Here is a 144,179-nt window from a genome sequence, read left to right on the forward strand (position 1 = left end):
TCTCCAAGCTGATGTGGTCGGAGGGATATACCTTCTCCGCTGATGATGTCCGCTCGGAGTTTCGACGGATATGGCCCAACGGCGGCGACGACTACATGCGCTTCTGGTACGCACTAGTATACTACATCCATGCATAACGATCTCAACGAGTGCAGTTGCATTAATGATGTCATGTTGTACCCAGCGATGTGATGGAGGAGTTCCACAAGGAGATGAGAGCCCTCAGTAAGAAGGTGCTCGACATGTTCTACAAGGCGCTAGGGATTAGCGCTGACCACATCGCCAACGGCGAGGTGGAAAGCCAAATCCGTGACACCATGACGACCACCATGCACCTGAACATGTTACGAACCACAGTTCCTCTGTTTAATTAACCTAATTTATGTCCGTGATCTACAAGTAGTGTCACTAACGTTGTGTCATTTATAATATCTTCCTACAGGTACCCCAAGTGTCCGGAACCGGAGCGCGCGATGGGGCTCGCGCCGCACACGGACTCGGGCTTCTTCACGCTCATCCTGCAGAGCCTCGTGCCGGGGCTGCAGCTACTTCGACGCGGGCCTGAGCGGTGGGTCACCGTGCCCGCCATGCCCGGGGCGCTTGCCGTCGTCATCGGCGACCTCTTGCACGTCCTCACCAACGGCCGATTCCATAGCGTGCTTCATCGGGCCATCGTAAACCAGGATCACGAGCGCGTTTCCGTGCCTTATTTTCTCGGGCCGCCGAAGGACATGAAGGTGGCTCCACTCCCCGCGGCGATTCTTCCGGGGAGGAAAGCTGCGTTTCGTAGCGTGACATGGCGAGAATACATGGTTGTAAGGGAGAAGATGTTCGGTAAGGACTCGTCAGCTCTGGCAATGTTGCGGGTGACAGAGGATGAAAGAGATGCAGAGCTTGCCCCAGGGATGAACTGATACGGTACTTTTTCTTCCGATGAAAATAGCGGAGATGATGAGATGAACACTGCTCCCCTATTCAGTTCTTTTGAGAATAAAGGCCCGCTTGTTTGGTCGTACTAGTACTCATGAAACGGCAATACAAGTCCAGAGCATCCGCACACTAAAAATGCGTTCCAGATTCAAATATTCTGGAAAAATCGAGTTTATCTTTCTTATTTCCAGGACTACAAAAAACCATGTGTTACATCCTAAGTTACATCAACGACATTTTTCATTTAGTTTTACACTGGGTACGTTCTCGCTTGCTTGCAAGCAGTGGGCGCGAGAGTGGAGACTTTCTGGTCCTCGCCGGAAAATCCTAAACATTCAAGAAATATTAGAATGCACCATGAATACCTTATTTAGTGTTTTGGCTCATAGGTTTAAATGTACCTAGTATAAAAAGATGCATTCTAAATGTATTTTAAAATGTCAAAAATGTGAAATTTTTTCTAGATGTATATCCGGACATGCTACGTTTACACACAATTTTTTGTGGAAAAAAGATATTCTTTTGTAGGATGTGTAGAAAAGACAAAAAAAAGCTTCTTTTACCGTACCTTTACCACTTATAATAGAGGGGTAGTATGAATTGAAGGGACGGTTCAGATCAACCGGTAAAGATAAGGCCCAACGGACCCAGAAAACCGTAATTATTAACGTTGACATGCACAAAAAAAGTTCAGTACTCCCTCCATACCGGTTTATTAGGCTTATTAGAGCCAGCGTTGTGACCTAGGTAATCACTGATTGGGTGATCTTAATCGTTTAGAAACAATGGTAACTGTGCCTTTTGTATCGATCCATGCAGTAGTTAAGGTGAGAAGTGGAAAGAGCGGTGTCAGGGCCACCGTCCTGGCTGAAAATGAGCGCATGCATTGGGGCGTCCTTAATTGCTTCCTCCAAATTAAGTGCATGCATTGGATGGTTACGTTTGTTTTGCATATAAGGAAAGCGGGATTACAGAAATTAATCATGTATTAATTACCGAATTGAGCCTAATTCCTTGGCATATTTCCAAATTCACAATAAGCCTAGTAAACCGGTATAGAGGGAGTAACAGTTTTGACAGCCCATCCCTAAAGTGACGCCCACTGTACAAGAGCTAAATCTTAAAAGTGGCGAAGGGATAAGACTAGTCACAATGGTGACTATCATATATTAGTATCATGCATATGGTACTAGTGTGTGATACTATCTTCACAATGCATAGTATCATGTAGTAGTATCATAGATTACTTATATTTAGTGATTTGTAGAATCTCAATGCAAAAGTGTGTACAAGATTGCTTTGACATTAATTTTTCTAGTTCTACGTGCTATGATACAGTATCTACCTATGATACTACTACCATCTCTTTCTTCATTTATTGATGTGACACATCAGCTTTTTGCATGCATGTGATGCATGATACTAGCTATGATACTCCCATTGTGGGTAGTCTAAGAAATCACTGCGGTCGTTCCCTAACGGCTTGATAGAGGAGCCATCGTGGCTGCCTGCGTCGCGTGGTATGCGCAGTTGAGGCATCTACATGCTGGGCGCGCCAGCCGCCAGGCGGCGTGGACGTCACCGTGTGCGGCCCCGTTCCATGGCCAACTCGCGCGGGAGAGCAAGCAGAAGCACGGCAAAGGCGATACAGGCCCGCCCGTGGGGTCGGGAATAACCGTGGCCGCCTGCCTCGCCGATTATGCGCGCTTCCTCGGATGAGGCATCAGCGTGCTCGGCGCGTCGGGCGCGTCGTGGACGTCGCCGTGCGTGGCGCAGCCACCCTGCTTTACGTCCACCTCGCCGGGAGCAGGGAGAAGCACTACCAGGGATAGACGGGCTCACCGGATAACCGGAGAGAGCGGGAGCCTTCGTGTGGCCTATGTGTATTCATGGGTATGCAAGTGAATACCCAAAATATTTGTTAAATTTTTCAAATCATATGAACAGCTATGAATTTATGTTTAAATTGTATAAAATCCAATCCAGTTGTTGACACACTAGTGTTGTTGCGTTGTTGGTTAGAGCAAGCGAACCTGTATAAGGATTTCCTGGGTTTGAACCGTGTTTTCCTCACTATTTTTTTCTACATTTTTTGTAATTTATTTATTTTGAATACCCATTGACAAAGTCGTGTGCCCGCCCATGCTACAGGCTAGGCGCACCGTGCTCCGTGGTGGATACCGCCGTGCGCGGTGCGGGCGCTCTGATCCACGACGCTTCGGTGCGCATGTGGCAAGAAAGACCAGGCCACCGCCACCACGCACCATGCCGTCCCTTCGATGGCGCCCGACGGAATCGCCTCCGCCCAGGGCAGGCACAACTTCCTCCAAGGCTTCCTAAGTCGCCGAAACAGAGATCTCTCACGCACGGAGAAAGGAAGGAGGTTAATTTAGAATTTTTTTTTTCGAATGATAACACAGGTTTGGAGTGGGCCAGGCTCATCAACAACCTTTATTTTAGCAGTGCCGAAATTTACTACCGGTATGAATCATACTACTTCTCAGGTTTTTGGCACTAGTATGAATTATAATAGGCTTTTCGATAGATGAAAATAGAGGGCTATTACTTATTTAAGGGTACCACAAGACACCTAATTTTTTTTTTGAGAAACTATCTTTGAGCACAAAAAATTGTCTTTTTTACAAAAGTCACAAAAATACCATTTTTTCGCGAGACTTTGTGTACGGACATAGAATGACCGAATGTACACCTAATTTTTTTCATATTGTTTTAGCATTTGAAATACATGTTTTTTTTTACAACAGGTGCATCTACCCTATGAGTCAAAATGAATTTTCGACGAATACACATGCAGAACACTCTTTACCTTTTGAAGACTCATTTGATTCATAGGATTTGTATAGGCATTGCACAGGATTTGGATACTATGAAAAAAATTATATACAAGTTGTTCGATTCATAGGAACTAATTCTATTGGAATCATCTTGTGTAGTGTAAATTCTATAGGAAAAAAACATAAAGTCATACCTCATAAATAATTCTTTTGCTACAATCAAATACGCTGCATCTTATCATAAGATTCAAGTACTCTTTTTTTTGCGAAAATAAGATTCAAGTACTCATGATATCCTAATTCTTTTGCTATACTTCTTCTATTCATTTCCTATGAATCAAAGAGCCCTTAGGATTTTACCATCACTTCCTATCTCGCTCAAAGGTAGCTCTGACACCTAGCATATGATTTTACTCATTCTCTCTATCTTCATTCAAACTCAAGTAGGGGACGTCCTGGAGCTGGGTATCGGGATACGAAGGACCTTGTGGACTTCACTGTGTGTTTACCAATATGTAGTAATTTTACCATCTGTTCATAAATGTATTTTTTCTATAAAAATGGTATTCTCAAACTACCTAAGATTTATTTTGGGTTTCATATTCACATGTGTTTACAAATGTATAGTACTTATATTTTCCCTATTTCCTTGATTATTTATAATTTCCATTTCGCCAAATATATTATTTTATTTCCCAAAATAAAGAAAATAAGTGGCTATCTTTCATTCTTCCTTTTCCCTAAATGTTGACCTTTAATAATGGGTCATCATATTTTATTTTTCCCAACTCCTATGTGTAACCACAGTCCACAGCCATGTTCTCGAAAATTGTGTTGTAATGGCAGTGGTTAAGGGTCAAACTTATTTTCCTTGGGGTATATGCACCAAAATAGCCACGGGATCAAATAATATCTCAGATGATAGCTGTTTGTTTAAAGGAAACCCAGTTTGCATTGTATTGGTGGTGGTACTTGGCTTGCTTGAATCAAGGGCTAAAATAGTTGAGGGTGTAGGCTTCTGGATTAATTTTTGTTTTTTGTTTTTGTTTTGAAAACAACAAGAACCCAATTTTACTTTTGTGACATTGAACGTAAGTTGCAAGATCCATTCCCATCACCACTTCGGATGGGGTCACTTTTTATCTCAGGTATTAGCTGAGGGAACAAGAACAATACTTTTTTGGATTATTTAAACACCTGAAGACTATAGAAACTATACATTTGAAGATTATTTATGTTATTACGTTATTTGTATATTGCACTCAAACATTATTTAGAACTCGAAAAATATATTGAATCTTGTTGATCCTTTGGTTCACAGCATTCCGAAAAATGTTAAAGAAGGGAAAATGTAGGATCACTCATGCCAAGTTGGACCTGAGCTGATTTTGCACCGCAAGAGAAACAAACAATGCTATCAATTTTCTTATAAAATAACTCATATGGAATTTAGTACATTGGAACTCTTAGGAAAAAAAATTCTAACGGTACATTAGTACAAAATAAACAGGCATCCTAGAAAATAATACCTACACATTTCATTTTTTGCGAAAAGGATCCTAGCATTAAAATAAACACCGAACAGTATAAAGCATCTTAAACAAAATTACAATGAAATACTTGAGATGCCATTTGTCTTTAACCTCCAAACTGTGACGACGGTGCGCCGCTGCTGCCGCTCCTTCTTGAGCCGGCCTAAAAGCATCTTCAGCACCCCCCCCCCCCCCCCAAAGCGTCCCTTAAAGGGATTTGGGGTGCGCCAGACGTTTGACCGCCCTAGCCGGCACCCCAAAGGCCTTTTCCATCTGGCATGACCAATACGGTGTGCGGAGCCCCGAGTCTGTCCCCGCTACAGAATGGACACTGCGGGGGCGCCAAATGTTACCAAAACCACGTCGCGAGTGGCGGGCCAGCCTCATCAGCGACACAGAGAAATTTTGCTTCTCCTGTCACTCCCTCCCGCCGTGCGACTACTCATTTCTCCCTCCCGTTGCTTGATTCGTTTCTCCTTCGGCCGCTGACCTATCCCACCCAGACCCCCACCGCCAGTCGTAGACATGCCACCGAAAAACCCCAACAACAAGGAAGCAATAGACAAGGCGGCAGCCAAGAAGGGGGCGAAGGCGCCCTTCATGAAGCCATCGAAGACGAAGCCGGAGGGGTGTACCCCGAAGGAGTGGGAGGCGGACTACGTATGCCACAATTCACGTCAGCGGAGCAGCGAGATCAGCGCCTGGCAGCAACGGCGAAGAAAGTAAAAGTTGCCAATGCGAAGCACGCTGACCGCTGTCGATTCCACGAGCCCGTGGAGCGGATCAGCGAGCGTCCGTTCGTACATTGAAGGAATGTCCTCTCCGTCGATGATAAGTTTCTTCAATGACCCTAGGAGCGTGACCTACGGTTCTCCATGCATTACGCCGACATCGCGCCGCACTGCGGGTTCACCCCGAACGACATGTTCTTGTAGGATAACGTTGCATAGAAAACAAAAATTTTCCTACCGCGAACACGCAATCCAAGCCAAGATGCAATCTAGAAGACGGTAGCAACGAGGGGTTATCGAGTCTCACCCTTGAAGAGATTCCAAAGCCTACAAGATGAGACTCTTGTTGCTGCGGTAGACGATCACTTGCCGCTTGCAAAAGCGCGTAGAAGATCTTGATCACGATCGGTTCCGGCGCCACGAACGGGCAGCACCTCCGTACTCGGTCACACGTTCGGTTGTTGATGAAGACGACGTCCACCTCCCCGTTCCAGCGGGCAGCGGAAGTAGTAGCTCCTCTTGAATCCGACAGCACGACGGCGTGGTGTCGGTGGCGGTGAAGAAGTCCGGCGGAGCTTCGCTAAGCTACGCAGGCAATATGGAGGAGAAGGGGGCGGCTAGGGTTTGGGAGGGGTGGCCGGCCACTCTATGGGGGGCGGCCAGCTTGTGGTCTTGGGTTGGCCGGCCCCCTCCCTTGGCCCCTCATTATATAGGTGGATCCCCAAGTGTTGGTGTCCAAGTCTTCGAATAAGACCCGAACCAAAACCTTCCATAAGAGGGGAAACCTAGCCCAACTAGGACTCCCACCCAAAGGGTGGGATTTCCACCTCCCATGTGGGGGGGTGGCCGGCCCCCTATGGTGGAGTCCACTTGGGACTCCACCCCATCTAGGGCTGGCCGGCCATGGAGGTGGAGTCCCATGTGGACTCCACCTTCCTTGGTGGTTTCTTCCGGACTTTTCTAGAACCTTCTAGAACCTTCCATAGAACCTTCCGCGACATTTTAATTCACATAAAATGACATCCTATATATGAATCTTATTCTCCGGACTATTCCGGAACTCCTCGTGATGTCCGGGATCTCATCCGGGACTCCGAACAAATATTCGAACTCCATTCCATATTCAAGTACTACCATTTCAACATCCAACTTTAAGTGTGTCACCCTACGGTTCGAGAACTATGCGGACATGGTTGAGTACTCACTCCGACCAATAACCAATAGCGGGATCTGGAGATCCATAATGGCTCCCACATATTCAACGATGACTTTAGTGATCGAATGAACCATTCACATATATTACCAATTCCCTTTGTCTCGCGATATTTTACTTGTCCGAGGTTTGATCTTCGGTATCACTCTATACCTTGTTCAACCTCGTCTCGACAAGTACTCTTTACTCGTACCGTGGTATGTGGTCTCTTATGAACTCATTCATATGCTTGCAAGACATTAGACGACATTCCACCGAGAGGGCCCAGAGTATATCTATCCGTCATCGGGATGGACAAATCCCACTGTTGATCCATATGCCTCAACTCATACTTTCCGGATACTTAATCCCACCTTTATAGCCACCCATTTACGCAGTGGTGTTTGGTGTAATCAAAGTACCTTTCCGGTATAAGTGATTTACATGATCTCATGGTCATAAGGACTAGGTAACTATGTATCAAAAGCTTATAGCAAATAACTTAATGACGAGATCTTATGCTACGCTTAATTGGGTGTGTCCATTACATCATTCACACAATGACATAACCTTGTTATTAATAACATCCAATGTTCATGATTATGAAACTAATCATCCATTAATCAACAAGCTAGTTTAAGAGGCATACTAGGGACTTCTTGTTTGTCTACATATCACACATGTACTAATGTTTCGGTTAATACAATTCTAGCATGATATATAAATATTTATCATAAACATAAAGATATAAATAATAACCACTTTATTATTGCCTCTAGGGCATATCTCCTTCAGTCTCCCACTTGCACTAGAGTCAATAATCTAGATTACATTGTAATATACCTAACACCCATGGCATTCTGGTGTTGGTCATGCTTTGCCCTAGGGAGAGCTTTAGTCAACGGATCTGCTACATTCAGATCAGTGTGTACTTTGCAAATCTTTACTTCTCCATCTTCGATGTACTCGCGAATCGAGTGGTAACGCAGCTTGATATGCTTCAGCCTCTTGTGTGACCTTGGCTCTTGTGCATTGGCGATGGCACCCATGTTATCACAGTAAATGATTAATGGGTCCAATGCACTAGGAACCACACCGAGCTCTACAATGAACCTCTTCATCCATACCGCTTCTGATGAAGCCTCTGAAGCCGCTATGTACTCGATTACGTTGAAGACTTCGCCACCGTGCACCGCTTCGAGCTTGCCCAGCTTCATCGCAGCACCATTCAATATAAACACGTACCCAGATTGTGACTTAGAGTCATCAGGATCAGTGTTCCAACTTGCATCGGTGTAACCGTTTACAACGAGCTCTTGGTCACCTCCATAACAAAGAAACATATCCTTAGTTCTTTTCAAGTACTTTAGGATATTCTTGACCGCTGTCCAGTGTTCCATTCCTGGATCACTTTGATATCTGCTAGTCAAACTAACAGCATGTGCTATATCCGGTCTAGTACATAGCATGGCATACATGATAGATCCTACTGCCGAGGCATAGGGGATGTTACTCATCCTTTCTCTTTCTTCTGCCGTAGCCGGTCCTTGAGTTTTACTCAATACCTTGCCTAGTAACATAGGTAAGAACCCTTTCTTACTTTCGTCCATTCTAAACTTCTTTAGAATCTTGTCCAGATATATACTCTATGATAGCCCTATTAGGCGTCTTGATCTATCTCTATAAATCTTGATGCCTAATATATATGATGCTTCACCAAGGTCTTTCATTGAAAAACTATTATTCAAATAACCCTTAACACTGCTTAATAGTTCTATATCATTCTCGATCAATAATATGTCATCTACATATAATATCAGGAATGCTACAGAGCTCCCACTCACTTTCTTGTAAATACAGGCCTCTCCATGACATTGTATAGACCCGAAGTCTTTGATCACCTTATCAAAGCGTCGGTTCCAACTTCTTGATGCTTGCTTCAGTCCATAGATTGAACGCTGAAGTTTGCATACTTTGTCAGCATTTTTAGGATCTACAAAACCTTTGGGTTGTACCATATACAACTCTTCCTCAATGTCTCCATTAAGGAACGCCGTTTTGACATCCATCTGCCAAATCTCATAATCGAAAAATGCAGCTATTGCTAACAAAATCCTCACAGATTTTAGCTTCGCTACAGGTGAGAAAGTCTCATCGTAGTCAACTCCTTGAATTTGTCGGAAACCCTTTGCGACAAGTCGAGCTTTATAGACAGTAATATTACCATCAGCATCTGTTTTTCTCTTGAAGATCCATTTATTCTCGACAGCCTTTCGGCTATCAGGTAAGTCTACCAAAGTCCATACTTTGTTATCATACATGGATCCCATTTCGGATTTCATGGCTTCTTGCCATTTGTTGGAATCTGGGCTCATCATCGCTTCTTCATACGTCGCAGGGTCCTCATCATTGTTATCCACAATCATGACATTTAGACAAGGATCATACCAATCAGGAGTGGCACGTTCCCTTGTCGATCTGCGAGGTTCAGTAGTTTCCTCGTTCGAAGTTTCATGATCATTATCATTAGCTTCCTCTGTTGCCGGTGTAGGCGGTACAGGTACAACTTCCGGTACTGCGCTACTTTGATCAACGAGTATAGATTCATTAATCTCATCGAGTTCTACTTTTCTTCCAGTCACTTCTTTAGTGAGAAATTCTTTCTCAAGAAAGGTTCCGTTCTTAGCAACAAAGATTTTGCCTTCGGATCTGTGATAGAAAGTGTACCCTATAGTTTCCTTAGGGTATCCTATGAAGACGCATTTCTCCGCTTTGGGTTCTAGCTTGTCCGGTTGTAACTTCTTTACATAGGCTTCGCAACCCCAAACTTTCAGAACGATGACTTAGGTTTCTTATTAAACCATAATTCATACGGTGTCGTTTCTACGGATTTTGATGGTGCTCTATTTAAAGTGAATGCGGCTGTCTCTAATGCATAACTCCAAAATGATAACGACAAATCAGTAAGAGACATCATAGAACGAACCATATCTAAGAGAGTTCGATTACGACGTTCGGACACACCGTTACGTTGAGGTGTTCCTGCGGTGTCAATTGTGAAAGTATTCCGCATTTCTTTAAATGCATGCCAAACTCATAACTCAGATATTCACCTCCACGATCAGATCGTAGAAATTTAATCTTCTTGTTACGTTGATTTTCTACTTCACTTTGAAATTCCTTAAACTTCTCGAAAGTTTCGGATTTATGTTTCATGAAATAGATATACCCATATCTACTCAGATCATCTGTGAAGGTTAGAACATAACGATAACCACCGCGCGATGCTACGCTCATTGGTCCACACACATCGGTATGTATGATTTCCAATAAGTCAGTAGCTCGCTCCATCATACCAGAAAATGGAGTCTTAGTCATTTTTCCCATTAGACATGCTTCGCATCTATCAAGTGACTCAAAGTCAAGTGATTCAAGTAATCCATCGGTATGGAGTTTCTTCATGCGTTTCACTCCAATATGACCAAGACGAGTGCCACATATAAGTAGAATTATCATTAAGTTTAATTCGCTTAGCATCAATGTTATGTATATGCGTATCACTACTATCGAGATCTATGAAATAAGCCATTCTTTTGTGGTGCTCGACCATAAAAGATATTATTCATAAAAATAGAACAACCATTATTCTCAGACTTGAATGAATAACCGTCTTGCATTAAACAAGATCCAGATATAATGTTCATGCTCAACGCAGTACATAATAGCAATTATTTAGGCTTAAAACTAATCCCGAAGGTAGATGTAGAGGAAGTGTGCCGATTGCGATCACATTGACCTTGGATACGTGTCCAACGCGCTTCGTCACTTCATCTTTCAGCAGTTGTCGTTTATTCTTTAGTTCCTGTTTCGAGTTACAAATATGAGCAACCGAACCAGTATCAAATACCCAGGTACTAGAACGAGAACCAGTGAAATGAACATCTATAACATGTATATCAGATATACCTTCTTTCTTCTTCTTGACAAGGCCGCTCTTCAGATCAGCCGGATACTTGGAGCAATTACGCTTCCGGTGTCCCTTCTCCTTGCAAGTAATAGCACTCAGCATCGGGCTTAGGGCCGTTCTTAGGTTTCATAGGAGGCGTGGCAGCTTTCTTGCCACCCTTCTTGAATTTTCCCTTAGACTTGCCTGTTTCTTGAAACTGGTGGTCTTGTTGACCATCAACACTTGGTGCTCTTTCTTGATCTCAATCTCAGAGCTTTTAGCATGCCAAAGAGTTCAGGTAACTCCTTGTTCATGTTCTGCATATTGTAGTTCATCACAAAGTTCTTGTAACTTGGTGGCAGTGATTGAAGGACACGATTAATCCCGATCTGTTAGGAATCACTATTCCCAAGTCATCGAGTTTCTTCGCATGCCCGGTCATGGCGAGCATGTGCTCACTAACGGAGCTGCCTTCTTCCATCATGCAAGAAGAATTGTTTCGATGCTTCATAGCATTCCACGGCCGCATGAGTCTCAAAAATAGCTTTCAGCTCTTTCATCAACTCATGAGGATCGTGGTGCTCAAAACGTTTTTGAAGATCGGATTCAGATCGCATAGGATGGCATACTGAACTTGAGAGTACCGAATTTTCCGAGTCTCGTAAACAGCTTTTACTTCATCGGTTTCAGTTTCTGCGGGGAGGGTCACCTAGCGGTGCATCAAGCACATATTGCAGATTTCCGAGAGAGGAAGATCCTCACATGACGGAACCAGTCGGTGAAGTTGCTACCGTTGCTCTTAAGTTTCTCTTTCTCTAGGAACTGATTAAAATTGATTGGGGACGCCATCTCTACAACATATATTTGCAATAGTTTAGACTAAGTTTATGACAAATTGAGTTCAAATTTTAATTCAACATAATTAAAAAACTAAGTGAACTCCCACTCAAAACAATATCCCTCGCATTGTCTTAGTGATCACACGAACCAAATCCACCGCACCTAAACCCGATCATCACGAGAAAAGGTGTGATTTCAATGGCGAACACTCAAAGTGTTCATCATATCAACCATATGATTCATGCTCTACCTTTCGGTATCACGTGTTCCGAGACCATGTCTGTACATGCTAGGCTCGTCAAGGCCACCTTAGTATCCGCATGTGCAAAACTGTCTTGCACCCGTTGTATGTACTTATTGAATCTATCACACCCGATCATCACGAGGTGCTTCGAAACGACAAGACTTGGTAACGGTGCTACTAAGGATGAACACTTTATTATCTTGAGATTTTAGTGAGGGATCATCTTATAATGCTACCGTCGCGATCTAAGCAAAATAAGATGCATAAAAAGGATTAACATCACATGCAGTTCATATGTGATATGATATGGCCCTTTTGTTCTTGCGCCTTTGATCTTCATCTCCAAAGCACGGATATGATCTCCATCATCTTCGGGCATGATCTCCATCATCGTCGGCGTAGCGTCAAGGTCAATGGCGCCGTCTTCATGATTGTTCTCCATGTAGCAACTATTACAACTACTTTGAAATACTACTCAACATGAAATTTAAAGACAACCATAAGGCTCCTGCCGTTTGCCACAATACAATAATGATCATCTCATACATATTCATCATCATATTATGGCCATATCACATCACCAAACCCTGCAAAAAACAAGTTAGACGTCTCTAATTTGGTTTGCATATTTTACGTGGTTTAGGGTTTTCGATAGAGATCTAATCTACCTACGAACATGAACCACAACGTTGATACTAATGTTTTCAATAGAAGAGTAAATTGAATCTTCACTATAGTAGGAGAGACAGACACCCGCAAAGCCTCTTATGCAATACAAGTTGCATGTCGAACGAGGAACAAGTCTCATGAACGCGGTCATGTAAAGTTAGTCCGAGCCGCTTCATCCCACTATGCCACAAAGATGCAAAGTACTCAAACTAAAGATAACAAGAGCATCAACGCCCACAAACCATTGTGTTCTACTCGTGCAACCATCTATGCATAGACACGGCTCTGATACCACTGTAGGATAACGTTGCATAGAAAACAAAAAATTTCCTACCGCGAACACGCAATCCAAGCCAAGATGCAATCTAGAAGACGGTAGCAACGAGGGGTTATCGAGTCTCACCCTTGAAGAGATTCCAAAGCCTACAAGATGAGGCTCTTGTTGCTGCGGTAGACGATCACTTGCCGCTTGCAAAAGCGCGTAGAAGATCTTGATCACGATCGGTTCCGGCGCCACGAACGGGCAGCACCTCCGTACTCGGTCACACGTTCGGTTGTTGATGAAGACGACGTCCACCTCCCCGTTCCAGCGGGCAGCGGAAGTAGTAGCTCCTCTTGAATCCGACAGCACGACGGCGTGGTGTCGGTGGCGGTGAAGAAGTCCGGCGGAGCTTCGCTAAGCTACGCAGGCAATATGGAGGAGAAGGGGGCGGCTAGGGTTTGGGAGGGGTGGCCGGCCACTCTATGGGGGGCGGCCAGCTTGTGGTCTTGGGTTGGCCGGCCCCCTCCCTTGGCCCCTCATTATATAGGTGGATCCCCAAGTGTTGGTGTCCAAGTCTTCGAATAAGACCCGAACCAAAACCTTCCATAAGAGGGGAAACCTAGCCCAACTAGGACTCCCACCCAAAGGGTGGGATTTCCACCTCCCATGTGGGGGTGGTGCCCCCTATGGTGGAGTCCACTTGGGACTCCACCCCATCTAGGGCTGGCCGGCCATGGAGGTGGAGTCCCATGTGGACTCCACCTTCCTTGGTGGTTTCTTCCGGACTTTTCTAGAACCTTCTAGAACCTTCCATAGAACCTTCCGCGACATTTTAATTCACATAAAATGACATCCTATATATGAATCTTATTCTCCGGACTATTCCGGAACTCCTCGTGATGTCCGGGATCTCATCCGGGACTCCGAACAAATATTCGAACTCCATTCCATATTCAAGTACTACCATTTCAACATCCAACTTTAAGTGTGTCACCCTACGGTTCGAGAACTATGCGGACATGGTTGAGTACTCACTCCGACCAATAACCAATAGCGGGATCTGGAGATCCATAATGGCTCCCACATATTCAACGATGACTTTAGTGATCGAATGAACCATTCACATATATTACCAATTCCCTTTGTCTCGCGATATTTTACTTGTCCGAGGTTTGATCTTCGGTATCACTCTATACCTTGTTCAACCTCGTCTCCTGACAAGTACTCTTTACTCGTACCGTGGTATGTGGTCTCTTATGAACTCATTCATATGCTTGCAAGACATTAGACGACATTCCACCGAGAGGGCCCAGAGTATATCTATCCATCATCGGGATGGACAAATCCCACTGTTGATCCATATGCCTCAACTCATACTTTCCGGATACTTAATCCCACCTTTATAGCCACCCATTTACGCAGTGGTGTTTGGTGTAATCAAAGTACCTTTCCGGTATAAGTGATTTACATGATCTCATGGTCATAAGGACTAGGTAACTATGTATCAAAAGCTTATAGCAAATAACTTAATGACGAGATCTTATGCTACGCTTAATTGGGTGTGTCCATTACATCATTCACACAATGACATAACCTTGTTATTAATAACATCCAATGTTCATGATTATGAAACTAATCATCCATTAATCAACAAGCTAGTTTAAGAGGCATACTAGGGACTTCTTGTTTGTCTACATATCACACATGTACTAATGTTTCGGTTAATACAATTCTAGCATGATATATAAACATTTATCATAAACATAAAGATATAAATAATAACCACTTTATTATTGCCTCTAGGGCATATCTCCTTCAGTTCTCCCAAACGTATGACGAGCGCCGTGATACGTCTCCGACGTATCGATAATTTCTTATATTCCATGCCACATTATTGATGTTATCTACATGTTTTATGCACACTTTATGTCATATTCGTGCATTTTCTGGAACTAACCTATTAACAAGATGCCGAAGTGCCAGTTCTCGTTTCTGCTGTTTTTGGTTTCAGAAAGCCTAGTAAAGAAATATTCTCGGAATCGGACGAAATCAACGCCCAAGTTCCTATTTTCACCGGAAGCATCCAGAACACCGGGAAGGACCGGAGGGGGCACCGGGCCCCTGCACCATAGGCCGGCGCGGCCCAGGCCCTGGCCGCGCCGCCATATGGTGTGGTCGCCCCTTCGACCCTCTGACGCCGCCTCTTCGCCTATATAAAGCCCCTGGATCGAAAACCCTGATACGATTGACGAAAACCATAAAAACCTTCCAGAGCCGCCGCCATCGCGACGCCAAGATCTGGGGGACAGGAGTCTCTGTTCCGGCACGCCGCCGGAGCGGGGAAGTGCCCCCGGAAGGCTTCTCCATCGACACCGCTGCCATCTCCACCGCCATCTTTATCACCGCTGCTGCTCCCATGAGGAGGGAGTAGTTCTCCATCGAGGCTCGGGGCTGTACCGGTAGCTATGTGGTTAATCTCTCTCCTATGTACCTCAATACAATGATCTCATGAGCTGCTTTACATGATTGAGATTCATATGAGTTTTGTATCACTACTATCTATGTGCTACTCTAGCAAAGTTATTAAAGTAGTTCTATTCCTCATGCACGTGTGTAAAGGTGACAGTGTGTGCACCGTGTTAGTACTTGGTTTATGCTATGATCATGATCTCTTGTAGATTGCGAAGTTAACTATTGCTATGATAATATTGATGTGATCTATTCCTCCTACATATGCATGAAGGTGACAGTGTGCATGCTATGCTAGTACTTGGTTTAGTCTTTTGATCTATCTTACACTAAAGGTTACTAAAATATGAGCATTATTGTGGAGCTTGTTAACTCCGGCATTGAGGGTTCGTGTAATCCTACGCAATGTGTTCATCATCCAACAAAAGTGTAGAGTATGCATTTATCTATTCTGTTATGTGATCAATGTTGAGAGTGTCCACTAGTGAAAGTGTAATCCCTAGGCCTTGTTCCTAAATACTGCTATCGCTGCTTGTTTACTGTTTTATTGTGTTACTACTGCTGCAATACTACCACCATCAACTACACGCCAGCAAGCTATTTTCAGGCACCGTTGTTACTGCTCATATATATTCATACCACCTGTATTTCACTATCTCTTCGCCGAACTAGTGCACCTATTAGGTGTGTTGGGGACACAAGAGACTTCTTGCTTTGTGGTTGCAGGGTTGCATGAGAGGGATATCTTTGACCTCTTCCTCTCTGAGTTCGATAAACCTTGGGTGATCCACTTAAGGGAAAACTTGCTGCTGTTCTACAAACCTCTGCTCTTGGAGGCCCAACACTGTCTACAGGAAAGGAGGGGGAACGTAGACATCAAGCATATTTTCTGGCGCCGTTGCCGGGGAGGAAAGGTAAAAGGTACTCACACTCCGGATCCCGGCTACTAAGTTATTCTCCGTCGTTGTAAGTACCCAAAGCAATTTCCTTTAGATCCTGCAATTGCAACTTTTTGTTTCTTGTTTACACTAGTTAGGCATAATGGACAAAAATGAGCTTCTATTTCTGTTTCCTGATTTAAAACATGGATTGTTTGATGCGAAAATTAAAAAACCTATGGAATCTTATTTGCATGCTGGTAGTAATATTAGTATGAATGCTTTGAACACCATTGTTGATAATAATATAGAAAGTTCTAAGCTTGGGGAAGCTGTTTTTCATGATCTTTTTAGTCCCCCAAGCATTGAGGAGAAAATTTTCTTTGATGATACTTTGCCTCCTATTTATGATGATTATAATGATAGTGGTCTTTTGGTGCCACCTACTATGGAGAGTAAATTTTGTTGTGATTATACTATGCCTCCTACACTTGATGAGAATAATGATGATAGCTACTTTGTTGAATTTGCTCCTACTACAATTAATAAGAATAATTATGCTTATGTTGGGAGTAGTAATAATTTTATGCATGAGACTCATGATAAGAATGCTTTATGTGATAGTTACATTGTTGAGTTTGCTCATGTTGCTACTGAAAGTTATTATGAGAGAGGAAAATATGGTTGTAGAAATTTTCATGTTACTAAAACACCTCTCTATGTGCTGAAATTTTTGAAGCTATACTTGTTTTATCTTTCTATGCTTGTTGCATTATGCTTCTTGAACTTGTTTATTTACAAGATTCCTATGCATAGGAAGCATGTTAGACTTAAATGTGTTTTGAATTTGCCTCTTGATGCTCTCTTTTGCTTCCAATATTATTTCTTGCGAGTGCATCATTAAAACTGCTGAGCCCATCTTAATGGCTATAAAGAAAAGAACTTCTTGGGAGATAACCCATGTGTTATTTTGCTACAGTAATTTGTTTTTATTTTGTGTCTTGGAAGTTGTTTACTACTGTAGCAACCTCTCCTTATCTTAGTTTTGTGTTTCGTTGTGCCAAGTTAAGCCGTTGATAGAAAAGTAAGTACTAGATTTGGATTACTGCGCAGTTCCAGATTTCTTTGCTGTCACGAATCTGGGTCCACCTCCCTGAAGGTAGCTCAGAAAATTAAGCCAATTTACGTGCATGATCCTCAGATATGTACGCAACTTTCATTCAATTTGAGCATTTTCATTTGAGCAAGTCTGGTGCCATTTTAAAATTCGTCAATACGAACTGTTCTGTTTTGACAGATTCTGCCTTTTATTTCGCATTGCCTCTTTTGCTATGTTGGATGAATTTCTTTGATCCACTAATGTCCAGTAGCATTATGCAATGTCCAGAAGTGTTAAGAATGATTGTGTCACCTCTGAATATTGATGTCTACGTTCCCCCTCCTTTCCTGTAGACAGTGTTGGGCCTCCAAGAGCAGAGGTTTGTAGAACAGCAGCAAGTTTTCCCTTAAGTGGATCACCAAGGTTTATCGAACTCAGGGAGGAAGAGGTCAAAGATATCCCTCTCATGCAACCCTGCAACCACAAAGCAAGAAGTCTCTTGTGTCCCCAACACACCTAATAGGTGCACTAGTTCGGCGAAGAGATAGTGAAATACAGGTGGTATGAATATATATGAGCAGTAGCAACGGTGCCAGAAAAGTGCTTGGCGCGTAATTGATGGTGGTGGTATTGCAGCAGTAGTAACACAGTAAAACAGTAAACAAGCAGTAGTAACTCAGCAGTATTTAGGAACAAGGCCTAGGGATTACACTTTCACTAGTGGACACTCTCAACATTGATCACATAACAGAACAGATAAATGCATACTCTACACTTTTGTTGGATGATGAACACATTGCGTAGGATTACACGAACCCTCAATGCCGGAGTTAACAAGCTCCACAATAATGCTCATGTTTAAGTAACCATTAGTGTAAGATAGATCAACAGACTAAACCGAGTACTAGCATAGCATGCACACTGTCACCTTCATGCATATGTAGGAGGAATAGATCACATCAATAATATCATAGCAATAGTTAACTCCATAATCTACAAGAGATCATGATCATAGCATAAACCAAGTACTAACACGGTGCACACACTGTCACCTTTACACACGTGCAGGAGGAATAGAACTACTTTAATAACACATCACTAGAGTAGCACATAGATAGTAGTGATACAAAACTCAGATGAATCTCAATCATGTAAAGCAGCTCATGAGATCATTGTATTGAGGTACATAGGAGAGAGATTAACCACATAGCTACCGGTACAGCCCCGAGCCTCGATGGAGAACTACTCCCTCCTCATGGGAGCAGCAGCGGTGATGAAGATGGCGGTGGAGATGGCAGCGGTGTCGATGGAGAAGCCTTCCGGGGGCACTTCCCCGCCCCGGCAGGGTGCCGGAACAGAGATCCTGTCCCCCAGATCTTGGCTTCGCGATGGCGGCGGCTCTGGAAGGTTTTCGTGGGTTTCGTCAATTGGTGTAGGGTTTTCTGATCCAGGGGCTTCTTATAGGCGAAGAGGCGGCGCAGGAAGGTCGAAGGGGGGCCCACACCCTAGGGGGGCGCGCCCCCCCCCCTAGGCCGCGCCGGGGTGTGGTGTGGTGGCCCTGCCTCCCTTCTCTGGCGGTTCTCGTGTGTTCTGGATGCTTCCGGGTAAAATAGGAACCTGGGCGTTGATTTCGTCCGATTCCGAGAATATTTCGTTACTAGGATTTCTGAAACCAAAAACAGCAGAAAACAGGAACTGGCACTTCGGCATCTTGTTAATAGGTTAGTTCCAGAAAATGCACGAATATGACATAAAGTGTGCATAAAACATGTAGATAACATCAATAATGTGGCATGGAACATAAGAAATTATCGATACGTCGGAGACGTATCAGCATCCCCAAGCTTAGTTCTGCTCGTCCCGAGCAGGTAAAACGATAACACAGATAATTTCTGGAGTGACATGCCATCATAATCTTGATCATACTATTTGTAAGCATATGTAGTGAATGCAGCGATCAAAACAATGTAAATGACATGAGTAAACAACTGAATCATATAGCAAATACTTTTCATGAATAGTACTTCAAGACAAGCATCAATAAGTCTTGCATAAGAGTTAACTCATAAAGCAATAATTCAAAGTAGAGGCATTGAAGCAACACATAGGAAGATTAAGTTTCAGCGGTTGCTTTCAACTTGTAACATGTATATCTCATGGATATTGTCAACATAGAGTAATATAATAAGTGCAATATGCAAGTATGTAGGAATCAATGCACAGTTCACACAAGTGTTTGCTTCTTGAGATGGAGAGAAATAGGTGAACTGACTCAACATAAAAGTAAAAGAAAGGTCCTTCAAAGAGGAAAAGCATCGATTGCTATATTTGTGCTAGAGCTTTGATTTTGAAAACATATAGAGAGCAATAAAAGTAAAATTTTGAGAGGTGTTTGTTGTTGTCAACGAATGGTAGTGGGCACTCTAACCCCATTGCCAGACAAACCTTCAAAGAGCGGCTCCCATTTTATTTTATTTTTGTGTGGCACTCCTTCCAACCTTTCTTTCACAAACCATGGCTAACCGAATCCTTCGGGTGCCTGCCAACAATCTCATACCATGAAGGAGTGCCTTTTTATTTTAGTTTTATTATGATGACACTCCTCCCCACCTTTGCTTTCTCAAGCCATGGCTAACCGAATCCTTCGGGTGCCGTCCAATCAATCACATACCATGGAGGAGTGTCTATTTTTATTAATTAATTTGGGACTGGGAATCCCATTGCCAGCTCTTTTTGCAAAATTATTGGATAAGCGGATGAAGCCACTAGTCCATTGGTGAAAGTTGCCCAACAAGATTGAAAGATAAACACCACATACTTCCTCATGAGCTATAAAACATTGACACAAATCAGAGGTGATAAATTTTGAATTTTTTAAAGGTAGCACTCAAGCAATTTACTTTGGAATGGCGGAGAAATACCATGTAGTAGGTAGGTATGGTGGACACAAATGGCATAGTGGTTGGCTCAAGTATTTGGATGCATGAGAAGTATTCCCTCTCGATACAAGGTTTAGGCTAGCAAGGCTATTTGAAACAAACACAAGGATGAAGCGGTGCAGCAAAACTCACATAAAAGACATATTGTAAACATTATAAGACTCTACACCGTCTTCCTTGTTGTTCAAAACTCAATACTAGATATTATCTAGACTTTAGAGAGACCAAATATGCAAACCAAATTAGCAAGCTCTAGGTGTTTCTTCATTAATGGGTGCAAAGTATATGATGCAAGAGCTTAAACATGAGCACAACAATTGCCAAGTATCACATTACCCAAAACATTTATAGCAATTACTACATGTATCATTTTCCAATTCCAACCATATAACAATTTAACGAAGGAGAAACTTCGCCATGAATACTATGAGTAGAAACCAAGGACATACTTGTCCATATGCTACAGCGGAGCGTGTCTCTCTCCCACACAAGCATTTATTCAAACACAAACAAAAACAAAAACAAACCGACGCTCCAAGAAAAGCACATAAGATGTGATGGAATAAAAATATAGTTTCAGGGGAGGAACCTGATAATTTGTCGATGAAGAAGGGGATGCCTTGGGCATCCCCAAGCTTAGACGCTTGAGTCTTCTTGATATATGCAGGGGTGAACCACCGGGGCATCCCCAAGCTTAGAGCTTTCACTCTCCTTGATCATGTTGCATCATACTCCTCTCTTGATCCTTGAAAACTTCCTCCACACCAAACTCGAAACAACTCATTAGAGGGTTAGTGCACAATAAAAATTAACATATTCAGAGGTGACACAATCATTCTTAACACTTCTGGACATTGCATAATGCTACTGGACATTAGTGGATCAAAGAAATTCATCCAACATAGCAAAAGAGGCAATGCGAAATAAAAGGCAGAATCTGTCAAAACAGAACAGTTCGTATTGACGAATTTTAAAATGGCACCAGACTTGCTCAAATGAAAATGCTCAAATTGAATGAAAGTTGCGTACATATCTGAGGATCATGCACGTAAATTGTCTTAATTTTCTGAGCTACCTACAGGGAGGTGGACCCAGATTCGTGACAGCAAAGAAATCTGGAACTGTGCAGTAATCCAAATCTAGTACTTACTTTTCTATCAACGGCTTAACTTGGCACAACAAAACACAAAACTAAGATAAGGAGAGGTTGCTACAGTAGTAAACAACTTCCAAGACACAAAATAAAAACAAAGTACTGTAGCAAAATAACACATGGGTTATCTCCCAAGAAGTTCTTTTCTTTATAGCCATTAAGATGGGCTCAGCAGTTTTAATGATGCACTCGCAAGAAATAGTATTTGAAGCAAAAGAGGGCATCAAGAGGCAAATACAAAACACATTTAAGTCTAACATGCTTCCTATGCATAGGAATCTTGTAAATAAACAAGTTCATGAAGAGCAAAGTAACAAGCATAGGAAGATAAAACAAGTGTAGCTTCAAAAATTTCAGCACATAGAGAGGTGTTTTAGTAACATGAAAATTTCTACAACCATATTTTCCTCTCTCATAATAACTTTCAGTAGCAACATGAGCAAACTCAACAATATAACTATCACATAAAGCATTCTTATCATGAGTCTCATGCATAAAATTATTACTCTCCACATAAGCATAATCAATTTTATTAGTTGTAGTGGGAGCAAATTCAACAAAGTAGCTATCATCATTATTCTCATCAAGTGTAGGAGGCATAGTATAATCACAACAAAATTTACTCTCCATAGTAGGTGGCATCAAAAGACCACTATCATTATCATCATAAATAGGAGGCAAAGTATCATCAAAGAAAATTTTCTCCTCAATGCTTGGGGGACTAAAAAGATCATGCTCATCAAAGCCAGCTTCCCCAAGCTTAGAATTTTCCATATCATTAGCAACAATGGTGTTCAAAGTGTTCATATTAATATGTTCCATGGGTTTTTTAATTTTCGGATCAAACCATCCATGTCTTAAATCAGGAAATAGAATAAGAAGCTCATTGTTGTCCATTATGCCAAACTAGTGTAAACAAGAAACAAAAAGTTGCAATTGCAGGATCTAAAGGAAATAGCTTCGAGCACACACACGACGGCGCCAGAAAAATACTTTACCTGGGACCGTAGTATGAGAGCCTTTTACCTTCCCTCCCCGGCAACGGCGCCAGAAAAGTGCTTGATGTCTACGTTCCCCCTCCTTTCCTGTAGACAGTGTTGGGCCTCCAAGAGCAGAGGTTTGTAGAACAGCAGCAAGTTTTCCCTTAAGTGGATCACCAAGGTTTATCGAACTCAGGGAGGAAGAGGTCAAAGATATCCCTCTCATGCAACCCTGCAACCACAAAGCAAGAAGTCTATTGTGTCCCCAACACACCTAATAGGTGCACTAGTTCGGCGAAGAGATAGTGAAATACAGGTGGTATGAATATATATGAGCAGTAGCAACGGTGCCAGAAAAGTGCTTGGCGCGTAATTGATGGTGGTGGTATTGCAGCAGTAGTAACACTGAAAGCAAAGAAACAAGCAGTAGTAACTCAGCAGTATTTAGGAACAAGGCCTAGGGATTACACTTTCACTAGTGGACACTCTCAACATTGATCACATAACAGAACAGATAAATGCATACTCTACACTTTTGTTGGATGATGAACACATTGCGTAGGATTACACGAACCCTCAATGCCGGAGTTAACAAGCTCCACAATAATGCTCATGTTTAAGTAACCTTTAGTGTAAGATAGATCAACAGACTAAACCGAGTACTAGCATAGCATGCACACTGTCACCTTCATGCATATGTAGGAGGAATAGATCACATCAATAATATCATAGCAATAGTTAACTCCATAATCTACAAGAGATCATGATCATAGCATAAACCAAGTACTAACACGGTGCACACACTGTCACCTTTACACACGTGCAGGAGGAATAGAACTACTTTAATAACACATCACTAGAGTAGCACATAGATAGTAGTGATACAAAACTCAGATGAATCTCAATCATGTAAAGCAGCTCATGAGATCATTGTATTGAGGTACATAGGAGAGAGATTAACCACATAGCTACCGGTACAGCCCCGAGCCTCGATGGAGAACTACTCCCTCCTCATGGGAGCAGCAGCGGTGATGAAGATGGCGGTGGAGATGGCAGCGGTGTCGATGGAGAAGCCTTCCGGGGGCACTTCCCCGCTCCGGCAGGGTGCCGGAACAGAGATCCTGTCCCCCAGATCTTGGCTTCGCGATGGCGGCGGCTCTGGAAGGTTTTCGTGGGTTTCGTCAATTGGTGTAGGGTTTTCTGATCCAGGGGCTTCTTATAGGCGAAGAGGCGGCGCAGGAAGGTCGAAGGGGGGCCCACACCCTAGGGGGGCGCGCCCCCCCCCTAGGCCGCGCCGGGGTGTGGTGTGGTGGCCCTGCCTCCCTTCTCTGGCGGTTCTCGTGTGTTCTGGATGCTTCCGGGTAAAATAGGAACCTGGGCGTTGATTTCGTCCGATTCCGAGAATATTTCGTTACTAGGATTTCTGAAACCAAAAACAGCAGAAAACAGGAACTGGCACTTCGGCATCTTGTTAATAGGTTAGTTCCAGAAAATGCACGAATATGACATAAAGTGTGCATAAAACATGTAGATAACATCAATAATGTGGCATGGAACATAAGAAATTATCGATACGTCGGAGACGTATCAAATATGTTAATTTTTATTGTGCACTAACCCTCTAATGAGTTGTTTCGAGTTTGGTGTGGAGGAAGTTTTCAAGGATCAAGAGAGGAGTATGATGCAACATGATCAAGGAGAGTGAAAGCTCTAAGCTTGGGGATGCCCCGGTGGTTCACCCCTGCATATTGTAAGAAGACTCAAGCATCTAAGCTTGGGGATGCCCAAGGCATCCCCTTCTTCATCGACAAATTATCAGGTTCCTTCTCTTAAAACTATATTTTTATTCGGTCACATCTTATGTGCTTTACTTGGAGCGTCTGTATGCTTTTATTTTTGTTTGTGTTTGAATAAATTGGATTACATCATTCTTGTGTGGGAGAGAGACACGCTCCGCTGTAGCATATGGACAAGTATGTCCTTAGTTTCTACTCATAGTATTCATGGCGAAGTTTCTCTTTTGTTAAATTGTTATATGGTTGGAATTGGAAAATGATACATGTAGTAATTGCTATTAATGTCTTGGGTAATGTGATACTTGGCAATTGTTGTGCTCATGTTTAAGCTCTTGCATCATATGCTTTGCACCCATTAATGAAGAAATACATAGAGCATGCTAAAATTTGGTTTGCATATTTGGTCTCTCTAAGGTCTAGATAATTTCTAGTATTGAGTTTGAACAACAAGGAAGACGGTGTAGAGTCTTATAATGTTTACAATATGTCTTTTATGTGAGTTTTGCTGCACCGGTTCATCCTTGTGTTTGTTTCAAATAAGCCTTGCTAGCCTAAACCTTGTATCGAGAGGGAATACTTCTCATGCATCCAAATACTTGAGCCAACCACTATGCCATTTGTGTCCACCATACCTACCTACTACATGGTATTTTCCGCCATTCCAAAGTAAATTGCTTGAGTGCTACCTTTAAAATTCCATCATTCACCTTTGCAATATATAGCTCATGGGACAAATAGCTTAAAAACTATTGTGGTATTGAATATGTAATTATGCACTTTATCTCTTATTAAGTTGCTTGTTGTGCGATAACCATGTTTACTGGGGACGCCATCAACTACTCTTTGTTGAATTTCATGTGAGTTGCTATGCATGTCCGTCTTGTCTGAAGTAAGAGAGATCTACCACCTTATGGTTAAGCATGCATATTGTTAGAGAAGAACATTGGGCCGCTAACTAAAGCCATGATCCATGGTGGAAGTTTCAGTTTTGGACATATATCCTCAATCTCAAATGAGAAAATTATTAATTGTTGTTACATGCTTATGCATAAAAGAGGAGTCCATTATCTGTTATCTATGTTGTCCCGGTATGGATGTCTAAGTTGAGAATAATCAATAGCGAGAAATCCAATGCGAGCTTTCTCCTTAGACCTTTGTACAGGCGGCATAGAGGCACCCCTTTGTGACACTTGGTTAAAACATGTGCATTGTGATGATCCGGTAGTCAAAGCTAATTAGGACAAGGTGCGGGCACTATTAGTACACTATGCATGAGGCTTGCAACTTGTAAGATATAATTTACATGATACATATGCTTTATTACTACCGTTGACAAAATTGTTTCATGTTTTCAAAATCAAAGCTCTAGCACAAATATAGCAATCGATGCTTTTCCTCTATGGAGGACAATTCTTTTACTTTCAATGTTGAGTCAGTTCACCTATTTCTCTCCACCTCAAGAAGCAAACACTTGTGTGAACTGTGCATTGATTCCTACATACTTGCTTATTGCACTTATTATATTACTCTATGTTGACAATATCCATGAGATATACATGTTACAAGTTGAAAGCAACCGCTGAAACTTAATCTTCTTTTGTGTTGCTTCAATACCTTTACTTTGAATTATTGCTTTATGAGTTAACTCTTATGCAAGACTTAATTGATGCTTGTCTTGAAGTGCTATTCATGAAAAGTCTTTGCTTTATGATTCACTTGTTTACTCATGTCATATATATTGTTTTGATCGCTGCATTCACTACATATGCTTTACAAATAGTATGATCAAGGTTATGATGGCATGTCACTCTAGAAATTATCTGTGTTATCGTTTTACCTGCTCGGGACGAGCAGAACTAAGCTTGGGGATGCTGATACGTCTCCGACGTATCGATAATTTCTTATGTTCCATGCCACATTATTGATGTTATCTACATGTTTTATGCACACTTTATGTCATATTCGTGCATTTTCTGGAACTAACCTATTAACAAGATGCCGAAGTGCCAGTTCCTGTTTTCTGCTGTTTTTGGTTTCAGAAATCCTAGTAAAGAAATATTCTCGGAATCGGACGAAATCAACGCCCAAGTTCCTATTTTCACCGGAAGCATACAGAACACCCGGGAAGGACCAGAGGGGGGGCACTGGGCCCCCAGACCATAGGCCGGCGCGGCCCAGGCCCTGGCCGCGCCGCCATATGGTGTGGTCGCCCCTTCGACCCTCTGACGCCGCCTCTTCGCCTATATAAAGCCCCTGGATCGAAAACCCTGATACGATTGACGAAAACCACAAAAACCTTCCAGAGCCGCCGCCATCGCGACGCCAAGATCTGGGGGACAGGAGTCTCTGTTCCGGCACGCCGCCGGAGCGGGGAAGTGCCCCCGGAAGGCTTCTCCATCGACACCGCTGCCATCTCCACCGCCATCTTCATCACCGCTGCTGCTCCCATGAGGAGGGAGTAGTTCTCCATCGAGGCTCGGAGCTGTACCGGTAGCTATGTGGTTAATCTCTCTCCTATGTACCTCAATACAATGATCTCATGAGCTGCTTTACATGATTGAGATTCATATGAGTTTTGTATCACTACTATCTATGTGCTACTCTAGCAAAGTTATTAAAGTAGTTCTATTCCTCCTGCACGTGTGTAAAGGTGACAGTGTGTGCACCGTGTTAGTACTTGGTTTATGCTATGATCATGATCTCTTGTAGATTGCGAAGTTAACTATTGCTATGATAATATTGATGTGATCTATTCCTCCTACATATGCATGAAGGTGACAGTGTGCATGCTATGCTAGTACTTGGTTTAGTCTTTTGATCTATCTTACACTAAAGGTTACTAAAATATGAGCATTATTGTGGAGCTTGTTAACTCCGGCATTGAGGGTTCGTGTAATCCTACGCAATGTGTTCATCATCCAACAAAAGTGTAGAGTATGCATTTATCTATTCTGTTATGTGATCAATGTTGAGAGTGTCCACTAGTGAAAGTGTAATCCCTAGGCCTTGTTCCTAAATACTGCTATCGCTGCTTGTTTACTGTTTTATTGTGTTACTACTGCTGCAATACTACCACCATCAACTACACGCCAGCAAGCTATTTTCTGGCACCGTTGTTACTGCTCATATATATTCATACCACCTGTATTTCACTATCTCTTCGCCGAACTAGTGCACCTATTAGGTGTGTTGGGGACACAAGAGACTTCTTGCTTTGTGGTTGCAGGGTTGCATGAGAGGGATATCTTTGACCTCTTCCTCCCTGAGTTCGATAAACCTTGGGTGATCCACTTAAGGGAAAACTTGCTGCTGTTCTACAAACCTCTGCTCTTGGAGGCCCAACACTGTCTACAGGAAAGGAGGGGGAACGTAGACATCACGCCGTCACCAAGGACATGGCGATGACGGAATTGTGTTCATAGGGCGCAGAGGTCCGCTCGAGTTCGAGGCAGGCGCCAGCGCCCCGTTATACGGAATGCCGACGCTCGAGGAAGAGGGAAGAGGGAAGAGGAGGCGGAAGACGAGGGTGGAGAGGAGGACAAGGGCGATGAAGGGGAGGAGGAAGATGATGAGGATGGCGTGGAGGCAGATGGTGGCATTGACGTGGCCGGCAAGAAGAAGAAAACGAAGGCAGCGCCAGGCACACGAGGGCTCAAGTGGAAGGATCTTGAAGATCAGTGCCTTTTGGACTCGTGGAAGATGGTGAGCATCGACGCGGTCATAGGCACCAATCAAAAGTATGGCTCCTATTGGGCGAGGATCAAGGTAGAGTTCGACGAGCGCAAGTACCTCGACAAGGACTACACCATGATGGTGATGAAGAGGAGCCAGAAGACAATGTCGATACGCTGGGCCATCATACAGGCGCAGGTGAACACCTTCCATGGCTACCATTCCAAACTCGAGAATATAGCGGATAGCGGCACAACCCTCGTTGACCTCGTATGTACGCCGCTGTCGCTTCTCTTGTTTCTTTCTATGTGGCTATACATAATTATTTCTTCACCTCCTTTAATTAGTTGAACCATGCTCTATGCATGTACCGTGCACGTTCGGAAGGCAATAGAAGATTCACCTTGCTACATTGCTACAGCAAGCTCAAAACTTGCGAGAAGTAAAGGTTGACGTGTATCTCCTTAGCGAAGGGCAAAGATGGTCTCATTGATTTGGATGCGCCGCTCACAGCATCAACTAAGTGCCATGTCGGCAACAATGCGGCCAAGGCCGCCGCACTTGAAGCAGCTTCGACCGACAAGATCCAGTCGTCGATCAACAAGTGCCTCGCCACATCTGTCCTGGAGGCGGTATTTGAAAAATATATTTTTGTAATTCTAAAAAATCTGAAATTAAATGGGTACATATTTATAAACATTCTGAAGGTATTCTGCAAATTTCGGATGGAAATATGTTGTATTTTGAGCCATACGAAAAAGACAAATTTCTGACAAAAATCTAAAGTTTCTATTCCTACAAATTTGTTATTTTTCCTGAGCTCAAAATACAAGGAAATTTCTACTAAAAATTTACACAAGTATTCAGAGAGCTCTTTTACGGTGATTGGCACGGAACTTTGGTTCCGTCTAATCTAATCTAGGTTCCGTCTAATATATTTTTTCGTAGCCGTTGATTAAATCGGTGTGTAACTTCTATAATACTTCAACAATTCTAAACTACACGTTTTAAAGGTCAACTCATCAATTCATCAAATAGTAATCAGAAAAATTCTTCATGAACTCCTCCTTTCTCCTCAAACACGCCGCCGCCCTCTCCTCAATTGCGCCGCCAGCTGCCGCGGCTGCTCCCGCTCCTCCGTCGCAGCCGCCAGCCTCCGCGGCCGCCCCCTCTCCTCCATCGCAGCCGGCAGGCGCTGCCTCCTCCGATTTTGGCCGACGTCGGCTGCTTCCAACGCCGCCCTTCACCGTGCGAGCTCAGCTAACCTATCCTCTACCAATTCCACCGTTTCTTCCTTCTACATCCTCAACTGTGGCCTCAACTAACCCTAGCTGCAGAAGGCTCCAATTCGTGCTCCCTGGTACTACATCTCGATCACGGGGCCGCCTGGCCTTCTTGCGCTAGCGCACACCCCGTCGCCTCCCCGTCCTCCCAACGCCCCGGCGCTAGCCCGCCTCTTCCATCGCCACACTAAGAGATTGTGGGCTATGCTACTGCCGCCGCCAGCGGATCTGGCCTGAAAGTTGCAGGTCTAACAAATCCTCCCCTGATGCTCTTCGTTTGCAAGTTTTTTTCTTGACATGTCCTAATGGATTATAATTGATTGGGAAGAATTTCAATATGGAGTTTGTCATGTAAAAATCACTGTCAATCAATAGTTACTGAAGCATCAATTTTATCATGTACGTGGATGATATTTGTTCTTTCAGAACCCAAACGAGAATAGAGAGAGAGAGAGAGAGAGAGAGAGAGAGAGAGAGAGAGGTATCAAGCATGTGTATGTACACATTTGCTGTATGTGTGTGTGTGTGTTTAGCCCCTTTGGTTTCTGATTTTTCCCCCTTTATGACATATTCCCTTTACTTCTCTTTGAAGAACTACACTGTTTAAACTCTGTGTTCTGTTTGGTTTGGTACTGTCAGTATGGTGTATATCAGTAACACTGGAGTGCTAATCTCAGCTAGACAACAAGATCTTGTTTTTGCAGCTGAACTGTGCCCATTAGCTCATCACAACATTTACTATCTTCTCTGTAGGCCTACTCACAAACATGATAACCATGCTTAAGTGTACTGGGGATGATTTTACTTAATGTTACTATGTTCCTGTTTCAGGAACACTTTGTGTAATGCTGAATACGAGCTCTTTCTTGAAAGAACACTAGAGTTGTCTGATGATGAAATCGAACACAAGGAAAGATACAGCACTGAACAAAGTCACAGTGACCTTGATCTGGGAGAACCTATGGATGTTTTGAGATTGTCAGAAGATGGTGAATTGACAAATGAATCGGAAAATAGGAATGATAAAATATTGCTGAAAAATATGGGTGGAGTAGAGAATTTAGACGCTCAAGCAAAACAATATATTTCCCAATGGCAGTCCCACTTAGATTCCATGGAAAAGGTAACATCTATCTCATACCTGACTTTGCAAACCCAGATGGTTGTTACTCCATCCTCTTCACTATATCTGTCCTCAGCATTTGGATACTCTGTTTCAAAATGTATGTCCTTTAGGGAACTAAAGAGTGTAGTTATTGTGTTGATTTCACTCTCTACCCCTATTAACTAGCGTTGGAATGGCTTAAATGGTTATACTATGCTAATTAATAGAAACACTTTTCTCAGCATTAGTTCTTGGTTTGTGCATATGGCTTAAATCGTTATATTATGTTATCAAAGTTCACGGACATACTATGTTCAGAACCATGGGTCCTTTTTTTTTAAAATTACCTTTTTTGTCGAGAATGTCTGCTCGTTGCAAGATAAACTATTTTCTGTGATATCTGAGGCCATCTTACTTTAGCGAGAAATTATTCTGATTTGGGCTGCTAACATCTTTTACAGGTTATCCAACTCTCGGAACCTTCTTGTCCCGGTGTGTAAGAAGCTATTCATTCTGTGGTACATGGTCTTGTAATTCCGTCTAGTAACGCGAGACCATGATTTCTGTGGTGACAATTGCCATGCTTAGGATTGTGAAGCTTTTGCCAGGTCGGTTGTCGTCTCCCTGCGGCCATGAAAACGTTCTGGCTGTTCATATCACCTGTGGCCATGTACACAGGAAAGAGAGTCTGTGGACTAGAGTATATGAGCTCCTGTTCTCAGTCGCCACAAAAGCTCATGGCGGTCGAGTTGCCTGCGAGTGGCGGGTAGCTCATGTGAAGTTAGGAGGTGGTGTTTCTTTTCGCTTCCTCGTGCTGAGCATATGCTCTGCTAGTTTGTCTAGCAATCAACCTCTGCGACTCTTTTGTCATCTGTAAAGTTTGGTTATCTATAACTTTGGTTGTATCAGACTGCCAGACTGTATGAAGTTGAATCCCATTGGTTATTTGTATTTTGTAACTTGAAGGGCGTTCCGAGAAAGTTTCTCTGCTACAACATACACTTTGGTTGGTAGCATCCCTAAAAATTGTGAAAAAAACTGTTGAGTTGACTAGATTTGTGTCACTATCCTTAAAATTTCAGATCCAAATTTGATAGAGAAACTAAAAGGACAAATCTAGCTATGAATCAAAATTTTGTATTTAGTTTGACATTGCTCATAGATAGATTGAACTTTTTGCGTCTCTATTTGAAGATTGAATTTGGACTTGCCCTTTTCTGGGGCAAAACAAGCTATGAATCAAAATCTTGTTGTTTCACTTTTTTAGAAACTTCTATGATTTTATTTCATATCCGCATCATGAGATACCGCCAAACGTCAACGATAGATTAAAAAAAAAGGCTTACATCGTTCAATCATCAGATGCTAAAAGGTTCAATCCTTTTTTTTAGTTCAACTCCTACGATTTTATTACTGATCCGCATCATCAGATGCCACCAGGTTAGCAACGGTGTGAAAGATAGATTTGGGTGTATTTAAGATGCGTGCAAGCTAATCTGATGGTTCAGCCGATCAAAAGGTCGTTCGTCTTTTACATTTTTCGTAAAATCTAGTAGAGGTTCCGGTCCCACATAATTTGGTTCCGGTCCCATACTTTTGGTTCCGTCAGTTTGGTTCCGTCTATTTAGCACCGTCAGATCAGGATGTATGGAGGGTTATTAAAAATGCCAACCACTATAAAACTTGTATGTGCATGTATTTGTAGAATAAAATTTATGATTTTTTAAAACACATAAATATAATTTTTAAATATTACAAAAATCAGGAGCACTGGCACCTGGGTGCACCAAATCTGCTCTCCTACACGAGCTAGATAAAAGATGTCTAGATGGTGCCCTGATGATATACGTGTACATCAATCCTTAATAAAATACAATACTAAGTCAAACTGCTAGGCTGCAGAAAGCAATGTCCGTATGTACGAAAATGTGAAGTCTGTACTCCATACGTCTTATAAAATACGTCTCAACTTTGTTTAAATTTAAACGCTTCTAGACAATATTTAGTATCTAGATACATCTAAATTTAGACAAATCCTTGATCCAATATAATATTTGAATGAGATATCAGCTGTAATGATTTTAATCTGTATAGAAATTTACTTTGCTAACTTAAGTCGGTGAAAAGAAGAACTCCAAAGCTGATCGGTCAAATATTTAGCGTATGTCAGTACATACTGTTGCTACTTACAGAGGTCATGGTGTCATATAGTAGTATAAAAAAACCACATGGTGGCAGAAAAATATAATAGGCTCTATTGAACTAACTCATATGTTTGTATGAGTATGTTAAATAAATAAATAAATAAATGTAACACGTAAAAGCTGAATTAACCCCAAATTCGTAAATATTATACGAGACGTTGAATTCGAATAGTAGGACCCTGAGATCGATAGATATACTGTTGCCACCGACAAGTTGCTCTCAAGGTATACTGCTAGATTTGTCAAATTACCAAACTAGCGAGGAAAAAAATACTAGCCATATGAACCACTATAACTCTGTAGATTACTGCACAATAAACGTTGATCCGTACTAGAACATTGACGCAAAAAGTATAATACAATATATAAAGGACCTTAGGACCTAGATAACAAACTGTGTCAATTTGATTCTAGATTTATGTCAAACGTCTCTAACCATTTTCATCGATATATAAGTAAATTACTAAAACATGAGAATATATACTGAAAGCAATACATGTTTAGTCGACCTATCTTTGAGAGAGGACAAATTAGTGTACTTTATTACGAAAAGCTTGTGATATTGCATCATAATGGTCTAAAGATCATACGTTTATTTCTCATGTACCCCTAATTATTTCACTCTCTGATTGTTAGCATTACACACCAATCTAACATCACATAAAAAAATTACCAACTATCTCATAGTCTGATTTATTTATTGTACGTAGAAATTTACTATAGTGTAAAAATAACACATGTGGTCAATCTAATGTATATGGAAATAGCATAATAATTGTTCATCCAAAAATACTACGGAATACTTTTGTACTTACACGCATGGGTGAAAGTGCATGGAGCCCCCATGTGTGGTTTTGGTAATTAATGACAATCCCTATGGACTAATGTTTGCATTGAGTTATATTTGTAGGAGTTGTCCATAGGCAATTCTTGAACCATATGTTGGCTTCAAGGTTGCAATAAGAAGAAATTGATGAAGGATATCAAGTGTCAAGTATGTCTTGAAGATGAAGATGAAGTGAGCCCTCAAGCTACTTCAAGACATCAACATGATGAAGAATGAAGAAATGAAGTGCAAGTTCAAGATGAGCCATCTCGAAGAGATCCTTTGCTTGAGTCTTGCCATCCATATGGTGATCATGGATATGTGAAGATGCGCCGAAGAAGAAGTTCTCCCATGGTGGATTATGGGGGAGCAATCCACAAGACTTCGTCAAGCAAGCACAAGCAAGAAAGGCGTTCCATCTTGTTGAGGTCAAGATCGTCGTCATCGAGCTCAAGTGGAATGCGCAAGTATAAGGTTTGCTCTTGATAGGGTTTGTTTCTCACCGGTCTCATAGTGTAGTTGGAGACCGGTTTATAGTTTAGTTGCCGTACTATCAAGAGGGCTCTCGAGTGAGTAACTCGATCGTATCGTTCGGAGAGAGCTCAAACCTTTGCATCCTTGCATCATCTTTCTTGGTTGTTATTTGGACCTTATCCATGTGATGTTTTAGAGCTTGTGCTTATTCTCATGACAAGCTCTAGTTCATCGAAAACGGATTTCGCATAGATCACTTATTGCGTTTTCGAGTTTGGTTCATCATCTTTCTTGGTTTTATTTGGATCTTATCCATGTGATGTTTTAGAGCTTGTGCTTATTCTCATGACAAGCTCTAGTTCATTGAGAATGGTTTTTCCATGGGCAACTTGTTGCATTTTCAAGATTGGAGGTTTTACCGGTATGTCTTTTTGAGATAGGTCAAACCTTTCATCATTTGTTTCTATCCTCCTTTGCTGGACTATGATGTTTCTATGCATATTGTTGTAGAGCTCGTTGTTGTGATTTCAACGAGCCCAAGATCATCGAAATCGGAGTCCGGATGCAAAAGTTATGCCCGTTTTAGTTTTGGTGTTTCTGCAGTTTTCTTAGGCCGGATATTTTGGAAATATCCGGGCCGGATTATCCGGGCCGGATATTTCGGAAATATCCGGCCCCCCCAAATCGTCTAAGGACCGGAAGAAAAGCAGCTCTGGATAGGGGCCGGATTTTTGGCCGGATTTTGTCCAGGTTTTGTCCCCGAGGCCGGATTATCCGGCCCCGGATAATCCGGCCCCAACTTGGGCCGGAATATCCGGCCCTGTTTTTGCCCAAACGGCTTGATTTTCTTGGGGGGTATAAATACCCCCCTTCTTCCTCCTTGGGCTGTGCTTCTCTCACTCTCTCTCTCCTCCATTGTTGAACTAGAGAAGCTTGCTCTATCTCTCAATCCCTCCATGATTCTTGCCCCCATTTGAGGGAAAAGAGAGGAGATCTAGATCTACATTTCTACCAATCAAATCCATCTCTTTGTGAGTGGAACTCTCTAGATCTTGATCGTGGTGGTCTGTGTGAATTCCTTTGTTCTTGGTGTCTTATTCCCCCAATAGCTTTTGTAGCTTTGTTGGAATTCTGAGAGAGAAGGACTTGAGCATCTTTGTGGTGTTCTTGCCATTGCATTTGGTGCATCGGTTTGAGTTCTCCACGGTGATTCGTGGAGGTGAAAGCAAGGAAGTTGTTACTCTTGGGTTCTTGGAACCCTAGACGGATTCTAGGCCTTTGTGGCGATTTGTTGGGAGCCTCCAATTAAGTTGTGGATGTGTGCCCCAATCTTTGTGTAAGGCCCGGTTTCCGCCTCGAAGGAAATCCCTTAGTGGAACCGTGACCTAGGCCTTTGTGGCGAGGGTCACCGGAGATTTAGGTGAGGCGCCTTCGTGGCGTTCGGTGTGTGGTGTGAGTACCGCATCTTGGGGTGAGGCCTTTGTGGCGTTGGTGTGCATCGAGCAACCACACCTCAAGGTGAGCCTCTTGTGGCGTTCGGGAGCACTAAGCAACCGCACCTCTCCACCGGAGATTAGCACTCGCAAGAGTGTGAACTCCGGGATAAATCATCGTCTCCCGCGTGCCTCGGTTATCTCTATACCCGAGCTCTTTACTTATGCACCTTACCTTGTGATAGCCATCGTGCTTGAAGTTATATATATCTTGCTATCACATACTTGCTTGTATTGCTTAGCATAAGTTGTTGGTGCACATAGGTGAACTCTTGCTTAGAATAAGTTGTTGGTGCACATAGGTGAACCATAGTATATATGCTTTGGGCTTGACAAAGTAAACGCTAGTTTTATTCCGCATTTGTTAAGCCCATCTCGTAAAAGTTTTAAATCGCCTATTCACCCCCCTCTAGGCGACATCCGTGTCCTTTCAATTGGTATCGAGCAAGGTCTCTCATTCTTAGGCTTCACCGCCTTGAGAGTAAAGATGTCGGTTAGGGGATTAGATCACAATAACTTGTTTATATTTGATGGCACAAATTATGATCTATGGAAAATTTATGTGCTTAATATTTTGCGGGGTATTTCCCCGAACATGGAGCGATTTCTTGACATGGGTTTTTCTTCTCCTAAGGATCCCCAAAATTTATCTTATGAGGAGAAGAAAAACTCTTGTCTCGATGCTCTTGCTTCTCATGTGTTTTCCATTGTTGTGAGCAATGTAGTTACTTCTTCAATCATGCCTTTTGGGAGCGCTCATGAATTATGGACAAAGCTTCGAGATAAATATGATGTGTCCAATATCATTGAGGATGATTGTATTGCTTCCACTTCCTGACGTGATGAGTTCTCATCTTCATCCACTTCACCAAAGTGTTTCAAGACACAAGGTAATGATATGGTGAGTGGTGATGGAAATTGCAATGTTGGTATTGAGCTTACTATTGATGATCCTTCATCTATATCTCATTGCAATGGTTCATCTTTGGACTTAAACACATCTAGCACTAGAAATGATTTACATGCTTGTGTTGATAGTCCTTGCATATCATGTGTAAGTTGCTTGAAAAAATCTAATGATGATATGCTTGCATTGTCTTGTGGCCATGATAAAAATGATTCTATTTCCTCTAGTTGTTGTGTGTCTAACAATGTAGAGGAAACCAAAGATTCTATTGGTCAAGACAAGATCTTGAAAGGAGCCTCAAGTAACTCCTCATCTTTATTTCACGGTCCTCATATATGCCTTATGGTCAAGGGTTCCACGGTACCTCCTACCATGGAACCTAATATGTCTCGTGGTGATAAGAATGAGGATGAATATGAAGAAGAGGATTGGGTTGTCTCTCTACGCGATAAAGGTGAGAGTGTATTCAAGGTTCTTTACAAAGATAAAATTGCTAGCTCTCACTTCTTTGAAATCTTGACTACCGCTATTGAGAGCCAAAAACTTATTTGGATGCATGAGAACACCATTGATAAAAAGGGTGCTCTTGAACGAGAGTATGCCGATGATGTAGCATCTTTAAAGAATGATCTTGAAGAAGAACAAGAGACCGTAGCCTCTCTTGAGGAGCAACTTCAAACCCTTGAGGTGTCTCAAAATGAAATATTTGCTAAACTCACTAAAGAAAGAGACCATGCTAAAGCTAAATTAAAATTGCTTAAAAATGAAAAGTTCAAAGTTGGTGTTGGCCATGATAAACTTGTTAAGGATCTAGATGATCTAGACAAGGCCCACAAGGCCTTGGAGAGCGAACACTCTATCCTCACCAAGTCATATGAGCAACTACAAGCTTCATATTTAAAAGAGCATGCTATGTTACCTTCTCTTCTTAATATGTCTTGTGATGATGCTTGTGCTACTAACTCTACTTCTTGTGAAGCATCTATCTTGAAGGAGAATGTTGAGCTAAGGGCTCAACTTGAATTGCTAACTAGCAATTATGGGAAATTGGAAGAAAATCATGGAAAGCTTTCTAGCTCCCATGAGGATCTTCTAGCCTCCCATGATAGGCTAAAGTTAGCTCATGAGACTATCATATCGAAGGCAACACCTTGTGAGCCTCATGTGGATACTAGCACTACTACCCAAAATGCTATATTGCCATGTGCTAGTCCTAGTAATTCATCCACTCATAGTATTGCTAAATCTTGTGATGAATTATCTTCCTTGCCTTGTTGCTCTAACAATGAAGGTTCTACTTCCTCTAGTACTTGTGTTGTTACTAACCATGTAGAGGAAATCAAAGAGCTCAAGGCCCAAGTCACTTCTTTGAAGACCGACTTGGTAAAGAGTCATGAAGGGAAATGCAAACTTGACACGATGTTAAGTGTGCAACAATCCCCCAATGACAAGAGTGGACTTGGATTCAAATCCAACAACAAGAACAAGTCCAAGAACAACAACAACAAGAAGGGCCAAGTACAAGTCAAAGACCCGGCCAAGATTGTTTGCTTCAAGTGCAAAATTGAAGGGCACCATGTTAGATCTTGCCCTTTGAAGAAGAAGCAAAAAGTGAAGCGGCCTCAAGCTCAAACTCATATTCAACCTCAAGTTGAAGAAATTCCACTTCCCAAGAAGAATCAAGCCAATGCTCCCATTGTGGAGAAATCTAGTGAGAAGAAGGAGAAGAAAAGAACTTGCTACATATGCCGTGAGAAGGGCCACATCTCCTCTTTTTGCACTATTGGTACCTCATCCAACTCTATCTCCATTGATGATGTTTATTCTCTTTGTAAGGATGAGGGTGGCAATGTGTTTGCCAAATATGTTGGTGCTCAAAGTGGTGTCAAGAAAAGAACCATTTGGGTTGCCAAGCCTATTGTGACTAACCTCTTAGGACCCAACTTAGTTGGGGACCAACAATCCAAAACTTGATCAATAGGTGCTTTTTGGAGGGCATTGGAGACTTGGCTACATCATGAAGAATTAAGGGATCTTCATCATTTATATTATATCAAGCCAAGTCTTTTGATTATCTTGCTACTATCATATATCCAATGTTCCTCCTTGCGGTAACATGTTCTCAACTCATTTATATTGAAAGTTACTCGCCCCTTTGCATGTGTTAGTTTTTGTTCCTAACATGTGTTTGTATATGTTGTGATTCCTATTTGTTTTTGCTTGAGAAATCAAGTCTATGCATGTTGGGTTGCACACCTTGTATTTGTGTTTGTGTTGGAGCCTCTTTGCATCTTGTTGTATCCTATATGGCTCTTATGAGCGATTAATGGACAATCCCATTTTGGGGGAGTGACATTCCTTTGGGAATTTCATGATCCTAACAATGTGTGTACATGAGGAATATCACTTAGAATTGATATTGCAAGATTATCTAGTCTCTATGTGGTATGCCATCTTCATGAGAAATTCAAATTCTAATGTCCATTAATATCTCTACTTGGATCTTATTTGCCTCTTGTGAAAATAAATTCCTTATCACATTATGGGGGAGTAATAAGCTTTGTGCATATTACAAGCCTAGAAAATGTGAACATTTGAGGTTGTGTCACATAGAATTGATACCGTAATTTATCTCTCTCCTATGTGGCATGTTTGCTCAAACAAGCTCCAATTTGCTTAAATGGCTTCATTGCTAATATCTTTGTGGATCTTATTTGTGAAAGTTTTTCTTGGCATGGTTTTTCCCAACGTGTCCCTCAATACATTTTTGGAAAACCATGTGCTTCAAGTCATACTATTAATTGCTTTGCATGTTGGTATGAATACTATTAATTGCTTTGCATGTTGGTATGAATACTATTAATTGCCTTGCATGTTGGTATGACTAAATGAAGCTATCAAGAAACTTTCTTTGCATGATGGTTAACTCTTATCTTTTACCATATGCTTTGTTCGTTGTAAATATGATCTTATGTATACTTATAAACTACCACCGGGAAATATTTCCTAATACCTCTTGTCCTAGGACAATTGGCAATCTATTATTGGGTAGAAATTTATTGATCATATTTACATTGGCTCTTGTGTTTAAATTGTCTTATTTATTACCATGAATGTGTTGTGCTTTGACTCCCATGTGTCTTCCTTGCATCTTATGGATCTAATTTGTCTATTCAAACTTTCTTAGCATTTTAGTAGATTTAGGTAGCGTGATGATCCTAGTTTTGTGCATTTAGTATTCATATGCAAAATCCTAGATAATGCACTAATCTTGGGGAGCTCTCCTATATTTGTTAGAATGCTTAACATCTCTTGATCTTTATCAAAAATTTGGTTTTGGGAGTCATAAATTTTCTTTTTGGTACTTTGTGCCATCATAAAAAGTGTCGAGGGTTTGGTTTATTTGTTGGAACCTTGCTCTCTTGGGAGTTGGTTATCTCATTCCTTTGTGCTTAGGTTTAATTAGCTTCTTATAATGAGATAAGTCTTTGGAGTCAATCTTGTGTTGATTTGATTCTTTGATATAATTTGGACAACCATTGTCTCTTGGTTTATTTGGTGTTTTGTCCAAATTGTATCTTCCTTTGGTTCTTGAAAGTATTGTGCATGCATATTTAATATATGTATATCTTATGGCATGTGTCACTTTCTTTGATCCAATATATAGGGTAAACTCCATCAAATCCTAATTTGGCTAAGATGTGCATGAAATTCAATTTCATATCTATATGCACATAGAATTGTGGAGTTTGTCCTATATGTTGTAGTGTGTCTAACTACTTCGGACCCAATTAGTTTGGGGACCATTTTGTACTTACCTTTGTGTTAGGTACAATGGATATGCATTGAATGCTTGTCTCACTCTTGGAAAGAAGTGGTGACTCAATGGTAACGTGAGGCAAGCTAGGATGATCAACGAACACATATCTACTACATCCACACCAATGCTATCTTGGTAACAAGTATCTTCTCATGCATACTTTTCTTGTATCCAACCTTATGGTTGCATCTTGGCATGAATCTCTTGATTTGCAAATGTTGTGCTTCTTGCAAAAGTCTTAATGAAACCTCTTTATTGTGAATGTGAGTAATTTGAGATGAGTGCATGTGTTGGGAAGTATTTTAAATCATGCTCATGATTCATCCATCCCAACTATGCCTATCTAGCAATTTTGTTGCATATCAATTCCTCAAGGCTCTCACATGTGCAATATAGATGAAAGTGCAAATTTAGTTACTTCTTTTGGTATCCCCGTTTGTGATACTTGTTGCCTTTCTCAAATGCATCCCAACTATCTTCTATCCCTTGTTGATATTTGTGATGTATTTTAGTTGTTTGTGGTTGAAGTTCATGAATGTACAATAAGATAATATTGAGCCTTTGGCCATGCTATTAAGCAAAAATCTTATTGGTATATTGCATGACTTCGTCTTGGATATCATGCTATTTTTCTTGTGTATCTATTTGGTGTGTGCATGTTTCTTTGTGGATAAATATCTTTGTGATATTGTCCACTTAGAGAAACTTATACACATAAGAGATGAAACATCTCCATTTGATATCTTTTTTATTTGTTGCATGTTGATTGGTCATGCTAAGAAATATAATTCATTGAAGACTATGATGATGCTTTTTGCTCATCCATATAATAGTCTTATAATATGCTTTATCATGCCTTTCACATATCTTCTTGGTTGAGCCTTTTATTATGGTGCCTCTTACTTTTTGCTCAACTATTTGTTTGTTGCAAGTGTTAAGCTTATTTCTCTATCTATGATCTATTCCAAATGTTTGTGTTTTAAATGGTAATGAGGGAGTGAGGATTCCATGTTATGCATATTGTATTCAAATACAACATTTTAATTTATGCATGTACCTTGGGGAGCTTCCTCATTTGATTTAGAGCACTATCTTGTGGTGATCATTAGAGTTTGATTCACTTGGTATCTTTTGTTTTTGAATGATATTATGGGAGTGATGATTCCATGTTTGTGCACTTTATACTCCAATGCAAATTGTCTAGTTTTGTGCACAAACCTTGGGGAGCTTCCTCATATTATTTAGAGCAATCTTCTTGATCTTATCATAATATCTATCTTTCTTTTGGTATCCTCTTTGTGACTCATTTGGTTGCTTGCTTCATTTGTTGAAGCTTCTTGACTTTGTTATCTTTTTGCAATCTTTGATCCTATCTATAGTGTGATTCCTTCCGAATATTCGCCATTGGATATGTGCATTTGATTCCACTCAAATTATGAGAAATGCACACGCTATGGAGGAACTCTCACTATATTAGCCTTTTAAATTTTTCACCCATTTCGGCAATTGGTGCCAATGGGGGAGAAGTTTGGAGGGTTTAAGGGAATTTGGTTATGTCTTTGCTTTGTGCTTAAGCATGTGCCTTTATTGCATTGCATCTTGTTGCTTTGCATAGTTGAATATTTAGAGGAAACTCCACTAGGCTTTGAATGCCAATATATGCAATGAAAGTCAAGATCATTCACACATGCATATATTATGGGGGAGTTTGCTCTATATATTCAACTTATTTGTTACTTAAATTCCTTATATAAACCCTCTCAAAGAGATTGTCATCAATTACCAAAATGGGGAGATTGAAAGTGCATGGAGCCCCCATGTGTGGTTTTGGTAATTAATGACAATCCCTATGGACTAATGTTTGCATTGAGTTATATTTGTAGGAGTTGTCCATAGGCAATTCTTGAACCATATGTTGGCTTCAAGGTTGCAATAAGAAGAAATTGATGAAGGATATCAAGTGTCAAGTATGTCTTGAAGATGAAGATGAAGTGAGCCCTCAAGCTACTTCAAGACATCAACATGATGAAGAATGAAGAAATGAAGTGCAAGTTCAAGATGAGCCATCTCGAAGAGATCCTTTGCTTGAGTCTTGCCATCCATATGGTGATCATGGATATGTGAAGATGCTAGAAGAAGAAGTTCTCCCATGGTGGATTATGGGGGAGCAATCCACAAGACTTCGTCAAGCAAGCACAAGCAAGAAAGGCGTTCCATCTTGTTGAGGTCAAGATCGTCGTCATCGAGCTCAAGTGGAATGCGCAAGTATAAGGTTTGCTCTTGATAGGGTTTGTTTCTCACCGGTCTCATAGTGTAGTTGGAGACCGGTTTATAGTTTAGTTGCCGTACTATCAAGAGGGCTCTCGAGTGAGTAACTCGATCGTATCGTTCGGAGAGAGCTCAAACCTTTGCATCCTTGCATCATCTTTCTTGGTTGTTATTTGGACCTTATCCATGTGATGTTTTAGAGCTTGTGCTTATTCTCATGACAAGCTCTAGTTCATCGAAAACGGATTTCGCATAGATCACTTATTGCGTTTTCGAGTTTGGTTCATCATCTTTCTTGGTTTTATTTGGATCTTATCCATGTGATGTTTTAGAGCTTGTGCTTATTCTCATGACAAGCTCTAGTTCATTGAGAATGGTTTTTCCATGGGCAACTTGTTGCATTTTCAAGATTGGAGGTTTTACCGGTATGTCTTTTTGAGATAGGTCAAACCTTTCATCATTTGTTTCTATCCTCCTTTGCTGGACTATGATGTTTCTATGCATATTGTTGTAGAGCTCGTTGTTGTGATTTCAACGAGCCCAAGATCATCGAAATCGGAGTCCGGATGCAAAAGTTATGCCCGGTTTAGTTTTGGTGTTTCTGCAGTTTTCTTAGGCCGGATATTTTGGAAATATCCGGGCCGGATTATCCGGGCCGGATATTTCGGAAATATCCGGCCCCGAAATCGTCTAAGGACCGGAAGAAAAGCAGCTCTGGAGAGGGGCCGGATTTTTGGCCGGATTTTGTCCAGGTTTTGTCCCTGAGGCCGGATTATCCGGCCCCCGGATAATCCGGCCCCAACTTGGGCCGGAATATCCGGCCCTGTTTTTGCCCAAACGGCTTGATTTTCTTGGGGGGTATAAATACCCCCCTTCTTCCTCCTTGGGCTGTGCTTCTCTCACTCTCTCTCTCCTCCATTGTTGAACTAGAGAAGCTTGCTCTATCTCTCAATCCCTCCATGATTCTTGCCCCCATTTGAGGGAAAAGAGAGAGGAGATCTAGATCTACATTTCTACCAATCAAATCCATCTCTTTGTGAGTGGAACTCTCTAGATCTTGATCTTGGTGTTCTTTGTGAATTCCTTTGTTCTTCCTCTCTTATTCCCCCAATAGCTTTTGTAGCTTTGTTGGAATTTGAGAGAGAAGGACTTGAGCATCTTTGTGGTGTTCTTGCCATTGCATTTGGTGCATCGGTTTGAGTTCTCCACGGTGATTCGTGGAGGTGAAAGCAAGGAAGTTGTTACTCTTGGGTTCTTGGAACCCTAGACGGATTCTAGGCCTTTGTGGCGATTTGTTGGGAGCCTCCAATTAAGTTGTGGATGTGTGCCCCAATCTTTGTGTAAGGCCCGGTTTCCGCCTCGAAGGAAATCCCTTAGTGGAACCGTGACCTAGGCCTTTGTGGCGAGGGTCACCGGAGATTTAGGTGAGGCGCCTTCGTGGCGTTCGGTGTGTGGTGTGAGTACCGCATCTTGGGGTGAGGCCTTTGTGGCGTTGGTGTGCATCGAGCAACCACACCTCAAGGTGAGCCTCTTGTGGCGTTCGGGAGCACTAAGCAACCGCACCTCTCCACCGGAGATTAGCACTCGCAAGAGTGTGAACTCCGGGATAAATCATCGTCTCCCGCGTGCCTCGGTTATCTCTATACCCGAGCTCTTTACTTATGCACCTTACCTTGTGATAGCCATCGTGCTTGAAGTTATATATATCTTGCTATCACATACTTGCTTGTATTGCTTAGCATAAGTTGTTGGTGCACATAGGTGAACTCTTGCTTAGAATAAGTTGTTGGTGCACATAGGTGAACCATAGTATATATGCTTTGGGCTTGACAAAGTAAACGCTAGTTTTATTCCGCATTTGTTAAGCCCATCTCGTAAAAGTTTTAAATCGCCTATTCACCCCCCCCCCCCTCTAGGCGACATCCGTGTCCTTTCAATGGGCGTGGGCATTTCCGCCATCATTCGTCTTGGTTTACAATTCAGATAAAAGCATGACAGAGGGGGCTACTTTTCCATCAACCACAGCAAGCGGTAATCTCAAGGAATAAATCGTCAGTGACCAAAATACTCATACACGTGCTTATTTTGAAAATTTTCATTCTAAAAACACTCTTAAATAACTTTTTGCATATGTGATATTAATTTAGCAAGAATTGAAGCTATAAATATATTTTTGATAAATGCATTTTCGAGTTAATTTTGACACACCAAGAACTATACACATCTACATAGAAAAATAACGACGATGCCCTCGCATTTGCGAGGACCACCATGCTAGTTACAAATAACAACATAATTCAATATTGAATTTGTAAGTGGCTTCCATAGAGAAACGCAAATGATATGTTTCAGCTCGGAATCGTGTTTACCCATGACATCATTTTGCTGGATTTCCTAAATAAAATGACAGCCCAATTCTGTGGCAACCAAACAGCCCACCTATGAAATTCCAAAATAAATTCCAGAATTCCAAGCCTAAATAATGGATACCAAACGACTTCTAAGATGTATCTTACCACTTCATTACTTCGAAACATTCTGACGCATTACATGGCACTAGGCATCTTCCATCCGTCCCAATACAACATCTCGTTCAGTTCGCAGGAGGAAAAACATAGTCCAGCACACAAGTAGCAAAAGAGTAATCCGGAGCTTGCTTTCAAAGCAAAGGCTAATTGTTTTAACCGTTTTTATCTTCAAGCTGTACTCCAACAACTATTCAAAGAAAGTAGTATAATTCACGAACTGCACAGAGCGAGAATGGAAGGTGAAATCAAAATATTGGCTTAAGCTCAAGGATGACTATTGACAAAATAATGAACATTACAGCAAACATCTCAGAGAAACAGAAATCTATAGTGTACTCATAATTCACTCATAAATACAACCCACCAACAATAGCCTTGTTTGTCGATCAGGGTAGTGTTTTAACTGCTGATGTTGGATGCCCGTGAAACTAAAAAAACTGTACCTAAGCACCTCCCGGTCTCCCCCCACTACCGTGTTTCTCGGTGTTTTTATCACAAGGGATGGATGGTCAAGTCTGCGAAGTTGGTAGCAAATGCCAGATGACTTAACGGGTGCTTGTGGTGACATCTAGTTAGATGAATCAGCGCCATAGTCGAGCATTTCTTTTATGTTTAGCTTGATTGAAGGTCCCATGGATGAGCATACATATGCTGTTTTCCAGTATATCCCCTTTGCACCAGATGGCTTGTTCCTCTCAATAGAGCGCTAGGAAGAGAAGACAAAAGGTAAGTAGACATAAATCAGTGACATCAAAAGATATGTTTATGGGACCAGATATCTTACAACAACAGCCATGAAGTTTGCAATAAGGTCTTCTTCAGGGAAGTTAACCTTGCCGAAAGGAATGTGAGCAATCCCTGTCTTGTCAACTCTGAATTCAACTTTACCTTTCTTGAACTCATCGATAGCCTGGAAGCATTTGCACAATTAGCATAATCAACCTCATCGCTCGGTTTAGTAATTGCTACAAGATTGAGGTTGATTGGCTCAGTTTTATGCTGGCTCAGCAATATGCAAGTTAAATATTACTCTCGGTTATTAGGTCCTTCTCGATGCTAAGTTGATAATACGGCCTTCAACGTATCCAATTCAACAGGTAATTTGTATTATACAATGTTTCTGTTACAACTCATAAAAGTACACAGTATGTAAGTATATTTAATGATGAATTTAGTGATACCAGATTTACATATTTCTTATACATTGATAGCCAAAACTTATTATATTACCCGGGATTCGAGATTGACTTATATTTGTAATGGGCAGAATAATGGGCAACTTTTGCATAGGAAAGCCCACACATAGGCTACCACCACCACACAATAAACCAACTGCAAATAGTCTGCAAACAGGCTACCACCAAGGCAACCTCTGGGTTTAACATTATGACTAGCTCACTGCCACAAACCGATAGCCCTCGAAATCCACATCAACATCTCATATTTCCTTCTCTACATCTCAGTAAAACAACTTTCCCATTGAACAACACATTTAAGTTGCACGGTACCTATAGGTTATCATTGTGCGAGTCTTCAACTATGGAAATATGGCAATGAGCTAAGGAAGCAAGATATGAATATCTGAGTAGTGAAGTAAGGTGGATGGCCTACACCTACTCAATGCCCACTGTGGTTGTCACAATTATAACCAACCCAAGCAACATATACATGATTGATGATCCACAAGTAATATTTACAGGAAACCAAATAAAGTCTGTACAGTACCTGAGTAATGTTTGGAGAAACAGTACCAGCTTTGGGGTTAGGCATCAATCCTCTTGGTCCTAGAATCTTACCCAAACTGGCAACCTGAAAAGTAAATGATTAGCTGAGATTGACAATCAACTGAAGGAGCATAGTGGAAGTTCTTGTCACAACTTAATATAGCTTCCCTTAGCCCATAATCTATGAAAGCCCTACCTTCAATAGAATGAAGAGTCTGAATTCTTATATTCGGAACTGTGTCAAAACTAACTAATCTATTTTATCGAATGAATCATTCTTTGGTTATGTTAACATTAACACAAGATCTAAGATTGGAAAATACAAGTCAAATAACCCGTTAAAAACTGATGTGACGAAGCTGTACATGTGAACATTGAATTACAGGAGCACGACACTTTCACGAAAAAAAAGTGAGTGCAATACAACAAAACATACATTTGAATGGAATATGTTTGGCCATCATAAGAAATAAAAAGGAATCACTGTATTGTTGCCGAGTAGTTTCCTCAAGCTCAAAATAATAGTAAAACTTAAACGAAAAAACAAATAGGAGTATGAAATTTGTTGAGCTAATTACTTCATAATTCCCGGAAATGTTCGTATCAATAAATATGATGGACAAACTTGCACAACAAGGCGCCTGTAGCTCAGTGGATAGAGCGTCCGTTTCCTAAGCGGAAGGTCGTAGGTTCGACCCCTACCTGGCGCGAATTCTTTTTATCTGTTTTTTTTAACGTTTTTCTTTCCTGTAGGGGAGTCGTACATTCTTTCTATTTTCTGTCTGTTCCCAGTTTTTTAATCTCATTTTTTAGTAAGTATTCTATTGTTGAATTAAAAAAAATATTTACCAAGAGGATAAGCAAGTATGAAAACAGGTTAAGACTACAAAAGCCTAGTAGTCGTACAATCCTGCAGGGGAGTCGTACATTCTTTTCTATTTTCTGTCTCTTCCCAGTTTTTAATCTCATTTTTTAGTACGTATTCTATTGTTGAATTAAACATTTTTTTTACCAAGAGGATAAGCAAGTATGAAAATAGGTTAAGACTACAAAAGCCTAGTAGTCGTACAATCCTGCAGGGGAGTCGTACATTCTTTCTATTTTCTGTCTCTTCCCAGTTTTTAATCTCATTTTTTAGTACGTATTCTATTGTTGAATTAAACATTTTTTTACCAAGAGGATAAGCAAGTATGAAAATAGGTTAAGACTACAAAAGCCTAGTAGTCGTACAATCCTGCAGGGGAGTCGTACATTCTTTTCTATTTTCTGTCTCTTCCCAGTTTTTAATCTCATTTTTTAGTACGTATTCTATTGTTGAATTAAACATTTTGTTTACCAAGAGGATAAGCAAGTATGAAAATAGGTTAAGACTACAAAAGCCTAGTAATTAATTGATTTTTGCTGACTATCACAAGTCTGAAAATAGACACCTTAAAAAAGCCTGAAAGTAGCAACCCTTAAACACAAAGACCTATCTGCTTGGATGAAAACGGAAAAAAAATAAGGATCATCATTACCTACCCCTTTCAAGACTACAAGCTCATTACTGCTTTAATGCTAATTAAGTGAGCTGTAAAGTGTAAATAATATAGCTCGCCAACTGGTCTAATACACCAAAGAGAACACAATCAAACATGCATGTGAAACACACCAGAAAGATAATTAGGAACATTTTCATTGCAGTTGCAGGGCGAAGCTTTTCAGTCTTGGTAAAATTCATTATCTAAAATTGTGTATCGGTGCAAGGGATAAGCTGATGTGTTCAACATGTTGCTTAGCGAAATATGCCCAGCAACCTTGCATGTGGATAGAGAAGCTTCATCAAGAAAGGAAAATGGTTCGACGATGACCCAGACAAAGCTAGTTTTAGTGCCATACCTTAGGCATCATATCAGGTGATGCAATCAATTTGTCAAACTCCATGAATCCTCCTTTTATTTGCTCAATCAAGTCATCTGAGCCGACAATATCAGCTCCTGCTGCTCTCGCTTCATCTATCTTCTCACCTGCAAGGACATCAGAACATCAGTAACATAGATAGGCAGCCAACTTTCCGAGCATAATACGGTAAGAAGAGCAAAGTAACACAAAAGATTCTGCACAGAAACATAAATTAGTCAACAGATTAATGCACCATGGACAACTTGAAGAAGAAAGCGAAAGTGGCATTCCCAACTGACACCTTATGTACATGAACAGAAGTAGAACATCGTGAAGATAATGCACTGATCAAGAGCTTTCTGCTGCGGTTCCAAGTACTAAGACAGTCTTCCTCCAACCCAACATGAACTGCCTTACTAGTAATATTTGAATCATGAGTTTTGAATTTTCAGCTCCAAAAGAAGAGCAAGTTAAACTAATTTTCATCCATTGAATCAGACATGAACTAGAGATAAACGACTGTTCCTGTGTTGTCCTTGAAACTAATTTTACCATATCGACCAATATCTGCTTTAGGAAGAAGTAACATATTGAACAATCCAGTTGATGCAATCTGACGGGCCTTGCCCTTAACTCCATAAATGCTACTAGCTCATAGAGTGTAATATGAATGAAATCCACAATAACTATCTCCAAACACCACGCTGTTCGGTTGCGACTCACCTTGGGTGAGAACTGCAATCTTCACGGTCTGTCCCGTCCCCTTGGGCAAATTGACCTGCGCTCACCAACGCAAAATCCAAATCAAACAACGGAAGAGAGAGCAAACAAACAAACAAAAATAGGCAGAGACGATAGGATAGGAGAAACGGTTATTACCGTGGCTCGGAGCTGCTGGTCGTTGTACTTTGGGTCGAGGTTCATCCTGAAATGCGCCTCCGCGGACTCGACGAAGCGGGTGTTGGCGACCTGCTTCATGAGGGAGAGCGCGGCGGGCACGTCGTACTCCTTCTTGCTCTCCCTCAGCTTCTGTATCTCCAGGTACCTCTTGGACCGCGTCTGCACACATTTCAGACCAACACTAGCATCATCACCGTAGCCATCGACAGCTGCGGGCGCGCGCACGATAATAATGGAGAAACGGGGCGCGCGCGAGGGGGTTTTGGGTGGCGTACGCGGTCGCGCTTGAGCGGGAGGGCGGCCTTGCCGGTGCGCGGGCGGGTGGGGGCGGTGAAGGCGGGGCCGCGGCCGCCGTAGCCGTCCTCGTAATCGTCGTTGACGTCGTCGAACTGGACGGGCGCCTCGTCGTCCTCGGCGGGCTCGTCGTCCTCGAGCACGGCGGCGCCCTGCGGGTCGGCGACGGCGGCGGCGGCGGGGCGGCGGAAGGCGAGGAGGAGCCGCGGGTAGGCGCGCAGCGAGGGGACGGAGGTGGGGAAGAGCGCGCTGGAGGCGGCCGCCGGGCCGGCGCACGCGGCGGAGGGCGGCGCGAGGAGGGAGGAGGCGCAGGCCGCGGCTGTGGCCATGGCGCGGGGTGGTGGTGCGGTGCGGGGCGGGGGAGGAGGAGGGAAGAGGAGATAAGAGGGCGGGCGGGATGGATATAGGCGGAGTGTGGGAGCGTGGAGTGATATAACGAAACGGGCTTGGCCGCTTGGGTGAGGTGGACGCGCGCGCACCGGATAGGGGTTTCGCTCGGACCGGATTGGGGGAAGACGGAGGGAGGGAAGGAGGAAGTCGGAACCTGATTTGGGTCGGCCGATAGCCGTGCCGGGGCCGGGGCCGGCGGGCGCGAAGCACCGATAGACAGGTGTGCGGTGGCCGCGGCGGGGGGTCCGTGTGGGGACGAGACCGTGTGTGGCTGCGCTCCCTCCTCTGATGCCAAGTGGAGCTCGCGGTGGACTTGGGATGAAACAGGCTATGTAGGCAGCACCCTCCTTCTGGACTTCTGGCACGGTGAGGTCATCTCTAGCGGCGCGACGTATTTCGGATACCTAAAATGTTCGCAGGTATCCGTTTGCGTCGTCTGGCAGACGCGGAAATGGTCGCGCGTTCGTTTGCGTCTGGGGCAAGCTCCAGCGGGACGACGCATATTCGGCGCAGGCGAGAATTCAAAAGGTTGTGTCCAAATTGAGGGCTGAAACTACTTTGCACGAAATTTTACAGCCGCAAATTGAGGGCTGAAACAAGTTCATCACACTTTGCACATGTCACGGCGTAAAGTGGAGTCCAAAAGGGGCACAACAAGACCTGAACATCAATAAAAATGTCCAAAAGGAGGCCAAGGTGCTGGTCGCATGGCGCCGGCGATCAGGCGTCTCGCGCGCGGATTTCGGCGCGCCTCTTGATGAACCAGGCCCTGGTGTCGTCGTCGACGTTGCTCAAGTCGGCTAGCATGATCCTAGTGTCCTCTACAAGGATCTTGGCCTTGGCGTCCATCCTCCTAGCCTCGGCGTCATGCAATTTGGCCTCGGAGTCTGCCTTCTGGACCTCAATTACCTCTTTCGCGAGGTTGTGGTAGATGGCAGCTGCGACCTCTTTTTCTAGACGCCTCTTCTCGTCCCTAGTAGCCAAGGCGGCACGATTGTCGGCCATTATCTTCTCCATGCTCTGCGTGAACGCAATGGCATGCGCCTCCCGGACAAGATCGGCCTTGGTAGCCTTATGGCCTCGTGGACGAGGTAGAAGGGCTGGACGGCCTTGATCGTCGTCTTCGTCGTCGAGGTTGATCGTTGTCCCATTCTTCACAGAGGCCGCAAAGCTTGTCATCCACTTGTTGTTGTTCTTGAGCACGTCCCAGCAATGGACCATATGGAAGCCATTCTTATGCGTCGCCCTGAACTTCTCCAAGGCGCGGGATACCTGCAATCATAGCCGCCAATGATGTACATACAATGATGCAAATTGTGTAGAATGATGATGGTTGTATCGTGTTTACCACTGTCATGACGCCAGCGCCGCTTACGAGGTTGTTAATAGCATGTTCGACCGCCGAGCAGAACTTGCTTGTCTCTTGTTTGATGTAGTTCCATCTTTTCCGGATGGACTCTTCCGTCCGAGGGCTTGTGATATGATAGGTCGGGTGCATCCTGGTCTCGTTGTACTGCTGCAAGACCTTGGCCCAATAGACCTTGCCCTTTTGCTGGGCCACGCTTCACACAAACACTTATCCTCGTCGTCGACGAAGCCTTGTGTCCTCAGGCTCTTGCCCTTCTTCTTCGTAGCAATGTTAGGCTGTGTTGGCGCGTCGTCGAAGTCGTCGACGGACACGGGTGTTGGCTGCGTCTGCTGGGTGGCGAACAGCCGTGCGGTGTCGATGTCCTCCGCATCTTGCGTTGGTGCCCAGTCATCATGCGCGCCTGTCCCGGCCCGATCATCGCGAACGAAGCCGCCGCCGTAGATAATTTCCTGGATGTCCGAATCATGGCGGTCCTTCCAATAGTCCTACGAACGACCGGACATCAGACGCATGATACACGACACTCGCATACATTGACAGAGCTCATGTACCGGGTCGTCCATCATCGGGGCTGGCGGCGCCATTTCGTCGAACAGGATGCGGGGCTGCGGCATGCTCTCCTCCGGCACCTGGCGCATCTTCTGTGTCGCGCCCGGGCAGGAGTCACCGCTTCTAGGCGTCCAGTTGAGGTCGGGAACCGCCGCCCCGGTCAACTTCACCGGCGGCAGGCCGGAGGCGAACCGCGACGCCGCGTGGCCCTGCAAGGGAGCGGGAGTTCCAGGGCGCAGCTGGGAACTTACCGAGCTGACCGACGAGGCCGGAGGCGCGACGCTGGCGATCCCCTCTCTCTTGACGAGCATGTATGGAGGGCTACTTGCGCGAAGCCGGCTTTGATCTGCATCTGCCAGGCCTGCTGGTTGGCGGCCGCGGCAGTCTTCATCTTCTGGTTCTTGCGCCGCCCGCGACGCTTCGCGGCCTCCATGATTTTCTCCTCCGGGGAGAGCACCTTCTTTGCCCCCTTCGGCATTGCCTCCCGGCCGCCGCCGGTGGCGGCCCGCTTTGCTTCCGCCGGAGCTGCAGCCTCCATTGTGGCTATGGTCGTGGCTACGGGGGAGTGTGGGGCGGCGGCGGGTGCGAGGGTTTGCTCCGCATCCATGGCGGTGGCTGCGGCGGCGAGGACGTCCATCGCTTCTGGACTGCTCGCGCCAGTCTAGTTTGCAATTTCGCGCGGGGGAATGGCCAGTGGCGGGAATAATATCGGCCTCTTGCCACTGACGCGCGGGTCCTACGTCTTTTTCGGCGGACACTCCGCGCGACCGCCAAGCGTCCGCGGAGACAGGTTTGCGTCTCCGCGGACGGCCCGGTCACTTTGCGTTGCCCCGCTGGAGCAGGCCCCAGACGCATTTCCGGTCACAGCGGACGAAAACGGTCGCTCAACGACCATTTGCGTCGCGCCGCTGGAGATGCCCTGACACGAATGGTTTGCCGGTTATTCTTTTTTTTCAAAAAAAAAAGAAAAAAAAGGTTAGAGCATCCTCACCGGTATCTCTCAAGTCGGCCATCATGGTCTGGTTCTCCTCGGCCATCAATTCGGCCTCTAGCTCCATGGCTCTAAACCGGGCATTGGTCTCGTCAAGTTGAAGAACTCTTTCTAGTATTTAAGGGTCTTTTTATGCAGTTTAAGAAAGCTTACCATTTGCTCCTCTTTCTCTCGGCGTCTCATTTCACCCCTCTTGGCTGTCTCCTCCTTCACGTCTATCAACACCTTCAATGTCTCATGCAATGCAAGTGATGAAGCACCACCCTTTAGGTCTTGTTTGGTGGCCTTTTGGCCCCTTGGCCGAACAACACATCCACCTATGTTTGGGTCATCGTATTCAAGATCGATGACCGATGAATCATTGACATGCTTCTTTTCTTTGAGTTTTCTAGATCTTTTTTTGTATGAAGCATAATGTTTTCCCCACTTGGGATATTTTTTGATCATCTTTCAATAATGGGTCAGCGTTAATGGTTCGTTCTCATAGAGATCCTTGAAGTAATATAAAGCTTGGACCACCTACACATGGATGAAGATGTTGGGCCATATTGGCATTAAAAACCTTTTCCACCGAGCACCTAAACATGGTGCCGCCTTGGAACCTGATTGAGAAAGGAGACAATGGCTTTTACCCTTAGATACACATGTCAGAATATCGCCAACAACATCGCTTGGATCAGTGAAGACGATGCCACGTCGAGCGTCGCCCTCTTCCCCTCTCTCCTCTACAATAACCAGAGAGGCGACTTTTTGAGAGTCACCCGTCGTCTCAACCTCACCGCCGTTGAGGCGTGGGTTCCTCCCTCTCTGCCGGCTGCTTCGGCGGCGGGAGGGTGGGGGAAGCCCTTCTCGGTGTGTATATAGGTTAGGTGTCGGTGGGTCTTCGGCCGGCGGCAGCTGGGAGGTGGAGGTGCTGCGGGTGCGGGTTTTGTGGTCGGCGTGGTTCCCCTTCGACGACGGTGCTCCTCGGACGCCGGCCATCACGCGCGCGCGACTTCCCGGAGCCCGAAGATCGGCGGATCTCCTCGGCTCCTTTCACCACGGCTAGATCCGGGAGTGGCAGATCTGGGTAGGCTCGTCCTGGAGGTGGTGGTTTCAGATCTTCGTGGCGGTGAGGGCGGCGGCGACAGTAGTCTCTTCGGAGGCGGTGTTGGAGACTTCACGCCTGCCTCGTGGTGGGCTCCGGCGATCTAGAGTTTGGGGAGCTTTGGCAGCGGCGCGTCAATGGCAGCTTCGTCTTCGACCTCGACGCTGGGATCCAGTGGTCTTCGTTGTTTTTTTTTTTTTGCTTTGTTTCTGGATCTTTATGTATGTTCGTTGATCTGATGTAATCTCCTCCTTTCGCAAAAAAAAAAAAGACAATGCCATGTCCAGCTCCGTCATGCTCTTAACTGGTGCCGACTCTGTCTCATCCTTCTTCTTCTACAACCTCGCCAAGACCCGTGCCGAGGCCAAGGCTGGGGTGGGGTGGGGGAGGGGTGAAGCACCGGTAGACAGTTGTGTAGGGGCCGTGGTGGGGGCCTATGGGGACAAGACGATGAGTGTGGCTGCGCTCCCTCTCATGATGCCAAGTGGAGCTCGTGGTGGACTTGGACTGAAACATGCTACACACCCTCATTATGCACTTGGTTTGCAGGATATTTAGTTTTTTTAAACAAAAGTAAAAAGTTTTTTCTGTTAGACCAAAACCTTTTTTCCTAGGACAGGATCATGAACTGCAGCATGTAGAACACCTAATAAACATAAACCGAGAGGATATAGAGGTGGTGCATTACAGGGCATTGAAGATCCCATCAATGCCTGCGTGAGGCAGGCTTGGTGCAACAGTGTCGATGACGATCCGGTGGTGGCAGACGATCTGGAGATCCTCCTGATCCCCTCTGTCCGCCACCAGCACTGCCCTGGGACAGTACGGTGAGGTTCCATTCTTCTTGTTGTTCCTGGCCTCTCCTGATCAGTGGAGATGAGTGAATGTGGAGGAACAACTTTTGCAGATCGTGAACTCGTCGATCGATCACTTCCGTGCTCCCCACCCCTTTATATGGCGCAGTACAACGGGGAACAAAACCATCGAGTTGGTTTTGGTACCCCCAATCAGGACGCGTAGGAAGAGGTCACGTACTAGAAAATCCCTAGACGTTGGTCATGTGGGCCCTCCATTTTATCTTAACGTTATTATTAACCTTTGACTATCTCCTGTTAACATTAACTGAACCTGATAGTCATTCTGTGAACCTGACAGATCAACCAACAACTTCGACGAGCTGAGAGAGAGACAACCGTGATGGTTGACCTTTTCAGGGTCTAAACCTTTTTCTGTTATCTGTTTTTGTTCTTAGTTGTTGGTTTCCATTCATTTCAAGTGACGCTGATTAAGCATTCTCTTGTTACTTATATAGTACTTTCTCCCTTCATAAAAAAATATCGAAGGTTTGTCTAAATTTGAATACATCTGTATACTAAAGAGTGTCTTGATACGTACAAGTTTAAATACATTTACGACTTTTTTAATAGATACAGATAGTATGCCTGTAAGTTACTTGTATTATTTTAACACACGATCAAGGTTTCCTGATCATGGGAAACAATCTTTACTATTATATTCGAGTTGGTCGTTTGACACTCAACGCGTTTGGTGGTCGTCATTGGAAGAATCTGAACCGATCAATCTACATCCGACGGTCACGATAGGTCGTAGTAATCTTAGTTTAGCTAATTACGCTTCTCTGCCACCGACAAGTGAAAACACCGGTTGGAACACCACAGCCAACGCCTCGAACCATCATCCCCCAACCTCCTTCCGTGAAAAAATCCCCCAACCTCCTCCCATGAAACCCTAGCACACAATCCCGTCGCCGCCGCTCCCGTCTCCCTCATCCTACCCGCCCCAGCCACCCTCCCGCTGCCATGATGTCGACGCTGGGATCTTCGCCAACTTCTGTGCGGTAGTATCGCGCTAGGAGGAAGACGATGGCAGAAACAAGAAGGGTCTACGCGGGCTCAAAGCGCCGCCGATGCGCACCTCTTCCTCCAACTCTACCTTTGCACATTCCCTACCCGACCTCCTCCGGTTTCTCCAGCCTCCTCCCAGCGCACCACCAGGCGCCTCTGTTCTCCGTTGTCCTTCGATGCCCCACTCAAGACATGGTCGGAGAAGGGTGGTGACCTTCAGGTCGTGCGATCTCGTAGCGAGGCCACAGGAATCGATGTTACCACCGAAATCGAGCCCGCAGTTGTCCGAATTGAGGTCCCCGCCGGTCTCATCCTGGCTGCCGCCTCGAGGGAAATCGGTACCTCTCCGCCACGAATGGGACCTACGACAGGAGCTCCTCCCGCACGATACCCAGCGGCCGGACTGTGTTCGCAGCCGCTGACTTGAGGTCGCGCCGTACCCTATGCCACGGACAGGACTTGCGAGAGGAGCTCATCCCGCAGTAACAAGTTCAGGTTCAGCTTGATTTCTCACATCAAGGGATGTCCCCGTTGTGTACTTTACCATGTCTACATATACAAAACTGCTATTTAATTTTGTTCAATGTCAATAACTTCAGTGTTCTACACTACTTTTTTGAGTATTACTATGTTTATGTGAGGCTTGACAAACAAACTTGTAAGCTTTATGGGTTGAGATCACTAATCATGATCATGATGCAGGTGACTCAAGTTGTAGAGAAGGATCAAAGAAATCTAAGCGTGCATTCTTACCAATTCAGATCAAAGAAATCTGGCTAAAGATAGAAAATGTTCTAAAATTGACATGCTATTTAGCTCTTAACGCTGCATGTGTTTTCCAATGGCAGACGACACTTGCTGTGAGCACACTGTAATTACAAACATTGATGTTTAATTTCAGATGGTGCATGGTTGCAGATTCTGACCCTTGTGAGCAGCTGTAGAAGAAAACTGTACGGCAGTAAATCTTTTATCTGTATATCTCCAAAGTGAGACCATATCTTCGGTTTGGTACCCCATAGGAATCGGGTAACTCCTTTACTAGCTCAAACAGGGTTTTTAGCTTCCTTTTATCATGGTAGGAACTTGGAACTATGGTTCAGGAGAAACAACAGCTAATGGTGAATCAGTTTGCGAGCCCTGCGTGAAGAAGGTCCTCCAACCAAGCGGCAGAGGTAGGTAGACTAATCCTTAGACCGTGACGCCATATCTAATCACTGTCTCCGAAAGAATGCTTTGATGATATGAATCGCCACACCATGATAGGGTGGTCATAAAGGTATTTCTCATGTATTCCATTGAGATGGGTTGAGGCGTATTTGTCATGAGCCAGATTTGTCCATCCGCGTGACGAATAGATATTCTAGGCCCACTTGGTGATATCACATTAATGAAGCTTGCAAATGTGTGACTAACAAGAATGTCAGATCATGGAAACGAGTTGAATATGTTTGTCAGTAATAAGATCAAACTAGGTATAAAGGATAACAAACATCAAATCTTGGACAAACTAGGTATCATATGATAAAGGGAATATAACTAGATGTTGAGGTTCAAGCGATAAGTTAATTCATGGAAAGCAAAGGGGTCGGCATGTGACATAGGTATGCCTAGCAGGCATGTCGAATAAAGTACCCTGGTTATATAAAGAGGACGTGAAGCCCACGGACCCGAATCTTTGAAGGCCCAGAAGCCCAGAGATCTTCGGATAAAGAAAGTAGATTTGTAGTAGGAATATTGTACCAACATAGGAAAGGCCCACTGCCTCGGATAGTTTGTAACTTGTACGACACGAAAAGCCTCGGCTCCACCTCCTATATAAAGGGGAGCCGAGGGAGAAACGAGGGATCAAAATCTTTGCCACCAGAACCACCGTAATCTTGAGTCGAGCACCTCTGTCGGCTGAACTTTCGAGATCTACTTGCCATCTACTTCTTACGAAACCCTAAGTCTGCAATCTGTAGGCATTGACAAGTTAATCCCTCGCCAGCATGGTTTTCAGAACCCCATGTTGATCATTGATAAGAGAAGTATCTCAGTCATGTCTATGCATCCCCGAATACGTAGGGTGGCACGCTTAAGGGTATACGATGCTTAGGGATTATCCGTGATCAGTGGAGTAATAATAGAAGAACACCATAATTGCTCCGGAGAGGTATCGAAATAAGTTTCGGGGTTTGTGTTTTAGTATTTAATTGGAGGAATTAAATATTAAAAAATAAGAAAATGAGAAAAAAATAGGGATACCCCCTAATGGGCCACCTAAAAAGGTAGCCCAAGAAGGGGGCCAGCCGAACCCATAGGGAAGGAGTGGGCTGGTGGCCCACCGTGGGCCGGCCGCGCCAAACATCCTCTCCTCTACGGCTCTACCCCTATATAAGGAGCACCCTCTCCTCCCTCGCATTCAGCTGTACTTGATAACTCATATATTGTAGTACTTTTAAAATACTATAACAAAAAGTCTAATAGCTAAGGACACGGCATGCCGCCACGGCAAACTTCCTACTTTTTTTTGAAACGGAACGGCAAATTTCCTACTACTCAGGTTTGGACAATGTCAGCACTGCGTGGCTGCGCCAATCTCGGTGAGACAAGTAGATCACCAAATATGACAAGGTCTTATGAAAGTCTGGCGCCGAGAATACCGTTCCGATAAATCGTAATTAGGTCTCTTCTTTCAAGATAAGCAGCAAAGGAAAAAAGTCCACTCATTATTCAGATCAGAGTTTCAAAGTTGCAACTCATGCATAATTACATTGCCTCTACTCCAGAGAACTAATATATTACAAGCAGCAAAGGAAGAAGTCACTCATTATTCAGATCAGAGTTTCAATGTTGCAACTCATGCATAATTACATTGCCTCTACTCCAGAGAACTAATATATTCACATTGGTTACCAACTGACCATGTTTGAATTTCACACCAGACTACAGGTAAATGTATCGGTAAACCTTTTTTATGGGTAGGGTATAGAAAATGTAAGAAGATCCATAAAGAACCAAAAAACTATCACGGGAGCATACATGATACATATATGTATTCCATCTTTGCTGGGCTGCGAGGAGATGCTTTGAAATATTACACATCTGCCATTTCATCAGTCCCTATCGTGTTCCGATGGCACAGACTGCTGCACAAACTAGATCAATCAGGCAGGGCCGTCCAGTGATTGGCTCTTCCTGAGGTTCCAGTGGAGACCCTCATGGATGCTCCGCAGGAAGTCAGTCGTTGAGTCCATCAGGCATGCTGTGGGAACGGGCCACGGAGAGACGCTGCAGATGAGGGCATCGCCTGGTCCAAGCTGAATTCTACCCTTGCCGTCGAAGGATGCCCATGCTTGCCCTCTGCTGTTCAATGGTACTTGCACGCGCAAAGTGACATATTCAGGCAGTATCAAAGGCCGGAATGACAATGAATGAGGGCAGATTGGTGTGAAAAGGATCCCTGGGACCTGCATATACCGGTGAAACATATCATCAAAGTTGCAATATGCACAACTTAAATGAGAAGCCGATAAAAAATAATCATTTCCTACTCAAGAATGATGATAAACTGAAGGACATGAAACATGGAATGATAGCTAAGCAGGGAGCAAAATAAATAAATCAATTGAGCTTAATTGCTGATACATAATTTTAGTAATCAAATTTCTGTGTTAATGTTATGTATGGAAGTACATAGCTCCACTATAGCAAGTAGATCAGCCCCCAATTATTGGATAAGATCTTCAATCTTTCGGTTAGGTCGTAGCATTTAAATTAGGAAGATATCCTTAGTTTGGACCTTAAACCAGTTAGACATGACATATACAGATTGTTACTTAGATTGGACTGTTAGGTATTTATACAAAGAGAATACTATATGGGGAACTAATCAAGCCAGAAATACAAGAAATTTTATTTTATCTTGCCACTGGGGTAAGAGCCCTTTCTCTATCTCTCGCTAAAATCCTAGTTCTTACCACAGGCTGATTCCTCTCAATTACATATTACCAGGTAACATGGCCTTTGTGATGATCTGAAGAGCTGATCAGACAACAACATTATATGGCATGCATTTAGTCGAAACAGTGATCCCTATAAAAATGGACTTGTATAACTAGGACAGGGTTTTGGCTTCTTGAAACTGGGACCCACCTCTACTGATTTTAACACATAATATGGAACACAGTAACGGCCCAATATAAAAAATCATGCTGTGAGTGAAAACATTAATGCTAAATAAAATCTGGAAACCATATGTAGGAACCTGTGGATGAACCATGGATCCTCCAGCTGCCAGTGAATATGCTGTGCTTCCAGATGTCGTGGATATTATCAGCCCATCTCCTTGTACGCATGTAACAAAAGAGCTATCACAATAGCATTCTAAGTAGGTAAGGTAAGATGACATTCCACGATCAATTGTAACTTCATTTAGCACTATAATCGGTTCCTCAGTCACAATTTCATCCTTGGCCGCATCACGAATTACATGACACTGCAGACGGCTCCTTAGCGTGATGGTAAATGGTCTTTTGAGTACATTGTCCAAGCATTCACGATACTTCTCGCTTGCTTAGCTCAAGTTAAGGAGGAAATATAATTATGGGGAAAGCACAGAGCATACAGCCCCACTGAGTAAAATATGTGCTGAGTAAATTATGGAGGATGTGCGCCAGGACATGGATATTGGGTGCAACCGGTTGGCGACGGTAGCTCGGGATTTCTACAGCCGGTGCGGCTGGCGTATTGACAGGCGGCTCACATGAAGATCTTGTGGCGGCTTGTTTTTCTTTCTTTTTTCAGATGGTTGGTTCATGTTGAGACTCTTAGCGATCCATGATTTGTAATAAGTTTGTATTTCGGATTCGTTGAATAAGTTAATAAGATTAATAAAGGGCCGCATGCATCGATTGATGCAGAGGCTGGGGCTTTTTCCCCCTTATCGAAAAAAAAATGTGCTGTATTACTAATGAATTTGATGCACTGGTAGTCTGGTACAAATATGTATGCATCCCTGGTACCGCAGTTGTATGAAACTGTGACACATAGTGAAGTATGAACTAATCCTAATCTGAGGCCAAACATGGCAGTAGATCCACTATGGCCGGTTGCAGACACAACCAAACATACCATGGATCTGCTATGCAAAGTTGACAAGGCAGAAGTGCAATATTCAAATCATAGTTTAAAATAGCCGGCTATTGGATTTAGCCGCGGCAATTTCAGAAGCTATGAAAGGCTATAGCCAAGCTATAGCGGGCTAAGTCCATATAGCGGTTTTGGTAAATAATGATAAAAAATACAAAATTTAGGCAACATATTGTAGTATATATCAATAATTTACAGATAAGATAACATAGTATTAACATAGTGACATAAGAGATATGAATAACCACAAGTTCAGTCCATATATTACAATATTAACTAGCAACAACATAAAAGGAAAGGGGAAAGTGGAGATTTTGAGGATAGAGTTAGTAGAGTGGTTGATTTTGAACGAGAAATAAAGTCATGCAAGAAAATTTGGGTCCAATATTTTGAGCTATTGAACGGAAAATTTAGCTGCTAAGAGGCTAAATTGGGGCTAAATCAATTTAGCCAGGCTATTAGCGGCTATTCTTGTTTTAGCCTATGAAGGCCTTAGCCGTAGCGGCACGCCTCCCGAAAGGCTATAGCTGGGCTATAGCCGGCTATTTAAAACTTGGATTCAAATGTTAATAATGTAATAACGTAAAACAGCCATACAATTTAACAACATGGTTCGCAATTGTTCAACACTGATGATTAAGGATACGGAAGGGCGTCATGAAGCCCAATGATCCAAGAGAAAATGCAACAACTGGAGGAACTGGTCCTCTGAACAGTGACGCAGCCTGTTTATAAAGGTTTTCATGTTAAAGAAAAACAACGACAGTAAGTTATTTCAACATAATGTAGGGGCATTTAGGCTATGAATTTATTCAATAGTAGGTCATTTCCCACTTATACTACCAACCGTAATATGTAGACTGGAGAAGGTTATGAGATATACGTAGGAGTAAAAGTTATGGAAAGAAAGCTGAGTTTACCTGTCCTAAAACATATGACTGGAAGTAGGGCCTTAAATCTCAGCAACTATCCTGATGTTTCTACTAAAACTATGTTAGCTATGGTGCTCCATATGATGGAAACCGGCACAAGGGTCTGCTTGACGAAAGATAGGGTGACTGAGCTATATGTATATGTCTAGTTTTTCCTAATAGAAGTGTCTGAGTAGTAAGAGAAATATTTAGTGAAGAACTCAACACTATTGTTTACATTAACAGGACATGGAAAAAGATACTATAACACAGTCGCAATTGTAGATAGACTCATCATTGGGATATCCTTACCATCTCTCCGCAGAAAAAAAAGGATATCCTTTACACTCTGAAGAAAAGAACAGGAGACACATCATTTCTTCTAAGTTCTGCAATGCTGTAGGCCAAGCTGCGTACTAACACGTATCTAGTAGGTGTCTACTCACATAGCTAGGCACACCTATGAGGCATTTAGTGTTATAAAAAGGTTAATGTTTTTAATGAAAATGTTGAACTAACCAAGTGCTTAAGCTGTAAGCTAACCACACAATATCCATATTTAATAAATTGTCACAATATTTGTGCTGCATAGTGCATACCCATAAAACAGTTCCATCACCGCCGAGAGTTACAATGAGATCAACCTTTGTATGTAATGTCTTCATTTCCTGATCTACCAAATATTTCAGATTGGTCAAGCACTAAAAGGGAATATGTCAGATCCGACTAAAAATAGTAAATCAAGGATATCTTAAATCATAAGAAATTACAGAAAAACCTTACTGGATGTAATGCATCAATGGAAATGGAAATGCTTAATAGTATATGATCACTCAAGCATTATAGCCAACAATATAATAGATACTGAGACTCTAGAACACCTTGTTCTTGGGTTAAGGAAACAGGTTATCTTGCACAAAAGTAACATCAACAAACTTGTTTACTGATGGGAAAGAATTATTGCTTGAGATAACTAGATCTCATACCACAGTCACATGTTAAAGCAAGAGGCATCGGGTGCTTGAGTATTACAATGAGATGGTACAAGAATACTTCCAAAACAAATCATGCGAAGGAGCAGAAATTCAGATTATTACTTGCAAGTCCAGTTGCATGCTCTGTAACTCTGAGGCGCATAAGTGAAATGGACCAGTTTATAATCCTTTATGTGATTATTATGTCCATAGCAGTTTATTTAGATTTAAAAAATAACAAACATTCAGCCAATTAAATTACAGTAACATATCATTCTTATATCCTAATATTGCAAAATGTACAGTGTGAAGAAATGTGGAGAAATGCATATGAATATACACTAAAAAAAATTCTTACCATTAGCCCATGTCTGAATAAAGTTGAAGTAAGAATCTTCAATCAGTAGTTCCTTGCTAACTCGTGGCTCTACGAAGATGTTCATGTTGTTATGTTCTTTAAGCCATCTGCAAAAAACATACACAACACTTAGCACACGTGAACAAAGATATTTAACAATAAAGTACCACACAGCATAACTAAACAGGAGAAACAAGTTCCAATGAAAATAATAGAGCCATGTGCAATACAGGACACCATATAATTGATATTAGTGAAAATCTCTCAGGATAGGCAGCACGGAAACATACCGAACCATTTCGGAGCAGAGAGCATGCACAGCGTTGGAATTAGGTTTAGTCACAAAAAGAACTGTTTGTGGAGGGGATTCCCATTTTAGCAAAATCTGTAAGCCAGTATTTGTGGACATGAAAAAATATGCCACAGCAATGAGATTATCTTGACAATAATTTCTGACAAGTCAAAACAAATAGGGTATTCTGTTCAAAATGAATCCAACTGAGCAGAAAGTGCTACCTGTTTATTGCTGCGTTCTGCTGTTGTTATATCCCCTTTTTCGAAGGACACAAAATCATGCTTGTGCTGACCGTTCTTATCTTCATTGCATCCCCATGAAAGTCTAAATGGTGCCTGCAAATATAAGGAAAACGATTCTTCATAAAAAAACAAAAAGGTTGACTGACTGGACTGTAAGAAAACACGTTCTTCCAACTGAACCAAAGCATGAAAGGCATGCCTCTTAATTGTGTATCACAAACAAAATTTCATAGACGACTCGCTTGTCAGGAAGCTTCTACTCCAATAGGTTTAGCAAATTGAAGATAAATAAATATAATTTTCAGGTTCAATGATGAAGAGTTAACATGCTTATCAGAATTTTTTTTCTTAGATTGGATAGACAATAAACTGAGAAATAGAAGTGCAATCCAAGAAAAGATTGAAAATTAATTTAAGTCAAATAGTTTAAAATGGCAAAGTTCTTTCTAATATTAAAGCATCAGCTCACTAGGTCAGAGAAGGTGAATCTTGAAAATCACAATTGCACTACAGGCCCTTGCGTTTGTTTGTGCTAGTTGTGCAATGATGTTCAATTAAAAAAAACAAGGAAATAAATATAGCAGAGTAGAAAGGCTAGCAAGACATTGTTTTGCAGCAAAAAATATCAGCAAATGGCAGAAACAAAGACCAAGATTTATTTAAGTTTATACATCTTTTTCGAAATTCTTTTTTATTGGCCTTCTTTAATTAATCTGGGTGACATCAACCCAACAAGTATTCAGAGGTAGTCCAGCAGCATTAGATGATGAACAACTGGATATAAGTTGATTTTAGCAGCAAACCACATGACATATGAAAAATTTAAAATTCTCATAACGTATTGCCCAAGGATACCTTTCTTCCAACAGTCTTATCATCCAATTTTTGGTTGGGTCCAGGAGATTGGTCCTGGAGAATTTGACGTGAACAGATCCCATGGTCTCCACAACAACCTGTCTGATCAGCCGAGGCAGTCTCCAGTGTCAGTTTGCTAGTCAAATGCTCTAGCTTGTCCTTGACACAGTTGCTGCAACCTGCACATGCTACAGTTTTAGAAGTATCATTTTTCAGTTAGAATCACGTGCATGTAAGATAAAATGATCAGTTTGTTAACTTGCTGGCCAACATTCCTAATGCATCTCCATTCTCCAATCATGTTATTTGTGTAATTTGGGTTTGTTTTGGTAAGTTCATTAACATCTACGCAAAATGAGTCAGCAGATGCTGATCAAACGATAATAAGGGAATTATGATAAAGAAGGGATTTTTTAGTCTTATTTGATGACTACCATGAACAACTTGCAAAATATAAGCTCCAATTTGTACCTTTAATTACAGTGTGATGCTTGTGCGCCTTGACTGCCTTCTCTAATTCATACTTGCGCTTCCACTCAGCTGCCTCTGCTTGAGCAGCAGCTTTTCCTTCCGCGACTTGTCGTAGTGCTTGTGCAACAGCTTCCAATTGCAAAGTATAAATTCATTAAAGACATATATGCAGTAAGTTCCACATATAAGTATTGACAGCAGGGTGACAGATATCAAATGATGTCACGTATGACGTATTTGTATTATTACTTCTCATAGCCTCTGCAAACTCAACAAGGTGCGCGTCAGTTGACTCAGTAGGAGTTTGAGGAAGAAATGCATAAGCTGCCTTCGCTGATTCGGCAGGACCAACTGTGGTGATGAAACCATTTTCAGCTTGATACGAGGCAGCCACACTAAGGCTTGTTCTCTCATCACAGGCCTGTAACAGAATAAACCACATTAAGATAACACGGAATCTGACAAGGAGAGCAGAGTTATATAACAAGCATTCCATCATGAAACAGACCACTAAAAGGAAGAGATAGTACATCACAAATACTGCTCATAGGCATTTAAAATTCTAGAATAAGCCTTTAAACTATGGTCATGTATTAAAACCGTGCTATCCTAAATAAAACAAAAACGCATGTTGTTTGATTGACTTTTAAGTCTTAGTTTGCATCATATCATGATATTTGCCAAAATCCTACTGTAATAAGACATCGTAGGATAAGCAGAAGGACAAACCTTGAGGGCATATTTAGCTGTACAACTTGCAATAATCGTGGAAGCTGGCAAGGCACCAAACTGCATTGCCTCTACGCAAGATATAATTTTCATGGTTTTCAATATAGAAACTCGCAATATTTTATTCCCAAAATCCTTTTCGTAGTGCATGAGTCACTATGTCAGTAAGAAGTCAACAACCAATATGACTCGACCGCATATTCTTCTCCCAGTCGAGGTGTCAAAGAGGAGTATTTAATGTCTTTTTTGTCAACCAGCAGAAAAAGTATACATAAAGTAATGGATGAATATTTTTGGAAAACAAGTGCAAGTTCATCGAGTGCAAGTGAGGCGCAATATGTGAACTCGAAGAGATGGTCACTAGAAATTAAGATCATAAAAAACATATTCCAAGTATATAATTTACATACTTACTCTGTGATCAGTCAATGTTTTCAGACCTGATACACATGGATGGAATGGAATAGATACTCCTAGTACTGGCCTACTACTTGGAAAACAGGAACTCGAGGGACGAGCTGAATTGAGTTGCGAAATTCAGGCATCAGCTTATCCATGGCCACACTGCAATGCCCAAATCGAACAGAAATTCCCACCAAAATCCACCGCGCTCTGAGCCTCTGGACCCTTCCACCACAGCCCGGAATGGTAAAACCACCACTGGCTGCATGGATCCCCCGCATTAGCCATACTGATCCAAATCGACCAAACCCTCCGCCCAAATTCGGCCCTCGAAAATCCCCTAACTCTCGGGTCATCCAGCAGCAGAAACCTACACCCAGAAGTAAATTCAGAAGGAAATCTGACGGGGGCATGTACCTTGAGCGCGGCCTCGTCCGCGGACATGGCTGCGGTGTCCGACCCTTCCAGCCGTGGATTCGCCTCTCCTCCTTGTGTCGCCGCCCGGTTGGGGAGATGAGCTGTGGAGTTCCGCCTCCGTCTCTCTCTGTGTTCAGTTATTTATGGCTCGTGAGCCCTCCACGGCCCGAGCGTAGCGTTGTGAGCTGTGACGGCTGGAAAGGACGACGGCCTGACGGGTGGGGCCCAGGAGACAGTGGAAAGGCACCGACGGCAGGGATTACCTACTACAAAGGACAGCTGGTAGGTGCACACGGTGCCTGATCCACGGGTCGGATGTACAGTGCCTGCAATAGCATGTGTGGTAGGCCGGTAGACATCATCCTCCGCAAAGAGGGGAGTGTTGATTTTCAGAGAGGTAGCTCGTTTTTTGAACGATTTAAAACTGCCATTTTTAAGTTTCAAAAAATTTAGAGCAAAAAATTGTACATGTACGGGAAAATGTAATCTACCAACATGAAAATATCTCACATTGATATACCCATAATATATCCCGTTTTATCGGATTTGACCTACTAGTAGTTTTATTTATTTATTTGGAAATATGTTTAACAACCTGCTAGATCTAGTTTAAAAATTAAATCACCAAATATTCCTCAGGCATGCTTTTGGCCAGATCTAAATTTCCTTATGCACTAGATCCGTTTCTCGATCATTCCAGAGTTGGTTTCACGTCAAAATTCAGAAGGAAATCTGACGGGACATGTACCTTCAGAGCGGTCACAACGTTGTCAAGCGGGCCCGAGGGAACCATTGGACGCGGTGGCATGTGCCAACGCTACCCACCTGGCCATTGTGCATAGGACCTGTCACGGAGTTGCCAGCGGTTTTATTGGGCTCCAAACAGTGTCGGCGGATTATGGGAGGGTGGGGTGGGGTGAGTCCAAAATCTTGCCAGCACTCGAATAGGTTGGAGCCACCGGTGGAGATGCTCTAAACACATGCTTGTTTCATAGAATTTCGTAGGAATTTTAGATAATTTATTTCTTAGTAATTTTCCGTAAACTCCTTGTTTGATGTGTAAGATTTGAGTTCATAGAATTTTTTCTATGCTTTACTTTGCAGGTAATTTCATCGTATTTTTATTAATATTTTATGAACTTTTTCTTTGTTTTTATAACATACATACAATACCGAATAAAAAATACTATATTTTCCTGTAGGACTCAACATATAATGTCGGTTCAGTTCCTCAATATTATGTTTTAGAAGTCATGTGAGACAAACGTGTGCTAATTCTAATATAGTTATATGGACACATATGTTAATCTTATCGTAGACGCTGATAGATAAAAAAGAATATGTTTTATGGGTGTACTTTTTTGTAGTGTTTTTTTGTGATGGTGGAGCATTATAGATATCGTTTGTGATGGTGGTGGTTGTTTTGGCTCGCAGGAGCATATGCTCTTGGATGAAAATAAAAAAGAAAATAAATATAAATATAAAACCTCAAAATTTTGTTGTACTTGTTTTCATTACCATGGATATGCAAAAAATCAAAAAAGATAATGTTAGGTGCTTAAAAATAACAAATTTGGCACTCAACTTGTGTTTTTAACACAATTGGAAATATTTGTGTTTTCTCTAATAGAAAATTGCAAGCAACCAAGGGACACAAACATATAGATGTCTATTTTCCATGTTTTTTTACATTCATATTTTTTTAATGAAGTAGCATATATGCTCTTGAGAGCTGAGATACATTGTTTGTTTATAATATATTGTACATGGCATAAGATGGGCTCCCTTTGGTTGGAAGTCCTACTTTTGTCTCCCTTTAGAGAAGAACTAGATATTGTGGATACTGTGTCTAATATTGTTAGGAAGTTTTTTTTTTCTTTCTCTTCAATAAGAAACAATATGAAACACATGAAAGTATGACTAGGGAGATCATACCAAGTGCATAGTTTCAACAGAAACGACAAAAGGAAATAAACAAAAGCAGCATGCATTCTTTCTCGGAGAATAGCTCTTCTCATAAGCAAGCATACATAAACATCAATTTCAGATGTAACATAACCATATCACACCCATGCCACTTTTTAGCATAATTTCATTTTTTAATGCATGGAATATTTTTCAAAATCTTTTTGAAGATAATGAGGAGGGTGGCGGGGGTTATGACTTTCCTAGTCATAAAAAGTGAAAATCAACTCCAATGGTTTTCATAGTTGGATTTTAAAAACATTATGGTAATTTATTTAACACTAGAAAATCATTTTGGAAATTTAATAAAGTTCATAAGCATGTTTATAAAACAAAAAAAATGATTTCAAAGCTGCATATGAGGTGGAAATCAAATTTCCCTAAGCGTACGATTTATTAGAATGTTTAATTATGAGGAATCTTTGAGGGGACCCATATACATGATTTTTTAATCTATTTCCAAAATACTTTCCACATACAAAATGTATTTAGGATCTTTTTTCTACTACTACTATTTTCCAAAATCTCAAAACAACCTGTGGATCCTAGTTATTGATATAGCAAATATATATTAACACGAAATCAGTTTTGTGAAATCCACCATGAACTATATCCTTATTGTATTGTTTATTTGTTATATATATTGATAATTTTGTGTAAAGTTGATCAAACTTGAAGAAACTGAGTATGTTACTTTAAGATTTTTTTCTGCTTTTCTTCTGAAGCAAATAGAAAAAGAAGAAACCACCTAACGAGTTGATCAATTGATGGTTTCCGACTTCGATTCTTGCCAGGATTCCAATCGGAGACGGAGAACTACGGCCTAACCTCCCTCTTTAAGCGAAGGTCACACACCACTTGATCAGATCCCCGGCGAAATTAATCTGTGGCACTTGGTCCGAGCAGAGTACCTGGATAATGGATTGCAGCTGCGCCGCCAATAGGGGGCCGGAGGAGGGGATCGATTCTGTTTGCAGCTGCCCCACCAAGCTGAAGCTGGCGGTCGAGGCTGACCACGGCGTTGAGGCCCCGAAGAAGGAGACGAAGCGGCTGTCCAACAGGAAGATCGACTGGATCCTCTCCCGAAGGAAGCGGCGGCCTTACTGTAGCCCCGACGAGTTCCCGATCCTGTGCAATCCCGGCCCCGATTATTCGCAGGCGGAGGCGGACGACTTCAGGGCGATGCTCCTCGGCTGGAACGAGTCGAGGGAGGCCGAGTGGAAGATCATGTCCGAGATGCAGCAATGGGCCCGCAGCGAGTATGCCGCCAAAGGCTTCGTCGAGGTGGACGAGGACCACTGTCTTTTCCATGGCCGTGACCATGATACACTGTCCGATGCCCAAGTAAACTATCCTGAAGAAGACTATGCCGAAGAAGACTATGCGGAAGAGGGAGAGGCGTTTCGGAACATGGGTCCAGATGATCCCGTTATCTGAGACGTTGAATCGTGTCTGGGGATTCGTGACGGGACTAATACGCGTGCGAATACGGCGTGCGGAAAACCGAGCGGCGAAACAAGTACACGTGCATTAATTGCAGTGGGTTTGTCTATACGCGGTCGGAGCAGGGCGACGCGTCGTGCGCGGCGGACGGCCGGGTCACGGAGGGCCGTTCTGGACCAGTTGGACATGTGGGCGAAGGGATCCAGGACCATTGGTCTAGGTCGTCGACTTTGATGAGCCTGAAATAAATGACGTTTCCATACCGATCCAGAAAGGCCTGCACTTGCCACCTTCTCCTACCTTCTTCTTCGTGAGCGGCCGGCGGGGCGGTTCTGCATTATCGGCCACCGGGGGGGACGGCTGTCGCCGCCATGGATTTCCCGCTGGATCCGGTGAGCAGGTACGCAGATTTTCTCGGGGCGGTGGAGGCGAGGCTAAATGCACTGCATCTGTTTTTTGTGGGATTTATGAATCATGGGGGATGCTAAGTTACTGATTTGTGCAACTGAATCGCAGTATGCTTATCTATGCGCCGTATCCAGCTGAGGCAGCAGTGCTGAGTTTACAAGGCGAGGACTCGGTCAGCAGTAACGCTGGTCCGGCGGCGGCGGGTGCGTCGGTGCCTGGGAACCTGGTGGACAGGAGTGGTGTGGGCGATGCAGCTAGCTGCATGGCTGGCCTGGAGATGCCGTTACCCGCTGATTCTGCGGCATCAACTAGGCACGACAATCCACAATCCACAGTCTCCCGGGTGGACAAAGAGGTAAGCGTTTCTGAATAATGTCTGTTCTGAAGAGTTATCATGAAAAGTTATGGGAAGACAGTCTAAGTTTTTTTGTTTGTGTGTACGTATGTAACATCGAAATGGGTGGGAATATGAGGCAGCGCAAATGTTTCGATGTAATTTGGTTTGTTCTACTGAATTTAGGATGAACTAGTTTACTGTTGCGTGGAGGTTAGCCCATATGCTGCGAGGAAGATGTTCTGTGCGTGTACTTTTTACCTGGAAAACTTTTTTTTTTTGAGATCACAGTACAACGCAGACGCTCACAAACACGCACGTACAAACACCCCTATGAACGCACGCACGCACACCCTACCCCTATGAGCACCTCCGAGGGACTGAGCCGGCATATCTTGAGGTTGACGAAGTCACCACTGGCGCCTCGCTGTTGACGGGCACGTCACCTACCACTGAAAGCATAGCGCCGGTTAAATCCTGGAATAAATCCAGGTAAATGCAAACACCCATGTCAAGTCTAGGACTTGAACCTGGGTGGGCTGGTTCCACCACAAGGGACCTAACCACTAGAGCCAAGCTCTGTTTGCTTTTACCTGGAAAACTTGATATGCTGGACCTAGGTTTATTTGTAACACCGAGTTAAAATAATTATGAGGTAATGAAAATGGGTTTGAATTAGTTTTGGATGCTGTACCAATTGCATTTTTTTGCTTGTATCCCTTTGCAGTTGACAGAGAACATGTCATGTGTGATGTGTCTATTCTTGTAACTGAAAAACTAGTTGAGGTCAATGGGAAATGTTTTGCTACTAGGTGTTTTCTGTGGGGACTAGAATTGAAACTTCTGATGCCATGTGAGGGTGTCGGTGTAGGTTTCTGTTGATGTGCTTTGTTTGTTTTGATAAGAAGGAACCTGTGGATGTGTCTCGTGAGTAGTCGGCCCATTCATGTCCAGGTAGTTTAGATTGTTTTGTGTAGAAGTTGTAACATGGCTTCGTTCCAGTATGCAAATGCAGAGGAAGGTGCTCTGTGCGTGTGATTCTAACCGGAAAAAATAGCTTATGTACAGAGGTTTGATATGCTGCACCTAATTTTATTTGTAACATCGAATTAAAATAATTACGAGGTAATTCTGGATCATGTACCATTTGAAAGATTTTGCCTGTATCCCCTTTGCAGTTGACACAGAACATGTCATGTGTCTATTCATGTACCGAATATAATCTCGTGTGTAGAGGTCAATGGGAAATGCTGTCATACTAGGTGTTTCCTGATGGGACTTGAATTGAAACTTCTGATGTCATGTGAGGGGGACGTAGTGGGTTTCTGTTGCTGTACTCTATTAGTTTGAGGGAAAGGAACTTCTGGATACGTCTCGCGAGTAGTCGGCCCATGTATCTAAAACAATGTGAGGCAACGGGAAAAATGATTTGATGTAGTAATTTGGTTTGTTTTGTAACATCTAAAAAAATGGGGGGAAATGTGAGCTACTGAATTAAGGATGAATTAGTTTGTTTTTGCGTAGAAGGTGCAAGTGTGGAATGGAGATGTTCTGTGCATACACTTTTAACCGGGGAATTTTAGTTTCAGTATAGAGGTTTCATGTGCTGGACCTGGTTTTGTTTTGTAACATGGAATTAAAATAATTCTGAGGTAATGGATTTGGATCATGTACCGTTTGCTATATTTTCCTTGTATCCCTTTTGTAGTAGACAGAGAACATGGCATGTGTAGATTCTTGTAATCGAAAGATAGCTCGTGTGTAGAGGTCAATGAATTTTTTTTACTACTTGGAGTTTCCTGAGGTGGCTAGACTTGAAACTTCTGATGTCATGTGAGGGTGTCAGGGTAGGTTTCTGTTGCACTACTTTATTTGTTTTATAAGAAATAAATTGTTGGGAAAATATATATTGTGAGTGACTTTATGGTTGTGCAGGAAGTGACGAGCATGTTTTGTACTGACTTTGTCGTAAAATATTTTTCCTGCTGTGCAGATTCTGTTTCGGGTGTGCACCGCCAGATAGAACTCATTGTGCGGACCGGCTAAGCGCATTAGAAAAATCAGTGCGATGTTATGTAGAGAAGCTGGGCGACGAGGTCACCGGGTACAACTTTTGACTCGATAACAGAGGCATACAATTTCTATGGAAAGAGCCGGTTAAATTCAGGGAAGACGAAATGCATGCAAGAAATCATATATTGCTGCTCGGTGAGGATGTTGTTTGAACATTTTTTAGATGTGTTTTGTTTGTGGTGGTGTATAAATCATTAATGCACGGATTGCTGGTGTCCTGTGCTGCAGGGGAAGCCAACAGGTGAAAATACGTGGTCTTTTTGCTGCAAATGCCCTGCGATGATCTGGTTGTTGAGATCTGCAGACAATGGTTGTACATTACTGAGCACCGGGTGAATCACAATCATGTGTGGATGGAGGCATGCGGTGAGACAGCATTCTGGCCTTCACACAGACACATAGATATGTTCACTAAAGACTTGGTGAAACAGCTGACGGATAACAACATTAACATTGGGAAGGTGTAGAGCATTATTGGAAGCTTTTTTGGCAGTGTGACAACCTCCCCTTCACGAAGCGCTCTCTCAGGAATTTGTGTGGATAGATTAGCCGAGAAGATGCAGATAACGATCTAAGAAAAACGATTGAAGTTTTTGACCAGATTGGTGCGAAGGACCCAGATTTCGTGTTCAGAGTCCAGGCTGATTCAGATACGAGGATCAAGAACCTCATGTGGACAACAGGACCAGGCAGGCTGCACTACAAATATTTTGGCAATGTAAATATGTAATAACCTTTGACACGACATACAAGACTAACTTGTATGACATACCATTCGGTCTATTCATTGGGGTTAATAACAACTTTAGATGGGATCATGGTGCAGGATGAGCAAATAGATAGCTTCGAGTGTGTTCCTCCGCAAACCATATTGATAGGTGATTTAACTCTGTTTCTGCATTTAAAAAATATCATGTCTGGTTTCTGTTGTATAACTGTCCTGACGTGCGAACATACATTTGTGTAGACTAGTGTCGAGCAATGGTTTTTCTTTGTATAACTGTCCACGTAGGTCCACGGAGGTCCAGTTCGTCAGCCAAGCATCCTGGACCGAGTGTTGGGCAACGGCCGGATGGGCTTTAAATGATTCGATGCGTGGGGCATGTCACTGTTCAATAATGGGCATACGATGCTGAATACTCCATTCTATACTGTCTGACGCACGCATCCCCATGTAATGGAATGGTCCAGATATAGAGATCATCTGGACCCGGGTTTCGTTTTGAATTTCCGTGCGGAAGAAGGCTATCATGAAGAGTAAAATGTTGAAGAAGACTATACTGAACAGGACAATGCTGACTATGCTGAGGAACAACACACTATCATATGATGAAACCAGAATTTGATTTGATTTTGTAAGAGTAATTTTGAGAAAACCTAGGATTCGCTGTGGATGCAGAAAAAAGATTCTTTTTCTCTCCTTCACTCCCGTTTTCTGCTCACGAGGTTTCACAAAGCTATAGAAATTTCACTATAGAAGCTTTTCTGTGAATCCTTATAACAGTAAAACCGGGGTTAGGCTTCTAGTACCCAAGAAACCTTGGATTACAATGTTGAAACGAAAACATAGTTTATTTTAGACATGCAGTTTGTAGTTTCCCCTTTTGTATATGCTTTAGCCATATGGGAACAATTACAATGTTACAAGGTTTGGAATAGCCCGGACAATAAGATTTATATAAGGAAAGTTGTGTTTAGGGTTCCGGGAAAAGTTCGGATTTTACCGGTATTGTATCGGAAGGATCTAGAAGATTTTGGAGGGCCACTAGTGGAGCCCACTCTTTCGGGAGGCCAGCATGGATCAAAGGGTGTGCTGCCATGCCCAATTAGGCTAGGTGCACAAGCCCCGCTTGGCCCAGCCGGCCACCCCAAGAAAACCCTAAAAAGTGAGGTGCAATGGGAGGGGTGGACTATTTCCCCCCTCATCTAGCAGCAGACCCTACATTGCTTGGAGGGGGGGGGGGGGGGGGGGGTCCAAGTTGGCCGCACCCCTCCCCTTGCCACCTATAAAAGGAGGATGGGTAGGTGCTAGCCGTACCCTTTCCCCAAACTCTAGCCGCCCATTTCTTCCTCCACCTCATACCACCACTGCTTCAGCTTATGCAGCCGTGTTGTGGATCCAATCTCATCTACCTCTCCACCTCCCTTTCTAGATCAAGAAGGAGGAGACATCATTAAGTTGTACATGTGCACATCTCGGAGAGGCACCTTACGTTGCAGCGTAGATCGAATTGGACCGTGAAGAAAGTACGACTACATCAACCGTGTTTTTACGCTTCCGCTTAGCGATCTACAAGGGTACTTAGATCTCATCTCACCATCTCGCTACTTCCATCTTGTAGATTAGATATTGGCTCATGTAGATTGGATCTCTTGTGTTGGTATCCCTATGATTTTTTTTTGTATTCTATGGTGTAGATTGCATCATATATAGCCCATGTGATCCATCTATTTTCTCATGCCCAGTTCATGCTCGTTAGTTGACACTCTTTCTGTGGGCTAAATAACTGAAGCAGTAAATCCCAAAATTTCTCCTCATCGTGATTTCCCCATTCCTAGAAATCTTCAATGACTGAAGATCATAGATTCATAATCGAATTGGACTGTGTTGAAGCTATAACGCTGATAAAGGACAGTGCATACATACTTCAGCGTTTGCGTTTAGAAAAAATGTTATCAGAGATTTTCTTAGGGAGAGATGTTAGGATTGAAAAGATTAGCCGCCAGGCTAATACAGTGAGCCATGAGTTAGCTAGAGTTGGTAGACTTCAAGGCCGCACTGAATTGTGGTTGCGTGCAACACCGTGGGAGGTCGCTGACATAGGCATCCCCAATGGGCCTGCCAAAGATGGTACCCGGGGTTTACTGAAAGCCCACAGGTCGAAGAATATGAAGTTCGGAAGCCCAGTTAGTTATTAAGGAAAGATAGAGTTGTATTAGGAAAGTAGAGATTTGTAACTTTACGGGTTGGACTCAGAGAGTCTCCCGGAATCTGTAAACTTGTGTAGTACGAAACCCTCGACTGTAATATCCCAGGTATTGGGGTTACAAAAATAGAGGAAACAGATGTGTGCATTGCATTCATGCATAGAAAATCCGGGGAATTTTCGCGCTTTAAAGTAAAACAGTCACAGTAACTGAAGTTTCACTTGACCTTGGTGGAATTGAAGTAGCTCATCAAGTCAAGCGCTATAAACCTCAATGTGACTTTGCTAAAACCTTGTTTTGGGTAGAAATAATTTGATCTAAAGGGGTTAGATCAAATGGAATTAAAATCAACACAAGAACTTATAAACCAAGGAGCAACTACTTGATCTTATTAAAGATCACAACATGATATTCCTTGCCATAACATATGAACATCCATTTAATTGGAAATCAGGTAACAATAATTGGAGAAACTATTCTTCACTCATCTTCTCCATGTCTTAAACTAATCCTTGATCCTACCATGAACCTCATGGTATTCATTCTACTTTAATCTTGGAAACAAGACAAAGAGATCCAACTAAGAAATATATATCCTTCTCTATTCCATATTAATATACATCAAACCTAGAGAGGAGAGAGTTCTATATTACCAGAGAAGCAATTGAAAACCTTAAGCTAAAACCTTGGATATACATTCATGTAATCAAATCATTATCTTTCAGAGAAACCCTAGGATGTTATTCAAGACAATCCCTAGAGAGAGAAACCATTTATGTTAAACATAGATATTGATGATCACATCAATCTCTATGGAGCCTAACCTCAGGTTAGTATTAAAGACCTTCCCAAATGAGAGAGACCATTCTTACCAATTCTAGATTTACCTAATTAAGAATCAAGGACAACCTCTGAACTAAAATACTAGGAGGTAAACCATTTCATCTTGGAATGGTGAGATAACCAAATACCAAATGGAATAAGACTATATCCATGAATTAGTGAAATAAGGATAGGACCAACCCAACTAAGTTAGACAATGGAATCTTTAGCCTAGTTCCCTAAATAAATATTAGGAGTACACCATAAACCCTAGAATAACTATTCCTAAATGAGAGAGCCCAAGCTATGGTGTTACACTCAAGTAGTTGAGCCAACACCTGATTGTGAGGGAGAGAACTATCCATATACCAAAATGACTATCTAAACATTGTTCAAGTAAAACCCTAACTTAATGTCTCAGGTATTCTCCTGGGATATAAATTATTGAGGCAACCATAGAAGTCTCATCCAAGAAAGTAAAATAGAAGTGCTATACCTTAGTTCATCAAGACAATGCTTGATCATGGAAGTGAGAACCCCATTTAATGAGAGATACTTAGAAAACCTTAGAGTCAAACTCTATACTTTATATGGTGAGACACCATACATCCATATGACCAAAGTTAACTATAAAAAGAACTATAACCAAATTAGTTACTTCAATGATGAATTGAGGATTCTAATAGAAGTCCAATGGAATAAGATAGAACCCATTCTCAAATCCTTAGTAATTAGAGAAGCACATGAAATATTAAGCAACTAACCACCTTATCATGGTTAGGGGAGATTAAACCCTAGCACATGCAATATGGTGTCATCTCATCTCTACACCCTAGAATTATATCTCAACTCTAGTTGTGAATCACTTGGGTGATTACAATTATAAAACCAGACCATAATTGAGATTCAAACCAATTACCATTAGGTGAATATCATTAGAACCTTAGAATTGCTCACAAACTAAATCTTAGGCTTCAATTATTGAACCTAAGATTAGCCTAGTGCTAAATACTATAATTAAAACCATATGCGTAGTGATCAACTATTTACCTTGGTAACCAAGATCAACCATGATGGAACAATACCTACCTTAGATACTTTCAAAGATAATGATAGTGTTAACCTTAAAAGGGGGTTAGAATAGAAGTTCTAAAACCTTAATAAGTTGGTGAACACATAAAATCATATGTAAGTCATCAACTTCTCAAATGGGAACCAGGTCTTAATAATAACCTCTGAAATACTTTGAGTTTCAATTATCAACTCTCATAAATCCTAACAGAATTAATTCACAAGAAAAAGGAAATTAAAAATGAGAATTGAAACCCATGCCTATTTGCTATTATGAACAAGCCACAACTATGCATTATAATCCAATACAAAATATTTGTTTCAAATAAAGAATGGTGTAATAGTCACTACACAACATCAAAATGGAATTAACATATAAGACACCTGCAAATATAACAGAATTCAAATATGAATTTAAATGGGAAAATTGAAAACAGAAAATAAAAATAGAAAGGAGAAAAGGAGAGGAGGCTTACCAGACCTTACCTGCCGTCGCAGCCCACCAGAAGTCCAGCAAAGCAGCCACCAAGCAGTCCAACAGCAGCTAGCCGAGCAGCCCAGCAGGAGCCCATCAGCAGGAGCCCAGCATGGCCCAGACAACCCACTTACCTATTCACTGGATAATACCGAAGAGGCATCGTCGTCTTCGTCTCTGTTCCGCTCAATGCACGGGAGAGAGACACCGCGATGGCCAGAGCCACGTCCCGCGGTCGCCGCCATTTTTGCTGACCACCAGCACACGCCGGAGGGCATATAAATGGAGAAGAAGCCCTCAATTTCCCCTCCTTTCGTCTCAATCGACCAACACACAGAAACCCTAGCTCGCCGGTGACAATCTCGCCCCGGTGATTGCGACCACCCTAGAGCCCGCCGTTGAGCTCAGGAGGAGCGCCTTGATGTCCTCGTTCTTCTGGTGGAGTCACAAGCCGAGGGGAGCTCGGAGGAGGAGTAATTTCTCCGTTCCTTTCCGCAGTACTGAGAAAGAAATGGCGACCACCGCGTCGTCTCCGTCCTCCATTGACCCCAGCGACATGCCTGGAAGCATCCAGGTGATCTTCCGTTTCTCTAGAGCCCCCTATTGCTTCCTAATTCGCACCGTAGCATTGCCGCGCCATGTGACCGTGTCCACCGCCATGGTACCTCGCCGCAGGGCACGCTCCGGTGACCAAACCGGAGCGGCGCCACCACCTTGAGGTTTGCCTCGGCGTCCTCGTTCCAACGCACATACGCACCACCTCGCGGGACACCGGTAACGCCGGCGACCATCGGCAACTGGCCGTCGGCCAGCCCTTCCCATGCCACCTCGACGCCACGGTGGCGCCTGACGTGGACACTGGCCCACTAGTCAGTGGCTTGGGGTAGTCTAACTCGGGTAGCTTTAGTCATTTCTGTTTAAATTCAATTCCAGAAAATGGCTGCAACTTTGAAAAATTGTAGAAAATCCAATATAGCTCAGAAAAATAAATATAAGATATCAAAAATTTTATAAAGATAAACCCTATCCAATAAAAATATAAAATGAAAATTTTATTTTTAATAAAAATTTAATTATTTAATACTTGTTATTTAAGCCTTTAATTTTAATTCTAAATACAATTAAAATTTCAGAAATTAAGAAACCATTTATAAATTAAATAAAACCAGTAAGCAAATAAAGAAAACATGAAAACTAAATATCTTTATTTGCTATCCTATTAAATCATTATTAGGGAAATTTAAACCCTAATTAATAATTACCCTAATTAGTAAATTATTTAAAAATAATAAAAAGCCAAATTGAATATTATTTTATTCTGAAGTTATTAATAACTTCAACTTTATTAATGAAGTTATTAACTTATGAACTAAATAGTAATATTGCAACCCTAGTTCCATATGGTAGAAAACTAGGAACTCATCATTTCATGTGTAATCCTAAACCCTAGGTTCATTTAGAAAGCTAGCTTTATTATTACATGAGAACCTTAATTTGCCTCCAACCTAGACCCTAGGTTGGAACTTATGATCATAATACTTACTTTGTATCCATAGATACATAGTAGCAACTAAATACTTGTCTTGGCCACATAAAATGTAGAAGACCTATCACTAATATATGGGTATCCCATGTGTTCATCTTCATCAGACCTAAATAATCAAGTTGGGTTAATCAAGTGAAAACCCTAGATCCTATTACCAAAGCCATCATCATTATTTATCCCTATTTAGCATCACACCATGGTGATGAACCCTAATAGCAACCATACCTACTATTGTACATTACATAACCCTGTTCCACTCAACCCTACTAGTGTGAGATACTTATGAACCATCCTATTTAGGAACCAACCATTCTCTACTTAGAGATCAAATAGCTAATACAAGACAACCTCAACCTTAATTGTAATACTTCTTATTATTTAAGAAGTATGTTCTTCAAAAGTTATTCTTTTGAAGTAAAGAAAGAATCATCATCAACCCTGCTTATAAGGACCTCTAAACCCTAGCTAGCTATCACCAACCAGATGAACCAATCTTGATAGCAACCCTGTATGAATAATTGCTTAGAATACCAGGCTTAACTCAACCTTACAAGCCCTTGGTGTTGATGAATCCAACTAGGTTGTGAACCATCTACTACTTACTCCAGAAACCAATTAGAACCATAGAAAACCATAGAACTCCACAACCCTAATTATCATACTTGCTCTTTATCAAAGAACATGTTCTTCAAAAGTTATTCTTTTGAAGTATATGATAATTAATCATTAACCATGCCATATAGTGCTAAAACCAATCACTATTCATTACATGTTAGGATTATACCAAATATTATTGCTGTGTGCTATTAGTGTTATTATTATGATATATTACAGCACCTGCTTATGATTATAAAACAAACAACCCTGAATAAGAACCTTGTTTGTGAATCACTCTAAAAGTGCAACACACCCTGAACCAATCATTGCAACTCACTGATCCTAAATCATCGGGGTTAGGTCACGCTTAGAGCGATTGCATCTCATTCTTATGCATTATTGCATCCCTGCCAATCTTTTAAACATCGTCCTTACCGGACGATGATGCTATTTCAGAATTTGGAGTTATTACGTATCGAAGACCTTGCCTGCAAAATCTTGCAGTCAAGAAAGGCAAGTTCATCACTTGCTCATGTCATTTGAGTATCTTTATCAAATTACTTGCAAAGTACTATGATTATCACTATTGCATAAAAACCAAAACCACTATTTTCATAACTATGAATATGACTATGTGGTGGGCAATGTGTAACATCCCAAGTTTCAACAATATTAATCAAGAAAGAGAATTTCCCAAAACTCAAAAATTGCAATTAACAAAAACTTTTTCTATGCATATAGTGCCACATATAGTTTCATGCATATGAGTGAATTTATTTTGTGCAATTGCCATGATGAGTGTTAGTATGTTGATCTATTACTACCAAACCCTAAACTAAGAACACCTAACCCTAATTTGAGAAGAATAAAAGAAAATGAGAAAAACTCATATCTCCCTCACATACACATTAGGCCAAATTGCAAATCTTCACCAAAGGCCATCTTTGTTTGATCTCTTGCTTGTAGAATGCTTAGATATGATAAACAAACACAATTGCATCAAAGAAACAAGAATCAAACCAAAGGAAAATTCAAAACTTACACACATATGATAATGGTCATATGTCCCCTTTTTATTTTCTTCACTACTTTACCCCTCTGGTTTTCTCTTTTCTTAAACTAACCTTGGTCAACCATTGCCATGTCATCCAAGACCTTGTCAAGGTGAGTAACTTTCATGTTGACCACCCTTGCTAGAGTTGACTAGGTTGACCAGAATGAATGTGACAAGTGGTGATGTTGAAACAAAGAGAAGATGACCTCAAATTTGAAACTTTGCAAAACAACTCCAAAATGAACACAACCACCACCATTCCAACACATTAATTATATGTTTGAGTTGTACCAAAAAGATTTCCAAAATTCATCCAAAAAGTTCATGCGGCCATAGGACCGAACACCTGGCAGGCATCCTTCCAGATTTGTGTTACATGCTATTACACAATGGATTTTGGCCTAAACCAATTCTATCTCGTGATCATTAGCTCCCTCTATGATCCCTGCATCTAGCCCAGTACTTGCCTGGGTCGTTTAAAGTGGAAAAGTGAGGAGATGAACCCTAACCCGTACCATGCCGGCCACCTTTGGCCAATCCCTCTCTGGCCACCATCTCGCCCCTTCTCCTTCTCCTGGAGCATCTCTGCAGCTCAAGGACACCGACGGTACACAGCCAAGCATCGCCAAGCCACGACATTGGCCAGAACGAGCTCGTCCAAAACCTTGCCAGCACACGCCCGTGCACGCGGTGACCGCGCTCCGGCCGCGCCAGGACGCCACGCGCTCGAGCATCCTACGCCACCCCTGCAAAGACTACGCCTGCGTCGAGCATCGCCTCCACGCCCTCTAGCCGCTAGACACCATCCCTAGCCTGCCCCTGCTCCGTCGCCGTCGTCCTCACCCGAATCATGCCGCACGCTCTGCCGCACTCCGTCCAAACGCTCGAGCGATCCCGTCACCCCTTTTTCTGCGCCGCTGCACGTCGAGCATCGCCAGGACGATGGCTATCTATAGCCATCCTTCACTTGCCCCTTAGAGCACCACAAGCGCCGTGCCATGGACGCTCCTCCACAGCACCCTTCGGCCACCTCCATCCCGCTATAAATAGAGGACCTCAGCCCTCCATTTCTTCACACACCTTGCTCCCCTCTCATCACTGATCCTTCTCCCCCAGTCAATTTCATCCCACCTCACCGGAGTAGCTCGAATCGCGAGCTCGAAGCCGCCGGAGCCCGCGGAAGCTCTGCATCGACTGGAGCCTCGCCGAGCTCCGCCGCTGCACCAGACGCCTCCCCATCTACTTCCACTTCTCCGAGCAGCCTGCCCACCCTCTCCGACGGCCTGGTACCTCCTCCCACCCCCTAGGCTCGCCGCCAGTGAGCCCGTCGCTCGTCGGAGACGACGACGCTCACACGCCGTTGGATTCTGTTCTAATCCTACAGCTCATCTCACGTGTACCGATTCGCTGTTTTAAAAGCCACTGACGGGTGGCCCCCACCTCGTCACGGCGGCCCAAGGCACCAGCTGCTAGATGGGCTGCGCTGTGTTTTTAAATTCTGTTTCGGCCCAATAACGTTTCCCGCCTAGCCCACGAATTCAAAAATAGATTTAATAATTATTCAAATGTGCTGCAGATGCTTTAGTAAATTTTGAATAGTTTGAAATCTATCAATACAAATTTAGCAAACTTTATACGGTTGGAAAGCCAACGAAATTATCTATCAAATGCCACTGGTCCCATCTCCAAATTCAAAGTAGAATTAATCTGAGAAAAATAACAAGACAGGGATTTTTGTAAATTGAAACTTTATTTAAATTTTAACCATAATTGATTTTGAATTGATTCCAACTCTAATAAATCACAAATGATGTCCTCTAATTGATTATGCACTAATATAGACAGGTTGTTTGTATGATCATGGACTAGATTCAAAATAATGGCTATGTAGTCATTACTAGTGCATTTAAATCTTGAAATTCAAATGCTATAAATAATATGAGAGCTACTCTCTCATTTAAATTTTGATCCTAAGTAATACAACCAGAGGGAATGACCTTAGGCTAATGAACCTCTGATCATTATTACTTAGAGATTTTAAATCATTTACTTGTTAGTCTTAAATTATGTGAAGTGTAGCACTTCAATTAAATTATACTCACATATAATAGATATGGAATGTTGACCTTGGTCAACCTATATTTCATACCTGATTATTATATGAAGAGATTAAATCTTAATAAGATTTAATGAGATGAAATTATTTTCTCTAAAGATCTAAATAGCAAGTTAAAGAAATAATTATCATGAGAGGAAATTATTTTTCTCTTAACTAAGAACCAACCAAGTAATCCACCATGCCATGATTGATATGATGCTAGGATTAGTGTGTGAACTCTTTTGAGTGTTTTAGTCTACCATGTAAGCTTGGTTTGGTATTTATACCTCGTATTCGTATATAGACGCTAGTAACGAGGATTATCAAGAGGAGGAAGCCTACTCCCAAGAAGAAGAGGAGAACTTCGATAACTACCCTGCTCAAGGCAAGCTAACCCTTGCTAAACACCAAGTGCATAGCTCAACATGAGCAAGGCACCATCACCTTTTATTTTATGTCTTACCTATCCCATGTTTTTACTTTACATTTACTTTGCTCATTTACTTTCAAAGTATCCTTTTGGAATTATGATTCGCTTGGTCTAGAGTAGAGCAATACTTAGAGTTAGCTTAGCACAAATCAAAGCTAGATAGCACCCCTCATGAAATAGTTGCTAGTGCTAATCAAATAAAATTGACTACTCTAGATAGGAACATGGTGAAGTAAAATGACCTTGAAAGAATGTGGAGTTGAAGGTGACATGGTGAACTTGGTGATTTTAAATGAAAACTGATGATTGGGTTTGAATGCGATACCCTTCCAATTATACAAGTACCCCCACAATACCTGATTATGGGTAGGACTTAACTAGAAACTTGTGTATTTTAGTATGGGTTCCCTCGAAACAAGCATCATAGGGGTTACTGATACGTCTCCGACGTATCGATAATTTCTTATGTTCCATGCCACATTATTGATGTTATCTACATGTTTTATGCACACTTTATGTCATATTCGTGCATTTTCTGGAACTAACCTATTAACAAGATGCCGAAGTGCCGATTCTTTGTTTCTGCTGTTTTTGGTTTCAGAAATCCTAGTAAGGAAATATTCTCGGAATTGGACGAAATCAACGCCCAGGGTCCTATTTTGCCACGAAGCTTCCAGAAGACCGAAGAGGAGACGAAGTGGGGCCACGAGGTGGCCACACCCTAGGGCGGCGCGGCCCCCCCCTTGGCCGCGCGGCCCTATGGTGTGGGCCCCTCGTGCCGCCTCCTGACCTGCCCTTCCGCCTACTTAAAGCCTCCGTCGCGAAACCCCCGACCGAGAGCCACGATACGGAAAACCTTCCAGAGACGCCGCCGCCGCCGATCCCATCTCGGGGGATTCAGGAGATCGCCTCCGGCACCCTGCCGGAGAGGGGAATCATCTCCCGGAGGACTCTACGCCGCCATGGTCGCCTCCGGAGTGATGAGTGAGTAGTCTACCCCTGGACTATGGGTCCATAGCAGTAGCTAGATGGTTGTCTTCTCCCCATTGTGCTTCATTGTCGGATCTTGTGAGCTGCCTAACATGATCAAGATCATCTATCTGTAATTCTATATGTTGCATTTGTTGGGATTCGATGAATAGAGAATACTTGTTATGTTGATTATCAAAGTTATGTCTATGTGTTGTTTATGATCTTGCATGCTCTCCGTTACTAGTAGATGCTCTGGCCAAGTAGATGCTTGTAACTCCAAGAGGGAGTATTTATGCTCGATAGTGGGTTCATGCCTCCATTGATATACGGGACGATGTGAGAAAGTTCTAAGGTTGTGGATGTGCTGTTGCCACTAGGGATAAAACATTGGTGCTATGTTCGAGGATGTAGTTACTGATTACATTACGCGCAATACTTAATGCAATTGTCTTTTGTTAGCAACTTAATACTGGAGGGGGTTCGGATGATAACCTGAAGGTGGACTTTTTAGGCATAGATGCATGCTGGATGGCGGTCTATGTACTTTGTCGTAATGCCCAATTAAATCTCACTATACTCATCATAATATGTATGTGCATGGTCATGCCCTCTTTATTTGTCAATTGCCCAACTGTAATTTGTTCACCCAACATGCTGTTTATCTTATGGGAGAGACACCTCTAGTGAACTGTGGACCCCGGTCCAATTCTCTATACTGAAATACAATCTCTTGCAATCTTGTTCTCTTGTTTTCTGCAAACAATCATCTTTCACACAATACGGTTAATCCTTTGTTACAGCAAGCCGGTGAGATTGACAACCTCACTGTTTCGTTGGGGCAAAGTACTTTGGTTGTGTTGTGCAGGTTCCACGTTGGCGCCGGAATCCCTGGTGTTGCGCCGCACTACATCCCGCCGCCATCAACCTTCAACGTGCTTCTTGGCTCCTCCTGGTTCGATAAACCTTGGTTTCTTTCTGAGGGAAAACTTGCTGCTGTGCGCATCATACCTTCCTCTTGGGGTTCCCAACGAACGTGTGAGTTACACGCCATCAGTTACGCCGAGGCTGCCTCCGTTAAGTGTGGAATGATGTGAATATGAGGTGAATGTACGGCCCAAGCCCTGTGCAGTTCCCAGGTTAACTATTGGTTTTCACCGGGAGGCCAAGCTCATGGGGAGAGGTGCTCATACTAGCATATATAAGTGAAAGGTTATGGTTGATGATCCGCGTACTGAGTTACGATGATTCGGGGTTATCCTCGACGGATGAAATCAAAAGTTGTGGCACAAGATTACAACCTCTGCAGAGTGTTAAACCTATTCGAATAGCCGCGTCCACGGTTACGGACGATTGGAAAGGTCATACTATCTCCGTTATCAGAATTTTGATCTTAAAAAGGAATGGTGAATTGAAAGGTGATTTGGACTTGAATCACAATGATTTGTGGGAATGACACTAATGTTCCCACTTGAGTTAGTCTAGCAAATTATAAGGCTTACTAAATGTTTATCAAATTAAAACTTGGCTTTATGCAAATAAACCTAGAGCTTAGCACCCCTTACTACACTCAATAAGTAATTACTATAGTATTAGTTTGCGAGTACTTTAAAAGTACTCATGGCTTTGCCCTGGCTATTCAAATGCCAGACTTTGAAGGAGAGCAACAGTATCAGGATGACGGACAGCAGGACGTCTATGATAACTAGGATCGTCTTCTAACGTCAAGCGTTGCCTGTGGAATAGATAGTCCACTACTACTTCGCTTCCGCTACTATTTGTGTTGTTGAACAATCTATTTGTGTAATATTGGATCATGTGATCTATGGTTGTAAGACAAGTATGTGTTGTAATAAATGATGACTCTATGATACTTACTATTATGTCTCGCAAAAACATTATTCCTGGGATTGCGATGTACGGCATAATAGGCATCTGGACTTAAAAATCCGGGTGTTGACAAGTTGGTATCAGAGCCATTGTTTGACCTTAGGAGACCCTAGTTAGAATGGACGTTCAAAAACTTAGTTTCAAATTCAATGAATTGACTAGTTATGAAAACTTTATTCACCCTCTTATCTTGAAGAGTCTTTGGCAAACTTTAAATTCATGCTCTTTCTTATGAGTGGATTAAAATTTGGAACACTTGCACTTCTCTAACTTACTCATCTAATCCCTCTACAGATGGAGCCCATCATCCCTGCGCAGCCTTTCCTCCAGACTGAGTTCTATCAGTTGGCGAATGGTGGAGAGATCGTTTTCGAGAGGGACCTCTTCTCCCTCTCGGAATTCCTCGGACGCCCACCACCAGAGATTTTCGGTGGACTGGTGAATGACCAGCCCGGTGGTCAGCTTCAATGGGTTATCATGGTGGACCTTCGAGGAAGGTTCACGCTCCCAATGAGCCAAAGGATCCAGTTCTCCTTCCGGGAGAACAACTGGGCGGACGGTCTCGCCCGTGGACTTCAGGAGGGGCTCGCACGTCTGTGCGGGCAAAACTTCATGGACCTCGAGAGTAGTCGCTTTGTGCACTATGCAAGACACAACTCTCTTGGGGTGCCCATGAACCTGCCATCGCACCCTCAACTGCGCCACCATGTGGATCATCTCGACTACATGTTGAATGAGACCCGCATCGAGTTGGACAACTCCCGCGAGTATGCCAACCACACGCACCTTCAGCTGGCCCAGCAGGCGGAGACCATCAAGGTCATCGCCGGGGAGCGCAGGGCTCTCCGCCGCGCCAACCAGAAGAAGGAATACGCCATCAATCGCCTCAAGGCCAGGATCGCCACTCTGAAGGCGACCATCGAGACCCAAGCCGAGCAGATCCAGGAACTGGAAGGCGAAGGTGAGGGGGAGAACATCCAGGGGGACGGCTACTCCTACGTCAGCAACGACGACGACTACGAGGAGGAAGAAGACGACGACCTGGAGTTCCACCCCTACGAGGATGGCCATGAGCACCTTGCTGCCGGGATAGACAACGTCTACCCAATCAACGTCGATGGAGAGTAGTCCCGTCTGAGCACTTGCGCCCCGTGATATGTATCGGTCCTTTGTATCCGCCCATGTATCGTAGATTGCTGAAAGGGTTCTTCAAACCCTCCGAATTTGTTGGCTTGTAATATTTGCTACCTTCATGACTATCTTTGTGTGTGTAATATTATTATTATTTTATGAATCAAGTTTTAAACTTTGTGAGATTTCATCCAAAATGAGCCATAGAAATTTCCCTCTCATCTCATGATCCATATCCCTGTTCAGTTGGCACCTCCAACTCACAACATGACTCAAGAGGCAATGATGCAGATGTTGCAAACCATGTTGGCTGATAGAGAGGCTGAGAGAGCTGAACGGCAGGCCAACTTAGCTGCACTTCAACAGATTGCTCAGGGCAATCAAGGCCACGGAAACCATGACCACCCAGGGTCGAAGCTGAAAAACTTCCAGAACACCAACCCACTGGTGTTTAGCAAGACCGAGGAACCCCTCGATGCAGACGATTGGCTCCAAACCATGGAGAACAATCTTGAGGTTGCCGGAGTGGAGGACAACGAGAAGGTGTTGTTCGCCACTCACTACCTGGTTGGACCTGCACGTGCCTTGTGGACAAGTGCTCGCGCATTGAATGCATGGCAAATGATGACTTGGGAGGATTTCAAACTCAAGTTTAGTAAGTATCATGTGCCCCCGGGCTTGATCAAGAAGATGAGGGATGAGTTCAGGGAACTGAAGCAAGGTCGTATGGCCGTGGTAGAATACCGCGACAAATTCCTCACTTTGTCAAGGTACGCCCCAGATGAGACGGACACCACCGAAAAGAGGAAGGAGAGGTTTCTGAATGGACTGCATGATGAGATGCAGACTGTACTGATCAACATCCCCTTTGCTGACCTCGAAGCCCTCGTTGACTCCGCCATTCAGATGGAGGGGAAGATACACCAATCCAACGAGAACCGCAAGCGCCGCATTATGAATCAGAGTGGGCCCAGCAATAACCACAAGTATCGCCCCAGCTCAAGTGGAGGGTTCGCCCCAAGGAACAACAAGCCCCCGATGCAGAATTCACGTCCGGGTTATCAAAACCGGAGTGGAGGAAACCCCAGGCCAGGAGGCCACAACAACAACAACAACAACAACAACTTCAACAGCGCTCCGTCCCGAGCCCCCAACCACCACAACAACAACTCCAACACCGCTCCAAGGACTGGGAGCAACGCTGTTCCCATCACCCCCAAGGACAAGTCCACCTTCAACTGTTACGAGTGCGGAGTGGCGGGGCACTTCTCCTACGAGTGCCCCAAGAAGCTCGCCAAGACTGCCGCCAACACCTCTGTCCCTGCTCAGCAGCAACGCCGTATCACCAACAACAAGAAGTTCGCCCCCAACAACCCGAACAATCGCAATGGCCGCCTCTATCACATGAGTGCGGAAGAAGCTCAGGAAGCCCCAGATGTTGTGCTGGGTATGTTCTCTGTTAACTCAATACCTGCAAGAGTGCTGTTTGATTCTGGAGCATCGCATTCGTTTGTTACCGAAGATTTTGCATGCACTAGTAAGATTCAACCCATTAGTTTGAAGCATATCATGATAGTTCAAATACCTGGGTCAACAACTAAAGCTAGAAAAATTTGCAAAGATGTGCCTATCAGAATTCATGAAATAGAATTTTATGCAAATTTGATTGTTCTGGGAGCCAAAGGTTTGGAAGTAGTCCTGGGTATGGACTGGATGGCGAAACATCATGGACTGATTGATTGTGCCAAGAAGGCCATCACCATGACTAGTAGCACCAGAATAGTAGTCGAGCACATATCTGAAAGACTGCCCAGAAAGTTTACCTGCAACCAAAGTCTAGCCAAACCCACCTTGGATCAAATCAGGGTCGTTTGTCGATACCCCGATGTGTTTCCAGATGATCTACCCGGTATGCCCCCAGATCGGGATATCGAGTTTATCATCGAGTTAATCCCTGGAACAGGACCTATAGCCCAGAGAGCCTATAGCATGAACCCGGCAGAGTTAGTGGAACTGAAGAAGCAACTGGATGATATGCTATTCAAAGGTCTGATTCAACCAAGTGCGTCGCCTTGGAGATCACCAGTTTTGTTTGTGGATAAGAAGGACGGTGCCACTCGTTTGGTTACGGACTATCGTAAGCTTAACGATGTCACCATCAAGAACAAGTATCCGTTGCCCAAGATAGAAGATCTGTTTGACCAACTGACCGGTGCCCAAGTATTCTCAAAGATTGATCTAAGGACATGATACCATCAACTGAAGATTCGTGCCACCGATATTCCCAAAACTGCCTTTACCACTAGATATGGATTGTATGAGTACAATGTCATGTCATTTGGATTGACCAATGCCCCCGCTTATTTCATGAATCTCATGAATAAGATCTTTATGAACTTCCTGGAAAAGTTTGTCGTTGTCTTCATTGACGACATCCTCATCTACTCCAAATCCGAAGAAGAACACGAGCAACATTTGGAAGTGGTCCTAGATACCCTTCGGGAGCATCAGTTGTATGCCAAGTTCAGCAAGTGTGAGTTCTGGTTGAAGGAAGTAGGATTCTTGGGTCATATCCTATCTGCCGGAGGAATTGCCGTTGACCCCTCAAAAATCAAGACCGTTGAAGAATGGAAAGCCCCAACCACTCAGACCGAAGTCAGAGCATTTCTTGGATTGGCGGGATATTACCGCCGGTTCGTTGAAGGATTCTCGAGCATAGCAAGACCGATGACTCAGTTATTGAAGAAGGACAAAAAGTTCGAATGGACGGACAAGTGTGAAGAGAGCTTTCAACAGCTCAAGAGCAGATTGACATCAGCCCCAATACTGGTTATGCCAGACATTACCAAGTCATTTGATGTGTACTGTGACGCCTCCAAGATTGGTCTTGGATGTGTGCTGATGCAAGAAGGCAAAGTGATATCTTACCTATCAAGACAGCTGAAGCAGCATGAGCAGAACTATCCAACCCATGACTTAGAGCTAGCAGCCGTGGTTTTAGCACTGAAAGTATGGCGTCATTACCTCATGGGTAATCGATGCGAGGTTTACTCGGATCACAAGAGCCTGTCGTATATCTTCACGCAGAAGGAGCTGAATATGAGGCAGCGCAGATGGATAGAGTTAATCAAGGATTACGACATGGAAATCCACTATCACCCCGGCAAGGCCAATGTGGTAGAGGATGCTCTGAGTAGACTGCCGTGTCAGTTGAACTCCATGTTAGCAAGTGAGCAACCCAGCCTGTTTCAAGAGTTTGAACAGTTTAGACTCGAACTGGTTAGCGAAGGATATCTCGCCAGCATTGAACTCCAACCCACCCTGATTAGTCAGATCAAGGAAGCTCAGAAAGGAAATGCTAGCATTGACGGGATCAAGAGCCAAATAGCTGCGGGAAAAGCACCGGGATTCACCGCAGATGAAGAAGGAGTGCTATGGTACAACGGACGCCTTTGCGTGCCGTCAGACTCAGAGTTGAAGCAAGTTATTCTGAAAGAAGCCCATGACACCCTTTACTCCATCCATCCCGGAGGAACCAAGATGTACCAAGATTTGAAGGAACAATTTTGGTGGCATGGAATGTAGAGAGAAATAGAAAGCTACATCGCAAAATGCGATATCTGTCAAAGAGTCAAAGCAGAACATCAACGCCCCGCAGGACTGTTGCAACCCCTACAGATTCCCGAATGGAAGTGGGATTCCGTAGGAATGGACTTCATCACCGGACTGCCCAAATCTAGTAGAGGGAATGATTCCATCTGGGTAGTGGTCGACAGACTGACCAAAGTCGCCCATTTCATCCCCGTCAAGACCACCTATCAAGGACCAAGACTCGCAGAGTTATATATCTCAAGGATAGTCAGTTTGCACGGAACCCCGAAGTCGATAGTGTCCGATAGAGGATCCCAATTCACCTCCAGATTCTGGCAGAAAGTACATGAAGGACTCGGAACTCGTCTGAATTTCAGCACAACCTATCACCCGCAGACAGATGGACAGACCGAACGAGTCAACCAGATACTAGAAGATATGTTAAGAGCATGTGTGTTAGAGTATGGATCTAAGTGGGAAGACTGCTTGCCATACGCAGAATTCTCGTACAACAACAGCTATCAAGCCAGCTTACAGATGGCCCCCTTTGAAGCACTGTACGGAAGGAAGTGCCGTACCCCTCTGAATTGGTCGGAAGTAGGAGAGAGTCAAGTCTTTGGACCAGATATTCTCCGAGAAGCTGAAGAGAAGGTTCACAAGATCCGCGAGTATCTTAAGACAGCCCAATCCAGACAGAAGAGCTACGCCGACAAGAGACGCCGAGAGATGATATTCGAGATCGGAGATTTCGTATATCTCAAAGTGTCCCCTCTGAAAGGAATGCAGAGATTCCATCTTAGAGGAAAGCTTGCACCCCGATATGTCGGACCTTTCAAAGTCCTGAGTCGCCGAGGAGAAGTGTCTTATCAACTGGAGTTACCGGAAGAAATGTCAGCGGTGCACAATGTGTTTCATATCTCATTACTCCGGAAGTGCTTAGAAGTGCCTGAGAAGACCGAGGTTTTTAAGAACATCGATCATCGAGCTGTGGATATCAACTCAGATCTGACATACCGCGAAGTACCTATTCGCATCTTGGAAGAAGCTTTCAGAACCACTCGCACCCGAAGTATCAAGTTTCTGAAGATCCAATGGAGTAATCACACCGAAGAAGAAGCCACTTGGGAGAGAGAAGACTTCATGAGGACTGAGTACCCAGATCTCTTTAGTACCTAGTTTTCTCTCAGATCTCGGGACGAGATCTTTTGTAAGGGGGAAGGGTTTGTAACATCCCAAGTTTCAACAATATTAATCAAGAAAGAGAATTTCCCAAAACTCAAATTGCAATTAACAAAAACTTTTTCTATGCATATAGTGCCACATATAGTTTCATGCATATGAGTGAATTTCTTTTGTGCAATTGCCATGATGAGTGTTAGTATGTTGATCTATTACTACCAAACCCTAAACTAAGAACACCTAACCCTAATTTGAGAAGAATAAAAGAAAATGAGAAAAACTCATATCTCCCTCACATACACATTAGGCCAAATTGCAAATCTTCACCAAAGGCCATCTTTGTTTGATCTCTTGCTTGTATAATGCTTAGATATGATAAACAAACACAATTGCATCAAAGAAACAAGAATCAAACCAAAGGAAAATTCAAAACTTACACACATATGATAATGGTCATATGTCCCCTTTTTATTTTCTTCACTACTTTACCCCTCTGGTTTTCTCTTTTCTTAAACTAACCTTGGTCAACCATTGCCATGTCATCCAAGACCTTGTCAAGGTGAGTAACTTTCATGTTGACCACCCTTGCTAGAGTTGACTAGGTTGACCAGAATGAATGTGACAAGTGGTGATGTTGAAACAAAGAGAAGATGACCTCAAACTTGAAACTTTGCAAAACAACTCCAAAATGAACACAACCACCACCATTCCAACACATTAATTATATGTTTGAGTTGTACCAAAAAGATTTCCAAAATTCATCCAAAAAGTTCATGCGGCCATAGGACCGAACACCTGGCAGGCATCCTTCCAGATTTGTGTTACATGCTATTACACAATGGATTTTGGCCTAAACCAATTCTATCTCGTGATCATTAGCTCCCTCTATGATCCCTGCATCTAGCCCAGTACTTGCCTGGGTCGTTTAAAGTGGAAAAGTGAGGAGATGAACCCTAACCCGTACCATGCCGGCCACCTTTGGCCAATCCCTCTCTGGCCACCATCTCGCCCCTTCTCCTTGTCCTGGAGCATCTCTGCAGCTCAAGGACACCGACGGTACAATGCCAAGCATCGCCAAGCCATGACATTGGCCAGAACGAGCTCGTCCAAAACCTTGCCAGCACACGCCCGTGCACGCGGTGACCGCGCTCCGGCCGCGCCAGGACGCCACGCGCTCGAGCATCCTACGCCACCCCTGGAAAGACTACGCCTGCGTCGAGCATCGCCTCCACGCCCTCTACCCGCTAGACACCATCCCTAGCCTGCCCCTGCTCCGTCGCCGTCGTCCTCACCCGAATCATGCCGCACGCTCTGCCGCACTCCGTCCAAACGCTCGAGCGATCCCGTCACCCCTTTTTCTGCGCCGCTGCACGTCGAGCATCGCCAGGACGATGGCTAGCCATAGCCGTCCTTCACTTGCCCCTTCGAGCACCACAAGCGCCGCGCCATGGACGCTCCTCCACAGCACCCTTCGGCCACCTCCATCCCGCTATAAATAGAGGACCTCAGCCCTCCATTTCTTCACACACCTTGCTCCCCTCTCATCACTGATCCTTCTCCCCCAGTCAATTTCATCCCACCTTGCCGGAGTAGCTCGAATCGCGAGCTCGAAGCCGCCGGAGCCCGCGGAAGCTCTGCATCGACTGGAGCCTCGCCGAGCTCCGCCGCTGCACCAGACGCCTCCCCATCTACTTCCACTTCTCCGAGCAGCCTGCCCACCCTATCCGACGGCCTGGTACCTCCTCCCACCCCCTAGGATCGTCGCCAGTGAGCCCGTCGCTCGTCGGAGACGACGACGCTCACACGCTGTTGGATTCTGTTCTAATCCTACGGCTCATCTCACGCGTACCGATTCGCTGTTTTAAAAGCCACTGACGGGTGGCCCCCACCTCGTCAGGGCGGCCCAAGGCACCAACTGCTAGATGGGCTGCGCTGTGTTTTTAAATTCTGTTTCGGCCCAGTAACGTTTCCCGCCTAGCCCACGAATTCAAAAATAGATTTAATAATTATTCAAATGTGCTGCAGATGCTTTAGTAAATTTTGAATAGTTTGAAATCTATCAATCCAAATTTAGCAAACTTTATACGGTTGGAAAGCCAACGAAATTATCTATCAAATGCCACTGGTCCCATCTCCAAATTCAAAGTAGAATTAATCTGAGAAAAATAACAAGACAGGGATTTTTGCAAATTGAAACTTTATTCAAAGTAGAGCACCGGTGAGGACCCAGGGTCGGAGTTTGCAGCAAAGGGTGGGTGTATGAGGTAGCGGAGGAATATGATTGGCTATGACCTTATACCGGGCCTCACACCATAGGAAGTGTGGACGGGAAGATCACCCGGTTGGCACCAAGGTTAAGATCTCTTATGGGTAAAGCAACACACCTCTGCAGAGTGTAATGAATCGTGACCTGTCACTCCCTGTTCCGGGATATGGAACTGCGAACGCGGCCGGAAAGGAGCTCCATGAAGTTCTAGTAAACCGGTGAAGGCTGACGGACATAGTTCTTCTGAATAAAAGCAACCTTTTGAAGAAATGGTTATGAAAACTTGCATTGGTATTAGACTTTCTGGTCTAATGCTGTAGATAGTGCATTAAACACCTCTTTCCTATAATGAACTTGTTGAGTACGCTCGTACTCATCCCACTCTTAAATCCCCTGCTTAGATATGGAGGCATCAAAGGAGTATCTACAGTGCAACTCGAAGGCCGAGGAGTCAACAACTACTTCAAGAGACAAGACCCTGTCAGAGGAGTCAGATACCATATCCAACAAGGAGAAAACCTAGTTTAGCCATAGAAGGGAACTAGTTTCCTAAACCTAGCTCCTATTTAGCTAGAATCTATTCTTAGCCTCTATTGCTAGTTAAATACTCTACAAATAGAGTCCGTGATAAGATTAGACTACGAGTCATTCTTCTGGAGTTTATTTGCAGTTTTACCTCATTGTAAAGTAGGAGGCTATGATGATCTTATGTAACAGAGTCAATGTTGCAAATCTATAGACATGCCTTGGACCCGCATATGTTTCTGTTGTACCACTCTGAGCGATATAATACTAGTGGAACGATGTTTCATTGGTGTTATATCAGACTTGCATACTACACCATGCAGTGGTATGCCGGGTCACCACAGTTGGTATCAGAGCAAATGCTTTGACCCTAGGATTAAAACCCTTTAAAGGAGACCTATAGGATTGGTAGTGTCTATAGGAAGTTGTTTTAGATAAACCAAATACTTCTTTTGACTTGAGATGGATATTCACTTGAGAATAATCCTGACACACTTGAGTCAACATTTCTTACCTAACTTACCAAGATAAAGTAAAGTTAGTTAGCTAATCCGAAACATATAGCACACAATTAAGTTCCTAAACAATAGATGGGTAGATCACAGTTGGTATACAATACATGGTAGTCCAAAGAGAGGATACAACCATAAGGAAGATATCCTATTGGAAGATGTGTACCAACACATTTATGATTAAATAAAATTATCCAGACGTGTAATAGGAGTAAATCAAGTGATGAAGATAATTAAGAAATCCTGATAGAAGATGTAGACCAAGTTAAGTAATGAGTAATTAAAATTATCTAGACATGTGAAACAATTGATAGTAAGTGATAACTCTGAGTTATATGAGGTAGTATAGACCATGATGAGTCAATCATGGGAGGTAAGGAGGAGAGATAGGAACAAAATATGCCTACTTACAGGGTAGAGATAGAAATCATATATGATTCACCTGAGGATCATTATGTGATGAACATCTAAAGTAATTAGGAGAAGTACAATCAGAAGTCAAGTGCTAAACAATAGTGCAAGAATTGTGTTCCAAAACAATGGGAAGTGTGCCAAGCACATCATGACCATAATTTTATGATAGAAATACTTGGAAGTATAGGAAATATATCTTAATAGATATGTATTCAGAGTAGCCATGTGTTAGAACTCAATGTATCATAGGAAGTAGTCCTCAATAGCACCTATTTATGGTATAATACTATGTTAGTACTTCCAAACAAAACTAGGTTAACCTTAACTATCCTAGACCACTTTGTTTCAAGTTTATCTCATTGCAATTGTGCAATTCAGGTAAATGTCAAGACAAATAGTAGAATGCCAACTATATGTGCTAAGTATCACGATATAAACCTATCTTATGTGGTGTTATATACAACACATCAGAGCCTGAGGTTTAGAGATGTTTTACTCAACTATTATTCGGGCTTATGATGATGTGTATTATAAGCACAAAGCTGAATCTTCTTGGATTTTGTTGGAATTTTCATTGTTTGACTAGATCCATACATGAAGTTTGACTTTGATATGCAAGTGCATGTTGCAATATCAAGCCTTTACTTGATGCTATAGATCTAGAGGGTAATGGTATTCGTGTGAGGAAGTGACGAATTCTGGAGATTCTGAAGACAAGATGAAGGTTCACCAGATAAAGGAAACAAAGTTGTGGGAAGCAACCACAATATTCAGAAGGAAGTACCAATCAAAACTCATGCTTTACCTCAACATAGGAGTACTTTAGTACGGAAGAAGCATGAAGGTGAGAAATATGATGATTATGGTGAAGCTCAAGCGGATCCATAATTAATATAGAAGAGGGAATGCATGGGAAATCACTTAGGATACTATAATCATAGTGTCAGCTAGTGGTTTTCTTGCAACAATAAACCCTGAAGAAAGGAAGATGACCTGTGAAACCATAGCAGATATAAGAAGACCATAGTTGATATGAGAAGACCCCAATTGGTATAGGATCAATACTGCGAGATAAAGTAGAGGATGTCTCGTCCAGTTGATCAGAACCTATAATAGAATCCATTTTTAGATAACAAATAGCTATAATTGGTATCAAGTAGTCCACCATTGGATTATTTGTACCAAGAAATTGTGAACAAATAAAAACTTTGTTAGCCAAATAACACTGACCTATAATCATTTAGACGAAGGATTCACATTGGATGTCCACAATTGAGTGGATGCACCACAGATATTCTTCACAAGACCTAGAAGAGTACAAACCATAAGCTATACTTAGACCAATGGTTGGAAGAAAAGGAGTTGAAGACCATAAGAAAACTCTAAGGGGTGGAGTAAAGATTGAGTTAGATATACAATAACTCAATACTTTAAGCTTGATAGAAGCAGAAGGTCTGAACTGAGAGGAAGTTCGATCTAATTTTCATAAGATTGTTGAACAAAACTTTCAGAAGGATGTCAGACCAGAAACCGAGGTTTATACCTTGAGGAAGTAAGAAGTGGACTATAACTTGAGAAAGTGAGTAATATTTACTCAGAAGTACGGAAGCTCCAGTAAGCTAAGTTTAATGAAGTTGGACAAAGGAAATACCGTAGACCAATAAAGCCCAAGATGGCCAAAGAATGAAGAAGAGTGAACATACCAATATCAAAGACTAATAGAATGATTCCTTTCATGGAACCTAAATAAACCAAAATAGTTATAGGTATCAACTATAAACCATGATTGGATAGGCTAAATGAGTCTAACCTTCTTAGTAAAAGAAACCGTCAAAATCATTTCCATGGTAAGTACCTTACTAGGTACCATTATTGCACTTTTGGTAGTAAGGGAAAACAAAGACCTATTTATCAATTAGGAGTTTATTATCAAATTAGCCTTCAAATAAGACTAGCAGCACCAGAAGAAGTCTCAATCATTGAATCTTCAATAAGAAAGGAAACAAGCTTATAGAGTTGGAATAAATCAAAGAATCAAAGTAAGAACCATGGTTCAGAGACAAACTCTAATGGATTCCAGGAAGAATCTGGACAATGGATATATTCAATTATATCTAGTAAGATCAATACGGATTTCGAGAAAAGTCGTAGTCTGCACAAGTCAGATTCACACTCCGGAAACGTGAGAGAGTCCAAACTTCGAGGACGAAGTTTAGTTTAAGGGGTAGAGACTGTAATATCCCAGGTATTGGGGTTACAAAAATAGAGGAAACAGATGTGTGCATCGCATTCATGCATAGAAAATCCGGGGAATTTTCGCGCTTTAAAGTAAAACAGTCCACGATGGCAAGTTTCACTTGACCTTGGTGGAATTGAAGTAGCTCATCAAGTCAAGCGCTATAAACCTCAATGTGACTTTGCTAAAACCTTGTTTTGGGTAGAAATAATTTGATCTAAAGGGGTTAGATCAAATGGAATTAAAATCAACACAAGAACTTATAAACCAAGGAGCAACTACTTGATCTTATTAAAGATCACAACATGATATTCCTTGCCATAACATATGAACATCCATTTAATTGGAAATCAGGTAACAATAATTGGAGAAACTATTCTTCACTCATCTTCTCCATGTCTTAAACTAATCCTTGATCCTACCATGAACCTCATGGTATTCATTCTACTTTAATCTTGGAAACAAGACAAAGAGATCCAACTAAGAAATATATATCCTTCTCTATTCCATATTAATATACATCAAACCTAGAGAGGAGAGAGTTCTATATTACCAGAGAAGCAATTGAAAACCTTAAGCTAAAACCTTGGATATACATTCATGTAATCAAATCATCATCTTTCAGAGAAACCCTAGGATGTTATTCAAGACAATCCCTAGAGAGAGAAACCATTTATGTTAAACATAGATATTGATGATCACATCAATCTCTATGGAGCCTAACCTCAGGTTAGTATTAAAGACCTTCCCAAATGAGAGAGACCATTCTTACCAATTCTAGATTTACCTAATTAAGAATCAAGGACAACCTCTGAACTAAAATACTAGGAGGTAAACCATTTCATCTTGGAATGGTGAGATAACAAAATACCAAATGGAATAAGACTATATACATGAATTAGTGAAATAAGGATAGGACCAACCCAACTAAGTTAGACAATGGAATCTTTAGCCTAGTTCCCTAAATAAATATTAGGAGTACACCATAAACCCTAGAATAACTATTCCTAAATGAGAGAGCCCAAGCTATGGTGTTACACTCAAGTAGTTGAGCCAACACCTGATTGTGAGGGAGAGAACTATCCATATACCAAAATGACTATCTAAACATTGTTCAAGTAAAACCCTAACTTAATGTCTCAGGTATTCTCCTGGGATATAAATTATTGAGGCAACCATAGAAGTCTCATCCAAGAAAGTAAAATAGAAGTGCTATACCTTAGTTCATCAAGACAATTCTTGATCATGGAAGTGAGAACCCCATTTAATGAGAGATACTTAGAAAACCTTAGAGTCAAACTCTATACTTTATATGGTGAGACACCATACATCCATATGACCAAAGTTAACTATAAAAAGAACTATAACCAAATTAGTTACTTCAATGATGAATTGAGGATTCTAATAGAAGTCCAATGGAATAAGATAGAACCCATTCTCAAATCCTTAGTAATTAGAGAAGCACATAAAATATTAAGCAAGTAACCACCTTATCATGGTTAGGGGAGATTAAACCCTAGCACATGCAATATGGTGTCATCTCATCTCTACACCCTAGAATTATATCTCAACCCTAGTTGTGAATCACTTGGGTGATTAAAATTATAAAACCAGACCATAATTGAGATTCAAACCAATTACCATTAGGTGAATATCATTAGAACCTTAGAATTGCTCACAAACTAAATCTTAGGCTTCAATTATTGAACCTAAGATTAGCCTAGTGCTAAATACTATAATTAAAACCATATGCGTAGTGATCAACTATTTACCTTGGTAACCAAGATCAACCATGATGGAACAATACCTACCTTAGATACTTTCAAAGATAATGATAGTGTTAACCTTAAAGGGGGTTAGAATAGAAGTTCTAAAACCTTAATAAGTTGGTGAACACATAAAATCATATGTAAGTCATCCACTTCTCAAATGGGAACCAAGTCTTAATATTAACCTCTGAAATACTTTGAGTTTCAATTATCAACTCTCATAAATCCTAACAGAATTAATTCACAAGAAAAAGGAAATTAAAAATGAGAATTGAAACCCATGCCTATTTGCTATTATGAACAAGCCACAAATATGCATTATAATCCAATACAAAATATTTGTTTCAAATAAAGAATGGTGTAATAGTCACTACACAACATCAAAATGGAATTAACATATAAGACACCTGCAAATATAACAGAATTCGAATATGAATTTAAATGGGCAAATTGAAAACAGAAAATAAAAATAGAAAGGAGAAAAGGAGAGGAGGCTTACCAGACCTTACCTGCCGTCGCAGCCCACCAGAAGTCCAGCAAAGCAGCCACCAAGCAGTCCAACAGCAGCTAGCCGAGCATCCCAGCAGGAGCCCATCAGCAGGAGCCCAGCACGGCCCCGACAACCCACTTACCTATTCACTGGATAATACCGAAGAGGCGTCGTCGTCTTCGTCTCTGCTCCGCTCAACGCATGGGAGAGAGACACCGCGATGGCCAGAGCCACGTCCCGCGGTCGCCGCCGTTTTTGCTGACCACCAGCACACGCCGGAGGGCGTATAAATGGAGAAGAAGCCCTCAATTTCCCCTCCTTTCGTCTCAATCGACCAAATCACCGAAACCCTAGCTCACCAGTGACAATCTCGCCCCGGTGATTGCGACCACCCTAGAGCCCGCCGTTGAGCTCAGGAGGAGCGCCTTGATGTCCTCGTTCTTCTGGTGGAGTCACAAGCCGAGGGGAGCTCGGAGGAGGAGTAATTTCTCCGTTCCTTTCCGCAGTACTGAGAAAGAAATGGCGACCACCGCGTCATCTCCGTCCTCCATTGACCCCAGCGACATGCCTGGAAGCATCCAGGTGATCTTCCGCTTCTCTAGAGCCCCCTATTGCTGCCTAATTCGCACCGTAGCATTGCCGCGCCATGTGACCGTGTCCACCGCCGCGGTACCTCGCCGCCGGGCACGCTCCGGTGACCAAACCGGAGCGGCGCCACCACCTTGAGGTTCGCCTCGGCGTCCTCGTTCCAACGCACATACGCACCACCTCGCGGGACACCGGTAACGCCGGCGACCATCGGCAACTGGCCATCGACCAGCCCTTCCCGTGCCACCTCGACGCCACGGTGGCGCCTGACGTGGACACTGGCCCACTAGTCAGTGGCTTGGGGTAGTCTAACTCGGGTAGCTTTAGTCATTTCTGTTTAAATTCAATTCCAGAAAATTGCTACAACTTTGAAAAATTGTAGAAAATCCAATATAGCTCAGAAAAATAAATATAAGATATCAAAATTCTTATAAAGATAAACCCTATCTAATAAAAATATAAAATGAAAGTTTATTTTTAATAAAAATTTAATTATTTAATACTTGTTATTTAAGCCTTTAATTTTAATTCTAAATACAATTAAAATTTCAGAAATTAAGAAACCATTTATAAATTAAATAAAACCTGTAAGCAAATAAAGAAAACATGAAAACTAAATATCTTTATTTGCTATCCTATTAAATCATTATTAGGGAAATTTAAACCCTAATTAATAATTACCCTAATTAGTAAATTATTTAAAAATAATAAAAAGCCAAATTGAATATTATTTTATTCTGAAGTTATTAATAACTTCAACTTTATTAATGAAGTTATTAACTTATGAACTAAATAGTAATATTGCAACCCTAGTTCCATATGGTAGAAAACTAGGAACTCATCATTTCATGTGTAATCCTAAACCCTAGGTTCATTTAGAAACCTAGCTTTATTATTACATGAGAACCTTAATTTGCCTCCAACCTAAACCCTAGGTTGGAACTTATGATCATAATACTTACTTTGTATCCATAGATACATAGTAGCAACTAAATACTTGTCTTGGCCACATAAAATGTAGAAGACCTATCACTAATATATGGGTATCCCATGTGTTCATCTTCATCAGACCTAAATAATCAAGTTGGGTTAATCAAGTGAAAACCCTAGATCCTATTACCAAAGCCATCATCATTATTTATCCCTATTTAGCATCACACCATGGTGATGAACCCTAATAGCAACCATACCTACTATTGTACATTACATAACCCTGTTCCACTCAACCCTACTAGTGTGAGATACTTATGAACCATCCTATTTAGGAACCAACCATTCTCTACTTAGAGATCAAATAGCTAATACAAGACAACCTCAACCTTAATTGTAATACTTCTTATTATTTAAGAAGTATGTTCTTCAAAAGTTATTCTTTTGAAGTAAAGAAAGAATCATCATCAACCCTGCTTATAAGGACCTCTAAACCCTAGCTAGCTATCACCAACCAGATGAACCAATCTTGATAGCAACCCTGTATGAATAATTGCTTAGAATACCAGGCTTAACTCAACCTTACAAGCCCTTGGTGTTGATGAATCCAACTAGGTTGTGGACCATCTACTACTTACTCCAGAAACCAATTAGAACCATAGGAAACCATAGAACTCCACAACCCTAATTATCATACTTGCTCTTTATCAAAGAACATGTTCTTCAGAAGTTATTCTTTTGAAGTATATGATAATTAATCATTAACCATGCCATATAGTGCTAAAACCAATCACTATTCATTACATGTTAGGATTATACCAAATATTATTGCTGTGTGCTATTAGTGTTATTATTATGATATATTACAGCACCTGCTTATGATTATAAAACAAACAACCCTGAATAAGAACCTTGTTTCTGAATCACTCTAAAAGTGCAACACACCCTGAACCAATCATTGCAACTCACTGATCCTAAATCATCGGGGTTAGGTCACGCTTAGAGCGATTGCATCTCATTCTTATGCATTATTGCATCCCTGCCAATCTTTTAAACATCGTCCTTACCGGACGATGATGCTATTTCAGAATTTGGTGTTATTACGTATCGAAGACCTTGCCTGCATAATCTTGCAGTCAAGAAAGGCAAGTTCATCACTTGCTCATGTCATTTGAGTATCTTTATCAAATTACTTGCAAAGTACTATGATTATCACTATTGCATAAAAACCAAAACCACTATTTTCATAACTATGAATATGACTATGTGGTGGGCAATGGAACCATGGATTGTGTTGATATGGTGGAGGTTCCATTGCAAGGGCTTATATCCATCTATGATTAAACAACAAATGTCGTCCAGTGATTCTTGTGCCGTAATACCCGTGTTAACCATAAGATCTGGAGTGGGACGGAATAGTCAATTGTATTTCCACCTCTTGTACATCAACGGATGCACTTTACCGTAGACCCTTGATCCAAGAGAGGACAAGTGGTACCCTTGATCCAAGAGAGGACAAGTGGTAGGGTGGGGATCCCGATGAAGTCCCCACGGTTATTGCGGTCTATGATGGGTTGCAGCTGCCGGCGAAGGAGTTCATGGTAGAGACCTGAACTGTTGTCGTGGTCGGGGGCCGTCCTTAATTGGTATAAGAGCACCGGCGAGGACCCAGGGTCGGAGTTTGCAGCAAAGGGTGGGTGTATGAGGTAGCGGAGGAATATGATTGGCTATGACCTTATACCGGGCCTCACACCATAGGAAGTGTGGACGGGAAGATCACCCGGTTGGCACCAAGGTTAAGATCTCTTATGGGTAAAGCAACACACCTCTGCAGAGTGTAATGAATCGTGACCTGTCACTACCTGTTCCGGGATATGGAACTGCGAACGCGGCCGGAAAGGAGCTCCATGAAGTTCTGGTAAACCGGTGAAGGCTGACGGACATAGTTCTTCTGAATAAAAGCAACCTTTTGAAGAAATGGTTATGAAAACTTGCATTGGTATTAGACTTTCTGGTCTAATGCTGTAGCTAGTGCATTAAACACCTCTTTCCTATAATGAACTTGTTGAGTACGCTCGTACTCATCCCACTCTTAAATCCCCTGCTTAGATATGGAGGCATCAAAGGAGTATCTATAGTGCAACTCGAAGGCCGAGGAGTCAACAACTACTTCAAGAGACAAGACCCTGTCAGAGGAGTCAGATACCATATCCAACAAGGAGAAAACCTAGTTTAGCCATAGAAGGGAACTAGTTTCCTAAACCTAGCTCCTATTTAGCTAGAATCTATTCTTAGCCTCTATTGCTAGTTAAATACTTTACAAATAGAGTCCGTGATAAGATTAGACTACGAGTTGTTCTTCTGGAGTTTATTTGCAGTTTTACCTCATTGTAAAGTAGGAGGCTATGATGATCTTATGTAACAGAGTCAATGTTGTAATTCTATAGACATGCCTTGGACCCGCATATGTTTCTGTTGTACCACTCTGAGCGATATAATACTAGTGGAACGGTGTTTCATTGGGGTTATATCAGACTTGCATACTACACCATGTAGTGGTATGCCGGGTCACCACACTCCACCTCCTATATAAGGGGGAGTCGAGGGACAAAGAGAGGATTGAATCATTGTTAGCACAACCCTAGTTTTCATAAGCAGTCGAGCATTTTTCCGGCTGAAACCCTCGAGATCTACTTGCCCTCTACTTCCAACTAAACCCTAGTCTACAATCTGTAGGCATTGACAAGTTAATCCCTTGTAAATTGGCGCCGTCTGTGGGAATTAGAGGCGACAAGGAGCTGATCTCGATGGCACGTTCAAGATCGTCAACTTCTTCGGTAGCAAGCAATGCGATGGATAGAGGTAAACGGATCGAAACTGATCTAGTCGATTTTGTTCCTCACCCGCCCTCCCGTTTGGATGCATATGCGTATCTGGAAGAACCCATGGAGATGATGTTCGGAAAGTTCCACTTCCGCGTCGAGAAAGAAGGATCGTATCGTCTTGAGTTTCCGACTTCGTCGGGACTGCTGGAGGACGATTCCGATTTTTCAGACTCAACGTCGTCAATCGAGTCAGGCGAAGAGGAGATTTCGCCACCACGCTTCATCAACACTATGGCAAGCGAAAAGCTCGCCAAGTGTCGTGGTATCGTCACGGCATATGCCATAGGGTGGCTAATCGAAGTGGTTCCTGAGGGATCTCACGGCGGTATCCGGATGCGGGTATGGGCACGAGCGACACGGCGACGTACCCAGGTTCGAGGCCCTCCGATGGAGGTAAAACCTCTACTCCTGCTATGAGTGTATATGATGATCACACAATACAATGGTGCTCCTAGAGCTGTGTCCGGCTGCTCCTGGGAGGCTAAGGGAGACGATCGTCTCTCTCTCAGGGCAGCTCTGTGGGTGGAGTGAAGTAAGAATGATCGATCCCCTACACGAGAGGGGGTAGTGCGGCTTATATAGGCGCCGGCACTTTACATATAAGACCCTATAGTTTACTGGCCGGCTTGGCCGGCTTCGGCTTCCGCTCCTTCCCGAGGCGGTGACGTCAGGAGCCGTTGAGGCATCGTGGCCTGTCCCATCCGGCTGCCACGGTCAACGGTATGGAGAGGAGGTGTCCCTGTCGCCGTCAGCCACTGTAGCCAGTACGGATCGTCGTAAGCCCTGGCGGCCTGTCCGGCGCGTGGCACTATTGCTCCACAGTGCCCCGCGTTTTACGGAAGATGGAGTCAGCGTGGACTTTCGGAACCCGGATCACCAACCCGGTTCCTTCCAGTGCAAGACTCGCCAGCCTCGAGTCGGTCTGAGGTACAAACCCCAGTCGGATATGGCATGTAGAAGCCGGCCAAGCTACAGCATTGGTGGCCGTAGCCAGGCCGACTAGGACCTAGAGCCAGCCGGCTTCCGGACCAGCCGGCCACGGCGCCAGCCGGCTGCTCCTCAGCCGGCCTTTGCCGCGAGCCGGCCAGTGGCCAGCCGGCTGCTCCGCGTCCATTGCCCTATCCGGGGTCTTCCCCCCGACATTAGCCCCCGAAGCTGGCAAGGTCCTGCATCTAGAAGGACCTAGGCAGGTTTTCCTGGCTTCTCGAATATATTTGATGGCACTTGGAGGGGCTGATTGAGAATTTCCATTCAGCCGGCTGCGCCCTCATCCGGCTCGTTTCCGCCGGCTGCTTCTAGCCGGCCGCTTTTTACACTTATGCAGCTTTTGTTTTCTCGCAAGTTTTGGTGGCGCCTCCGCCTTGTTGGCGACTTTTAGTCCGAGTTGAACTTATTGTCCGGCTCCGGCTTGCGGCGCGCCGGAGTCTCCGCCGCCTCGGGTCCTGTACCCGACTTGACCGGTCTGACGCCTGGCGCTGCGGTCGGTTCGTCTGGTCGCATCAATGTTCCCGCCGGATCCGGTGCGGTAGTGGGGGACGTGGTGTGGCCGTTTTCGGTAACCGCTGCCGTCGTGGGGGGAGTTACAGCGCAGTAAATCCCGATCGTGGCCCACGACCGCCACGTGGCCGCGTAACTGGCGCGCCAGGCGGCTATAAATGCCCCCGGTAGCGGTACCGAGGCGCCCTTCTTCTTCCTCGCGCTCTTCGTCCTCTCACTCAAGCTCTCTCCTTTCTTCGTTCGAGCGCTCCGTCGCACGCCAACACTCCTGGCGAACTCCGGCGAGCAACTGCCCCGACGTTCTCCCGCCGGGCCGCCGCCGCCACTCCACCAATCCGGCGCCACGGGGCCGCGCGTTTCCACAGAGCGTCCTCAGCCGCCGCCGTCGCCGCCGCCGTCGCAAGGCTCTTCGTCGCCGTTTCGCCTCTCGTGGTCAACCTCTTCCTCTTCTTCGACAATGGCCTCCGCCAGCGGATCGTGGAGGGGCTCATACATGCGGGAGGACGACATTGAGCGGCTGGTGCGCCTCCGCCGGATCCCGTCGGCGGTGGTCTGTCGGGCGCCTGGCGAGGAGACGGAGCCCGAGCCGCAGCCCGGCGAGCACGTCGTCTTCGGCGCGCACCTTGATCGCGGGCTGGGCCTGCCGGCTTCAACCTTCTTCCGGCAGTTCCTCGACAACTTCGGCCTGCAGCCGCACCACCTGCCGGCCAACGCGTGCGTCCTCCTCAGCTGCTTCGTGGCGTTCATGGAGGCCTACGCCGGCTTGTGGCCAGACATCGACTTCTGGAGCCGGCTGTTCTACTTGAAGGCGCAAACCACCGAGGGCCGCCTGCGAGCCTGTGGCGCCGCCTCGATCTACACCCGGCCTGGTACGCCCTTCCCCAAGATCCCCACCGTTGACTCGGTGAAGAACTGGCAGATGTCGTTCTTCTATGTGCGCAACGAGGGGCAGCTCGTCGACCGGATCAACCTGCCGGAGTTCAACCCGGCTCCTCCAGTCGGCCGGATCAACTGGAGCTACAACGCCCGCACGTCGGATCCGGACGCCGAGGTGAACCAGCTCTGGGACTTCTTGGGGGCAGCCGTCGAGAACGGGCTGACTGCGGAGGATCTCCTCTGCACCATCGCTGAGCGCCGGGTGCTGCCGCTCCAGAGGCGCACCCACAAAATCGGGCACATGTCCGGCCGGTTCGACCCGAACCGGACGTCCAGGGCGGTGCTCACCAAGGCCCAGGTGGCCAGCCGGGTGAACAACATCACCAAGGCAAACATGCCGGACGACTGGAACTACGGGCTGGCGCCCCGCGACAAGGACCACCCGCCCGAATGGGTAAGCTTGTGTTTTCCGCCGGCTTCCGGCTTGCGGCTGCAAGGCCGACTTCCTTTTGCTTCTGCCAATTTTTGGCTTGTTGTTTGCTCATCCTTTTTCTGTCTTTCTAGCTCTTTGAGCGCCAGAACACCGAGGACGGCGACCTGGCGACGAGGAGGTGGACGCCGGATCACGTCGATCCGGCTGACCAAGCCGGCGACCAGGCCGGCGACGACGACCTGCTGCAGGCGCCTGATCTAGGCGGCCAAGGGGAGCACAATCCGCCCCCCTCACCAGAGCAGCAGGAGGACGAGGAGCCGGTGACGTCCGGCATGGGGCCGATCCCGGCCGTGCCCCTGCGCGCGAGGCCGCCAAGCACCACGGCGACTTCGGCGCGCCAGGGGAAGAAGCGGGCCAGCGAGCCTCGCTCCACTGCCGCCTTGGAGGCGAAGGCGAAGAAGCTCCGCCGGCAGCAGCCGAAGAAGGTTCCGGAGCAGGCCGGGTGAGTTCTCTTTCTCTTTCTTGTTTGATTCCTTTTCTTTCCTTACTTTTTATGCTTATCTTCTCTTTGTTTGTCCGGCTAGGGCTCCCATCAAGTTTGCCCAGGGTGGCGGCTCCCGACAGGCTCCGCGCGTCGCGTCGCCACCACTGCGCCAAAGGAGGGAGCCGACGCCGCAGCCTTCATCGCGCGCTCCTACGCCACCGCCGCCTGCGGGTACTGCGCCTTTCGCAGGGGCACCTTCCTTCGCCGTGCCGCTGGCCTCAGCGCCTGATCGCGGCACGCGGGTCGAGCCGACTCGGCAGCCGACGCTGGACGACATGTTCCCGCGCCGGACTCGCCTTCTGGACCCCGCTGCGGGGCCGGCCGGGGCATGCCGCCTTCACCGGAGCCGGAGCCGGAAGGGCTGCACCGTCCGCGACCGGAGCCGGAGCCGGCAGAGCTGCGCCGCCTGCGACCGGAGCCGGCGCCCCGCCAAGCGTGGTGGTGCTGGATGAGAGCCCGGAGGGGGCACCTCAGGCGCCGGAGACAGTTGCGCCGGCTGGGCCATCTTCTGCGCCCGGAGCGTCGCCGCCGCCGGAGCCAACGAGGGATGAGCCAGCCAGGCGGGAGCCGGCAAGGGATGAGCCGGCGCGCACGGAGGGCGCCGACTCGCGCGCACTGGTGAGGACGGAAGCCCCATCGGCGTCGCAGCAGGGCCTGCACGTGGCCAAGGGCGCTCTCCTTCTTCAGGTGCCGTCCGCCTCCGACTCCAGCCTTGGCTCGGCTGCCACCATGGAGCAGGCGTGGCTCCGCGCCGACTCCTACGAGGTGACCAGCCGGGAGGGGAACCCTGGCCAAGCATCGGTGGAGATGTTCTTCTCCAGCCTGCAGGCCCACCTCAAGGCCAGGGCTGCCGAGACCGCGGCCAGCGTTGCCAAGGTGGAGGAAGCCGGCAAGGTAAGCTTTATCTGTTTTTTGATTTGGTTATCATCCTGGTAGCCCTCCGAGGCATGGGCCGGCTGCTTGGAGCCGGCCCGGGTTTCGCCTAGCTGACTTTCTTTTTTCCTTAGGCTGTGATGGATCGGCGCACCACTTTGTACAATCGCGCCGTTACCCATTACCACAAGGCCAAGCTAGACCGGGCCGACTTGGCCCGCGAGCTGGGAACCGCCAAGGGTGAGCTCTTGCTTCTTTCGACTCGATGTCTTATTTTCTTTTGAATCTTCGTTGGCTGACGTTTCTTTCCGGCTGCCTCGCAGTTGAAGCCGCCAAGGTCCCGCGGCTGGAGTCGGATCTCCGGGCTGCTCGCGCCCAGTGCGCCGAGAGCGAGGAGGCGGGCCGTTCTTCAGCCGCCAAGCTCAAGCTAGCTGAGCAGGAGCTGACACGGCTGCGCCTGCTGGAGCAGAACCATCTCTCTGAGCTCAACTCCCTTAGGACGGCGGAGAAGGAGAAGGTGGACGATCTGAGCCGGCGGCTAACGGAGGTGGAGAAGCAGCGGCTCGCGCTGCAAGAGGAGGTCACCGCCAAGTCCACGGAGCTGACGGCTACCGCCAAGCGCTGGACGGATGAGATTGGCGCACTTGATCGCGGCTTGGCGGGTGAGTGCACCTTAATGTTCCTTTCCCTTTGCCGGCTTTCGGCTGTCGACTGCCGGCTTTCGTTGGCAGCCGGCAGCAGAAACTTCTGATGTCTTTGCTATCTCCATCTTCGGGCTTGTGGTAGTCGGTTCTTGCCGGCTGCCGCCAGGCTTTTCCTTTTGGCTTAGGACTTCGAAAATTTGCATTTTTCAGCTTATTTCGGCTTCGATGATTTCTGACTTGCTTCTTCTTGCAGCGGCCTTCCCGGAGATGCAGGACGCGGCTTTGGCAGCCGTTGGCGTTGCGCGCGAGTCCAGGAGGCAGGAGACCGGCGAGGGCAGTTCGGAGTATTTCTCCATGGAGGATCACATGGCGTCCATGGCTGCCCGCGTCGAGCCCATCACCAAGCTCGGCTGGGAGCTCTGGAAGGCGGTTGAAGAGCTGGCGCCGATGCTGTGGCCTGAGGAGGCGGTGCCGCAAGATATCTCCAGCCTCACCTCCCTGATGGAGCGGGCGCCGGATCGCTTCCTCGACTGGAAGGAGTCGGCCACGCGCGCTGGCGCCGACATGGCGTTGTCCTTCGTCCTCTCTTGGTACAACGAGGTGGACCTGGGGCAGCTTGAGTTCCGGCGAGCCGGCGTGGAGGACAAGCTCCCAGCCGAATACAAGGCCGCCCGTCTTGCTCGAGCCAGCACCATCGCCGACTTCGTCGACAAGGCCCTCTTCGTCGCGGACCCGAACCCTCCTCCATCCGATGAGGACTACATGGAAGATGAGGGGGCGGAAGACGAGCCCGAAGACGACCCGGCAGCCGGCTCCGCGGACGCTCCTCCGGCTGGTCCTTCTCCAGCCGCGCCTTAGTTTTACCTGTCTTTCCAGTTGTTCTTTTGCCAAGACAATTTATTAAATCCCCGGGATGCCGGGTGCGCATGTATGAATATTATCGTCCTTTAATTATGTCACACTTTAATGTGTTTGTTAATCATTTGTGTGCCGAGTTGCTTTCTTTCGACTCGTTCGCTTTTTCCCATCCGCCCCACTCTTTGGCCGTGCTCTTGCCGGTCGTACGTCCGACTTGCGATCCGTCGCCGGATCAAGAGCGAGCCGCTGGGTGAGGCTGACAGTATTTCAGTCGAACGAGCTGAATTCGGCAATCCGGCACTTTCATGAAAAGTTGCAAGTCAACTCGCTTTTACTCTTTCCCTTAGTCGTTTTTCGCGTGTCGGCTCCGTAGGCCTTGCTCCCGCCAGCCGGACAGCCGAGTTGCGGTCTGTAGCTGGATCGGAAGCCGGCTGTCGGAAACAGGATCACGTTACTGAGCCGACCGCGTGAGAGGGTTCAAGCCAATTGGCGAAACAGAGGTAAAGTACGCGAAAAACTTGTCGAAAACGGCGCTCTTGGCGCGTGCTTTTTCATAGCTTACAAAAGGGATACAAGGGATACATACATTCCTGCTCTCATGTGTAAAATGGGCGGAGTAAGTTGACATTCCAGGGACGTTTAGTCTCCTCGTCAGCCTTGTCCGGCTTGTTTTTCTTAGCCTCTTGGGCATCTATGAGATAGTAGGAATCATTGCCTACTGCCTTGCTCACGATGAAGGGACCCTCCCATGGGGATGACAGTTTATGCTGTCCGGCTGTCCGCTGGATCAGCCGGAGCACTAGGTCTCCTTCTCGGAATGCTAAGGGCTGGACCTTCCGGCTGTGATAGCGTCGGAGGCTTTGCTGGTAAATGGTAGATCTAGACGCAGCCAGCAGCCGGGCCTCTTCGACCAGGTCGACTCCATCTTCGCGAGCTTCTTTGGCCTCGGCTTCAGTGTAGAGCTTGATCCTTGGCGCGTCGTGCTCGATATCGATCGGCGGGGACGGCTTCGGCCCCGTATACGAGGAAAAATGGTGTGAAGCCGACTGAGCGGTTTGTCGTTGTGCGCAGGCTCCACAGCACATTGGGCAGCTCTTCAATCCAGCAGCCGGCTGCTCGCTCGAGCGGCTCCACCAGCCGGGGCCGGATGCCGGCTAGGACTAAGCCGTTAGCCTTTTCCACTTGTCCGTTGGACTCTGGGTGCGCCACAGAAGATAGGGCCATCCGGATCCCCATTTCCCCGCAATAGCGAGAGAAGATGCCTTGGGAGAAGTTGCTGCCGTTGTCAGTGATGATGCTGTGGGGGTAGCCGAACCTCACGATGATTTCCCTGAGGAATGTGACGGCTGTGGAGCCATCCAGCTTCTTGATTGGCTTGGCTTCGATCCACTTGGTGAATTTGTCAATCATCACCAAGAGGTGTGTCATGCCGCCTCGCGCCGTTCTGAATGGGCCTACCATATCCAAGCCCCATACGGCAAATGGCCATGTGATGGGGATGGTTTTCAAGGCGGAAGCCGGCTGGTGTCTTTTCTTTGCGAAGCGCTGACAGCCGTTGCACCTCTTCACCAACTCTTCTGCGTCTCTGAGCGCAGTCGACCAGTAAAAACCGTGCCAAAAGGCTTTGGCCACTATGGCTCTGGATGAGGCGTGATGTCCGCACTCTCCTTGATGGATTTCCCGTAGGAGTTCAATCCCTTCAGCTGGCTCGACGCACCGCTGGAACACCCCACTTATGCTGCATTTGTACAGCTGGTGGTTGATGATTGTATAGGCCTTGGCCCTTCTCTCAATCTGCCTGGCCTGGACTCTATCATCAGGCAGCACACCGTCGGTGAGGTAGGAGAGGAATTCTTGTGCCCATGAAGGTACGCATCTTATCTCGAATACGCTAACCAACAGGGCCTCCTGCGTGGGAGCTTCCGGATCCGACTGCATGGTCGCCGGGTTCGGCTTGCTAGCCGGCGGGTTCGGCTTGCTAGCCCCCGAGTTTGGCGATGAAGCCCCCGGGTTGGACTGAGAAGTCCCCGGGTTCGGCATGGTAGCCGGCGGGTTCGGCTTGTTAGCCCCCGACTTGGGCGATGAAGCCCCCGGGTTCGGCTGAGCAGCCCCCGGGTCAGCCGGCACGAATATTGAATCCGAATCCGGTGACGGTATGATGGACGGCTTCTTGAGAACCGCCAAGGCGATGCCCGGCGGAATGGCTTGCCGGGTTGAGCCAATCTTGGACAAGGCGTCAGCCGCCTCGTTGTTTGCTCGTGGCACATGGTGGAATTCGCAGCCGTCGAAGAAGCCGGATAGCTGCTGGACATGGAAGCGGTATGAGGCCATGTTGGCGTCCTTCGCGTCCCAGTCGCCAGATGCTTGCTGTATAACCAAGTCGGAGTCGCCGAAGCAAAGTATGCGACGCACGCCAATCTCCTTGGCCAGCTTCAGCCCATGAATGAGCGCTTCATATTCCGCCACATTGTTGGATGCGGCGAAGTGGATCTGCAGGACGTAGTCCAGCCGATCTCCCTTGGGAGAGGTGAGGATGATGCCGGCTCCCAAGCCGTTGCGCATCTTCGAACCGTCAAAGTGCATCTTCTAGTGTGTGGAATCCGGCACAGGCGGCAGGTACTGCATCTCGGCCCAGTCGACGAAGAAGTCCGCGAGGATCTGCGACTTGATGGCTGTGCGTGGCTCGTAGAGGATGGTGTGGGCGGCTAGCTCCAGGGCCCACTTGGCAACCCGGCCGTTGGCATCCTTGCTACCGATGATTTCCGCCAAGGGCGCTGTGGCAACCACCTTGATGAGGTGCTCTTGGAAGTAGTGCTTGAGCTTCTTGGCCGCCATGTAGACGCCGTAGGTGACCTTCTGGTAGTGGGGGTAGTTTTGCTTCGATCGGGAGAGCACTTCGCTAAGGTAGTAGACTGGACGCTGGACCAGCTGCTCCCTGCCGTCTTCTTTGCGCTCCACCACCAGGACAACGCTAACCACTCGATTGGTGGCTGCGATGTACAACAGCATCGGCTCCATTGAAGCCGGTGTTGCAAGGATTGGCGCGGTTGAGAGCACGCGCTTCAAGTCACGGAAAGCTTCCTCCGCCTGCGGTGACCAGACGAACTTGTCCGCCTTCTTCATCAATTGATACAGGGGCAGTGCCTTCTCCCCCAGCCGGCTGACGAAGCGGCTCAAGGAAGCCAGGCAGCCGGCGAACTTACGGACGTCCTTGAGGCACTGCGGCAGTTCCATCTTCTCCAGGGCACTGATCTTCTCCGGGTTGGCTTCAATCCCTCGCTGAGAGACGAGGTAGCCGAGGAGCTGGCCAGACGGCACGCCGAATGTGCACTTGGCCGGGTTGAGCTTCATCCGAAATCTTCTCAGATTGGTGAAGGTTTCTCTCAGGTCATCAAGGAGGGTAGTCGTCTCCTTGGTCTTTACAACGACATCATCCACATATGCGTGAACGTTTCTGCCGATTTGATCCTGCAAGCATTTTTGCATGCACCTTTGGTAGGTGGCGCCTGCATTTTTCAAGCCGAACGGCATAGTCGTGTAGCAATAAGCCCCATACGGGGTAATGAACGAAGTCTTTATTTGATCATCCGGATTCAAAGGAATCTGGTGGTAGCCTGAATAGGCATCTAGGAAAGACAACAGTTCACAGCCGGCAGTCGAGTCTATGACTTGATCTATGCGCGGCAGGGGGAAGGGATCCTTCGGGCACGCCTTGTTCAGGCTGGTGTAGTCGATACACATGCGCCAGGAGCCGTTCTTCTTCAAAACCAGGACCGGGTTCGCCAACCAGTCCGGGTGCAGCACTTCCATGATGAAGCCGGCAGCTAGGAGCCGGGCGATTTCTTCACCGATGGCCTTCCTTCGCTCTTCGGCGAAGTGCCTGAGAGGCTGCTTCACCGGCTTGGCTTCAGGCCGGACGTGGAGGTGGAGCTCAGCCAACTCCCTCGGCACACCCGGCATGTCTCTTGGAGTCCATGCGAAGATGTCCCGATTCTCACGGAGGAAGCTGGTGAGCTCGCTTTCCTATTTCTTGCTCAAGCCGGCACCGATGGTGACGTACTTGTCCGGCTGCGCCGGGTCCAGCAGGATCTTCTTGGTGTTGTCGGCCGGCTGGAAGTGAGTCGTCCCAGCCGGGTTGCCTGCAGCCGGCATGTCTGTCTGCGCGGCTTTGGCGAGGGCGACGGCGTCGTGGATGAGCTGCTTCTCGGTGGCGATGACCAGCGTCTGGGCCATCTTGGAGCTCTGCGTGGCGCAGTCCATGGAGCGGCGATAGTCGCCGGCTACGGTGATGACCCCCTTGGGGCCAGGCAGCTTCATCTTCAGGTACCCATAATGGGGCACCGCCATGAACTTGGTCAGGGCCGGCCTGCCCAGGAGCGCGTGGTAGGGACTCACGAGGTCCACCACCTCGAACTCGATTCTCTCGGTGCGGAAGTGATCCGGCTTCCCGAACATCACCTCCAGCGTGATCCGGCCGATCGGCTGGCAGCAGTGGCCTGGCACGATGCCGTGGAAGACGGTGGGGGTGGGGCGCAACTCGGCCTCCTGGATGCCCAGCTTGCGGGCGGTGTCGCGGTAGAGGATGTTGATGCTGCTGCCGCCGTCGATGAGGACGCGCGAAAAACGCACGCTGCGCCGGGTTGTGCCGATGGTGGGGTCGAGGACCATGGCGTAGCTGCCCGGCTTCGGCAGGACAGCTGGTGTGTCACGGCGATCAAAAGTGATGGCCTGCTCTGACCAGTTTAGGTACTGGGGGACCGGTGGTATGACCGCGTTGACCTCGAGGGAACGGCTCTGCTGGCTCGTCTTGTCCTCAGGCTCGGAGGTGAAGATGATGTAGGTAGCATCTTCGGCCAGATATCGGCCGGCATGGTGCACTTGGTTAGCCTCGTGGTGCTCGGGTTTGGCATTCACTGCGCCGGCTTGGCCCCCCGGCCCGCCGGTGGGGGGCGGGGGTGGAGGCGGGAGAGGTTCACCGCTTGTCAGCCGCTTCATGAAGTGGCAGTCGCGGGTGGTGTGGTTGGAGGGGTTCTTGCCGCTGTGGTACTTGCACGGCGAGTCGAGCATCTGCTCGAAGGTGTACTTCGGCTTCCACTGCCGGTCTTGCTTCTGGCGGCGGCTGCCGCCTGCCGCGTTGTCTGCTATGGCGGCTACGTGGGCGGAGTCGTACCGGCGGTCCGGCTGGTCACTGTGACGCTTGCCGCGGTAGTTGTCCCGCCGGCTGCCATGAGAGGCGCCGTCTGCCGGCTTGTGCTCAGCCGGCTTGTGGTGGTCCCGCCTGGAGGGAGCCGGTGCTGGGTCAGCCGGCGCCTTGCCGGCTTCTTCGGCCAGAGCGTACTTGTCCGCGATGGCCATCAAGGCGGCCATCGACTTGGGGTCACTACGGCGCAGCTTGTGCCACGGCATGGTGTTTGGCCGGCAGCCTCCCATGAAGAAGCTGATGGCCTGGATCTCGTGCACGCCCTCGCAGGAGTTGCGCATCTCGCACCAGCGCGTCAGGTACGCGCGATCCGTCTCGTCCGGGCCCTGCTTGCACATCTCAAGCTGCTGAGGGCGACCCGGCCGGCGGTAGGTGCCGGTGAAGTTGCTGACGAAGGCCTCTTCGAAATCCAGCCAGCCGTTGATGCTGCCGGCTGGCAGGTTGTTGAGCCAGGTGCGGGCGGAGCCGACCAGCATCAGGGGGGAGTAGCGTACCGCCCATCGCTTGTTGCCTCGAGAGATGCCGACTGCGGTGGAGTAGTCCTGCAGCCAGTCCTCCGGCTTGGCGGTGCCGTCGTACTTGGGCGTGTCGCGGGGGAGCTGGAAGCCATCGAGCACGGGCTCGTTGGCGATGCGGGGCCCGAAGCACTTGGGGCAAGCCGGCGCCTCCTCTTCCGCGATGCGGGATTCGACCAGCCGATCGAGGCGGTCTCTGGCGTCGGTGGGCTCGATGCGGGGGCCCAGCCGGGAGCGTGCCGGCTGGCGTGTGCCGGCTGCTTCTGGAGCCGGCCGGTGCTGACGGCGGGGCTCGGAGTCTTGCTCCTGGTTCCGGCTCGGGGGAGGCCGGCTGCGGCTGCTGCCGCTCGGCTGGTGGCTCGGCCGGCCCGAACTTGCGTGCGTGGCCCGGGAGTCACGGTGCCGGCTTGGTGCTGGGGAGGCGGACTCGGCCGTGTCCCTGGCGCCTTCCCTGTCGTTGCTGCAGCGCCACGAGCGTGAGAAGCTGCGGGGGCATTGACGTACACAGGGCCGGCCGCTGCTTGTTGGCTGCGTTGAGCAGCTCGATCACCCGCATGGTTTGGCGGCGTAACTCTTCGCCTTCAAGGCGGTTCAGCTCTTCTGCGGCGGCTTGTGCCGCGCGCATGTTCTTGTCGGGGGTGTTGTAGACGGGTAGCTCCGCGGACAGAGTCGGCGAAGGAGCGCCGTCGCGGGCGATCTCAGCGCCAAGGTCGCGGCCTCTGCGGCGGATCTGACCGACTCGGCTGGGACCGTCGCCGCCTGGAGTGAGGCCGTGGGCGCGGTTGTACTCGCGCTGGGTGATCTCCATCTGGCGCTTAGCAGCAGCCAGTTCCTCGGTTTGCTTGAGGAGGAGCTGGCGGTGCGCCTCCAGATCCGCCTCGATGGTGGTGGGGTCGCCGCCAGGCGTGAGCGGGGTGCTCAGCTTCGCCGGACTTCGTCCAGCCGGGACGGTGGCGGTGGCGCCTTTGGGCCCGAGCCGGAGGCGTTGGGGTCGACGTTGCGCTCCAGGTTGGGGCCACGGGTGCGCGGGTTCTTGGTGGGGAGCTCCTCGCCAGCCATCATGACTTGCACGACGACGGGGCTGGCGGGAGCGCTGCTGCCGGCTCGCGGAGGAGGGCTTGCGCAGCGCAGGACCTGCCGCGGGTAGCGCGGCGGTGCGACGGTAGCGACGTAGACGTCGTGGCCGCCGAAGGAGATGACGCTGCCGCCGGCTGGGAAGGGCCGGTCAGCGAAGCAGCCAGCGTTGTCGCTGACGCAGTCGAGGGAGCCGAATCTCCGAGATCAAGCACAGGCGACTCGCTCGCCGGTGGTGATGGTGAGGCCCGTCCGGATGAAAACACCGGCCGAGGATGCTGAGGGCCCCACGGTGGGCGCCAAATGTCGTGGTATCGTCACGGCATATGCCATAGGGTGGCTAATCGAAGTGGTTCCTGAGGGATCTCACGGCGGTATCCGGATGCGGGTATGGGCACGAGCGACACGGCGACGTACCCAGGTTCGAGGCCCTCCGATGGAGGTAAAACCTCTACTCCTGCTATGAGTGTATATGATGATCACACAATACAATGGTGCTCCTAGAGCTGTGTCCGGCTGCTCCTGGGAGGCTAAGGGAGACGATCGTCTCTCTCTCAGGGCAGCTCTGTGGGTGGAGTGAAGTAAGAATGATCGATCCCCTACACGAGAGGGGGTAGTGCGGCTTATATAGGCGCCGGCACTTTACATATAAGACCCTATAGTTTACTGGCCGGCTTGGCCGGCTTCGGCTTCCGCTCCTTCCCGAGGCGGTGACGTCAGGAGCCGTTGAGGCATCGTGGCCTGTCCCATCCGGCTGCCACGGTCAGCGGTATGGAGAGGAGGTGTCCCTGTCGCCGTCAGCCACTGTAGCCAGTACGGATCGTCGTAAGCCCTGGCGGCCTGTCCGGCGCGTGGCACTATTGCTCCACAGTGCCCCGCGTTTTACGGAAGATGGAGTCAGCGTGGACTTTCGGAACCCGGATCACCAACCCGGTTCCTTCCAGTGCAAGACTCGCCAGCCTCGAGTCGGTCTGAGGTACAAACCCCAGTCGGATATGGCTTGTAGAAGCCGGCCCAGCTACAGCATTGGTGGCCGTAGCCAGGCCGACTAGGACCTAGAGCCAGCCGGCTTCCGGACCAGCCGGCCACGGCGCCAGCCGGCTGCTCCTCAGCCGGCCTTTGCCGCGAGCCGGCCAGTGGCCAGCCGGCTGCTCCGCGTCCATTGCCCTATCCGGGGTCTTCCCCCCGACACCAAGATCTTCGGCGACATGTCCTTCGAGTCGTCTGCGGACTCTGATATAAGCAGCGACTCGGACAACATCGATAGCTTCAACTTCATCGACAGATCCATTATCGTTGGAGAGGTCTTCGCCGATCTATATGACGGTGTCACCAATCCCGACAAATATCAAAGTTCAAAATATCATCAAATCTATGCAATTGGAGATACAAGTCGTCCACAGGAGAAGACATCAGAGAACTTTGATAACGCGGAAAATCCGTACATCGATCCCGCGGATCTCACGCGAGGTTTGGGAACCAAATATATTGGGCCTGGAACACGAGAGATGGTGCAATTTCCGCAGGCGGTATGGGATAGAGTTGCAAGAGCTATTGATGGCACAGAACCAATGACCGTAATGGCGACACCTGAAGAGTTACAAGCGTACCAATATAGACTTGCCCGTACCAGACGGGAGCTCGAAAAACAGAAAATTGAGCTAGATAGGAGGCAAGCCGCGGCTTCCGCGTCAAGCAGGCAAAGGGCGGAGTTGAGCCGACAATCAGGTACTTCGGGAGATAGTCACAGAGCACCTCGAAACAGAGCAAGTTCTCGACTGCAAAACATACCTGAGGCTGACAGGGAGAATTTAGTTCAAAACCTCGACATGTCTTTTATGTCAATCGACACGAGGGGGAATATTATTCCCAAAACACCAGAAGCTGGATACATGGCGACGCAAGCTTTAATCCTCGCATCCAGGCCACCACCCGGAGATCCAAGAGAAGTGTTGTATAATATGGCTATGACAGGAGTTGGAGCCATGGGGACAATATTCGCAAATACACCTCCCGAAGGATCTGCAAGGCAAAATAGTCCACGGCCTATTGCAGCAGTGCAGGACCCCGCGAGAATGAGCGGGGCAAGAGATGCAGCGACTCAAGCAAGGGTGGATAGAGCGCGATAGGACAGAAGGGAACGTCGACATTCACCAGAAGTTGATGAAGAAGATATGTGTGGACTCCCGTGCTTCACGAGACGAGTTCGAAAAACTCGGGTCCCGTCAGGATTTAAGCTGCCTGATAATTTCAAAAAATTTGATGGCTTACAAGATCCTGAGGACTGGTTAATTGATTATCTCGAGACGGTGAAGCTGATAGGTGGAACCAGGGCAACAGCCATGCAGAGCATCCAAGTACACCTGAGTGGAGCCGCACGATCGTGGATAAAAAAGCTGCCTGAAGGATCTATCGACAGCTGGGAAAGCTTGGAGGATATATTTGTGAAAATTTCCGATCCACGTGCAAGAAACCAGCATCACTGGAGGAGTTGAGGGCTTGCAGGCAGAAGTACGACGAATCAATGAGAAAGTATATCCAGAGGTGGAACATAATCAAAAGTCAGCAGAGAACATATCTGACGAGAGAGCAATAGATGCGTTTGTCGCTAGTATTTGAAGGAGAGACTTTGTCGAGGATTTGGGAAGAACCAACCCAAAGATAATATCAGCATTGATGGAGATAGCGAATCGGTGGGCAGATGGAGAAGATGCTGTTCACAACAAAAGGCATAGGTCGCCTGAGGAGGACCGCAACCGAAATTTTCAAAATAGGCGACGATTTCCTCGACAGTTTTCAGATTATGATGCTCCTGGCAAAATATCGGCTGGGTTTCGAGGAAATAGCTGTGGAAACAATCGAGATGATTATCAAAAAAGTGGTGAGCAGCGTAATGATTACAAGGATGGCTCTCGTCCCAACAGGCAAAATAGTGGTCCGAGGTTCCAAAGACCATATACATCTCCCGAGGATATGATGAACGGACCATGTCAAATGCATTTTTATCTCGACAACAATGGGAAGAGGAAATCGGGACATCTGCAGAAGGATTGTCGAACTTTCCAGGCGTTGAACAGATATGCAGGGCATGCTAACGCTCAGGCAGCACAGTGAAACCCTCAAGGACCAAGGAGTGAGATACACCTTCCACCACCTCCCGCGATTACGGATGCAAATCGACAACATCTGCAAATAGCGGCAGCTCCAAATCCACCTCCTTATATTGACACCAATGGCGCGGTTTCGATGATTCAGAAAGCCAGACCGTCTAACAGAGCTCAGAAAGTAATGTCGCGACAAGTGTTCATTGCAGAGAAGATGCCTCCACCAACAATTGAGTACCTGAATTGGTCGGGACAGGACATTGGCTTCACCATAGCGGACCATCCGCAGCAAGTTCCTCGACCAGGGCAATCATCACTGATTTTACCAGCGGTGATCACAGGATTCGGCGTTTCACGGGTGTTTATAGATGGAGGCAGCAGTTTAAACCTTATGTACGCAGATACATTGAGGAAAATGAACATATCCCTGGCGAATCTAAAACCAAATGACACACGTTTCCATGGTATCACACCAGATAAGCCAAGCTATCCGCTGGGGAAGATCAATCTCGATGTTCAGTTCGGAACCCGAGAGAATTACAGAATAGAAAGGCTAGAATTCGAAGTTGTGGATTTCCCGTCGCAGTATCACGCTTTGTTGGGACGACCAGCTTATGCCAGGTTCATGGCGGTACCACACTACACATACTTGTTATGGAGGCTCCCTGGACCCAAAGGACCAATTACAGTCAAAGACAGTTTTGCGCTAGCTCATAAGTGCGACAAGGATTTTCATCGACTGTCAGAAACTTTCGGGATGCAGGCAGAGTATATGGCGTCAAGGTTAACAACTGATTATGATGTGTTGCCAGATGTAGGGAGGCCACTCAGGGAACCAACCTTCGACACTACTAAGGATTCTAAGGAAGTCCAGATTCACCCGATAGATCCCAAGAAAACGACATCCATTGCAACAAACATGGATCTCGCATAGGAAAGTGCGCTCGTCAAGTTCCTCCGTGAGCGCTGGGAAATCTTCGCATGGTGTCCAGCTGACATGACAGGAGTACCCAGGGAACTTGCCGAGCACCACCTCAATTTGGATCCAGTGGCGAGACCAATCAAACAACCCTTGCGGCGTTTTTTGGAACCAAACCGCAAGGCTATGCTGTCAGAAATCAATCGACTCAGAGAGGCTGGCTTTATCAAAGAACTGCATACAGAGGCTACGTGGGTAGCTAACCCAGTACTGGTCCCGAGGAAAAACACGAAAGTCCTTCGCATGTGCGTCGACTTCACGTGTCTCAGTAAACATTGTCCAAAGGATCACTTTCCCCTCCCGAGGATCGATCAAATTATCGACTCCACGGCAGGATGTGAACGTCTTTCCTTCCTGGATGCATATTCTGGTTATAACAAGATCAAACTAAAAGAAGAAGACGAGGTCAAAACAGCTTTTATAACACCTTATGGCGTGTTCTGCTATAAAACAATGTCTTTTGGTTTGAAAAATGCGGGAGCAACATACCAGCGGATGATGCAGAAGTGCCTTGCAACACAGATTGGCAAAAACGTACAAGTGTACATCGACGATGTCGTCATAACAACAAAGAAGGGGTCAACTTTGATCGAGGATCTGAAGGAAACTTTCGACAACCTCGATAAGTTCTGCCTCAAGTTGAACCCGACAAAGTGCTCCTTTGGTGTTCCTGCAGGAGAACTTCTCGGGTTCCTAGTTTCAGCAAGAGGAATCGAAGCTAATCCAGAGAAAATTCAAGCCATCGTAACAATGAGAAAGCCAACAAATTTGAAGGAAGTACAATAGATGACTGGGCGAGTCGCAGCTTTGAGCAGATTCGTTGCTAGGCTAGGAGAAAAGGCGTTGCCATTTTACACTTTGATCAAACAAGGAGAGAAGTTCCAGTGGAACGAAGAAGAAGACAGAGCTTTCGAATATCTTAAACGCACAATCTCGACACCACCAATCTTGGTGGCGCCTAAGGAGAAGGAGCCTCTCCTGTTATACATCGCGGCCACGCCTCAGGTGGTCAGCACAGTCCTTGTAGTTGAAAGAGAAGAAGAAGGAAAACTCCATGGAGTACAGCGGCCAGTATACTTCGTCAGCGAAGTCTTATCACCATCAAAACAGCGGTACCCGCAGTACCAGAAGCTAGCATATGGAGTGTTTACAACCGCAAGAAAACTACGACACTATTTTTCGGCGCATCCGATAATAGTGGTCAACGAGGCGCCTTTATCCAATATATTAAACAACCCAGAAGCTACGGGGCGTGTCTCCCTTTGGGGAATAGAACTTCCCCCTCGGGACATCACATACGAAAAAAGAAAAGCAATAAAGTCACAGATCCTACCAGACTTCATCGCAGAGTGGATGGAGCTGCAAAACACGGGACCTCCAGATTTGTCGAGAACTTGGACCATGAACTTTGACGGATCCAAGAGACTAGAGGGGGCTGGAGCAGGCGTGATACTAGTATCCCCTCAAGGCGGCAAACTGGAATACGTACTACGGATGACGTTTCCAAACGCATCTAACAACGAAGCATAATATGAAGCACGTATACACGGGATGAAGATGGCGAAAACTTGTGGTGCAACTCGATTAAAAATCTTTGGCGATTCACAGCTGGTGGCTCAATAGGTGATGAATCAGTGTGATGCAGTCAATGATAGCATGATAGCGTACAAGGAAGTTTATAACGAGCTTGAGATGTTGTTCGACGGATGCGAAGTTAATCATATTAGCAGGCCCAGCAACGATGAAGCCGATGTTCTCGCAAACATCGGGTCGCAATGTCTCGCAATACCACCTGGCGTGTTTTGGGAAGAAATAACTGAAAGATCAACCAAGGCGAAGAAGCAGCAGAAGAAGGAGAAGGAAGAGAAAATCTCGGCAGCTCCAGCAGCACCATTAGAAGTTGAGGAAGAACCGCACGTGATAATGGTGGTACAGATTCCTTGGATGCAGGCGTACATAGCATACATCTTGAGAAAAGAACTACCCGATGATCCAGTCGAAGCAAGGCGAGTTATCAGGCTTTCTAGAGCCTTTACTGTGGCCAAAGGAGAGTTATACAAACGAAGTATTTCAGGAGTGTTACAAAGGTGCGTCACACCCGAGGAAGGAAGGCTAATTCTAAAGGATGTACATGAAGGGGTATGCGGACATCATGCAAGCAGCCGAGCTATCGCAGCTAATTAAGGTTTTCAGAGCAGGATTCTATTGGCTAACAACAATTGAGGATGCAAAAGATATAGTACGTACTTGTGACGCGTGTCAATGATTCGCCGCCAAACCTCATTCTCCGGCAGCAGAGTTGACGCCAATACCGTTGTCATGGCCCTTTGCTCAGTGGGGTCTTGATATGGTAGGAAAATTGCACAAGGCTTGGCCAGGAGGATACGAGTATATGCTCGTAGCTGTCGACAAGTTCACAAAGTGGATAGAAGCAAAGCCGATAAATTCACCAGATGCAGCGTCCGCAATAATGTTTGTTAAGAGCATCGTTTTTCGGTTCGGAGTACCTCACAGCATCATCACGGACAACGGCAGCAATTTCACATCCAAGGAATTCAAAGCTTATTGTGCAGAGGTAGGCATCAAACTACACTTTGCATCAGTTGCGCACCCGCAGACCAATGGTCAAGTCGAGAAAGCAAATGGCATCATCTGCAACGGCATCAAGAAACGTCTGTTAACATCATTGGAAAAAGCTCGACACACATGGCCGGAGGAGTTGCCTAGTGTGTTATGGAGTATTCGAACAACACCAAATACAGCGACACAGGAAACTTCGTTTTTTATGTTCCACGGAGCTAAGGCAGTACTGCCGATAGAAATAGAGCACAATACCCCTAGAGTGGTGGAATACGACGAAGAAGCTTCAAGAAAGGCATTGGAGGACGACGTCGATGCGCTTGACGAATCTCGATACGAAGTACTGTCACGAGTCACCAAATACAAGCAAGATCTGAAAAACTACCACAGTCGACGTCTGCGACCAAGATCCTTCCAGGTAGGCGACTTAGTTCTTCGGCTTACGCAAAATAGCCATGAAAAACTCGAGTCGCCATGGGTTGGCCCATACATTGTCACAGAAGTAATTGAAGGAGGAGCATACAGAATAAAGGATAAGAAGACAGGAGTCGCCGAGCCAAATCCCTGGAACGTGGCGCAACTCAAGCGGTTATATGCTTGAAGTCGAAATATAGTCACCTTTGTAAACATACAATGTACTGAAACGCCCACGAGTTTTCAGACGCACTCTTTTCCTTTCAGGGCATCGAGTGGGGCTGAAAGGTTTTTAATGAGGCGGGCTCGCGGTGCTACAATATAGTAAAGATATTGGTGATATACATCTTTTTCAATCGACAGGCTCGGGGCTCGTAACCTGCGATAACAATATATATATAAACTTCCGCAAAACAGTTACTCGCCCTGACGCAAAATAGTTTACATATCAACAAAGATATAAACATCGGCAAACAAAAGGCTCGGGGGCTTGATAAAAGGAAAAATGTATCAGCTGTTTACAATGCAGATCGTGTTTACAATATACATAACTTCATCATCACGAAAAATCCGACAAGGAAAAAAGAAATTTTCAGTTAACACCTAGTATGTCATCTATGTTTACCCTCTCATTGCTTGCAGCCCCAGTCCTATGTTCAGCGTAGCTACCTCTTACGAAGAATTCGACATCTAGCCGAAGTAATTCATCCATCATCTCTTCAGCTACAGGGGTTACAACATCGTTGATCTTATCAATGTTCCTCCTCCTCTTAGTCAGTTTGGCTTGACACTTGGCGAAAATTTGGGTCATGTCTAACTTCGGGTAGCTGTTGCCTACCAAAACCCACCGGCGAGCAGCGACGGGCAACACGGAGAGCCGGGAGGCTCCCAGGACTGCTGGTGGGCCCTGGTCCCTCGGGCGACGGCCCGCAATGCTCCGGCACACGTCCAAGCTGGTGCAAGGGCGTGCCACCTGACCTATACCTGGTCAGGAAGGTGATGGATTGCTTCGACTAGTTTCCTGCATGGCATACACATAAACATTAAATACGAGCCTCGATCGGCTCTCAGGTTATCCTGTGAATCGGCTCAAGGAGCCGATCCACCCACGATTCGTATTGGATCTATGATAGCGTGGTGGTCCTGCTTGATCAATACGAAGTTAAAACGATCTACGACGATCTAGGGTTTTCACCGCATAACCGGAACATAATACATGTAGTTGAGCCTGGCAGACACGAAAGATGATAGAAAACCAGGCCTAAACAAGGCCTAAAAACCAACGTAGAGTTGATTCCCGGAAAATCCTCTCTAGGATCAGCAAACTATACCTTACGCACTACTGAATCATTCAACCCGTTTGCAAGGCCTAACTATGCAGATATCAAACTAATCCTTGGGACACAAGGAATGACCATAACAGATCAAATCTACTAAATAAAGACTAAGCAAGGTGCTACCCTTACACCTAAAATAGGTGTAAAGGCAGCTAGATATCTAGGGATAGCATAACTACGCGAATACATCAATATAATATCGATGCTATCCCTAACATATCTATGATAACGGCGTTGCTCGCCATCAACAAGGCTTCAGTACGAGCAACGCATGATCAACGAATAAACTTGGTACTGCCTAGATCGCAAGATGCGATCTAGGCAGCATGGCGCTTACCCGGAAGGAACCCTCGAAACAAGGGGTGGCGATGCGCCTAGATTGGTTTGTTGTGAACGTGATCGTCCTCTTTTCTCAATAACCCTAGATACATATTTATAGTTCGTAGACTTTCTAACTTGGGAACAAACCCAACCGTGTACGAGCTAGACTCTATCTCTTAATTCTAACCGACAGGTAACCTACTATAATTTATAGATACACGGACAATCTAGCCCAAACTCTTATACAAGGCCGGTTCAGGAGTATTTTCCGTGCATATTCCCTAAGCCCATCTCAATCATGGCCCACCTCTGACTTGGTTAAAATCTGGTGATAACACATGCCCCCTGGTTTTGGTAATGATAATTCCAAAACCACTCTGTTTTTTTTTCTTCGTCGGGTCATGTCGTGGCAGAGCAGAACCGTCACGGTAACCTTCATCATGATGCCTTGCCTTCTCAACTTCTCTGCACGATTTGACAGTTTTTTGGCACCACTTCCTCGGAAACCGCTGTAGCATTAAATCCCCACTATATCCCCTTTATTTAACCGCGCTGAGCAGTTCGCCTCTTCATCCTCTTCCTCCACACTAGCCATCGAAAAGCCCTCTCCTCTGCAACCATGTCTTCCTCCTCCTCCTCCTCTGCCTCATCGGGTCTCTCCTTCCAGTCCTCCTCCTCCAGCGAGCCGATGGAGGAGTACGACCAGATTGCAGCGTACAACAAGCGCGCTCCCGATCATTGGGATGAGAGAGACTGGGAGTCCGACGTCGAGCAAGACGACGCGCCACTGTCCGTCGTCGGGTCAGACGACGATGAGCCGATGACGGACGGGGAGGAAGACCTCCGGTTCCTCGTCGACGGGGACTTGGAGGTGGAGAGTGAGGACGACCTCTTCTCCTGGGGCGGCTTCACTTCCTCCGACGAGGAGGAAGAAGAGGAGGATGACGCCTCCTCCGACGAGTATCCACCGGCAAAACGCTTCCGCGCCGGGTCGGAGGACGATGACGACGACGAAGATGAGGAAGAAGCTCCTGCCGAGGGCTACGGTAGCAGCGACGAGGACCCCGTCAGAAGCAGCGCCGATGACAGCTACGACGGTGACGACGAGGGCAGCGACGGCCCTTAGATTAGGGACTACTAGCATCGGACTAGTAGTAGTAGTCGGCTCTTCTTTTGTTCTTCCTTTCTTGAGCAATCGGCTCTTTCCTGTAAAAACTCTCTTTATTAATGAAGAATGCTTCTATGTTGATTTTGGCTTTTCATATCAATTTTACCGATTGTCAAAGCAAGTCAACGCGCAAAGAGCCGATGGCAGCACATCGGCCTTTACCATAAAACGCAAACAAGGCCAAATCAGTTGCCTATTCAAACGGTAACCTGCAACCTTTGTCTGAGAGAGTAAACTCAGATCCCCAAATCACCGCTCAAACAGATCCATCTCACGGCCACGTGAACCTTAGATCTCAATCGCGCAAATTCAACTCCACAGCGAATCCACCGGCAGAATCATCCCACGCCAATGCTACGGTCTCTGGCCTGGAGGTAATCTTCAATGGTCACCATCCAAGCATAGTGTTGGAATTTAACAGTAAAAAACCTGAATTAATGTCTCATTCCGTCATTATTTTCAGGTATCAGACATTCTGCTGCCGCATCCTTCATACTCTCGAAGCATCCCTTCAGTAGAGCCTCTATATGTAATCTGATAACTGCTCAATTGAGCTTGTACCTCTAGAGTCGATGGCTGTGCATCGGCTTTTTAGTCTGAAGTCGATGTCCATGCATCGGCTGTACTTGTATCCTGTTGTTTTGCATATTTTTCTAAAGTCGATGTCTGTGCATCGGCTGTGATTTGTATGTAATTTTTTTTACTGGCCGATTTTATGCATCGGCCCCAATATTTCACTGTGCGTCATCCCACATGCTTGGAAAATATTTCTTGAGATGTTGACCATTGACAGCTACTGGGAATTTAACACCGTCCAGCTGCTCGAGCATGTATGCATTACCCTTCAAAACTTGGTCGACTCTGTACGGTCCATGCCAATTAGGAGACCATTTACCATACGTTTTATCCTTAGTCCCCAATGGCAGCACAGCTTCCCATACCAGATCACCAACCTGGAACTCCTTTGGCCTCACCTTCTTATTGTATGCGCGAGCCACCTTGGCTTTGTTCTCTTTAATCTTCTCCAACGACCAAAGACTGAGTTCTGTTAGATCCTCAATACTATCACTCATCAGGGCTATATATTCTTCAGTTGTTAGATCATTCTGAAACGTAACACGTCTCGATCCAGCCATAATTTCCCAAGGCAATACGGCTTCTTATCCATAGACCAGCTGGTATGGCGAGGTTTTTATAGCTCCATGACATGACATGCGATAAGCCCACAAAGCTTCTGACAATACCTCATGCCAACGTCTAGGGTGCTCGTCAACTTTCCTCTTAATCAGCTTGATAAGGCTCTGGTTGGACGCTTCAGCTTGCCCATTTGCTTGAGCATAGTATGGAGACGATCGGATCAACTTAATTCCCATGTCATCGCAGAACTTTCTGAATTCTTTAGAAATGAAGACCGAACCTCCATCGGTCGTGATAGTCTGGGGAATCCCGAATCTATGAATGACATGTTCTTTAACGAAATTGATAACATCTTCCGATTTCACCTTCTTCATAGGGACAGCCTCCACCCATTTAGTGAAGTAATCTGTAATGGCCAAAATCCACTCGTGACCTTTGCTCGATGAAGGATGGATTTTGCCGATCATATCCATGCCCCAACCTCGGAATGGCCAAGGCTTGATGATGGGGTTCATTGCTGATGCGGGGACCATCTGAATTTTCCCAAACATATGACACGCTTGGCACCCTTTATAGTACCTAAAGCAGTCTCAAGCATGGTGGGCCAGTAAAACCCTGATCACCTGATCAGCCACTTCATCTTATGAGCCGATTAGTGAGTTCCACAGGCGCCTTCGTGTACTTCGTGTAAGAGCCGATTCGACTCGGCTGGTCCCAGGCACTTGAGAAGTAACCCCTCCAAAGTCCTGTAGAACATGTCATCTCCTATAAGGACATATTTCATGGCTTTGTACCTTATCCGTTTAGGTGCCCCCCGAGCCGAATCTTTCAAGTAATTGAAGATATCGGCTCTCCCGATCATCTGTTCCAGAACTGCACACGAACATCGGCTCCATCTGTTACGTCCTTGTAGCCTGATGCCATCTGTGTGAGATCGTTAGCCTCGGTATTTTGTGACCTTGGGATCCAATTGAAGTTTATGTACCTAAATTGTGCCATCAGCTCACGGCATTGCATCCATAATGGGAAGAGTGACTCACTCTCGCACTTGTATTCCTCCGTGAGCTGGGAAATCACCAACTTTGAGTCTCCAAAAAGTTCCACCGCTTCTGCCCCGGCGTCCAAAAGTAACTCCATTCCCTTGCGTATTGCCTCATACGTAGCGCCATTGTTGGTGCAAGGGGTAGATAACTTGATGGAGAAGGAAAATGTTGCCCCCCGAGGCGACACGAGTAGAATGCCGATGCCACAACCATCATCACAAGCCGATCCGTCGAAGAACATGGCCCATGCACGTACATGCAGTGCTGCTATATCAGTGTTGATTCGTTCAGCAATCAGATCGGCCAACGCTTGTCCCTTGACTGCTTTCACAGGCTGATACCGGAGATCAAATTCCGATAATGCAAACATCCACTTGCCAAGTCGGCCTTTCAACACAGGAGCCGACAACATATGTTTGATGACGTCTGATTTGCATATGATGATAATTTCTGCTGACAGAAAGATGTGACAAAGCTTGGTGCAGGTAAAAATAGGCAGAGTCACAACTTCTCGATCTCAGGGTACCTCGTCTTTGCGTCCAACATCCTTCTGCTGAGGTAGAAAGCCACCTTCTCCAGACCATCATAAAGTTGCACCACCACTGAGGCGATGGAAGTGTCAGCTACTGATAAGTAAATATAGAATGGTCTGTCTTGCTGAGGTAGAACTAACACAGGCGGCGTCGTTAGATACTGTTTAATCTCGTAAAACGCTCGCTGCTGCTCTGCCCCCCAGTGAAACTCGTCATCAGATTTAATTTTCATCAATGTCATGAACGGCTCGATTCGTCCTGACAGATTGGAGATGAACCGTCGGACGAAGTTGATTTTGCCGATGAGACATTGGAGTTCTTTCTTCGTGGTAGGTGGCTGCATGGTACGTACTGCCTCCTGACTTTTCAGGTCGATCTCAATTCCACGTTCATGAACCAAAAAACCCAAGAACTGACCGGCCGTTACACCAAAAGCACACTTCTTTGGATTCATTCTTAGCCCAAATTTTCTAGTTCGGTCCAGGATGCGTCGCAAATCCTCCAAGTGTCCTTCTATGGAGACAGACTTGACCACCACGTCATCGATGTAAATTTCCACCAACTTGCCGATCAGATCATGAAAGATGTAGTTCATGGCTCTTTGGTATGTTGCACCGGCATTCTTCAGTCCAAAAGTCATGACTACATATTCAAACAAGCCCACTGAACCTGGTACTCTGAATGCAGTCTTGTGTATATCTTCTGGAGCCATAAAAATTTGGTTATAGCCGGCATTGCCATCCATGAAACTTAACACCTTATGACCAGCAGCTGCATTGATCAATGTCTCTGCCACCGACATTGGGTACTCATCCTTTGGAGTAGCTCTGTTGAGATCTCGAAAATCTATGGCGACACGCCATCGGCCGTCTTTTTTCTGTACAGGTACGATGCTAGAAATCCACTCAGCGTACCTGCATGGCCTGATGAACCCGGCGTCCAACATTTTCTCGATCTCTTTCTTGACTTCTTCCAGAATCTCAGCCTTCATTTGACGTGCTCGTTGCTGGAACGGCCGAAATCCTTTCTTGAGAGGGAGCCGATGCTCAATTATGCTCCTGTCTAACCCAGGCATCTCCGTGTAATCCCATGCAAAGCAATCTGGGTATTCTTTCAACAGAGCTATCATCAGGCTCCTCAGATGCGGATCTAACTTCTTGCTGATAAAAGTTGGTCGTGGCTTGTCCCCAGGACCAATGTCAACCTCTTCTAGCTCATCAGCCGATGTAAACCCATATCCCAGCTTTCCATCACCTGCTAGATCAATGCTGAACACAGGCAAAATGTATGGAGAGGATAACTTGGGCCGATTGCTGGAATCGGCCCCCATTTTGATTGCATTGCTCAATGAGGGTTTACAATTTATTTGTGCTCTATTGCGACTACGTGACATGCTTGATGCGAGATCATTGATTTTTATTTTTTGGGGCCGATCGCAGGGATCGGCCTTGCCTCGTACGTCGCTCGACTTTGCTCTTGTTACACTGTCAGGCCGGTGGATAAGACCAGCCTCACCCCATTTTTTGTCACTTCGATGCGCTCACAGCCGTCCAAACTGACTCCAGAGAGTGTCTCTTGGTCTTCCGTTTCCCAAATGTTCATGCCAGCTGTTGAGATCTCGGCTGAGTCATCTGGATGGATGACCTCTACTTCATCTCCATCCCACTGAATCAAGCATTGGTGCATTGTGGATGGAATGCAGCAGTTGGCGTGAATCCAATCCCTCCCTAGCAGGACAGCGTAGGTGATTTTGCTATCGACGATGAAGAATGACGTAGGGATGGTCTTTCGGCCTACGGTTAGATCCACGTTCAGAACGCCTTGAGCTTCTGATGCTTGGCCGTTGAAGTCGCTTAGTGTGACGTTGGTTTTGATTAGATTCGTGCTAGAGCGTCCCAGACGACGTAGCATGGAGTATGGCATTATATTGACTGCCGCTCCCGTGTCAACCAACATCTTATTGACAGGTTGCCCATTGATATAACCTCTCAAGTACAGGGCCTTCAGATGTCTGTAGCTCTTTTCTCGCGGCTTTTCAAAGATAACTAGCTGTGGGCCGCAGTCAAGCTGTGCTACAGGTGCCTCTTCTGTTCTTGGAGCACAAAACTCCGACGGAAGTATGAACACCATGTTTGTGCCAGCCGATGCCTCATCATCGGCTTTCTTTTGTTTGGGGCGCCATTCTTTCTTCTGTGGACGACCCTCCTCGTCCAAAGTTTGCTGAATTTTCGCGGCCAGATCGGGCCGCGCTTTCCTCAACGTGTGCAGGTACAACTTCTCGGCTTCCTCCAAGCTACGTAGTCGCTGAACCCTACGCTTTTGAGAGTGACTGAGTCCATCAGGGCACCACCTTAGCCGGTGGTATCTATCTTCTTCCTCTTCTTCTTCATCTTCTAACTCCTCGAGATCTTTTATCCTAGATGACTCAGCTCGCCTATTCTGAGATGGGAGAGGCCCTAGACGTTTGAACACTGACACGTCACCTGTGTCCCCCTTCTTCTGTCTACATTCCGGGCAGTTATCGATTGTAGGCAATCGGCTCATCCCTGAATCCCAGCAATGTTTAAAGAAAGGACAATCCCAGTGTTTGTCCAGGTCTTCCTGCTCTCTTGGCCTCCCGTTAGCGCGGCGCTCATATCCTTCGTCGTCTCTATCATGCCGACGATATTTTCTATTGTCTACGTCAAATCGACGATATTTCTCGTCGTCTACGTCGTACCGCCGGCGTCGATCGTACTGACGCTCATATTTGTTAAGGAGATGCTCGGAGAGTGGTCGTTGGTACCGCACATTCCTCACTTGTTCTTCTGTGACATACCGTCTGTCATCATATCGGGGTCGGTCGCGTGGGCCGGCCTCCTCCTTTTCCTTGCCACGAGAGTGACTGCTCTCTTCTTTGTCCCTACCAGGGTAGTATACAGGCCCTGCCATGTTAACATCGAACGAGAAATCTAGCCGACGCGTTCCGGAGTGATTGAGCTCCACCATGTTGACGGCAGGAAACGGTTGCGTGTCCACTTTCATGGCATACTGGCTAAAAATAAGATGGCCTTGTTCTATCGCCATTTGGATCTGCTGATGCAACACCTTGCAGTTGCTGGTGGTATGGGTGAACGAGTGATGCCACTTGCAGTATGGCCTTCCGTTCAGTTCTTGCGCCGTAGGGATTTTATGGCCTTCGGGTAACTTCAGCTGCTTCTCCTTAAGCAATAGATCAAAAATCTGCTCAGCTTTGCTTACATCGAAGTCAAACCCTTTTGCAGGACCTTGTGGTTTCACCCACTTGCAGGACACGGGGTTTTCCCCCGAGCCCATTCAGCCACGGCTACCTCCTGGTCTGCTGCCGAGTCTTCATCCTCTTCTGTCTCAACCAGGTTTACCGGGCGTTTGAATTTGTCCTGGTACAATTCTGGGTGGCGCTGCTCATACAATGATAGTTTCTGAACCATATGCGCCAGTGAAGTGTATTCCGCTTGGCAAACCATGTCCTTGATCGGCGACGCGAGACCCAACACTGCCAGATCGACTGCTTCTTTCTCATTCAAACGAACCGAATAACATCGGTTCCTGACGGTCCTGAAGCGCTGAATGTATTCCGACATCGTCTCTCCGCGCTTCTGTCGTACTTGCGTCAGATCGGCAATGCCAGCCTCGGTAGCTTCTGAGTGATATTGCATGTGGAACTGCTCTTCCATCTGCTTCCACGTCCGGATTGAATCTGGTGGCAGCGAGGTGTACCACCCAAAAGCTGAACCTGTGAGAGATTGCGCAAAAAACCTCACACGTAACTGGTCTGATGCTGAAATCATGCCCAACTGCGCCAAATATCGGCTCACATGCTCAATTGAAATAGACCCTTCTGATCCACTAAACTTTGAGAACTCAGGGAGCCGATACTTGGGCGGTAGGGGAATCAAATCATACTCGTTGGGGTACGGCTTGGAATAGCCGATTGCCCTCCTCTTTGGCACCATGCCGAACTGGTCTCTCAAGATTGCACTGATCTGATCCACGACGTTAGTTGCAGGGGACGAGCTTTGATGACTCGTTGCGGTGACATATTTAGCTAGCCACGCCTGCTTCTCAGCATCCGCTCCAGAAATCCCTCCTGCTGTTCCAGAAATTCCTCCTGTTGCAATCTGGTTCGTGCGCGCCAAGTTATTGCAGTCTGGCACGTACGTGCACGTGTATCCGCGCGGGATTTCCTTAGGTGGTTCGTGCAGGAACTGGTAATCGCTAGGATCGCCTCCAACCTTGTAGACGACGTACGCCGGCGAACCCGGCGGCTCTGGAGCTGCTAGCGCGAATGGCAGCTGCGGCCTGGTCTGGAACGGTATCTCTCCTTGGTGAGTCCCTAGGGTAGGTCCTGACGGAGAGTACTGATGCTTCATGATTTCCTGGACCACGCGAAGCGCAACACGCTCGAAAGCGTTCACCAGGCTCTCAGAATGACGGTGGAGCGAATGCGCCACCATGTAATTAATTTCCTGGCGCAGAGCTCTGGTGCGTTCTTCTGAAGAAGTAGACAGATCCACTTCATCGAGAGCGCCTTCGGCTGAGAACCCTTTCCACCTAATGCCATGTGTGCGGGTCCTCTCAAAAGAGCCAATTAGGTCGGCTTCAAAGAGAGCTTTAAGCTCATTATACTTCTTCTTATGCTCCTCAGTCAGATCTTCGTACGTGACTGGGTCTTCCGCCATCTCTGGTGCAGATGTTGATGCAGTTGATGTAGAAGAATGTCCCACGGGGCGTGCCAGAATGTGTTGCCTACCAAAATCCACCGGCGAGCAGCGACGGGCAACACGGAGAGCCGGGAGGCTCCCAGGACTGCTGGTGGGCCCTGGTCCCTCGGGCGACGACCCACAATGCTCCGGCACACGTCCAAGCTGGTGCAAGGGCGTGCCACCTGACCTATACCTGGTCAGGAAGGTGATGGATTGCTTCGACTAGTTTCCTGCATGGCATACACGTAAACATTAAATACGAGCCTCGATCGGCTCTCAGGTTATCCTGTGAATCGACTCAAGGAGCCGATCCACCCACGATTTGTATTGGATCTACGATAGCGTGGTGGTCCTGCTTGATCAATACGAAGTTAAAACGATCTACGACGATCTAGGGTTTTCACCGCATAACCGGAACATCCTACACGTAGTTTGTTGGAGATATGCCAAAGAGGCAATAATAAAAGTGGTTATTATATATCTTTATGTTTATGATAAATGTTTATATACCATGCTATAATTGTATTAACCGAAACATTGATACATGTGTGATATGTAAACAACAAAGAGTCCCTACTATGCCTCTTATCTAGCTTGTTGATTAATGGATGATTAGTTTCATAATCATGAACATTGGATGTTATTAATAACAAGGTTATATCATTGTATGAATGATGTAATGGACACACCCAATTAAGCGTAGTATAAGATCACGTCATTAAGTTATTTGCTATAAGCTTTCGATACATAGTTACCTAGTCCTTATGACCATGAGATCATGTAAATCACTTATACCGGAAAGGTACTTTGATTACATCAAACGCCACTGCGTAAATGGGTGGTTATAAAGGTGGGATTAAGTATCCGGAAAGTATGAGTTGAGGCATATGGATCAACAGTGGGATTTGTCCATCCCGATGACGGATAGATATACTCTGGGCCCTCTTGGTGGAATGTCGTCTAATGTCTTGCAAGCATATGAATAAGTTCATAAGAGACCACATATCACGGTACGAGTAAAGAGTACTTGTCAGGAGACGAGGTTGAACAAGGTATAGAGTGATACCGATGATCAAACCTCGGACAGGTAAAATATCGCGTGACAAAGGGAATTGGTATCGTATGTGAATGGTTCATTCGATCACTAAAGTCATCGTTGAATATGTGGGAGCCATTATGGATCTCTAGATCCCGCTATTGGTTATTGGTCGGAGTGAGTAATCAACCATGTCCGCATAGTTCGCGAACCGTAGGGTGACACACTTAAAGTTGGATGTTGAAATGGTAGAACTTGAATATGGAATGGAATTCGAATATTTGTTCGGAGTCCCAGATGAGATCCCGGACATCACGAGGAGTTCCGGAATGGTCCGGAGAATAAGATTCATATATAGGAAGTCATTTTATAAGATTTAAAATGATCCGGAAGGTTCTATGGAAGGTTCTAGAAAAGTCCGGAAGAAATCACTAAGGAAGGCGGAGTCCCGGAGGGACTCCACCTCCCATGGCCGGCCAACCCTAAGGGGGAGGAGTCCCAAGTGGACTCCCCTAAGGGGGCCGGCCACCCCCCTACATGGAAGGGGGGAATCCCACCCAGAGTGGGATTCCCACCTTGGGTAGGTTTCCCTATCACATGGAAGGTTTTGGGTTCGGGTCTTATTCGGAGACTTGTAGTCCAACACTTGGGGCTTCCACCTATATAATGAGGGACAAGGGGAGAGGGCCGGCCACCCCAACAAGCACAAGGTGGCCGCACCACCTCAAGTGGCCGGCGCCCCCCTCTCCCCAAACCCTAGCCGCCCCGCTCCTCCACTTCCCGCACGCTTAGCGAAGCTCCGCCGGGTTTCTCCACCACCACCGACACCACGCCGTCGTGCTGTCGGATTCAAGAGGAGCTACTACTTCCCCTGCCCGCTGGAATGGGGAGGTGGACGTTGTCTTCATCAACAACCGAACGTGTGACCGAGTACGGAGGTGCTGCCCGTTCGTGGCACCGTGATGAAGATCTTCTACGCGCTTTTGCAAGCGGCAAGTGAACGTCTAGCGCAGCAACAAGAGCCTCATCTTGTAGGCTTTGGAATCTCTTCAAGGGTGAGACTCGATAATCCCCTCGTTGCTACCGTCTTCTAGATTGCATCTTGGCTTGGATTGCGTGCTCGCGGTAGGAAATTTTTTGTTTTCTATGCAACGTGATACCGAAAGGTAGAGCATGAATCATATGGTTGATATGATGAACACTTTGAGTGTTCGCCATTGAAATCACACCTTGTCTCGTCATGATCGGGCTTAGGTGCGGTGGATTTGGTTCGTGTGATCACTAAGACAATGCGAGGGATATTGTTTTGAGTGGGAGTTCACCTTGATTTTTAATTATGTTGAATTAAAATTTGAACTCAATTTGTCATAAACTTAGTCTAAACTATTGCAAATATATGTTGTAGAGATGGCGTCCCCAATCAATTTTAACCAGTTCCTAGAGAAAGAAAAGCTTAAGAGCAACGGTAGCAACTTCACCGACTGGTTCCGTCATGTGAGGATCTTCCTCTCTGGCGGAAATCTGCAATATGTGCTTGATGCACCGCTAGGTGACCCTCCTGCAGAAACTGAAACCGATGAAGTAAAGGTTGTTTACGCAACTCGGAAAACTTGGTACTCTCAAGTTCAGTGTGCCATCCTCTGCAGTCTGGAATCCGATCTTCAAAAACGTTTTGAGCACCACGATCCTCATGAGTTGATGAATGAGCTGAAAGCTATATTTGAGACTCATGCGGCCGTGGAATGCTATGAAACATCGAAACATTTCTTCAGCTGTATGATGGAAGAAGGCAGCTCCATTAGTGAGCACATGCTCGCCATGACCGGGCATGCGAAGAAACTCAGTGACTTGGGAATAGTGATTCCTAACAGACTGGGGATTAATCGTGTCCTTCAATCACTGCCACCAAGTTACAAGAACTTTGTGATGAACTACAATATGCAGAACATGAACAAGGAGTTACCTGAACTCTTTGGCATGCTAAAAGCTACTGAGATTGAGATCAAGAAAGAGCACCAAGTGTTGATGGTCAACAAGACCACCAGTTTCAAGAAAACAGGGCAAGTCTAAGGGAAAATTCAAGAAGGGTGGCAAGAAAGCTGCCACGCCTCCTATGAAACCTAAGAACGGCCCTAAGCCTGATGCTGAGTGCTATTACTGCAAGGAGAAGGGACACTGGAAGCGTAATTTCTCCAAGTATCTGGCTGATCTGAAGAGTGGCCTTGTCAAGAAGAAAGAAGGTATATCTGATACACATGTTATAGATGTTTATCTCACTGGTTCTCGTTCTAGTACCTGGGTATTTGATACTGGTTCGGTTGCTCATATTTGTAACTCGAAACAGGAACTAAAGAATAAACGAAGACTACTGAAAGATGAAGTGATGATGCGCGTTGGAAACGGATCCAAAGTCGATGTGATCGCTGTCGGCACACTTCCTCTACATCTACCTTTGGGATTAGTTTTAAGCCTAAATAATTGTTATTTTGTACCCGCGTTGAGCATGAACATTATATCTGGATCTTGTTTAATGCAAGACGGTTATTCATTCAAGTCTGAGAATAATGGTTGTTCTATTTTTATGAATAATATCTTTTATGGTCGAGCACCTGAAAAGAATGGCTTATTTCTGTTAGATCTCGATAGTAGTGATATGCATATATATAACATTGATGCTAAACGAATGAAATTGAATGATTATTCTACTTATATGTGGCACTGTCGTCTTGGTCATATTGGAGTGAAACGCATGAAGAAACTCCATACTGATGGATTACTTGAATCACTTGACTTTGAGTCACTTGATAGATGTGAAGCATGTCTAATGGGAAAAATGACTAAGACTCCATTTTCTGGTATGATGGAGCGAGCTACTGACTTATTGGAAATCATACATACCGATGTGTGCGGACCAATGAGCGTAGCATCGCGCGGTGGTTATCGTTATGTTCTAACCTTCACAGATGATCTGAGTAGATATGGGTATATCTATTTCATGAAACATAAATCCGAAACTTTTGAGATGTTTAAGGAATTCCAAAGTGAAGTAGAAAATCAACGTAACAAGAAGATTAAATTTCTACGATCTGATCGCGGAGGTGAATATCTGAGTTATGAATTTGGCATGCATTTAAAGAAATGCGGAATACTTTCACAATTGACACCGCCGGGAACACCACAACGAAATGGTGTGTCCGAACGTCGTAATCGAACTCTCTTAGATATGGTTCGTTCTATGATGTCTCTTACTGATTTGCCGTTATCATTTTGGAGTTATGCATTAGAGACAGCCGCATTCACTTTAAATAGAGCACCATCAAAATCCGTAGAAACGACACCGTATGAATTATGGTTTAATAAGAAACCTAAGCTATCGTTCCTTAAAGTTTGGGGTTGCGAAGCCTATGTAAAAAAGTTACAACCGGACAAGCTAGAACCCAAAGCGGAGAAATGCGTCTTCATAGGATACCCTAAGGAAACTATAGGGTACACTTTCTATCACAGATCCAAAGGCAAAATCTTTGTTGCTAAGAACGGAACCTTTCTTGAGAAAGAATTTCTCACTAAAGAAGTGTCTGGAAGAAAAGTAGAACTCGATGAGATTGATGAATCTATACTCGTTGATCAGAGTAGCGCAGTACCGGAAGTTGTACCTGTACCGCCTACACCGGCAAAAGAGGAAGCTAATGATAATGATCATGAAACTTCGAACGAGGAAACTACTGAAACTCGCAGATCGACAAGGGAACGTGCCACTCCTGATTGGTATGATCCTTGTCTAAATGTCATGATTGTGGATAGCAATGATGAGGACCCTGCGACATATGAAGAAGCAATGATGAGCCCAGATTCCAACAAATGACAAGAAGCCATGAAATCCGAAATGGGATCCATGTATGATAACAAATTATGGACTTTGGTAGACTTACCAGATAGCCGCAAGGCTGTCGAGAATAAATGGATCTTCAAGAGAAAAACAGATGCTGATGGTAATATTACTTTCTATAAAGCTCAACTTGTCGCAAAGGGTTTCCGACAAATTCAAGGTGTTGACTACGATGAGACTTTCTCACCTGTAGCGAAGCTAAAATCTGTGAGGATTTTGTTAGCAATAGCTGCATTTTTCGATTATGAGATTTGGCAGATGGATGTCAAAACGGCGTTCCTTAATGGAGACATTGAGGAAGAGTTGTATATGGTACAACCCAAAGGTTCTGTTGATCCTAAAAATGCTGACAAAGTATGCAAACTTCAGCGTTCAATCTATGGACTGAAGCAAGCATCAAGAAGTTGGAACCAACACTTTGATAAGGTAATCAAAGACTTCGGGTTTATACAGTGCCATGGAGAGGCCTGTATTTACAAGAAAGTGAGTGGGAGCTCTGTAGCAATCCTGATATTATATGTAGATGACATATTATTGATTGGGAATGATATAGAACTATTAAGCAGTGTAAAAGGTTATTTGAATAACAGTTTTTCAATGAAAGACCTTGGTGAAGCATCGTATATATTAGGCATCAAGATTTATAGAGATAGATCAAGACGCCTAATAGGGCTATCACAGAGTACATACCTGGACAAGATTCTAAAGAAGTTTAGAATGGACGAAAGTAAGAAAGGGCTTTTACCTATGTTACCAGGCAAGGTCTTGAGTAAGACTCAAGGACCGGCTACGGCAGAAGAAAGAGAAAGGATGAGTCAGATCCCCTATGCTTCGGCAGTAGGCTCTATTATGTATGCCATGCTATGTACAAGACCGGATATAGCGCATGCTGTTAGTTTGACTAGCAGATATCAAAGTGATCCAGGAATGGAACATTGGACAGCGGTCAAGAATATCCTGAAGTACTTGAAAAGAACTAAGGATATGCTTCTTTGTTATGGAGGTGACCAAGAGCTCGTTGTAACAAGTTACACCGATGCAAGTTGGAACACCGATCCTGATGACTCTAAGTCACAGTCTGGGTACGTGTTTATATTGAATGGTGTTGCAGTAAGCTGGGCAAGCTCGAAGCACTACACGGTGGCGAAGTCTTCAACAGAATCAGAGTACATAGCGGCTTCAGAGGCTTCATCAGAAGCGGTATGGATGAAGAGTTTCATTGTAGAGCTCGGTGTAGTCCCTAGTGCATTGGACCCACTAGTCATCTACTGTGACAACATGGGTGCCATCGCCAATGCACAAGAACCAAGGTCACACAAGAGGCTGAAGCATATCAAGCTGCGTTATCACTCGATTCGCGAGTACATCGAAGATGGAGAAGTAAAGATTTGCAAAGTACACACTGATCTGAATGTAGCAGATCCGTTGACTAAAGCTCTCCCTAGGGCAAAACATGACCAACACCAGAATGCCATGGGTGTTAGGTTCCTTACAATGTAATCTAGATTATTGACTCTAGTGCAAGTGGGAGACTGTTGGAGATATGCCCAAGAGGCAATAATAAAAGTGGTTATTATATATCTTTATGTTTATGATAAATGTTTATATACCATGCTATAATTGTATTAACCGAAACATTGATACATGTGTGATATGTAAACAACAAAGAGTCCCTAGTATGCCTCTTATCTAGCTTGTTGATTAATGGATGATTAGTTTCATAATCATGAACATTGGATGTTATTAATAACAAGGTTATATCATTGTATGAATGATGTAATGGACACACCCAATTAAGCGTAGCATAAGATCACGTCATTAAGTTATTTGCTATAAGCTTTCGATACATAGTTACCTAGTCCTTATGACCATGAGATCATGTAAATCACTTATACCGGAAAGGTACTTTGATTACATCAAACGCCACTGCGTAAATGGGTGGTTATAAAGGTGGGATTAAGTATCCGGAAAGTATGAGTTGAGGCATATGGATCAACAGTGGGATTTGTCCATCCCGATGACGGATAGATATACTCTGGTCCCTCTCAGTGGAATGTCGTCTAATGTCTTGCAAGCATATGAATAAGTTCATAAGAGACCACATATCACGGTACGAGTAAAGAGTACTTGTCAGGAGACGAGGTTGAACAAGGTATAGAGTGATACCGATGATCAAACCTCGGACAAGTAAAATATCGCGTGACAAAGGGAATTGGTATCGTATGTGAATGGTTCATTCGATCACTAAAGTCATCGTTGAATATGTGGGAGCCATTATGGATCTCCAGATCCCGCTATTGGTCATTGGTCGGACTGAGTACTCAACCATGTCCGCATAGTTCGTGAACCGTAGGGTGACACACTTAAAGTTGGATGTTGAAATGGTAGAACTTGAATATGGAATGGAGTTCGAATATTTGTTCGGAGTCCCGGATGAGATCCCGGACATCACGAGGAGTTCCGGAATGGTCCGGAGAATAAGATTCATATATAGGAAGTCATTTTATAAGATTTAAAATGATCCGGAAGGTTCTATGGAAGGTTCTAGAAGGTTCTAGAAAAGTCCGGAAGAAATCACTAAGGAAGGCGGAGTCCCGGAGGGACTCCGCCTCCCATGGCCGGCCAACCCTAAGGGGGAGGAGTCCCAAGTGGACTCCCCTAAGGGGGCCGGCCACCCCCCCACATGGAAGGGGGGAATCCCACCCCAAGTGGGATTCCCACCTTGGGTAGGTTTCCCTATCACATGGAAGGTTTTGGGTTCGGGTCTTATTCGGAGACTTGTAGTCCAACACTTGGGGCTTCCACCTATATAATGAGGGACAAGGGGAGGGGGCCGGCCACCCCAACAAGCACAAGGTGGCCGCACCACCTCAAGTGGCCGGCGCCCCCCTCTCCCCAAACCCTAGCCGCCCCGCTCCTCCACTTCCCGCACGCTTAGCGAAGCTCCGCCGGGTTTCTCCACCACCACCGACACCACGCCGTCGTGCTGTCGGATTCAAGAGGAGCTACTACTTCCGCTGCCCGCTGGAACGGGGAGGTGGACGTCGTCTTCATCAACAACCGAACGTGTGACCGAGTACAGAGGTGCTGCCCGTTCGTGGCGCCGCGATCAAGATCTTCTGCGCGCTTTTGCAAGCGGCAAGTGAACGTCTACCGCAACAACAAGAGCCTCATCTTGTAGGCTTTGGAATCTCTTCAAGGGTGAGACTCGATAATCCCCTCGTTGCTACCGTCTTTTAGATTGCATCTTGGCTTGGATTGCGTGTTCGCGGTAGGAAATTTTTTGTTTTCTATGCAACGTATCCCTACATAGTTGAGCCTGGCAGACACGAAAGATGATAGAAAACCAGCCCTAAACAAGGCCTAAAAACCAACGTAGAGTTGATTCCCGGAACATCCTCTCTAGGATCAGCAAACTATGCCTTACGCACTACTGGATCATTCAACCCGTTTGCAAGACCTAACTATGCAGATATCAAACTAATCCTTGGGACACAAGGAACGACCATAACAGATCAAATCTACTAAATAAAGACTAAGCAAGGTGCTGCCCTTACACCTAAAATAGGTGTAAAGGCAGCTAGATATCTAGGGATAGCATAACTACGCGAATACATCAATATAATATCGATGCTATCCTTAACATATCTATGATAACGGCGTTGCTCGCCATCAACAAGGCTTCAGTACGAGCAACGCATGATCAACGAATAAACTTGGTACTGCCTAGATCGCAAGATGCGATCTAGGCAGCATGGCGCTTACCCGGAAGGAACCCTCGAAACAAGGGGTGGCGATGCGCCTAGATTGGTTTGTTGTGAACGTGATCGTCCTCTTTTCTCAATAACCCTAGATACATATTTATAGTCCGTAGACTTTCTAACTTGGGAATAAACCCAACCGTGTACGAGC

General features: G+C 45.1%; 4 protein-coding genes, 1 long non-coding RNA gene and 1 other non-coding gene across 7 annotated transcripts in view; 4 read left to right on the top strand and 2 right to left on the bottom strand.

The window, feature by feature from the left end:
• Positions 1–1,066, top strand: part of LOC127307489 (gibberellin 3-beta-dioxygenase 1) — a 1,467-nt gene extending 401 nt beyond the window's left edge. Inside the window, exons 1-3 of the mRNA XM_051338239.2 lie at positions 1–106; positions 185–343; positions 443–1,066. The exon at positions 1–106 is cut by the window's left edge and continues 401 nt beyond it. Of these exons, the coding sequence (XP_051194199.1) occupies positions 1–106; positions 185–343; positions 443–914 (737 nt within the window). The 3' untranslated portion in view covers positions 915–1,066. The remainder of the gene's footprint in view (positions 107–184; positions 344–442) is intronic.
• Positions 1,067–29,156: 28,090 nt separating this feature from the next.
• On the top strand, positions 29,157–31,474 carry LOC127315942 (uncharacterized). Its single transcript, XR_007860180.2, has 3 exons — positions 29,157–29,656; positions 30,242–30,533; positions 30,977–31,474. It is a non-coding gene; the product is annotated as an uncharacterized lncRNA (long non-coding RNA).
• Positions 31,475–45,268: 13,794 nt separating this feature from the next.
• LOC127315950 (large ribosomal subunit protein uL1c) lies at positions 45,269–50,203 on the bottom strand. The gene is made up of 7 exons (XM_051346383.2): positions 49,816–50,203; positions 49,520–49,699; positions 49,364–49,418; positions 48,638–48,765; positions 46,761–46,844; positions 45,820–45,945; positions 45,269–45,741 (listed from the first exon to the last, which is right to left on the bottom strand). The coding sequence occupies exons 1-7, from the start codon at positions 50,161–50,163 to the stop codon at positions 45,604–45,606; spliced, it is 1,059 nt and encodes a 352-aa protein (XP_051202343.1). The 5' UTR covers positions 50,164–50,203; the 3' UTR covers positions 45,269–45,603.
• On the top strand, positions 47,397–47,469 carry TRNAR-CCU (transfer RNA arginine (anticodon CCU)). Its single transcript has one exon. It is a non-coding gene; the product is annotated as a tRNA-Arg (tRNA).
• Positions 50,204–58,882: 8,679 nt separating the features above from the next.
• Positions 58,883–67,030, bottom strand: LOC127315958 (putative NAD kinase 3). Of its 2 annotated transcripts, none has more exons than XM_051346392.2 (11): positions 66,873–67,030; positions 65,574–65,745; positions 65,325–65,453; positions 64,854–65,032; positions 63,978–64,091; positions 63,752–63,846; positions 63,462–63,568; positions 62,729–62,802; positions 61,865–61,943; positions 60,335–60,642; positions 58,883–59,537 (listed from the first exon to the last, which is right to left on the bottom strand). In XM_051346392.2, the coding sequence occupies exons 1-11, from the start codon at positions 66,897–66,899 to the stop codon at positions 59,235–59,237; spliced, it is 1,587 nt and encodes a 528-aa protein (XP_051202352.1). In that variant the 5' UTR covers positions 66,900–67,030; the 3' UTR covers positions 58,883–59,234. The 2 variants fall into 2 exon arrangements, with proteins under 2 accessions (XP_051202352.1, XP_051202349.1); XM_051346389.2 differs by having other exon boundaries at positions 64,854–65,041.
• Positions 67,031–70,309: 3,279 nt separating this feature from the next.
• LOC127315974 (uncharacterized) lies at positions 70,310–73,896 on the top strand. The gene is made up of 4 exons (XM_051346401.2): positions 70,310–70,680; positions 70,797–71,043; positions 73,016–73,230; positions 73,324–73,896. Exons 1-3 carry the CDS (start codon positions 70,652–70,654, stop codon positions 73,043–73,045), a joined length of 306 nt encoding a protein of 101 aa, XP_051202361.1. The 5' UTR covers positions 70,310–70,651; the 3' UTR covers positions 73,046–73,230; positions 73,324–73,896.
• The last annotated feature ends 70,283 nt before the right edge of the window (positions 73,897–144,179 follow it).

This window comes from Lolium perenne, chromosome 1 (genome assembly GCF_019359855.2).
Source record: "Lolium perenne isolate Kyuss_39 chromosome 1, Kyuss_2.0, whole genome shotgun sequence".
In the NCBI taxonomy this organism is placed as follows: Eukaryota; Viridiplantae; Streptophyta; class Magnoliopsida; order Poales; family Poaceae; genus Lolium; species Lolium perenne.

Excerpts from the sequence above, each read along its gene's own strand:
- LOC127315958 (XM_051346389.2), bottom strand. The coding sequence starts at position 66,899 with ATGTCCGCGGACGAGGCCGCGCTCAAG. Across the intron at positions 61,944-62,728 it reads GTGATGGAACTGTTTTATGG|GCTGCGTCACTGTTCAGAGG; the intron begins GTATGCACTATG and ends CTTTATAAACAG. Across the intron at positions 60,643-61,864 it reads GGGCTTCATGACGCCCTTCC|CAAGCGAGAAGTATCGTGAA; the intron begins GTATCCTTAATC and ends ACTTGAGCTAAG.
- LOC127315950 (XM_051346383.2), bottom strand. The coding sequence starts at position 50,163 with ATGGCCACAGCCGCGGCCTGCGCCTCCTCCCTCCTCGCGCCGCCCTCC. Across the intron at positions 49,700-49,815 it reads TCCCGCTCAAGCGCGACCGC|ACGCGGTCCAAGAGGTACCT; the intron begins GTACGCCACCCA and ends AAATGTGTGCAG. Across the intron at positions 46,845-48,637 it reads CACCTGATATGATGCCTAAG|GTTGCCAGTTTGGGTAAGAT; the intron begins GTATGGCACTAA and ends TTTACTTTTCAG.
- LOC127315974 (XM_051346401.2), top strand. The coding sequence starts at position 70,652 with ATGGATTTCCCGCTGGATCCGGTGAGCAG. Across the intron at positions 70,681-70,796 it reads CCGCTGGATCCGGTGAGCAG|TATGCTTATCTATGCGCCGT; the intron begins GTACGCAGATTT and ends ACTGAATCGCAG. Across the intron at positions 71,044-73,015 it reads TCTCCCGGGTGGACAAAGAG|ATTCTGTTTCGGGTGTGCAC; the intron begins GTAAGCGTTTCT and ends CCTGCTGTGCAG.